This window comes from Phocoena sinus, chromosome X, assembly GCF_008692025.1.
Source record: "Phocoena sinus isolate mPhoSin1 chromosome X, mPhoSin1.pri, whole genome shotgun sequence".
Classification (NCBI taxonomy): Eukaryota; Metazoa; Chordata; class Mammalia; order Artiodactyla; family Phocoenidae; genus Phocoena; species Phocoena sinus.
The window spans coordinates 20392576-20510345 of NC_045784.1; the positions used below are offsets into that span (position 1 = coordinate 20392576).

The 117770-nt window shown below is 40.2% G+C and overlaps 2 protein-coding genes and 1 pseudogene across 2 annotated transcripts; 1 reads left to right on the plus strand and 2 right to left on the minus strand.

The window, feature by feature from the left end:
• Positions 1-551: 551 nt before the first annotated feature.
• On the minus strand, positions 552-58505 carry APOO (apolipoprotein O). Its single transcript, XM_032620842.1, has 9 exons — positions 58250-58505; positions 35923-36030; positions 34702-34821; positions 30939-30993; positions 27793-27888; positions 19490-19581; positions 15985-16065; positions 4185-4250; positions 552-809 (listed from the first exon to the last, which is right to left on the minus strand). The coding sequence occupies exons 1-8, from the start codon at positions 58256-58258 to the stop codon at positions 4215-4217; spliced, it is 597 nt and encodes a 198-aa protein (XP_032476733.1). The 5' UTR covers positions 58259-58505; the 3' UTR covers positions 552-809; positions 4185-4214.
• LOC116747715 lies at positions 41178-52784 on the minus strand (annotated as a pseudogene).
• A 218-nt stretch (positions 58506-58723) lies between the features above and the next one.
• Positions 58724-85861, plus strand: CXHXorf58 (chromosome X CXorf58 homolog). The gene is made up of 9 exons (XM_032620097.1): positions 58724-58767; positions 61982-62117; positions 63117-63216; positions 65889-65983; positions 66397-66508; positions 77512-77643; positions 82396-82625; positions 84766-84928; positions 85482-85861. Exons 2-9 carry the CDS (start codon positions 62002-62004, stop codon positions 85656-85658), a joined length of 1125 nt encoding a protein of 374 aa, XP_032475988.1. The 5' UTR covers positions 58724-58767; positions 61982-62001; the 3' UTR covers positions 85659-85861.
• Positions 85862-117770: the final 31909 nt, after the last annotated feature.

A 117770-nucleotide genomic window follows, 5' to 3' on the forward strand; every position in this document is an offset into this window, starting at 1 on the left:
GTCAAAAGAAACTCCTGCTGTTCCCACCAGCACCGGGAAGACGGAGTTCAGTGAGCTGTGCATTTAGAGGCCACAAAGGCAAATACAAGGCCTACATACAGAGAACCAACACACACAACCACATACCATTCCTCCGCTGGCAGAGGACAGAGACTACGTCATTATGCATCTCCCGCTGGCAGTCAAGAACCGGAAGATCTGTACAAGCTGGGAGGCAATGGCACACAATAAGGGGTCACGGTCACTGTTCTTTTGTATGTCTTCTCATCAGGGTCAGGCAAACTTTTACTTACAAGTTTTGCTCCTTGTGCTGGCAATAGAAGCATCGTCTCTCTGCTCCAGAGCCACTTTTCTCAACTTGACCTTTGGAGACTGCCTGACAGCTGATGCTAAGAAGCAGAGTGAAGGGTTTTAACATACACACACACCATGCACACACGCATACCCCCCCCACACACATACAGGTACACTCAGAGACACACACAGGGACATCAGATACACTTAAACTGTCACTCAATAAATAATAAGAGAAAAAAAAGCAGGACAACTTTTTTTTTAACTTAGAATTTTAATTATGTACATAAATAGCAACATGAGAACGAGGAGTTCTAAGGCTTATACATTATCTCTAGGTGAAAGAATTTCAGATTAGTCTACTTGGAGTATGGCATCACCCAAGATAACAAAGAGGCCTAGTATAGTTTTTCCTGAAGAAGAATGCCAACTTACTACATTCAGTACTGACTTCTCTGCCATTTTTCTGTAGAAATACTGGTTTATCATATGGAGTTTCCAATGTTTACCTATAACTAAAAGAAAAAGAAAACCATAAATAAACAGTTCCCCCCAAAATAAAAACAGCTCTAAGATTTTGCAGTTTGAAAATTCTTTAGGTTTAAGTGATCACATCAAATACTTATAATACCATTATATGACCATGAGGATGACAATGAGCCAGAGAAATCTGTAATTATTCCCATTTTATAAATGGGTACACTAAAAACCAGAAAGGTTTTGTGTTACATCAATACTACATGCAGATTCTCAGCTAGCTGGGTATGTGAGATAAACAGATGGATGGGTGAATAAATTAAAAATAAACGCTTAAATGGCACAGGACACACTACATCGCTCCCCTTCTGAAAACCAAACAACTACATTTCCATCCATCTGCTGGAGGAGAGCATGATTACATCATTGCTAGTCTGACGCATACCTTTCCTCACATCACTCCATCATTCTTTTCTGGAATGAAACACACATCAAATCCAAAGATACCAAAGACAAACCAACTCTTCTCCAGATTGCCTTTTTCCTAATACATAATGAACCTACTTAGCAATTAGAGGTTTATAAATATTTAGTTTTAATATAAAACTAAAAATTCTTAAACATCTAAACCACTAACTTACCTTTTCTATCTCTGTTTATTAATCTGTTTTGAACTTCTCTAAGAACTCAATAGATTTACTGCATTGTTAAAAAAAAACTACAAACTGCCAGTAATCTATATTAATAAAGATTCAATAGATCATGGTAGTCCCTACTAGGAAATTATGAAGCAGCTAAAGGAGGAATGAGATAGATCTATAAGTACCAACAGGGAAAGATGTACACAACATATTAAGTGAAAAAAAAAGCAAGTTCGTTCAACATAACTAAACATAACACTGCCTACAAAGTATTCTTACCAAAAAATTGAACCTAAATCTGATTTAGCCTTCAGATCCAACTATCAGTTTATGGGAAATGCAGAGAGGAGAGGAACCAAGAGATAAACAGAATGACACTAAATGGATGCACTCAGCCACAGCCAGAGCATGGGAAATTTAGAGGACAAATAAGCCCAGTTTTTCAACAAATAAATGATAAGAGAAAAATGAGGGAGAAGGAACTATTACAGTTTAAAAGGGACTTAAAACAGCTGAAAATAAAGACAGTTTATATCTTTGTAAAAAAATTAAAAAACAAAAAAATAAAAGGGACTTAAGAGACTCATCAGTCAAATGCAGTGGCAGATCTTGTTTGGATCCTGACTCAAACAAAGTAACTGTAAAAAGTTATTAATGAGACAATCAGGGAAACCTGCAAACTACCTGAATATTAGATGATATTATGGAATTAGTGTTAATTTCTTTAGGTGTGATAATAAAACCGCACTATGTGCCTGCATGGAGCTTTCAGTATACTTGCAAAACAGTACAAGGAATATGATCTCATTCTATCAAAAACCCAAAAGCATGTATGGATGCGTGTGCGTGTGTGTGTGTGTGTGTGTGTGTATGTTACACATAAAGAAAAAAGTCTGGAATGATGTACCAAACTATCAACAGAAATTACCTCTGGGAAAGGAATGGAGGACAAGACAAGCTTTAAAAATATTTATCTAAAAAAACTCTTTACAACAAATATGCATCACTTTTATAATTAAAAATTACGTCTCCAATAAAGAGCTAACAAAAATTAAAAATGAAATCAAGGCTGTGTATATAGTAAGCTGAACTCTGGCCCAGAATATTTTTGAAAGAATGAAGTGGATATGTACATGGTTTTCCTTTATTCTGTGGCTCGTTGCCCCTGTAAAGAAATATAACCATATTCAGTGTAAAGTCTCTGAAGGACATGTGTGACTTCCTGGCTGCTTACCCACCAGTCGCCTTTCTAACAGCATATCTGATGCACATCGGGCTCCACTTTCCAGAGATGCCAGTTCTGCGGTGGGGTCTACGCCTCTGCTTTTTAACAAGCTTCCCAGGTAATTTGTATAACAAAATTTGAGAAATGCTGATTTGGGGTTACTATATGAAAGGCTGTGATGTGAAAGAGGATCTAGATTTATTTTCTGTGACTGCTAAGGCAAGATCAGACCATTGTGTAGGAGTTACAAGGAGACGTATTTTTGCTTAGTATAAGAAACAGCTCCCTAAAAATTAGGACTGCCCAAAGATGGCTGTCCTGTGGGGTGCTTTTCCTATCAGTGGAGGTGAAAAGTGGGAACACACAGGGCTACAGAGAATTTACACTTGAGGCTGGGGGTTGGGCCAGATGATCCTTTTCAAATTCTAAGATTATATGACTCTCTAGGTCTCTGAAAACACAGAGACAACTTGAGAAAGAAAACCTCAAACCCAGAGCTTTCATGAGTTTTAAATAGTAGCCATGCCTTATGATAAATGTGACACTGATTTTTTAAACAAATTTCTATTATAAAGAAAATGCATATTCATTGCAAAAAATTTAAAAATACATAAAGTTATATAGAAGAAAAAATATAAAAATCATCCATAATCCTACTATCTGAAGATACATACTTAAATTTTTGTTGTATTTCCTGGTCATTATCCTCTCTAAAAATGTATCACACTAGCCTTTTTCTTTTTTTAATTTAATAATTGTGCATATGTTCCCATGCAATTAAATATTATTGAAACATAATAACATTCTTCTTTATGGACATACCATAATTAAACCATTTTCCTGTAGCTGAATATTTAGATTGTTTCCAAATTCAATATAATCTAATTACCATGAAATCATAAGTGCTATTATATAATTTTTAATATATACACAAAATAATATTAACGTAACTAGTGTTTTCTACTTAGCAAGTACTCAATGGGTAAATATTGAACATATGAATGAAAACAAATGGTGAATTGAGTATACGACCAGAAGAAATCACACTGATTGACTTTATCAGATACTATCCTAAATTTCTCTAGATTCAAGTTACTCAAATCCACAAAGAAAGACAACGACACCTATGAATTCCCTATGTCACTTACTCTATATAATTTTGAGCTTCTCTACAATAGTCATGCATTCATCAAATGTTTATTGAATGATTATTAGATGCACACAACTGTGCTTACTATAGTGAAATGCTGTCTGAAAAAAAAATAAGCCTAGGAAATAATTGTTTGAAATAGGTTTATAGACAAATCCCAAATGTCGACTTCTAGCTTGTATAAAAAACCCAGGTACTTCTCAGGAACAAACACAATTAAAAAGTCACAGCACTTAAGCCCAGAAATTAAAGATGGAATGAAATATCATCCTGACCCTTATGTGTCCACATGAAGTTGAAATGGCTATAATTAATCAAATCAAATTAATTAAAGACAAGTCATTTCAATTGGTGCTAATAATGCTAAAAATAACCACAGAGTTTTCTTGTTCTTTACCTGATTAAAATGGGCAGAGCATGGAGTATTCTACTTATTTCCGGGTGAATTCTTCACATTTTCCGACTTGTAAAACAGAAAGTAAGAATATTAATGCAGTTTGAAAAGAAATAGTAAAACTTCTAAAGAAATAGTAGACTGTTTCAAAGTGCACATCTTCACCATGTGACTGAATATTATCTGATGCAAAGTGACCCATGTCTCGGTAAACTGAAGGAATTACTAGGGCTCCCTGAGGGCCCTGCTGTAGAAAGTGTAGAAAGTGACTCAGGCACAGAGGAGAGCAGGAAATAAAGCTCCATTAATCCTCACTACACAGATTCGGCCAACAGCTGATTTGATAAAAAATCCAATCAATAGTCAAAAGATTTCTTTACTACTTCATGCCACTGTAAGTATTAAAGAAGGTTACTGAATCACTTTGCTGTACACCTGAAACTAACACAACACTGTATACTCCAATAAAAAAAAAAAAGAATAGTCATCATGATCTGAAACTAAAAAAACAAGGTTTCACACCTATGGGACGGTTTTCTGTGGGTACTCCGCTCCGTATATCATCCACCATAGGGGCTAAATCACAAAACATGTTTACTCTGGAAGAGGTTATAACCAGACGGCACCCATTCCGCCTGGCCACCATCTGGGAACATATAATTAGGTCACGTCATCAATGAAAAGTAAGGTAGGAAAGGTTCTCGTGGGAAAAGTTCACGTGCTAAATGTTTAAGGCCTTACTTGCTTTCCCAGATGTTTTTAAGACTTTAATTCTGAAAACACATTAATAAGACCTGATGTACGTCGAGGATCTGAGCTCTCATGAGATGGCAATCTGAAAAACACTAGGCTGTAGTTGGGTGGGCAATAGGGCTGTGATTCTGTGGTTTAGACTTGGTGCAGGTTCTGCCGGTGGCCTTCTCTCAGAGTTATCCATGGGTGAAGGAGGGGGGGAATGTGAGAAAGCAGGAACACACGCCTAACCCTGTAATTTCAGAGCATGGCTCCTAGGCAACTTCAGGCTTACTGAAGTGGTTGAGAACCTGTCTCTAAGCATAGTGATCATACATCTTGGCTTGCCCAAGTTATACATACTGGTTTATACTTATTGTCCCAGCATAATTAATAGTGCCCCGTTTCACTCTCAAGAGTATCCTGGTTTGGATGATAAATTGGATGGTCACCCTATCTACAGACCACATTCACTTGATGATGGAGTTCTGGGGAAACAGGCCATACGTATTGCTTGGTGGATCATCACACAATATCCAGGTCTACTTGTTGCTCTGAACAGAGCTCTACAGGACTCAGCGCCTATGCCTTACGCTATTCCTTGAGAGCCACTTTCACACACACACACACACACACACACACACACACACACACACACACCAGAGGCATTCTTGCTGTTGCTCTTCCAACTTGCCAAGCTCTTTCCTGGGATAGGACCTTTGCAAAATAAATCCCTTGACCTAGACTGGTCAATCCCAATTTTGGTCTGGCTAAATGCTATTCATCCTTTAGATCAAGGCTTTCCCCTGTCCTCTGCCCTTCGATTCAGATAAGAACCTTTTATTCACATTGATAGCATCCATGCACTTCCTGATTTGTGTAATTCTTTCATTCATGTTTGAATCCTTCACAAATATATATAAGTTTCATGAGGGCACAATACTCCTAGGACCTCCTAGCACACAGTATTCAAACATTTGTTGAATAAACAAATGAAATGAGGTAGAACCTAGAGACCTGATGAGTGTTTAAAAAAAAGTTTGGGTATGTAATTAATGAAGAAGAGATAAAAAGAGGCTTATGAAGGCAAGTGAGATAACTATGTCCAACAATTGGGTCTGTCATAAAAACCATGTGGTTCCCTACTTAGTTAATCAAAAATATAAGATAAGATATATTATCTTAGAATAAGATAAGAATATAAGATGCTAAATTCATAAACTTTTTTTATCCTTTGGACATTAAGAAAATGAGTACATAAAGACATTCTTCTGGTTGAAGAAAACAACTGTTGCTAGGAAATTTTTCTTGTTTGATTACATATCACTTATAGTATAACAAAACATGACAGCCAAATATCTCACTAATGAAGTATTGAACCCATCCACCCTATTACAAATCAGATCTCTCTTGGCAGAAACCATCATCATCTCAGCAAAAACAACATTCTGACTTCAAAAGACAGTTTGTGACTTAGCACAAGCCAGAAATCAATTTTTTTTGCATTTTCGGACAGTTTTACTTAAAATATTTTACAATGCAACCATTCTCCTTATATCTAATTTCAATACATATTGGGTTTCATTGTTTTTTTAAAGTGATTGATACATTTTATTTAACCCAACACATCTAAAATACTATTATTTCAACATGTAATCAAGATAACATCAATCAACATTAAAATTATGAGATAGTTTACAATCTTTTTATTTGTACCATGTCTTCTAAATTTGGTGTGAATTTGCGCTTACAGCATACCTCAGTTCAGATTAGCTACACTTCATGTAGTCAACATCTGGTGCCTGCCATATTGGATTGCAAAGGGCTAGAGGAATAAGCTAAACAGCACTGCACTGTGATGGTTAATTTTATGTGTCAACTTGGCTAAGCTACAGTAGAAATTTTATTTTCTTACCATGTCCATGAACATGAATAATAACTTCTATTAGCAAAATTGAAACATTTGTTTTAATAAAAATATTTATTTCTAATTAGTATGCACTGCCATATGAAGGGGGATTTCTAGCCAAACCTCTGAGGTACAGCAATCCACTTGAAATGTCTGATCCCCTCACCAGTTGAATTATTTTGATCAATTACTTAACTGCTCCAAAATGCAGTTTCCTCGTTTATAACATGGAGATAATAATAGAACCTGCCTCACAGACTCTTCCTGAGCATACAGTTAGCACACAGGGCCAAGCTCACAGCAAGTGCTCAATAAAAATGACCTATCCCAAAAGAAACGAAACTGAGTTATCTGTAGTGACGTGGATGGACCTAGAGATGGTCATACAGAGTGAAGTAAGTCAGAAGGAGAAAAACAAATACCGTACGCTAACACATATATATAGAATCTAAAAAAAAAAAAGGTTCTGATGAACCTAGGGGCAGGACAGGAATAGAGACACAGACGTACAGAATGGACTTGAGGACACGGGGAGGGGGACGGGTAAGCTGGGGCGAAGTGAGAGAGTGGCATGAACATATATACACTACCAAACGTAAAACAGATAGCTAGTGGGAAGCAGCCGCATAGCACAGGGAGATCAGCTTGGTGCTTGGTGACCACCTAGAGGGGTGGGATAGGGAGGGTGGGAGGGAGACACAAGAGGGAGGAGATATGGGGATATCTGTATATGTATGGCTGAGTCACTTCAGAAACGAACACACCATTGTAAAGCAATTATACTCCAATAAAGATGTTAAAAAAAAAACTACCTATCCTATGTGGTAGGTCACTTAACTTTTTTGATGAGGAAATAAAAGGTAAACATAAATGACCTGTTACAGACCCCAGTGAAATTCCAGTTCACTGGATGTGGTAGGCAGAATAACGGCCCCCTCAAAGATGTTTGCACCCTAATCCTGGAACCTGTGACTGTGCTACCGTACATGGCAAAGGAGAATTACAGTGGCACTGGAGTTAAGGCTGCTAACCAGTTGACCTTACAATAGGGAGATTATCTTGGATTATCTGGGTGGGCCCAATCGAATCACATGGGTTCCCATAGTCTAAGAGGATGGAAGACAGGGTCAAAGAAATGGGACATGAAAAGGACTCATTTGCAGCAGCTGGCTCTGAAGACGAAGGAAGAGGGCTGGGAGTCAAGGAATGCTGCAGCCTCTAGAAGCTGGGAACTACCCTCAGCTGACAGCTAGCAAAGCAGACCTTGGTCCTATAACTGCCAAGAAACTAAATTCTGTCAACAACCTCAAGGAGCAGGAAGCGGATTCTCCCCTGGAACCTCCAGAAAGGAATGCAGCCCTGCTGACACCTTGATTTACCACCGGACTCCTGACCTACAGAGTCTAAGATAATAAATTTGTATTACTTTCAGCCAGTAAATTTGTGGTCATTTGTTATGGCTGCAATAGGAAACTAAAACAGATAGGAGGACTTTCGACTAAGGAGTATAATAAGCCCTAGGGCTCCATTTTCCATCAGGAAATGTTACCTTCTCCTAAGCAGATGTCACATGACATCTATCATGGTTACCATTTCTAAAGTCTGTCCATTTTCTCAGCTTCTCACATGGATAAACTCAATCCTTGAAACAGCCCCATGAGGTACTACCCCCATTTCCCAAGAGCACCAGAGCAATTTCCCAAGGTTTCAAGGCTTGTAAGAGGTGGGGGTGGGGTGGGAGTGGGGGAAGAGCCCGGTGTACCCACTCTGGAGTCCACTCTCTTGGCCACCAGGCCATGCTGCATCCTGCCTTGTCTACCTTTCCTCATACCAAAAGTGTACGCCTTTCGAAAAAGGAGACTTTTTTTTTTCAGGATTTCTTACTTTTTATTTTGTTAAGTAATGATGTTTAAAAAAAAAGAAAGGGACTTCCCTGATGGCACAGTGGTTAGGAATCTGCCTGCCAACGCAGGAGACACAGGCTCAATCCCTGGTCCGGGAAGATCTCACATGCCGCGGAGCAACTAAGCCCGTGCGTCACAACTACTGAGCCTGCGCTCCAGAGCCCACGAGCCACAAATACTGAGCCTGTGTGCCACAACTACTGAAGCCTGTGCGCCTAGAGCCTGTGCTCCGCAACAAGAGAAGACACCGCAATGAGAAGCCCACGCACCGCGACGAAGAGTAGCCCCTGCTCCCCACAACTAGAGAAAGCCCGCGCACAGCAATGAAGACCCAACGCAGCCAAGAAAAAAGAAAAGAAAAATCATTGCCTAGTACCTTTATTTCTTAGAATTTTAAACAGCAAAAACTAGAAAGGGCACAATTTCAGAACAAATTTAGCTTTATGGAAAACCCACCACATTGTCCTTATTTTTATTTTATTGTGGTAAGAACGCTTAATATGAGATCTGCCCTCCTGACAAATTTTTAAGTGTACAATACAGTAATGTTAACTATAGGCACTATATTGTACAGCAGGTCTCTAGAATGTATTCATCTTGCATAACTGAAACTTTATACTCATTGATTAGCAACTCCCCATTTTCCACTCCCCCAAGCCCCTGGCAACCACCACTCTACTCTCTTCTTCTATAAATTTGACTATTTTAGATATTTCATTTAAGTGGAATCATACAGTATTTCTCCTTCTATGACTGCCTTATTTCAAAGATGATCACTTTAAAATCACATAACTTACAGCAAAACTTGAGTGTGTTTAGAAAGCTAAGGAATTTCGAATGGAGAAAAAGAAAGAAGGACACATTTACTCAGATTGATGGCTGCTGCTTCCCTTTCAATTTCCTGCTGAGCCAGCAAAGGCTTGAATACAACTATAAAAAGCGCAGCTTTAGAAGTTCTGCTCAGTTTTCATGTTAGTAACAGGTTTACATTTCTTTTATATTTTCCTTACCTTCAAAGAATTATTAAGATTTTTCTTTTTAGTTATTGTTGGCCTTTAACAGTCATTCTACAATTCTTTGATAGTAACTTGTCACATTTTTTAAAAATCTAGTGAAAATTAAACATGACTTTTAATGAAACACACTGCTGTGTTTGGCTAATGTAGAAGACAACTCCAAAAGAGCTATCTGTGACCCTGGGGCCTGACACCCACAAATAGCCTCCATCTCTGAAACTCAGGCTTTGAGCTGGGACTATTCTGAAAGGGTTTCAGATTAGCAATGGACAATCAATAGTTTCATGCTTTTATTAAACATCTAGAGTCAAAGAGTGAAAACCGTAATGGAAAAGATCTATGAATCAACTACATTAAGTACTTCTGATCATCAAAAGGCACCAAAACTGAAGAAACAAGCCTCAAACTGGGAGAACACATCTGCAAACATGTGACCAAAAATATTAGTATCTAGGAAAAAATAAAGAACTCTTATAAATCATTAAGAAAGGAACTAATGACCCACATGAAAAATGGCCAAAAAGGGCTTCCCTGGTGGCGCAGTGGTTGAGAGTCTGCCTGCCGATGCAGGGGACACGGGTTCGTGCACCGGTCCGGGAAGATTCCACATGCCGCGGAGCGGCTGGGCCCGTGAGCCATGGCTGCTGAGCCTGCACGTCCGGAGCCTGTGCTCCGCAACGGGAGAGACCACAACAGTGAAAGGCCCGCGCACCGGGAAAAAAAAAAAAAAGGCCAAAAGACATGAACAGGCATTTCAAGAAGAAACCAATAAACATGTGAAAAGATGCTCAACCTCATTAGTAATCAAAGGAACATACATTAAAACAACAATGAGAGATTCTGAGACCATTTTGACATGCCAGACAGGGAGGAAACTATTGCAGAGTCCTTGTGTCATGTCAAAAGGACACAGAGCCAACTTCTACTGGCCAAAATGGAACAATCTGAACTCCAACAAGGATAAGAAATACAAAGCATTCAAACCCAAATATATTTAAATCTACAAATTCAAAATGATTCTAAAAAAAAAACCCACTAATTGGTGACCTTCTGAGGATGAGAGGGAACCAATTTATTATTTTGAAAACCAGATAAATAAGAGCAAAAACTGAGCATTTATCCTATCTTTCCTATAACTGTAACTAAATAGTATATGAGGGGAAGTAGTTCCTTATTAAAGTGTTCTAGCTATTATGTGAAAATGAAATGACAGAAATAGAATATCACCATTTTCCAACTCCCAGTGAGTCAGTAGGTCTAGGCATTGAGCCTCAATAGCCACTAACACCAAAATGCTAAAGTGAAGCAAAAACTTAGATGCCTACATAGACCTTGCCAATAGGATCAAACACGAACTTGATTAGGCAGCCTCTGGATCCAGTGGCCAATCTACAGGAAACGTAGAGGAGAAAGGAACACGTTCAACTGCACCGTAAGCGTGCAATCCGCAAAACCCAAACTGTTGGAAACTCTACAGGTCCGACACGCCAGGTTCCTCTAACAGATACAGTATAAGGAAAATAAGAGGATGGAAGGGGAACCAGTAGATTAAGTGACTTAAAAGGGAAAAAAAAGACTTAAAAGGAATATCAAGTCAGAAATAATCATGGGCAAGACTAAAGTGACAGGGATAAAGACTTAGGTGATAAAGCCATTAAGAAAAACAGGGAAGTTACTTCCTACTATGGAAGTCAGGATAGTAGGTAGTTTTGGATGGAAAGAGAGGAATGTGATTGGGGTGAGCTACATGGAAGGGCTTCTGGGGAGGCTGGCAAAATTCTGGGTTTTTGTCCTAGATGATGGTTACAAGGGTGTGTGCCTTATAATAATTCACTCAGCTATAAAAAAATCAATTTAAAAATTGTTGAAGGAAAGCACATTATTGCGGCAACTGAGGAAATCTGACTATGGACTGTATATTAGATAATGATCATGTAAACAATGAAATGTCAACTTTCCTGAGCATGATAATGGTATTGTGATTATATCAGTAAATGACCATGTTCTTTAGAAATATATGCTGAATTAGATATGGGTAGAAAGCGCAGTATCTACAACTAACTCTCAAATGGTTCAGAAAAATAAAATACACATGTGTGTGAGCACCCAAGCATGTGTAAAAAGACAAAGCAAATGTAGCAAAACGTTAATTGGTGAATCTATGTGAAGGGTATATTCATTATACTATTCCTGCAACTCTTCTGTAGTTTTTTTTTTTTTTTTTTTTGCGGTACGCGGGCCTCTCACTGTTGTGGCTTCTCCCGTTGCAGAGCACAGGCTCCGGATGCGCAGGCTCAGTGGCCATGGCTCACGGGCCCAGCCGCTCCGCGGCATGCGGGATCTTCCCGGACCGGGGCACGAACCTGCGTCCCCTGCATCAGCAGGCGGACTCTCAACCACTGCGCCACCAGGGAAGCCCTCTTCTGTAGTTTTGAAGTATTTTTTCAAAATAAAAATTGGGGAACAAAGTAAAGACATACACACGCACACACACACACACACACACACACACGCACACACACGCAAACACACCCCACAGTGAAAAACTATTTCAAAGGCACCAGACTGGCAAAAATGGAAAACTTGTCATCTAGTAAAATTGATGTGCAGACATTATGAACTAGGAATCCTGGCCTAGAAAAACTCTTTTTTTAATTTAATTTAATTTAATTTAATTTTTGGCTGCGTTGGGTCTTCGTTGCTGAGCGCGGGCACTCTCTAGTTATGGCAAGTGGGGGCTACTCTTTGTTGCGGTACGCGGGCTTCTCGTTGCAGTGGCTTCTCTTGTTGTGGAGCACGAGCTCTAGGCACACAGGCTCAAGTAGTTGCAGCATGTGGGCTCAGTAGTTGTGGTGCACAAGCTTAGTTGCTCTGCAGCGTGTGGGATCTTCCCGGACCAGGGATCGAACCTGTGTCCCCTGCATTGGCAGGCAGATTCTTAACCACTGTGCCACCAGGGAAGTCCCTGGCCTAAGAAACTCTTAATAAACCATGACACATGTACAGAAATATGCTCAAAGCTGTGTGTGCAACGACAATATACTGAAAGCCACCTAGTTAGCCATCAACATGGGTATCTTCCCACAAAGAAATATTCCATAGCAGTGTAAATTAATAAATTACGGGCATACACAACCCATTAACATAATGTTTAGGGAACAAAACAACTTGCAAAATAACACATATAGTAAGACTCCATCTAAACTATATATTTATTTATATGTATATTTGATAGTTATTTATATTATAAAGGCAAAAAACAGGCAAGCTCAACTACAGTGTTTTAAAATAAATACGTTATGTGGTTCAACTAAAAGAAAAAGTTTAAAGAAAAACAATGGAATGAAAAGCACAAAATTCTGGATAGTCGTTCTCTCTGGGGAGGTGGAAGGGCCCAGGAAGAACTTGGAAGACATTGGTAATTTCCTATTTTTAAAGATGGATGGTTTGTTGGTATATGTATGGTCATTATATTGTTGGATTTTAAACTGTAAATATACATATATATGCAGTTATTTTATATTATATATGTTGTATTTTATGACATATTTTATATGTTTTTTTATCTCAAAAAAAGAAAAAAAAACCTAGACCCATTATGATGACAGTATTTCTGGACACACCCATCTTTGCTTCACAGTTCAGACAAAGAATTCATTTTAGCTGAAGCAGATAAATTCCTCTTCACTGACCAATGACAGGACTGAAAGACCACCTCATCCAAACTTCGTTGATAGAAGACTCAGTGCAAACATTTAGAATTAATTCCTAAAAGGGAAAAGAGATGTGGCAGAGCAAAAAATGCCACAGACTGAAGGTTTCTGAGAGTAATACAGCTCCATGGGAAATAATATAATTGAGAACTGAACCATCATTCATACCACTTAAAATTTCAGGGCCCCATTATTTGATAGTGAAATGCCATTGTCTTTTATTGATTTCCCTGCCCCCCACTTGTTGGACTTTGTGGGTTTCAGTATTTTTTGTTTGTTTTTGCTTTATTAACCAGAGCAAAGACTTAAGCTACCCTGGAACAGGAATCTTTGGGGGCCCGGGAAATCTTTGAAGGGAACTGAAGAACACCTCATGGAGGAGATATTTGTTTGTTTCTTAGCATGTCTGGAAATTGGTTTTCAAGTTAGGCTTCAATTACCAGTCTCAATTAGGTGCAATCTGATTCATAATTGTTTGTACTATAATAATGTAACAGATGTACCTACTTTTGGTTGTAAGTAGTCAAAGAAATTTGTGGAATGTGGGGATCTAGTTCCCCTGCACTGGAAGTACAGAACCTTAACCACTGGACCACCAGGGAAGTCCCTCAGGGCCCCATTTTAAACACAATGTCCCCAAATTTCTTTGACTATTTACCACCAAAAGTATGTACATATCAAATAATTCCCCAAATCTAACTATATTGAATCTTGAATTAATAAGGCCTTCTGATATTTTTCATTTAAAACTTGTGCTAAATGTTTAAGTAGTCAACATCCATTTTATTATCTTCTATTCACAACAGATAGCTGTCAGGACAACTGTGCTTTGAGAGTAAGTGAATGGAAGAACACTAAGCTCTCAGTGACGCTCAAGAGGGCAAGAGCATAGATGGAAGACCAGAGAAGACATGCAGACCAACCCCAGGCTAATTAGGCATCTTTACTATCTCGCTCCCCAAAGACTTGCATGTAAATATGAGTAGCTGTAATATCCAATGTCTTCAAATTACAATAAAATGCTGTTCTGCTTAGCTTGCATTCCAACCACAGTCCCATTGGTGTGCACGTGTCTGCCTGACACCACAGAGAGCGCTCAGAGGCTCCCAGGGGATCCCCCCCACCATAGCTTTCATGTGTATCGGTTCTGCACTGACACCACAGTGAGCACTCAGAACTGAGGAGGAGTTTCATTTTCTACATTTCTTTCTAAGGCTGTGTATAGTTTTCCTGACATTCTGTTTCCTTTCCCATATTAAACTCAGTGCGGACTTCAGGAATTTTTTAAACAGGAAAGAAAGCTTCCAAAGAAAATGTCAGAGAAATGAAAATAAAACTATGAGCATTTATTCTTTAAAAGGGATTGCCAAAGGGCACTTGATATTAATATAGAACTTCCTACTCAAGAGCTAGTTTAAACAGGCTCAACAGAGACTAATTCATTTACAAATCACCAGTACAGTAATTAGTCTTAAGATTTCACTGGAAGATTATTTATGTAACTAATGAGGAGGGCTTATAATTTATTCTGTTAATGTTACTTCCAAGTTCCAGTTTGAAATCCTGGGTTTTGAGATAGGTATGTATGTATTTATCTATTTATCTATCTATTTATTTATGGGCCATGCCGCATAGCATGCGAGATCTTAGTTCCCCGACCAGGGATCGAACCCATGCCCCCTGCAGTGGAAGCTCGGAGCCTAACCACTGGACCACCAGGGAATTCCCTAGGTATTTATATTTTTTAAAAGGGTATTCTGATTTGAGATGACAGGAGTCAAAAGTATTCTATGATACAGAAGGTATGTTAATAATAAGAACCCTAATTCTTCCTTATCGAGCTGTGCCTCTGAGTGCTTGGAGGAGGCATGATGCCTTGTTCTATATTCTCTAATCCTTATCAGAGGAAAGAGAGAATGTCCCAGCAAACATGGGCAACATTTAATCAGCTAAGTGGCTGTGAGAAGAGACAAAAAAATGACCTGTCCTTATAATTCCACAACCTTTTCCCCTCTGCTGTTTGCCCACCAGTCAGCACAATGGCCTGTAACTGGTGGCTGGTCCCGTATATGCCCTTAACTGGGCCCATAGGCTAGGGGATGAACAGTTACAGTACTGATAAAGCGAAGAACAAAGCCTATGGTGAATGAAATATCAAGAGGAGTCTCGGTTATTTGTCTTTTGCTGGGAGCACAGCATGTTCCCTTTGAATCTAGTTTTGATAAAACTTTCAGATAATATGCAACACTTGGAGCAAACTGTAAATACAATACAGTGGAAATTATGGTCTAAGACTGGGGTGGAATGTATTTTATGGCCCCCACTTATTCAGCCCTGCTGAAAATAATCAAATGCACAGAGGTTCTATTGCTCCTCCAATAAAGGCCACCAGAGAATCTGAGCTAGAAGCATAAGGAAATACAAACAGAAAAAGCAAGAGCAAGCAACAGGGCATCAAGAATTTTATAAAACCCGAGAGAAACCACATATTTAAACCAAAAGGAAGATAATGAAAAAGATCTTTCTCACCTTTTGAATGTTCTCCTTCCACAAATCTTCTACAACTATGTATCCACGTAAACCCCAGTCATATAATTTCTCCCCACTGACCTTGAAACAAAATATAAAAGATCCATTGCTATTCCATACATGAAGTAGTAAGGAAGAGAATTTTGTTTTCTTTTGCCCTGTTTCCAAAAGAACTGTATTTAAGCATACGACAAACACAGGAATCTTGGAACATACACATTAAAACTGTGCAATGTAAGCAAATAAAAGATAGTAAGAATGATAGCATAAAAAGGAAAAATAGCTTCCCAGTGTATAGTTACTGTTTACAATAATTTGCCATAAATTATAGGTGTATATTACAAACTTTCACAATTTCAAGGAAAAAAAATGTAGATCATTGCTGATATGGGAAATGCCTGAAGATCAGACAAGAAGGAAGGCTTCTACCTATCACATCTAGCACGTAACAGCCAAACAAGTCTGAAAATCAAGCTTAAAATCAATCATTCATTTTTGGGGCTAGGTAAAAAAAATAGGTGAGCCCAGTAAAGATACTCTCAGTCTTCCCAGATCCCTCAAAACATAAAGTCTTTGAGTTTCTACAGCAATTTTGCCTCCTGTTTTAAAATCCTTTCTACAACATCCTGAGAAGTAGGCCCCAGGGTCAGAGAATATTTTGGGGTCAGTGAGCTCACTACCTTAAAATGCACTTGTCCAACTTTGGCCTGTTGGCTTTAATTGTTGGAAACTTTTTTTTTAAGTATTGAGCTTTCTTAAAAAAAAATGCTTCCAATAATCTGCATTTGTTCGTCCTACTTATGACCATATTGATTATTCTTCTAAATGACAGTACTTCAATTTTCTGAAAGCAGTTATTATTCTCTTCCTAATTTTTATAATAATTTGTCTGTGTATAGCATTTTACTTTACAAAGCACATTCACATGATTTATCTCTATTCTATATAACAACCCTATGTGGTAAGTAGGCAAAGACTGTAAGGAAATATTCAGAGGCCGAGTGACTCGTCCAAGATCACAGTGCTAGTAAATCCAGGGGTTGCTGCAACATGCTGGTTTCTTAGAAGTTATATTCTTCCAGTTGCTCCAACTGTTCTTAGGATATGATATGATTCTCACACCCACTGGTAGACATATCAAGCATTTATCATGAGTATGGCACTGTTTTCAGTGCTTTAAATTTGAGAGAAAAATAATATTTGCCATCACTTTAAGGGTTTTCTTACAGTACTTTTCTCCAAACACTACTGAACAGAAAACAGAATATACGTGATTAAGTGGCTTGTCCAAGGTCATGGCATTCATTAAAAAAAAAAAAAAGAAAAAAAAGAAGAGGAAGTAGAAAAGAAACTGTGAAATAGGAACTAAATGACACTAAAACGGTATCAGAAATTCTCTTTCAGTCACTGATGTTTTGTTTTATTGTGGCAAATACACATAATATAACATTTACCATTTTAACCACTTTTAGGTGTACAATTCAGTGGCATTAACTACATTCACAATGCTATGCAGCTATCACCACCATCCATTTTCAAAACGTTTTCATCATCCCAAACAGATCACTAATGTTTTATATCTAGTGAAACTAGTTAATTGCTTTGCTCTGGCTTACCCTAGGTACAAAATAAAAGACAAAACTCCTTCCCACTGACTTTAAAAATAAATTAGAATACAACTCAGATTTGCATGCTACTATCTTGGTTTTGAATATAAAAAATCTTTTGCAACATATGCTGTGGCATATAAGATAAAAAAAGGCCTCTACTCAGAGGGCAGCCACATATGCTTCTCAACCAGCAGCCAATTTACTATTTAAACCATAACAGACTGAGATGATGTTTGACTATTTTTATGATCTAGGGCAGGCAGACACGATTCACTGTTCCAGAGCTGGGGCTGAAGCAGGCAGAGGATCAGTAACTGTCTGCCTCCAGGACTGCTGTAAGCAATGACAAGGCCATGCTATGAAGATCTGAATGGTATTTGCCACCAAAGGCAACAATTTCCCGCAGCTGGAGCCACTGGGCTCCCACCTGCAACTGCAGCACCGTCTAGGAATGTAGACTCGATACTGTCACAAGGACTGCAGAGGGCACAGTTTCAGGTCTTTTTGGCTCAGAGCCCTCAGGGCTGAAATCTGGTGATGGCACTGCTATTCCTCCTAGGACCAAGTGTCAGTGTGAGATGGCAATTCTGGCAAATGAGTCCTTGTCTCCGTAAGTTGTCTAGGACCTCAAAACTTCGAGTCTGCCTTGCTCTTGCCAGTTTTCCAAGGGACTCTACATGTAGAGTCGCACTAAGTCCACACACCACTGCCCTGAGAGAGTCTAGTCTTTATCAGTGGTTCTCAAATATTATGGGCTTGCTAAAAATCCCCCGGAGGGCTTGCTAAACCACATATTGCTGGCCCTAACCCTCAGAGTGTCTGAGTCAGTAGGTCTGGGCTGGGGCCTGAAAATTTGCATTTCTAACAAGTTCCCAGGTGATCCTGATGCTGCTGGTCCAGGGACTACACTCTGAGAACTGCTGGTCCAGCTGTTATGGACTGAATTGTATCCCCCAAAATTCATATACTGAAGCCCTAACCCACAGTGTTAATACAGTAGACTGTATTTGGAGATAGGGCCTTTAGAGAGGTAATTAAGGTCAAGTTCATCATAAGGGTAGAGCTCTAATCTAACTAGTGTCATTATAAGACAAGGATGATACACCAGGGGAGTGCACGCACAATGACAAGGCCATGTGAGGACACAGGGAGAAGGTGGCCATCTGCAAGTCACGGAGAGAGGCCTCAGGAGAAACCAACCTTGCTGATACCTTGATCTTGGACTTCCAGCCTCCAGAACTGTGAGAAAATAAATTTCTGTTATTTAAGCCTCACAGTCTGTGGTATTTTGTTACGACACCTCAAGCTGACTAAGGCATCAGCTTCACCCGTGTTCTTGCCACTGTGTTCTACTTGCCAGGATGCCATCAAACTGAGGCCTGAAGGGTAGGAAAGGAGCAGCCAACTGACAGCCCTGAGAAAGGCGTTCCCAGCAGAAGGGACTGCACTCCCTGTAGTCCCCAGCAAGGAAAGCGAGGCTAGCACCATGATGAGGGAGAAGGCACAGAGGGCCAGAGCACAGGCCCGTGCCTGCAACTCCAAGGAGGGCAGGTTGTGACCAGATAAGTCCAAACTGAGAATGACCTGTAACTAGCAGCTTTGGAATTTGAGTCTCTAGATTTCCATGTAATTATGAAAAAAAAAAAGGCATAGCAAATTTTCTTTGATTAATATTCAAATTAGCATGCATTCTCTGAATACTGACATTGGAAGGAGGGCCAGAACTGAGGTACATAGTGCAGAAAAACATTTAAATTTGTTGTAGTTCATTTATATGTGCAAACAAATTTTAGTCTGGTGTTAGAAAGGCTGCAAAATAAAATTAAATTAAGCAGTAAACCCATACATACATAAGCAATAACAAAGGACATGCAAGCTTACTGAATCTAACTTACCTGGACAAATACAATGGCTTGTTGTGGATAATAAAGAGAGGCAGCTAATCCCATGAAAACAGGTGGATACACCAGCTTCTTTATTTTTGAACCTATTAAAAAAAAGGTTATGGACACCATCAGAGTATTCATTATCTTTACCATTACAGTTTGTGTCATATATCTAACACTGAGTAAGACTTCTTTGGTCTTAGACTGACAGAGAATGTGCCTAATACATGAACCAAAAAGGACCACCACATTTTCATAGCTTTAGGAAGATAGAATTCGCACAACTCACCCACTTAAATTGTACCATTCAATGGCTTTTAGTGTATTCACAGAAGTACAAGGCCATCACCACAATCAATTTTAGAAGTCATCGCCCAAAAAGAATCCCCACATCCGTGAGTAGTCACTCACCAATTCCTCCATGACCTCCAGCCCTAGGAAACCATTAATCTACTTTCTAGCTCTATGGATTTGCCTACTCTGGACATTTCGTATAAATGGAATTACATAATACATAGTCTTTTGCACCTGGCTTTTTTCATCAATACAATGTTTTCAAGAGAACCACCATTTCTAAGGAAACAGAAAAAAAGATTGTTTTAAAAAGAAAACCACACGTTATTTTGGTTTCTAAGGTTTACATTCTTTCATAGTAAACTGGCTTCCTATTTAAATACTGAACGCAAGCATTCCTCTCCTCTCCTTTCCAATACCCCATAAAAATAACAGTCAAAGAATAAAACACAGATAATAAACCCACAACGAAGAGAAAATGTATGGAGGGGCTATTGGCTATTAAGAAGGGTCAACCAAGGTTCAGAAAACGGAGAGTGGATGAGAGCAAAAGGACAGACAGCCTTTAAATCCTGAGGAGGGGCCACAGCAGAGGAGGGAGCAGAATGTCCCTGGCAGCCCAGAGATGTCAGGTACCATGCAGGCTGGAGAGGGCAAACAGGGATCAAAATAGGGGGAGAAACACAAGTCCTGTGCGTGGACCAGGTGAGCCTCTCCTTCCTCCATGCCATGCCTGTGCAAAACTGCCTGTGGCCATGCCATCTCGCCAGACAAAATCTTAAAAGGGGGCAGGGTATCGCTAAAGAAATGCCATGGATTTGCTGCTGAGAACCGAGACAGCTGGTGTGAGTGCATGTGCGTGTTAGTGCTGTAGAGTCCAGCCTTCCTCAGGTGGGCACTGTCACCCCCCCACCTAAGGGCAGTCCCCTTTTGGCTCACCCTGAGGGAGAACCTGCTTGCCAGCAAGCCCCATCTACACGCAAAATGTTCTTATTAGAGTTTCAATTGCCTTGTTCTTTCTTGTTTTGTTTTTTGCCTTGCTCTTAAACATGACTGTACAACTGAGGAAAGCTGAGGAAAGCCTGCAACATACAAGAGAAGATCAAGACAAGCAAGAAGGAAAAATGACCCTAAAGGAAAGAGAAGAACTTAAAAACAAAACTAAACCTGTTATTAAGTATCATCAATAAATTCAAGAAGCTACTGCATTAAAAGAAAAATGAGTTCTGTGAAAAGAGAGCAGAAAAGAGCTCTTGGAAATGACCAAAGTAAACTAATGCAAAAAGAATAAAATAGTCAAGAAAATACAAGAGACACATGGGGTCAGTTTAAATAGCTCAATCACAAATGAATTCGAGTTCAGGAAAGAAAAAGAATGAGAGGAAATTTTCAAATAAATACAAGATATATATTTGCCTACAGCTGAGGGCTGCAAGCCACCAAAATGCCCAACCAAAGAATGAAAACATCTATATGTAGTCACAGCACCATGCAAGTTTAGAACATTGAAGACTAAGAGAAGATCCTCAAAGCTTCCAGAAAAAAAAGAAAAAAATGAATCACTTCATAAGGAACAATCACGCAGACTGGTTGCTGACTCTCACACCTGCAACGCTGGGTGCTAGAAGATGCAGCCAGAAAAGTTTTGATGGAGAACAAATTCTACAACCAACAAAATGATCACTAGGTATGAGTCCTTTCAGACTTGCAAAAACTTGGAAAGTTTACCTCCAACATAGGCTTTTCTGAAAGTGACTTAAGCATGTAGTTCAACAACATGGCAGCAAATCTAGGAGAAGACAACACGGACCCCAGGCAAAGGGGGTCAAACCCAAGAGAGCGTGGTGCCATGGCCCAAGACAACAGCTGTGTTGACTGAGTCTCATTCTAGACTGTGAGAATACGTAGAGCCCTGGGAAAGGGGAAATGAACAGACAGAAGGATGGAGAGCTGGGAGAAATGAGAATGAGATTAAGAAAACTGGTAGAGGGTAAAACTGGAGAATACACTAGAAATGGACTTGACACAAAAAACAGTCTCCACTCAGAGGCACGGGGTTTTTGAGATGGGACGCATATAGATGCTAGTGCAATGTATGTTACTCACATTTACAAAGAAGAATGTAAGTGCTGTTTATCGGTCTTAAACTTTAAACAGACAAATCCCCAAAATGGAACTGGGGTTACAGAAGAGAATACAAATACTATCAATCTAGACTCTTAATATTATGTTTCTCTCCCTGTCCTATTGCCTTGACTGAAAGGCTATAATTACTCCAGAAGAGAAAAGCCTTTTACACCCTTGGAAGCCCACCTGTACACTTGAAGCTTTAAGCACCTGGGCAGCTCATGAAGGTGAGGACCAGGTGGAGGACAGCAAACCCTCCAACCAGCCATTTTTCACTCCTCTAGGGAAAGCTGATAGGCAGCAGCTCTTGAGCTTCTAGCTCCTAGTGGTTCACACAATGAGCTGGGGGCCCCAGAACTTCTGGAAGAAAGTGCAATCCCCTGTCTCCCTGCCTATCTCCACACCCACACCTCCCAAGAAGCCAGTGGTCTAAACTGTAACTGTCAGCATTGCCAGAGGGGAACCACTGGCTGCCAGTGCTGCAGGGAGCCACCAGCAGGCAAAATGATGGGCAATGACCACCTGCCACCCTTGGGTGTCCTGGTTGGGCCCACCTCCTCTGAATGATCATCCACTCATCTCTCTTCCAGAGAAGTACCTCTTGTCCTCACCACAGTCCTGGCCACCCTCACCACCATTATCTGCTGAATGCTCAAGAAACCTATCCATATGATCCAGCAATCCCTCTTCTGGGTACATACCCAAAGGAAATGAAATCAGTATCTTGAAGTATCCCATGTTCATTGCAGCATTATTCACAATAGCCAAGACATGAAACCAAACTAAGTGTCTTTCAATGGAAGAATGGATAAAGAAATTGTGGTATATATTTACCATGGAATATTATCCAGCCTTTAAAAGGAAGGACATTGTACCATGTGCAAAAATATGGATGAACCTGGAGGACATTATGCTAAGTGAAATAAGCCAGACAGAGAAAGAAAAAACAGTGCAAGATCTCACTGATATGTAGAATCTAAAAAAGTCAAATACATAGAAGCAGAGAGTAGAAGGGTGGTTATCAGGAGTGGGGAGGTGGGAGAAATGGGGAGGTGCTGGTCAAAGGGTACAAAGGTGCAGCTATGTAGGATGAATAAGCCTAGAGATCGAATGTACGGCATGATGACTACAGTTAGTAATACCGAACCCTGGACATTTACTAAGAGAGGAGATTTCAAGTGCTCTCATCACAAAAAAGGTAACTATATGAGAAGATATATTAATTAGCTCGACTCTAGAAATAATTTCACTATGTATACGTGTATCAAAACATCATGTTGTACACCTTAAATACATATAATTTTTATTAAAAAATAAAATTAAAATAAATAAAATGTTAGACAAAAAAAAGAAGAAAAGAAACTCCACCAGGAGGGACCTTCTGAGCCCATCGTACTGCTGCCAGCATAGGGGACCAGGAGGGGCCTGAAAATCATTCTGACCGCCCATGAACATACCTACCCTCCCACTCCCCACTCATCTTGCTTAGGGACCCCCCACCCCAATGTTGTTTACCTCAAGTCCTTGTACCCCAGCACCCACGGGAAAAGATCTGTTGTTTGGTACGTGTGCATGAGTATGTGTGCATGTGTACTTTTCTGAAAAAGAATTAAGGTTTTAAATTATTTTAATACAACCGAGCCCTCGCAGGAAAAGGAAGAAGAGAGAGGAACAAGCAAGAAAACAAAAGCAAAGGCAAAGGACCCGCAGTAGTGGTGTCCTTCTGCTGCTGTTCTCCCCAGGAGAGCATAGTCCCCAGTCGTCCGCGGGACAGTTACCACAGTGGATGTGCAGAAGATAAACACAGTTTAAAGAGCACACATGGCACAGGGAGCTCTCTTTAGGGCTGTAAAACTGCTCCACGTGCTCTACCCATGGAGAGGGAAGGAGGAAGCTAATCTCACTTGATTCCACGTTCCTGGCTCCCTAACACCCAGTCAAATTCCAACACCCTGGCCTTGGGATCTTCATAAATTCTAAACACTATCTAAATAACATAGGAATGCTTTCCTAGACAGCTTTACAGAAGGAAGGGAAAGAAGTTTGGGACAAAAAGCTGGTTCAACTATTGCCCAAGCTGATTAGTAACAACAAACTGCATTTAATTCTTATATATTCTGCACAAGACGGGAGGACACAAAAACTACAACAGGAATTCATTCCACACACTGGGGGAGTGGCACCAGGGCAGCATTCTTCCAGATTCTAAAAGTGCGGTTAAGGCATGTATAGGAAGGGTTTTTTTGTTTGTTTGTTTTTGTTTCTTTGTTCTTTTGTGGTACGCGGGCCTCTCACTGCTGTGGCCTCTCCCGTTGCGGAGCACAGGCTCCGGATGCGCAGGCCCAGCGGCCATGGCTCACGGGCCCAGCCGCTCCACGGCACGCGGGATCTTCCCGGACCGGGACACAAACCTGCGTCCCCTGCATCGGCAGGCGGACTCTCAACCACTGCGCCACCAGGGAAGCCCCGGCACGTATAGGAAGGTTTTTAATATTGAGAAATGGTTATCAAACTAGTCTCTATAGTTATCTTTTATGGGGACCGATTACAGGGTTCATAATCTTTATAATTTAGGAATTTTTGTGAAGTCTGAATTTTACAATCAATGAAACTTCAAGTAGCTCATAAATTCATCTCATTATAATGAAGTATTTTATCATCCTGCATTTCCTATAAATGTTTTGTAATCCAGCAGTAAGCTGTAGTAATATCTTTAAGTTGATATTTGTTAGCTTTTAATTCTAAGTATATATATATATATTTTTTGCGGTACGCAGGCCTCTCACTGTTGTGGCCTCTCCCGCTGCGGAGCACAGGCTCCGGACACGCAGGCTCAGCAGCCATGGTTCACGGGCCCAGCCGCTCCACGGCATGTGGGATCCTCCCGGACCAGGGCACGAACCCATGTCCCCTGCATCGGCAGGCGGACTCTCAACCACTGCACCACCAGGGAAGCCCCTAATTTTAAGTATATTTTAAAAAAATATTTATTTATTTCACTGCATTAGGTCTTAGTTGCGGCACGCGGAATCCTTGTGGCATGCAGGCTCTTCGTTGCAGCGCACAGGCTTCTCTCTAGTTATGGCGCATGGGCTCTAGAGCACAGGGGCTCAGTAGTTGTGATGCACAGGCTCTCTAGTCGTGGTGCAAAGGCTCCAGAGTGTGCGGGCTCAGTAGTTGCGGCACGCAGGCTTAGTTGCCCTGTGGCATGTGGGATCCTAGTTACCTGACCACGAATGGAACCTGTGTCCTCTGCACTGGAAGGTGGATTCTTAACCACTGGACCCCAGGGAAGTCCCTAATTTTAAGTATTTTTACAAGTTTTTATCATCACTGACTGAAGGTACAAGACATCAAGAAATGAATAAACTCTCCATTAAATCGCTGTTACTAGGAATAATAACCTGATCTTTTCTTTTAATATAAATTTATTTTATTTATTTTTGGCTGCATTGGGTCTTCAATGTTGTGCATGGGCTTTCTCTAGTTGCAGAGAGTGGGGCCACTATTCGTTGTGGTGCGTGGACTTCTCATTGAGGTGGCTTCTCTTATTGTGGAGCATGGGCTCTAGGAACGTGGGCTGCAGTAGTTGTGGCACGTGGGCTTCAGTAGTTGTGGCACATGGACTTCAGTAGTTGTGGCTTGCAGGCTCTAGAGCGCAGGCTCAGTAGGTGTGGTGCACGGGCCCAGTCGCTCTGTGGCATGTGCAATCTTCCCAGGCCAGGGCTCAAATCCACATCCCCTGCATTGGCAGGCGGATTTTTAACCACTGCACCAACAGGGAAGCCCTAATAGCTTAATCTTAATAGTGAAACATTTACAGTTTCTCAGGTGTGACAGATCTTCATTAATGAAAGTTCACTCTTTCTGTATCAAAGAGCAACAGGAATTTGACCAAGTAAATGTGCCTATAAAGGATAACTAATTTCTTTTTCTTTTTTTATTCTAATTAATTTTTTTATTGGCGTATAGATTTACAACGCTGTGTTAGTTTCTGCTGTACAGCAAAGTGAGTCAGTTATACATATACATATATCCACTCTTTTCTATACTCTATTCCCATATAGGTCATCACAGAGTATTGAATAGAGTTCCCTGTGATATTCAGTAGGTTCTTATTAGAGAAAATGATCTTTTTTTTTTTTTTTCCCGGTACACGGGCCTCTCACTGCTGTGGCCTCTCCCGTTGCGGAGCACAGGCTCCGGACACGCAGGCTCAGCGGCCATGGCTCACGGGCCCAACCGCTCCACAGTATGTGGGATCTTCCCGGACCGGGGCACGAACCCGCGTCCCTTGCATCGGCAGGTGGACTCTCAACCACTGTGCCACCAGGGAAGCCCCTGATCTTTTTTTTTTTTTTTTTTAACATCTTTATTGGGGTATAATTGCTTTACAATGGTGTGTTAGTTTCTGCTTTATAACAAAGTGAATCAGTTATACATATACATATGTTCCCATATCTCTTCCCTCTTGCATCTCCCTCCCTCCCTATCCCACCCCTCTAGGTGGTCACAAACCACCGAGCTGATCTCCCTGTGCTATGCGACTGCTTCCCACTAGCTAGCTATTTTACATTTGGTAGTGTATATATGTCCATGCCACTCTCTCACTTTGTCACAGCTTACCCTTCCCTCCCCCCATATCCTCAAGTCCATTCTCTAGTAGGTCTGTGTCTTTATTCCCATCTTGCCCTTAGATTCTTCACGATCTTTCTTCTTTCTTCTTAGATTCCATATATATGTGTTAGCATACAGTATTTGTTTTTCTCTTTCTGACTTACTTCACTCTGTATGACAGACTCTAGGTCCATCCACCTCACTACAAATAATTCAATTTCGTTTCTTTTTATGGCTGAGTTAATATTCCATTGTATATATGTGCCACATCTTCTTTATCCATTCATCTGTCGATGGACACTTAGGTTGCTTCCATGTCCTGGCTATTGTAAATAGAGCTGCAGTGAATATTTTGGTACATGACTCTTTTTGAATTATGGTTTTCTCAGGGTATATGCCCAGTAGTGGGATTGCTGGGTCGTATGGTAGTTCTATTTTTAGTTTTTTAAGGAACCTCCATACTGTTCTCCATAGTGGCTGTATCAATTTACATTCCCACCAACAGAGCAAGAGGGTTCCCTTTTCTCCACACCCTCTCTAGCATTTATTGTTTGTAGATTTTTTGATGATGGCCATTCTGCCCAGTGTGAGGTGATACCTCATTGTAGTTTTGATTTGCATTTCTCTAATGATTAATGATGTTGAGCATTGTTTCATGTGTTTGTTGGCAATCTGTATATCTTCTTTGGAGAAATGTCTATTTAGGTCTTCTGCCCATTTTTGGATTGGGTTGTTTTTTTGATATTGAGCTGCATGAGCTGCGTGTAAGTCTTGGAGATTAATCCTTTGTCAGTTGCTTCATTTGCAAATATTTTCTCCCATTCTGAGGGTTGTCTTTTCATCTTGTTTATGGTTTCCTTTGCTGTGCAAAAGCTTTTAAGTTTCATTAGGTCCCAGTTGTTTATTTTTATTTCCATTTCTCTAGGAGGTGGGTCAAAAAGGATCTTGCTATGATTTATGTCATAGAGTGTTCTGCCTATGCTTTCCTCTAAGAGTTTGATAGGGTCTGGCCTTACATTTAGGTCTTTAATCCATTTTGAGTTTTCTTTTTGTAACCAAAAGTATATAATTTCTTTCATTTTATTTTTTTACAATTTCTATATATGTTTAAAATCAAATATACTGGAGAAAACAACCACATCAATTATACATCAAGAAGGCCATATTCAGGAACTAACTCATTATTCCAAAAACTGGTAAGTGAAAAGAATCAAATGTATATGTTATGTCTCCCTTATGAACTGTTTAAAAAAAAACTACAAAATTGTACCTACCTCTAGCCAAAAGGAGTCCAACAACTCCAGAAAAACCAATAACACCAAGTCTTGGAAAAAATCCAGGAGGTGCATTTTGGAGATATTCATAGCTGTCTATAATAGAATCAGACCAGGAAACAGTTTTATAAATTTCTCATTAAAAAACGAAACATGTACATCAACTATACTTCAATTAAACATAAACATAAACAAAAAGAACAAAACAAAGTCAAATATAAGTAGCGTATGTAGTAGCAAATGCTTTTCAAATAATGTATTCTTTGCTTTCTGTTAATATGCTTCTTTTCAACAAGTTCTTTTTATGTAAGAGATAAACATGATTTACTAGTTACATCGCAAGTATCCAATTTTCAAACACTTTTTAGCCTGATGACATTCTGACAATAAAGTAATGTTAGATTACCTTCATATTCCTGAAGGCAACAGATCTGAATCAATTATTCATAAGGGCAGAAAGACAAATACAGGAATCCCTTGCTATCCAAACACAGAAACAGAATAAATTTGGATAAATCTTTGGATAGATCTGTCGCTATCTGAAGCTTTGCTGCTTGCTCTCTAAAATTCAGGAACGAAATACGTTAGACTCAGGAAAAAAAATGTATCTTTTGCCATCTGAATTCATTATTTAAACTCAAGAATAACTCTGGATAATGAAGGAAATTTGTAGTGCAAGTATATGCAGGAAATAGTCACTGTTGATAGATAAAATAAATACAAATAAATGCAACATGTGAGTCTACTTGCCACGCCTGACCATGCATTATGACCTCATTTGCATGAGGCCGCCTCTCCTCTCCCCTGAGCCAATGCCACCAAATAAAAGCTAGCTTAAGTCCTACCTCCTCAGAAAAGCCTTTCCTATACTCATCAGCCCACACCTCTCTTTCTCCTCTAAAGTCCCACCATATTTATTTTCTCTACCGTCATTTGGTGCCTAATTGTACGGCCCTTGTTTTTAATTATTCAGGGTGTATTTTATGTCTCCTCAAAGAGAATATCTGCTCCTTAATGGTGGACTGCTGAGACTTCTATGTCATTTTCCCCCAGTGGTAAACAGTGGATGTTCACTCAACAGATACATATTTGAAGCCCTGCTAGGAGTTAATGGATACTGAATGAATTAACAAAGGGATTTCAGCTAGGTCACGACTTGAAAAGCCTGCAGGTCTCTCAACCTCATCTTCAGCACTCCCGATCTGCTTCCAGTTCCCGGCACACGCAACACTAAGTCACCACTCCAAGTCTTGGTCATGCTGTGCCCTCCGTGTGGAATGCCTCCCAATTCCCACCCCCATGTTTTGGTGTGGCTAACTGTTCCTTCAAGACTCATCTCAGAACTCCTTCCCTGACTGCTCCCATCTCTCCAATCTCTGTTAAACTAGTCTCTTTCCTCTGTACCTTCAATGGTGGTCTACGACTGTCTCTGTATTTGTGCTAGTATTGAACACTTTATTATATGCACCTCAGTGGCTGTGACCACTGGGTCAATCAGCCTCTCTCTTCAATGCCTGCCATGATGGTGACTTAACAGACGTACATGGAACTGAATTAACTGGAATACTCAATAATTCACTCGTCTAGATAATACTAGGCATGTGCCAGTTATCCTTTTCTTGGCTTCTTTGGGAAATGTGGTGATCATTTTAAATACTACTGTAGGGCTTGTGTTCTTTGCACCAATTCCTGTCTGGCCTTTTACTTATTTTGCCTTTAACCTGGTTTTAACTTTTCATCCTCTTGTCTGGGTCATTTGAGGCAATTTTCTGCTTCCCTTTATTTTTGCCTACCAGCATGGTATTTTCAATTCTAGACAGGCACACAGAGCAGGTGATAGAAGGACACCCAGATGCCTTGGTGAGCTGAGCCAAAGTGGGAAAATCACAAAGAAATGGGAAAGAAGATATGCTGGAAGACTACACTAAATATGAAGCCCAGCTTCTAGCAACATGTCTTGGCTATGACTCCTGGGAAATGGACTGGTTGCCTTGGCAGACAACAATGCAACTCATAATGGAACGTTTCTTCTAAAGTCTTTGCAGTAACTATGAGTCCAGGAGAAGAAAAAAAAGACTCATATTGCAAATACTGCCTACTGCTGTGAATCAATGGGGAATGATAGGCGACAATGAAGAGACACCTCAGTCACACATATAGATAAAACATCAGGAGTTCTTTAGCGTCCTCAGGTAAAAACTGAAGGTAGCAAAGTACCTAACTGCCAAGGTTGTTATGAGGATTGTACATAAATTAATACTTTCAAAGAACTTAGACTAATTCCTGACACCTAATAAGCACTAAATAAGTGTTAATAAAATTAAGATATTAACATACATGAATAATTTAAAGAAGTGGTAAGCTACTAATATGTCTGTCTTCAAATGAAGAATTTATTTATATAGTAGTCTCAGGGGTATCAGTGTATCAATACTACGATAATCTTCACTAAGAAATAAATTGTACTCATGCTTATTTTATTGTCATGGAAACACTTGTAAAAACAAGAGGATGACTGGCTGAGATGTCCAATAAAGGGAATGAAATATGATCAATGTCTATTAATTTATTAGTTCCTGATATTAGAACATAGACTGTGAAACCAGTTTATGAGTGTATGTGTTAAGTGAATGTGAAAAACAATCAAAGGCGATAAAGAACAAATGAAAACATGTAAGAACACTATGAATTATGCAATAAAGCCTTTCCTAGGCACACCAGCCCAGTTTCTTCCTGCCTCTAAACTTCTGTAACATGTATTAATAGCTGTGCCAATGAGCTATCCTGATTCTGAAAACCTATAGATGAGTTAGGACATTGCACCTGGAGATAGATTTAAAGAAAGAAAATCCAGTGTATCTGCATCTGCTAGGCCAACAATCCTAATGATCTTGAAGAGACTTACCTGAGTGTTTGGGGACACTAGTTCTCTGAAATCTGATGAAAAAAATAGATTCTCTTTCCAGAAAAATCCAAATAGCTCTAAAATTCTACATACAATTTTAAGGAATTCACAGATCTCCTGGAGCCCATCCATGGCCTCTCAGTTAAAGAATCCAATGTCAAAAAACAAAAAAAACAAAAAAAACAAAAAAAAGAATCCAATGTCAAACAAACTGATTATGCCTAATTAAAAATCGACTTACCTAACCCCCACTGAACCAAACTTTGCATCTTGGGCTTAGTTTGGGAGTACATTTCCTAAAAAGATGAGAAAAAAAAGAATTAATAGGATTTGCTGATTAGAAAGTAGCAATAAATATATTTGTCTTTACTGAATAAATTATCATGTTATTAGCATTTTCTGAACAAAGGGATATACTCTCTACCTGGGTTTTTTGTGTTGTTTTTCCTTTTCTAATTTCCCCTTCACCACAAATTGCTCAGCAGAATGGCTTATTATTGCCACAGGAAGCAAACATTTCAAGTAGAGTGGTTTCAACAACCCAGCCTTTTCCTTCTTCTATTGAAATTGAAGAGGATGAAAAAAATCAATCCCCTTGATAATTAAAGTGGATATTCTTTCCCTGTGAGATTAAATCATTCATATTAAGTCTATTTCCTGATTTACCATGATTTTAGAGCCTATATCTGAAAACTGCCCATTTGAAGCAGGAATGACCAGCTTTAATGGGACAAAGGAGTCTATATCCAGGTTTGGAGAAACATTTACCCCAACTGAGCAAATGAAGTATTAACATTCTCTTAACCACAACAGTAAAAAGGCTTTGTACATGAACATCAGATGATCCTAAAGAAAGCAAGGGACTACTTCAAAAAGTGTACAGTAAAGATGGGAAAAGAGATATGTGGGTACCAGAAGATATCAGAACCTGTTGCCACATGGAAAAGGATTTGTTTATTTTAATTCAGTTCAAGTCAGAGCAAGTTATCCTAATACTGTTAAATGGCCTTAAATAATAAGTGCTGAATTTGGGGGAGGACATAAAGAACATTAAAAAAACCTGAGTACTGCTTCATTAAAATCCATTATTAGTTTTTTTCTGCACATGAAAAGAGAAAAACTACAGATCAATGTCTAGACTGACTGCCCCCTTCTTTTGCTAGCATAATCTGTTTACTATGAAGAAAAATTAAATCAGCTCTTGAAGAAAGGGACTAGAACTTGTAGGCCTGAAAATGGAGCCAGGAATGAGAAAAATTTTCATTCATGAAGACTTCAATCTATAGGAAAATAAAACCAGTGTAATCACACAAAAAAGCTTTTTTTACATATAACTAGTACAAATAAACATGTTGATAACTATTCTGAGGGGTTTTGTTGCACTAAGCATCATGCACAGATGAAAATATAAAAACCAAATAGCAACCTTGGGTTGAAAGGTAGAGACAAAGTACTTTTATAACTACAAAAAAAAAAGAGCAAGAGAGAAATAACAGTAGTCATGCCTACATGATACAGAAATATTTGCAAATGTGCTGACCTTATCTTAACCACCGGCAGATGGTTTAAAAATCTTCTAGTCCATTCTCTACGTCTGCGGCTTTATTCCTGTCCTGCTCCTAGGTTCTTCAGAACCCTTTTTTTTAATATTCCATATATATGTGTTAGCATACAGTATTTGTTTTTCTCTTTCTGACTTACTTCACTCTGTATGACAGACTCTAGATCCATCCACTACAAATAACTCAATTTCATTTCTTTTTATGGCTGAGTAATATTCCATTGTATATATGTGCCACACCTTCTTTATCCATTCGTCTGTTGATGGACACTATGTCCTGGCTATTGTAAATAGAGCTGCAATGAACATTGTGGTACATGACTCTTCTTGAATTATGGTTTTCTCAGGGTATATGGCCAGGAGTGGGACTGCTGGGATGTATGGTAGTTCTATTTTCAGTTTGGCGTTTTTTTGTTGTTTTTTTTTTGCGGTACACGGGCCTCTCACTGTTGTGGCCTCTCCCGTTGTGGTGCACAGGCTCCGGATGCGCAGGCCCAGCGGCCATGGCTCACGGGCCCAGCTGCTCCACGGCATGTGGGATCTTCCTGGACCAGGGCACAAACCTGTGTCCCCTGCATCAGCAGGCGGACTCCCAACCACTGCGCCACCAGGGAAGCCCCTATTTTCAGTTTTTTAAGGAACCTCCATACTGTTCTCCATAGTGGCTTGAGGACACGGGGAGGGGGAAGGGTAAGCTGGGACAAAATGAGAGAGTGGCAATGGACATATATATACTACCAAATGTAAAATAGGTAGCTAGTGGGAAGCAGCTGCATAGCACAGGGAGATCAGCTCGGTGCTTTGTGACCACATAGAGGGGTGGGATAGGGAGGGTGGGAAGGAGACACAAGATGGAGGAGATATGGGGATATATGTATATGTATAGCTGATTCACTTTGTTATAAAGCAGAAAGTAACACACAATTGTAAAGCAAGTATACTCCAATAAAGATGTTAAAATTTAAAAATCTTCTAGAACAAGAGAATAAAGTTTAAGTGTGTTACAACACATTATGTATAAAGTCTTTAGGTATTTCATAACTCAATAATATGGTTACGGTACTTTAGTATAATGGCCTAATTTATGCTATTTTCTTTCTAAATTGGTGAAAAAAAGTTCAGCATTGGCACAGACAGTGGAAATTAAAAATTCTAAAACAAGTTCTGGATGAAAATTGAGTTTATCATCTCAAGCAAAGTAAATCTAGACCACGTCACACACATCTACATTCTTTTACTTTGTCATCAGTTTTCAAAATCAAGATCAAGTGTGGCAAATATACATATCAAAGCCCACGAAAACATTCTGTAGACTGTAAATTTTGGTTTCCAATGTTAAAAATTGCACACATGCTTTCATGAACATAATGACAAATGCCTGATTTAAAACCCGAGCAGTAAAAGTCAATCTGTATATGCAGATCTTTGGTCACTAAGGGAAACAGTTAAGTACTCAAGTATGTAATTCCACCCTCTTGTAGTTATCTACCCTCCTATTATAGCATTCAAAATCCTCTGTACCCATTCCTGTTTAAAGTGGTACTGGGATTTCCCTGGTGGCACACTTGTTAAGAATCTGCCTGCCAATGCAGGGGACACGGGTTTGAGCCTTGGTCCAGGAGGATCCCACATGCTGCAGGGCAACTAAGGCCGTATGCCGCAACTACTGAGCCTGCGGTCTAGAGCCCGTGAGCCACAACTATTGAGCCCGTGTGCTACAACTATGGAAGCCCGTGCGCCTAGAGCCCGTGCTCCGCAACAAGAGAAGCCACCTCAATGAGAAGCCTGTGCACCACAACAAAGAGTAGCCCCGGCTCGCTGCAACTAGAGAAAGCCAGCATGCAGCAACAAAGACCCAACACAGCCAATAATAAATAAATAATTAATTTAAAAATAAAATAAAATAAAGTGGTACTGACTTGTAGAATCTCTGTGGGGAGAGAAACTTCCTAATTTTGATATAAATGTTTACATAGTTCCAGCCCCATATCCTCCCCTGGTGGACAATAATGTTTTCATAGCCGCAACCAACAAGATAGGCACCATGGGGGAATTCCCTGGCGGTCCAGTAGTTAGGACTCGGCGCTTTCACTGCCGTGGCCCATGTTCAAGTCCTGGTCAGGGAACTAAGATCCCACAAGCCAAACGGCCTGCCCAAAAAAAAGAGATAGGTACCATGGGCCTCTGCTCTCTAGTCAACATGACACAGGCTGCCCAGTGGGAGGGAAACTCTCTCTGCAGCTATGGCGACAGCTGCCACCAGGAAGCTAGGGCTCTCTGCTCCCCTCCAGAGATGGCACTGACGAACATTTTTAAGTCAGGCACTCTTAAGTTGGGGCCCTTTATTGTGCCTTTTTCTGAAAACATGCAGCCAGTACAGACTTTTTACTACTGACTCTAAACAGAAATGCATTCATTCCATTTTCAGAACAGCTCTCTGTACCTGACACCAACTTGTATATGGTTCGCAATAATGTCGGAGATGGGAGATGCTTTCTTCAAGTTGGGTCCTTGGCTCTTCCACATATTTAGACTGACCCTCAGGAACAGAGTAGAGTGAAAGCTGCAAAGATTGAAAAACAAAATAAAAAGAAATTAAGAAGTGTATACAGTAATGAAATAACAATCAATTATTAAATTTGTAATAATTCACAAACTACAATGAATAAGGGTTATGTGCACCCTGAACCTTGCTTCAGACAATCTTTGCACCTTAATCAATAAGGACAAGGCCAAGAGAGCAGGGCTATGAGGTGCCCTAGCCTCCCCCAACCCTACTCATAGCAGATAAAGCAGTCCCCTTTTACCCATTTTATATATTAGTATTTGTTATTTCATCTTAGATTTAGTTTGGAAAAAGGATTCTATTACTCTAAATGGTGGGTCGGAGGTGGGATAGGAAAAAAAAAGCTTGAGGATAACTGAATAGCATATGACTTAGTTCTAGTGATCAGTCTAGTGCTAATCAAAGCAGAATAGCAGGTTTGTTCCCCACTAGAGAGGAAACGTTTCACAGCCACCACTGGCTGCCTTCTTCACCCTCAAAAATGCCACTGTCCCAAGGCCTGAGAAGAAGAGAGTAAAGGGCAAAAAAACAAGCTATTTAGCTTTAGGTAAACACCATTCAAGTAACCCTGACCATAACTGAAGGTAGATCTTTATGACACTTTACTCAAAGTCAAAAGAAACCAAATATCTAAAACAATCAGTGGGAAGTATAGACAAAAAGGAATGTAAACAATGGAGAGATGATTTCCTGTTTTATTTATTTAGGATCTATTAAGCATCTACTTATGAGCCTCTAATCCAGAAAAGAAACAGGATGAACCCTGGTCTTTAATTTCTTAGGAGAGGGAAAAATGTGAATGTTTTCCTGGCTTGATAAGCAGTCTGGAAGCAGGCAGATCACTTAGAAGTGACTTGTGCTTACAATCTACTGGGACAGAGCAGATTCCCCACTAAAAATCTAGGAAATATTCCTTAATTATGCCCTTAGCTAAGTACCATTAATTAAAGTTGAAAAAGCCATAGTCTAGCAGCTTCCCACAAGGAAGCACTATTTCCTCCTTTTAAATATCTTCTGAATTGTCCTATCTTCCTGATATTCAATTTGTATGTTTCCCATAGTAACCAAATCACATATTCAAAATGTATCACATGTTACCTCATTAACCTTCACAGCAGCTTTGTGAGATGAGTCCTTTTTTGCTGATGCATAGACTTTGAAGGTGAGCAGGCTCAGGCTGGCCGGCCCCACAGACCTCTGAATTACCTGAAACACAGAAACAATCTTAAACCTTCTCTCAATTCCACAAACTGAAGGTACATAACGTGGGCACATTTGCAACCTCAGCCACTCCTGCCCTGAGAGGCTTATTGTGAGTTATGAGAAATGTATTCCCAAAGTTTTATGGAAGTCAGAAACAAAAGAACATGTTCTCGTGGACTTAAAATTCCAGGTCACCTTTATCTTCATTTCCAAAACAGTAGTTCCTCAGTTTTCTACTTAGCCTTTCAAGGAAAATAAAAAATACACCTCCCCTACCCTCCCCAATAACAACAGGGGAAGGAGCTTTTTTTTTTTTGGCTGCATTGGGTCTTCGTTGCCATGCACAGGCTTTCTCTAGTTGCAGCGAGCGGGGGCTACTCTTGGTTGTGCTGCGCGGGCTACTCATTGCGGTGGCTTCTTTTGTTGTGGAGCATGGGGTCTAGGCGCACAGGCTTCAGTAGTTGTGGCACACAGGATCAGTACTTGTGGCTCTTGGGCTCTAGAGCGCAGGCTCAGCAGTTGTGGCACACGGGCTTAGCTGCTCTGCGGCATGTGGGATCTTCCCGGACCAGGGCTTGAACCCGTGTCCCCTGCATTAGCAGGTGGATTCTTTAACCACTGAGCCACCAGGGAAGCCTGGGAAGGAGTTTTTAATGATCTCACCTAGTGATTCATTGAACAGGGTGAAGATTCTTTCGATAATTCCAATAATCAAACTTTGAGCAGCTCTCCCTTTCCATTCCCACTCAGAACCGCTCTCTCCCAGCCTCAGTTCCCAAACTCAGTCTCTTTCTGTGCCTTGCTCTCCCTGACTAGGTCACTCATGCCCATGGCTTCAACATGAAGCGTGATCCCTAGATATGCAGCTCCAGCCCAGAGCTCTCTCCTGAGTTCCCAACTCATTTATCCTATTACTTCTGGACATTTCCACTTGGATGGGACACAAGCTCCCTACACCAAGAACACCCAAAACCAACTCATCAGGATCCTGTCTGTGCCTCCAAGTCTATACTAGGCCTGATAGGTGAATGTGTGCTGTGGAATCTAGAAAGTTTTAAAAGTGACACATTTTAAAAATTAATACACAGCACTTGACCACCTTGCATCCTTACCCCAGAAATGCCCCCTCTTCCTCTACTTCTTCTCTCAGGAATGGTGCCACCATCCAACTAGACAACCCAATCGGAAACCCTGAGGTCATCTCCACTGCCTCCCCCCACCATCCTATTGGTCATTAAGTCCTGTTAATTCTGCCTATTAAATAAACTTAATTCACTCTCTCCTCTTTATCTTCTCCTGTACAATCTTCCCTTGGGCCCTTGTTTCTTTCCTGGATTGTTTCAACAGCTTAATTCTAAATGTTCACCTGGCCCTCTGATGACTCAAACCACCACAATGCAAAAGAATGATCTTTCTGAACTGCAAACCCGAGTATCTTCTATCCTTATTTGAGATCCTTTGGTATTCATTACCTAGGACTTTTATGTGAGCCAAACAAGGCCCATTTATGATCTGACCCCAACCACCTTCTTAACTTCATCTGTCACTCTGCCTTTTCCCACAAAACTTGAACTCCCTATATTTCTCCCATGCTGCTTCCCAGCCTCATGGGTTCACACATGCTGGTTCCTCTGCCTAGAATGTTTCATATTTGCTTTGCCTTTCTGCACAATTGCCTAAGAGCATGGAGACTTATTGCTTTTCTTTTCTTATTTATCCATTTATTTATGTCTATCAAGTTCTCCCTCCCAAACTGGAAGCCCTTTCAGGATGGGGCTGTGTCTTACCCTGTATTCCTCATGTCTATAACTGTGCCTAACACATAAGAAATGCTCAAGAACTGTTTAATGCCTGCATGAATGGACAGAGAGAGGCAAAAAATAAATGACTGGTTGACTTGTTCTAACTACTTAGGCATGATTTGGCATCACAGAAATCATATTCCTGAGATCTGCAGTGCCCGTAATGTGAAAGACTTCGCTACTCTGTAATACTCACAAAACATATAATGCTAAATAAAACCTAAAAAAGTCTGTTGAAATGTATGCCTTGGGCTTCCCTGGTGGCACAGTGGTTAAGAATCCATCTGCCAATGCAGGGCACATGGGTTCAAGCCCTGGTCCGTGGGAAGATCCCACGTGCCACGGAGCAACTAAGCCCGTGCGCCACAACTACTGAGCCTGAGCTCTAGAGCCCGCGATCCACAACTACTAAGCCCAGGCACCACAACTACTGAAGCCCGCACACCTAGAGCCCGTGCTCCGCGACAAGAGAAGCCACTGCAGTGAGAAGCCAGCACACTGCAATGAAGAGTAACCCCCACTCGCCTCAACTAAAGAAAGCCCGCACGCAACAACGAAGACCCAACGCAGCCAAAAAAAATGAATAAAATAAAAAAATTTTTTTAAATGTATGCCTGAAGTCGCACACAAAAACAGAAATACCCATATTTCAGAAGCAAATAAAGAGCTAGAAGCTATTTTTAAAAGGAGTGGTTATTACTTAAACTGGTTTAAAAATAACACACCCTAAAGCATTAAGTGGAATACTTAAGATATTTATTTCCAGGCAATATTGCCACTAACTTTTTTTGCCTCCAGGATAAAGGTTAGTGAGCCACTGCTGACAGCCAGTGTGGTCCCTCCCTACTTCCCAGGAGAGGGCCTATGAGGTTGCTGGTATCTACAGGTGCCAACTCACTGCTCTCTGCCTTCTGGGTTTGTCCACAACCTACTGACAACACTGCTTAAACTGGGGACTTTCCACTGAGCCAGCTGGCAGGCACCGCCCCAACTTTGTTTCAGATTCCCTTTCTTACTGTCAATAGCTGGTGCCCCACCCCTTTTCCCACTTCCTCATCCAAGCATTTTGGGTTCATGTTGTCCCCTTTTTCATCCTCATTTGATATAATGCCTTGTGTTGACCTTTTAAATTCTTTTCTTTTTTAATAAATTTACTTATTTTTGGCTGCGTTGGGTCTTTGTTGCTGCATGCGAGAGCTCTTTGGTTGTGGCGAGCGGGGGCTACTCTTCATTGCGGTGCGCAGCTTTCTCATTGCAGTAACTTCTCTTGTTGCGGAGCATGGGCTCTATGCGTATGAGCTTCAGCAGTTGTGGCTCGTGGGCTCCAGAGTGCAGGCTCAGTAGGTGTGATGCACAGGTTTAGCTGCTCACTGCATGTGGGATCTTCCCGGACCAGGGATTGAACCCGTGTCCCCTGCACTGGCAGGCGCATTCCTAACCACTGCGCCACCAGGGAAGTCCCCAGATACCTTTTTGAGTTAGTGTTTTTGTTTCCTTTTGATATATTCCTGGAAGTGGAATTGCTGGATCATATGGTAGGTCTATTTTTAATTTTTTTTGAAGAACCTCCATACTGTTTTCCATGGTAGCCGCACCAATTTACAATTCCATCAGCAGCGCACAAGGGTTCCCTTTTCTCCATATCCATGCCAGCATTCATCTCGTCTTTTCTTTTTTAACATATATATTTATCTACTTATTTTATTATTTATTTTTGGCTGCGTCGGGTCTCAGCTGCAGCATGCAGGATCTTCGTTGCGGTGCGCAGGCTCTTCATTGCGGGGCGTGGGCTTCTCTCTAGTTGTGGCATGCAGGTTCTCTCTCTAGTTGGGCTCTCAGGCTCCAGAGTGTGTGGGCTCCGTAGTTTGCAGCATGCATGCACAGTAGTTGCGGCGCGTGGGCTCAGCTGCCCCACAGCATGAGGGATCTTAGTTCCCTGACCAGGGATCGAACCCACGTCCCCGCATTGGAAGGCAGATTCTTAACCACTGGACCACAAGGGAAGTCCCTCATCTCTTGTCTTTTTGATGATGGCCATTGTAACAGAGGTGAGGTGGTATGTCATGGTGGTTTTTCTTTTTAAAGAAGGTGTTCGGGTAGGAGTTTATTAATTTACTTATTTTTGCTGTGTTGCGTCTTTGTTTCTGTGAAAGGGCTTTCTCTAGTTGTGGCAAGCGGGGGCCACTCTTCATCGCAGTGCACAGGCCTCTCTCACTATGGCGGCCTCTCTTGTTGCAGAGCACAGGCTCCAGACACGCAGGCTCAGTAGTTGTTGCTCACAGGCCCAGTTGCTCCGCGCCATGTGGAATCCTCCCAGACCAGGGCTCGAACCCGTGTCCCCTGCATTAGCAGGCAGATTCTCAACCACTGCGCCACCAGGGAAGCCCCATGGTGGTTTTAATTTGCATTTTCCAAAAGACTTGTGATGTTGAGCATCTTTTCATGTACCTTCTGGCCTTTTGTATATCTTATTTGGGGAAATGTCTACTCAGGTCCTTTGCCCATTTTTTAATTGGGTTATTTTTTGTTTGTTTTTTGCTATTGAGTTGTATGTGTTCTTTATATACTTTAGATATTAACCCCTTATCAGATATATGGTGTGCAAATATTTTTTTCCTGTTCTGTAGGTTGTCTTTTCGCTTTGTTGATGGTTTCTTTTGCTGTGCAGAGGTTTTTCAGTTTGATGTAGTCTCACCTGTTTATTTTTTATTTTGCTGCTTGTACTTTAGGTGTCATTAATTTCTACTTTATTTTTCCCTCTTGTCCATTTTTCTAGTTTTAATATTATGCTAAGACTGCCCTTTTATTGCCCAAGTTGTTTTCTTCATCTCCCTCTTCTCCTGTTAGTCACTCCCATTCCACAGCAAGAACTGCGGCCACAAGGGTGGTAGCACTCAAGAAAGGTCCCTCTTGCAGTTGCCCTTTCCGTTTCCTGCAAGCCCTCAACAAACAAAGCAAACAAAAACCAAACATAAAACAAACCTCATCCCCAGAGACTTGGGAGATCCAGAGATTAACACTCCCCAGGGCCACAATTCTCTCTGCAGAGGTATAGTTCAGGGTTTATCAATCTCAGCACTGTTGACATTTTGAGCTGGATCATCCTTTGTTGGGAGGCTGTCCTGTGCACTGTAGGAGGCTTAGCAGCATCCCTGGCCTCTACCCACTAGATGCCACTGCCAACCACTCCCAGCCATAAGTCAAAAATGTGTCTAGACATTGTCAAAAGTCTCCTGGGGGGCATCCTCCCGCCTTGAGAAGCACCAATTTACATGAATAAATATTATTTTCTGATCTCTCTCACCATCTAGATTTTTTTTAAAGATAAAACACAAGTCAAATTTATTGTTAGATTTGTCCACAGTCAGCAGTGGTTATCTTCTTGCTGGTCTTGCCATTCCTGAAACCAAAGCGCTCCATGGCTTCCACAATATTCATGCCCTCTTCCACCTTGCCAAAGACCACATGCTTGCCATCCAACCACTCAATCTTGGCAGTGCAGATGAAAAACTGGGAACCGTTTGTGTTGGGGCCAGCATTTGCCATGGACAAGATGCCAGGACCCGTATGCTTCAGGAGGAAATTCTCATCAGCAAATTTCTCCCCATAGATGGACTTGCCACCAGTGCCATTATGGCATGTGAAGTCACCACCCTGGCACAGAAATCCCAGAATTATTCTGTGAAAGCAGGAACCTTTATAACCAAAGCCTTTCTCCCCAGTGCTCAGAGCATGAAAGTTTTCTGCTGTCTTTGAACTTTGTCTGCAAACAGCTCCAATCTCTTAACATAGCTTTATGGATTGGATGAGCAGTCACTTCTTGGTTTCCAGGCCCCTTACCTCGAAGGAGACACGGCCCAAGGGCTCACCATCGATGGCAATGTCAAAGAACACGGTAGGGGGCTTCCCTGGTGGCGCAGTGGTTGAGAGTCCGCCTGCCAATGCAGGGGACACGGGTTCGTGCCCCGGTCCAGGAAGATCCCACATGCCGTGGAACGGCTGGGCCCGTGAGCCATGGCCGCTGAGCCTGCGCGTCAGGAGCCTGTGCTCCGCAACGGGAGAGGCCACAACAATGAGAGGCCCGCGTACCGCAAAAAAAAAAGAACACGGTAGGGCCGACCATGGTTGGGGCAGCGTGGGAGGTTCTGGGGTTACGGCGTCTGCAAATCAGCCACCATCTAGATTTTAAGATCTGTGGCCTTAAACCTAATACACAGTGATATAAATCAGAATAGTCGATGCCTGGGAGGTGAAGTTTGCATGGGGTAGACTTACTAAGAAGGGGGCACAAGGGAACTTTCTGCAGTGACAGAAATGATCTATATCTTCATTGGGTGTGAGTTACAGAAGGTGTATACACTTGTCAAAACTCAAATTGTTGCACTATCTGTACAACGTACAATCTGTGCATCTCACTGTATGTAAATTACATGTCAAAAAAAATCCACACACACCTAAACCATGTTAAGTTTATGCCAAAATATGGGTGGGAACTGCAGGTCAAGGGTCATTCTTAGGAAGGAGTCAGCCATACATCTGGCCATGGTAAGGATCTAGGTGGTACTGACCTGTGCAATGGAAACTCACAGGAAGAGCCTGGGTAAAAGATCCACAGACAGACAAGCCTGACACTGATGCAATACCCAGCATCTTGGGTGGTTCACTTTCTTTTTTGGCATCAAAGAGGGCTCCTCATAGTGAGAGACTACCCCATCCTGCCTTGACCAGATGTTATCACAAACGGGGATTTCTCAATGCTGAGTCCCTACTGGGTGGCTATCATAATTTGTTACAGCTCATATTGATTATACAGGCTAACCCATTCAATATCAGAATTTAAGAAGGAAAGTCTGTTAAAATGGGCAGAGATCACCCCAGGAAAGTGTGAGGGCAATAAAGGGGGCAAAGAATCTTCTTCTTCAACCTTTTGTCTACCCAAGGAAGAAAAAGAACATGAATCTGGAAGTTAGATCTCCTGAAGAAAGATTTAACCAACTGGGTCATAATCACTAAAGCTCTAGCTTTATCACCTTTTCTCCCATGGGTACTCCTATTGGGTTGCCTTGTGAGACACGAACACAAAGGCTTTCTCTCTCCATGAGGGGTCCTGACCCATTATGGTACAACCAGAATGAAAATACCTCCTGGGAAGTGAGATCTCCCCTGGACCTCTTCTGATGAGGGGCTGGAACCTCTAGACTGTGTGTACCCATGGCCTGAGCACTCACTGTCCCAAGTGACAGTCCTTGAGAATCCTTGTTTGCCAGGCTCACTCTCCACCCAGGGCAGATGGCTTGGCTCAGAAGCTGGGTACACATGCACCTTCCAAGAGCCGATTAAACATTCTCTACTATGGATTAGATGAGTTTGGCTTGCTAGATCAAAGTCAAGCCCACTCTGTTAAGAGCTGTATGTTCAATGAGTGCTAAGCTACAGCTACAGACTAACTAGATCCAAAGGCTGCACTGCTTTACATCCAGCCTATCCTCTGGAGTGTGCCCTTCGGTCACTAGATGCCCCTCCTGGAATTCAGCTAGGTGAGGGTCTTAAATTAAGGACCCAACGTATTGGCTTGTTTGAGGTTTTAAATATAGCTGTAAGAGACCCACAGTCATAGGGGAAACAGGTGAGTTGGTGACCCTGAGCTTTGCAAGCCTCAGAGGGAGTGTCACCGAGTTCCCTGGCTCATGTGGTCAAAACACTCTTTCTTTCTGTCTGATTATATTCCCCAGCAAGATATCTTATATACTCTGCCTATCAAGGTATATTCTCCATCTTAGACCTTTGGACTCTCTTTGCTCTCAACTTTTGTTGAGTCCTCAGAGCGCTTAACTGTCAACGGAAACTGAGCACCAGGACTGGCAGTTGGTTGGATGGGGCCCTAACAAGAAGTGTTGCAAAGGAGTAGGTCACCACTGTCTAAAAGGCTTTTGCTTCTTACTCTCTCCACTGGAGCTCATCAAGGACTGATGAGAACAAAACAAATCTGGCTAGGAAAGCAGGGTTATGTATGATACAACAATTGGAAGCAGTCAACTAGAATTTTATTTCAAAAACAAATATTTATTACATACCTATTCCACATCAGGTACCATGCTAAACAGGACACAACACTTAAGCAGACACAGTCCCTACCCTTACAGAGTTTCTAGGAAGCTTATGAGTTTACTCAAAAAAAAAACTCAGGTTACAATTATTTATTTATTTATTTATTTATTTTGCGGTACACGGGCCTCTCACTGCTGTGGCCTCTCCCGTTGCGGAGCCCAGGCTCTGGATGCGCAGGCTCAGTGGCCATGGCTCACGGGACTAGCCGCTCCGCGGCATGTGGGATCCTCCCGAACCGGGGCACGAACCCGTGTCCCCTGCATCGGCAGGCGGACTGTCAACCACTGCGCCATCAGGGAAGCCCCAGGTTACAACTTTAAAAAAAAATGCTTTTTAAGACTGAGGCATAAGATTGAGTTTAGCCTTCAGCTCTAGCAGCAAGGGCAGATTCTTGTACACAGTTAACTAAGATATGAATCGGGTGAGGTTACACTCAGATCATCATGGGTACCCAGAAGACTAAACTATCCTTGTTTTGCAAAAGAAGTGTACTGCTCAGAACTCTAGTTCCAGGACCACTTCCTGATTGTGTCCCAGTAAAACTGCTTCAAGGACAAATAAAACTCTCAAACTGAATAAGCCACCCTCAGAATTATTCAAGGATGCTCAGGAATGGTGGGGCTCAAAGCCCTGACAATTTGCTTTCTCTATCAACTTTATGGAAAACCCAGTATATAGTCTCTCTCATTATTAAGAAGGGTATGCTTTTGGGCTTCCCTGGTGGCACAGTGGTTAAGAATCCGCCTGCCAATGAAGGGGACACGGGTTCAAGCCCTGGCCCGGGAAGATCCCACATGCCACGGAGCAACTAAGCCTGTGCGCCACAACTACTGAGCCTGCGCTCTAGAGCCCGCGAGTCACAAATACTGAAGCCCGCGTGCCTAGAGCCTGTGCTCCACAACAAGAGAAGCCACTGCAATGAGAAGCCCGTGCACTGCAAGGAAGAGTAGCCCCCGCTCGCCACAACTAGAGAAAGCCCGTGTGCAGCAACAACAACCCAACACAGCCAAAAACAAATAAACAAAAAAAGGGTACACTTTTATTCCCCCACAATTACAGATCTATTATTTTATTAGACCTTCCACTAAAAATATATACCAGTTTCCTAACACATTTTAAATCAACTATAATTCAGTAAAATAAATTTAAAATATATACATACATACACCAGTTTCCTTTTTGATAAAACGTAAGCTTCACTTTCCAGGACTGTGTAACAAAAAAAGTTTCAGAATCACCTGAATCACAGATTCCATTGCCTTCCCCCAGAGTATCTGACTCAGTAAACCCAAGAGAGTCCCAAGAATCTATTCCCATAATCAGCCAAGTTTAGAAAACCACTATTCTAAAAGCAGATGCTCGGGGAACAGTTATTCAACTTAAGTTTGTATAAACACTCAATCGTACTTACTTTTAAAAACATTTGAAAGAATGAAATGAAAACTGTCCTAAACATAAAAAGACACAGTGACTGGTCAACCAGTCTAGAGAAGTTATGGGATTTACTTACATTCAAGAAAATCTTTCCCATCTTAAACACAACACAAACAATACCCTCCACCCCTAATCCCCTTTCTAACTACCACCCTATTTTTCTATCTCCCTCCACTGACAAAATTATTTTTAAAAAAAGACTGAAAAAAAAAAAAAAAAAAAAAAAAAAAAAAAAAAAAAAAAGACTGGTTAGCAGGCAGAATAATGGATATCCTTAGCAAGCTGGGGAGTGACTGGAAGGGCCCTGAAGGCTTCTCGAGTGCAAGATATACCAGTATGGTCAGTTTGCAAAAATTCCTTGTGATCTGTGCACCTTCCTGTATGTATGTTATATGTCAACACAAAGTTAGAAAGATAGATTCTGCTTGCTTTCTCTGCTTTATTCCCTCCTCCCCTCACTACTCAAGATATCTAAAAGTGGCTTTCCCAAAGCCACCAATGGCCTCCCAGTAACTAAACTCCAATGGACATCTGGCACCTCAGTTGTACCCTGAAACTGGTGACCACTCCACCATCTTCAAAGTCTCTCTTCCTTTGGTTTCCAAGTTTCTACTCTAGCTCCATTCTATAAGCTTTGTAGGGCACTCCTTCCATCTCTCTTTGGGCCTTCTCTTCCTCTGTCTGCCCATCTCTTCAAGGCTGACGAGTCAGAGTAGTACTTAACCAACCCTCTTCTCACTCCAGAGCAATTTCACTTAAATCTAACTCTTCGGGCTTCCCTGGTGGCGCAATGGTTGAGAGTTCGCCTGTCGATGCAGGGGACACGGGTTCGTGCCCCGGTCCGGGAAGATCCCACATGCCGCGGAGCAGCTGGGCCCGTGAGCCATGGCCGCTGAGCCTGCGTGTCCGGAGTCTGTGCTCCGCAACGGGAGAGGCCACAACAGTAAGAGGGCCGCGTATTGCAAAAAAAAGAAAAAAAAATCTAACTCTTCAACTCCCACCCTATGCTATTGATACCCAAATCAGTATTCCCAGGCCTGGCCACTCCCTAAGGCTCAGGCTTGTGTGTCTAACTCCCCATGGACATCTTCACCAGGTTTTTCAATTGCTACCTCATAATGAATTCTCTTTCTCCAAAAACCTCTTTTTCTCTGGGTTTCCCTACCTCATTTAATAGCCTTACAAGCCACACAAAGGACAACATCAAAGCAACTCTTTAATGAAACAATGAAAATAGACTTCAAAGACAATAAGATGTGATCGCTGCCTCCACAATCTAATAAAGTGGATAAACGAATAATTACATCACTTGTGATAAGTGCATTACCAGAAAAAGGACAGGAGTAACACAGAAAAAGGAATAATGTACCACGACGGGAAATTCTGGGAAACAACTGTAGAGAGAAGCAGAATCAACAAAGTTTATGCGTTTCTGCCTGCCTTCCTCCCTTTCTTTTTTTTTTTTTTTTTTTTCCCCCACGTGGCAGAGCACAGGCTCAGCGGCCATGGCTCACGGGCCCAGCCACTCCGCGGCAAGTGGGATCTTCCCAGACCGGGTCACGAACCTGCGTCCCCTGCATCAGCAGGCGGACTCTCAACCACTGTGCCACCAGGGAAGCCCCTTCCTTTCTGTTTTAAGCAAAGTCACCCAACAGATTGATGTAAAGACTCAGCGTCGCTAGGAACAGCCTCTGTAAAGAGCAATAACAAAAGAAACAAAGGTCTGGAACATGAGGATGATTTCTGACACACTACAATCTTTTCAGCTATGCTCATAAGTAGCTACAATCTCTAGATGGAGCAAATATAGGCAACCATAAACCATGACTGCTACATATCAACATTCTCAATCCACAAGTTCCCTTTTAATATCAAGATCAGATGAGGTGGGACTTCCCTGGTGGCACAATGGTTAAGAATCCACCTGCCAATGCAGGGGACACGGGTTCAAGCCCTGGTCTGGAAGATCACACATGCTGTGGAGCAACTAAGCCCGTGTGCCACAACTACTGAGCCTGCACTCTAGAGCCCGCGAGCCACAACTACTGGGTCCACGTGCTACAACTACTGAAGCCCAAGCACCTAGAGCCCGTGCTCTGCAACAAGAGAAGCCACCGCAATGAGAAGCCCGTGCACCACAACGAAGAGTGGCCCCCACTCACCACAACTAGAGAAAGCCCGTGTGCAGAAACAAAGACCCAATGCAGCCAAAAATAAATGAATAAAAATAAATTTTTTAATTATGAAAAAATAAAATAAAATTAGATATTCCTCTATTTACAGGAAGTGAGACACAATTATGTATTTTTTCCCTAAATGTTACACTGCTTCTTTGATCTTCAATCAATCTTTTCTGCAAAAATTTCCATCTGAAAGCATTTTTCATTTAAAAACAAAATGCTTTTAATCTGATTCTTTTCTTTTCAGTTGTTTAAGAGGTAAAAACCTGATAGGGGTTGTTAAACGTCTATGAAAAGTGACAACAATACTTTTGAGATTATTCTTGTTCTAAAAAAAGAACATAAAACAAAAAATAAATTATGTAAAAGAATTTAGGGTAAAACAAAATGATGAAAACAATCAACAATTTTGCCCACATCAGCCTGCATTGCTGTCCTTAGTAATGTGTCACAAACTGAATTAATAAAGAGAAACTAAATGAGTCCATAATCTCCAAAGATCAAAAGAATATGCCTCCCCGCAGAGTGAGCATTCAGTACAGTTCCTACGTTTTATACAGCAATCCTTTCTAATCTGTAGGGCCATACACCAAACTGGTAACAGAGGCTTTCTCTGAGAAGAGAATTAGAAGGAAGCAGATGATGGGAACCATATAATTATCATAACTGTACTGTTTGACTTTTTACAAGTTATTTCAGCATTACTTATACAATTTTTAAAATAGGCATTTTCTTACCTCATACCCCTCAGGATGGCCACTATCAAAAAAACAGAAAATAACAAGTGTTGGAGAAGATACAGAGAAACTGGAACCCTTGTGCACTGTTGGTGGGATTATAAAATGGTGCGATCACTAAGGAAAACAATATGGAGGTTTTGTAAAAAATTAAAAATAGAATTACCATATGATTCAGCAACTCCCCTTTTGGGTATACATCCAAAAGAACCGAAAGCAGGGTCTCAGGGATGTATCTGCACACCCATGTTCATAGCAGCATTATTCACAACAGCCAAAAGGTGAAAAGTCACCCAAGTGTCCATGGACAGATGCATGGATAAATAAAATGTATATACATACAATGAAATATTATATAGAACCTCGAGGATATTATGTTAAGAGAAATAAGTTAGCTCACAAAAGACAAATACTGTATGATTTCATCTATATGAAGTGTCTAAAGTAGTCAAATTCATAGAAACAGAAAGCAGACTGGTGGTTACCAGAAGCTGTGGGGGAGGAGAAAATGGGGAGGAGAAAATGGGGAGTTTTTGTTTAATGCGTACAGAGTTTCAGTTTGGCAACATGAAAAAGTTCTGGATATCTTTTCCACAACAATGTGAATATATGTAACACAACTAAACTGTACACTTAAAGATGGTTAAGACAGTAAATTTTATGTTATGTGGGTTTTATCAGCATAATTAAAAACTAGGGAACTTAAAAAATGCAACCAGAAAAAAAAAATAAACAGTATGCCTCCTCCTCCTCAAAAATAAGTATTTTCTCTCCAAAGCAGTAACCTTGATGGATCATACCAGAACCCACTGTAACTATTTATACAACAAATTAATAAAGGAAATTTACTTTTAATATGTGATCATACAGCTTCCATTTCTAAATGCCTTCACATCAAATTTTAAGCCTGTAAGAAAATCAGTCTCAATATATTCGAAATAAAAGCAGATTAGAAAATGAAATAAATTAAATTGTTTTAAAAAGAGAGGGGAGGATTTGTGAGGTTTTTGAAAATGTTAAACTGAGGAGGTCTATTTAAGTATGCCCAGAAATGAGTCTGAAAACGATGTTAACAATGGTTATCTACAGGTGGTAGGATTAAGGGTGACTCTTCAGTATTAACTGAATTTCCTGAAGTTTTTGCAATGAATATTAATTTGTTTTGTAACATGCAAGAAACAAAAATAGCTGGCTCCTGAGGATATTCTAAAGAATCTGTCAGAGAGTATGATGATAACTCCAAATGAAAAAGGACAAAATGTTTTGATCAGGGATGATATTTCTGGAACAAATATATTGATCAGTGACGGCGTGTTTGGAAGAGATGTATTGACAAGATAATTAAATCTGTCCTCTCAATAACGACTGTTTTGACAGGCACTCATTTGGATGTATAAATCTGGGAGCACTTACACTTCAACAACAACAAGACAAACCACAATCATTTCAATCTGTTTCATAGTGAATGGATTATGAAGCCAATATTTTAAGAGTTCAGACTTTAACCAACAAAAAGAAAAACTGTCTTCCAACTATGACAAACATAGAACTATCTTATGATAAACTTTCAATTCTGTAATTCTGTACTGGGGTAACTGATATTTCCTAGTTCTTCCTCATCCACTATAAACACACTGTGGTCTAAAGAGATAAGTGAAGAAAAAAAACCAAGGCTGTTTTCAAGATTAACATTATCTTTTTTTTTTTAAGAGAAAACCAGCTTCTATTTTATCTTTGGAGGGCAGAATTCACCCAAAATTAGGTCAGCAAAGCAAAGCAAGTATGTTTCATTTGCAATTGTTTTACCTTTAAAAATAATCATTGGATTTTGTTAAATTCATGCAAAAAAATAATAAACTTGTCTGATAAACAGGAAGGAAATGTCAGAGCCAAAGAGTGAGATAATTGTTCGTTCAGGCAGGTTTTGAGTCATCTGGTTGGGCTGTACTGGTTTCACAGTCTTGGAACACAGATGACACATAATTTACCATGTTGCAAATTTATTTTGAACTTCCTCATTCAGACAGAAACTTAACAGTGCTTACCTAAAACTCCAAACAATATATATATTTCTTTTCTCTCTTGGAATGGCATCCCAAGATCCTCTTTAATGAGTTAAGGAAATATAGGCAGGAAAAAAAGTCACAGAGGAACATTTACTTCAAGATTTGCCTTTCAAATGCTTCTACATTTTCAAACAACTAAAAAAAATTCCATTTTCTAAGAGGAAGAGGTATTCTGTCAAAGTAAAGTCTATCTAGACCCAAGTTTCGTTTCCTAATAGACCACTGTGTGCACAGAGAATGCCGAACTCACTGACAACAAACTGCCTTCAACCTCATCTCAGTTATTCACAGGCTTTTCCTTCTTTAAGGAAAAGGAAACTACAACATTCTTTTGGAAAAAAAATCATGGGCAAGGCTCAATTCAGCTGATGACAATCTGGATTCATAATGAAAATCTCTGTGAAAATAAGGAACAAAAACAAGAGAAGTCAATATTTGGACTAAACACAGCAATTTTTAACAGTGCTCCCGAAAGATGTGACTCCACACACAGGCTCAGTCAATATTTGCCAAGTGAGGTAAGTCATCAACAAACGATTTAGGAAACTTGTTGGAGTCCCTGTATCACTTGGTTCTTACTCACTCACCAGTTTAACCCATGTCATAATACGACACACGAAGCAGCACCTCTAATGGGAGAGGAGATTCATTTCAGCAAGCACAAAGAAAAGCAGGCTGTTATTTCACAATGACTGACGTCTATGGAATGGGGGAAAAACCAAAAATGAACCTTTATTATTTTCATATATCCTATTTAAAAAGACTGTTCAAAGGAATGAATAGGAACATCTGAAAAAAAGAAACCACTGGGTATCGCTCCCAACTAAAGCAATGAACATGCACTTGTGAACCTATCTCTGGCTCCCACAGAGGGCTCCTCATCCTCACCCAAGCAAACAAAGACGTCCTTAAGTTGGAGCCAGTGTGGGCTTTGAACAAAACACGCTGCATTGCTTCAAAGACTTAGAAAGAAGTAGGAAGACAAAGCGTGACTGTATTTAAAGTGCCTTTAAAACAATATTCATTCAAAATACAACTTACTGTCTATAATGGTATTATCATGAAAATATAGCTTAATATTTAAAGTTATAGGCTCTCGGCATAATGAAAACTCTACAACCCTTGCTCTAAATTCTTCCTTCTACAAGTTTTAGTGTACAATGAACACAAGTTTTAAAACTCACTAAATTAAGAAACTGGCACTGTTCCAGTTTTCTAATAAAACTGGCATAAGGCCATGCAAAAATCAGGAAAAACTCAGCAAAAGTGAAAAACAAATAGCTTCCAAATTCTAAAATATACCTCTAGACTGAGTTTTTTTTTCCCCTGAAAATATCCACATAAAGTTTCATGCTGCATGCACTAACCATAAATTTCCGCTTAAGTATTACTGGGGAAAATTAACTGATACAAACTATAATTCCTCAAGGAGAATTCCCTCGGAGATGTTTTAACTGTAAGGGCAAAAAATCTTTATTATCTTTCAAAATATGTGACATTTAAAATAATATTCAAGTAAAATAAACTTACAGTACTTTTCCAATTTACAGATGATTTTCCTTTTCCAGTTATCAGTGTAATTCTCCCCTTAGTTTGTACTAGTAACATACTATTCACGATAAGAAAATTAATTTCAGGACTTCCTTGATGGCATGGTGGTTAAGAATCCGCCTGCCAATGCAGGGGACATGGGTTCGAGCCCTGGTCTGGGAAGATCCCACGTATCGTGGAGCAACTAAGCCCGTGCACCACAACTACTGAAGCCCACACTCTAAAGCCCACAAGCCACAACTACTGAAGCCCACATGCTCTAGAGCCCATGGGCCGCAACTACTGAAGCCCATGCGCTCTAGGGCCTGCATGCCACAACTACCGAGCCCGTGTGCTGCAACTACTGAAGCCTGCACGCCTAGAGCCCGTGCTCCACCACAAGAAGCCATCAAGCCACTGCAATGAGAAGCCCGCACACCGCAACAAAGAGCAGCCCCCGCTCGACGCAACTAGAGAGAGCCTGTGCTCACCAAGGAAGACCCAATGCAGCCAAAAAGAAAATTTAATTCAGAAAGATAGGCAATAAAGGCATTACATCAAGACCAAAGAGCCACAATAGGTAATAATGCCTTATAGCCAAGGATACGGTCACCTCAGGCTCCTATGAGCAGTGAGCTCTGAGCGGAGCTCACATTTCCGTCCTTCAGGAAGGAAGTGATGCCGACCAGCTTTCACTAGGCCTTCTTTTGGCCCTTGAAGCATCTGATGATTCCTCCATCTCCAGCCCACATCTCTCTCAGGAAAACTACTCACTCCTGGATTCCATGTCAACTGATTACCACCTCTTAATGTCCACAGATACTTCTTCAAGTCCAACCTATTCAAAAGCAAGTTATCACCTCCCCGCAAACCGAACTCAGCCTTCTTCCACTTTCCCATCTCAATCAACAGTTCTAAGAGCCACTCAACTTTCCAAGTCAAAAGCCTGGGCAGCATCCTTAAATTCTCCTTCTCCCAACTCTGCCACATCCAATGAACTACCAAGATTTGACACTAAAAAATACTTTTGTAAAGTCCCAAGACTGTGCACCACCATAACACTACCGTAGCAGCCTCCTACAAGACGCCAACTAAAAGTTATTAATAGCTCACATTTACAGAGAACTTACTTTGTACCAAACACTGTGCTAAACTTTGGGTCTGAGTTAATTTAATCCACGCAACAATTTAAGGTTGGTACTAGTCTTTTTTTTTTTTTACATCTTTATTGGAGTATAATTGCTTTACAATGGTGTGTTAGTTTCTGCTTTATAACAAAGTGAATCAGTTATACATATACATATGTTCCCATATCTCTTCCCTCTTGCATCTCCCTCCCTCCCACCCTCCCTATCCCACCCCTCCAGGCGGTGATCTCCCTGTGCTATGCGGCTGCTTCCGGTACTAGTCTTATCCTTGTTTTATAGATGAGGACACAGCTACAGAGTGGCTACAGAGACACTTTAGTGTCTCACCCTAGGTAACACGGTTTTAACTTGGCACTGAACTCTCACTTCTGTGTCCTTGCATGAGCTTTTCTGCTCTGCTTGGAAGGCCCTTTCAACCATGTCTGCTCAGCTTCAAAGGCATGTTCTCCTCTATCAAGTCTCCTGATGCCCCCTGCTGGTGCTTGTTCCTCTAAGTCAGTAGTTCTCAAGGTTGGCTACATGCCCTATATGCCCTATAAACTAGATGCCTAAATCTCAACCCCAGAGATTCTGATAGCACTGGTCTGGGTGCAGTCTGGGCACAGGGACATATAAAAGCAACCCAGGTGGGTCTAATATGCAGGCAAGGTTGAGGCCTACTGCTCTACATTTCCCCAACCCTTTTACGTCAGAGCACTTATCCCACTGCATCTGAATGAACTGTTCCTGTCTGTGCCACTAATTACATTGTGAGCTCCTGAAACCCAAGTTTCACAGTCATCTCGGGGGGCTTTCTCAAAACTAGAGATTCCTGGACCTCACTTAAAAACTAAATCCGACCCATGGTCAGGGCCTTGGAAACGGTCTCACAAATAATTCTGATATGTGGCCAAATTGGGGGACTCTCTCCTAGGTAAAAAATGGGTCTTTTCATTTATACCTGCCAAGGTACCGCAAAGTGCCCAGCCCATAGATGAACTGTGATAAACATTTGTGCAACAAATGAAATCTAGTAACATGAATCTGAAGACTGGGTGTATGTAGTCAGTATTCAAGCTTCTTGCAGCAGCACCTGGAAAAGCTGCTTCCTGCAATAGAATGCAAACACTGGGCAGCTTTTCAAATGTGTTTTGTGATCCACCAGTGCCCCCTACTGACTTGAAGATGGACAGCTAAATCAAAACAATGGTTAAAACAAATATTTTAATTGTATATGCATATTACTAGCCACACAAACTGTACTTTTTCCACCAACACCTATACTATTAACTCTTCTGCCCTCCAGTCCTAGCTGACCCAAGCTGATCAAGCCCTACCATGCGCTCAGCCCCACTCCCGGGCTGCGATCATGAAAGGGCCAGTAGCAGTTCTCAGCAGCGCCCTCAAAGCCTCTCACTTATCTTTTTTGTTCTTTAGTCAATGCCTCTTCCAAATCCCACCACACTCATAAAATCACTCACCTGGAAAACACAAGAAACCATTCATCTACCAGTTTGCCTCAGTTCTTACTATGCATATTACTATGACAGGAGACGAGCAACATCTACATCACCCAGGAGCTTGTTAGAAAATGAGGACTCTGAGGCCCCCACCCAGACCTCCTGGATCAGAATCTGCATTTTAACAAGAGTCGCATGCACATGAAAGCTTGAGAAGCACTGGTCCTCACCTACTAGACCTGACACCGCCATTTTATGACAAATAATTTTCTAAGTAACTCTTGCTATCTTGAAGTAAAATTCATCACCCACCTACATACATAAGTCCAAAAAAAAAGAGACCCATATATTAATTTGACGGTAACACAATGGAGAACAAAAAGGAGAGACTTATAAGCGTTATATTTCAGCATATGAATGTTCAACACAACTAAATTAAAGATGTGAAGAACCAACCAAGTTTCTAAAACACGCTCGAGGCAGGTGATACCATCCAGATGAGAACCACTAGTCTACAATTACTGTCATCCTTCGCTCCCTTCCATCTCACAGGTGGAAGGGACTATCTCTCCTCCTTTTCAAAGCTAAGGAATTCTCTTTTATAAAAGTTCCCTCCCTACATTCCTCCCGAGGCCATAAACATTGCCAAATCTTGAATACCGGAACAACCACAAAACAACTCTAGAATCTTGACCAAACATGTCCCTCTAGTTACTATATTCTCCCTCCTTCCCTTGACAGTCAAGCTTATAAATCCCATTTACTCATATTTCAGCTACCAACCCATATTAATCTAGCTTTCACTTCCATCAGTAAACCTACATGTATAAACATTGTGAAAGCCTTCCAACCAAACTGCCCAAAACAGTGAACACTTCTCCAAACCCATCTAACTCATCTTTCTGTAATAGACATTGTCGTTGCACATCCAGTCTCCATTCCCCCACTGTGTTCATGGATTCATTTCTTTCCCAGTGATTAATGTAGTGATTCCATTCTGAGCTGATCCTGTTTAGTCTAAGCCAATCAGGGCATGGCATTCCCCTGGCACTGGCTATTGGGTCAGGGGCGCTGGTCCAATCAGACTGAAGAGTGTAATCCAAGTCTGGGAATTTTGTCCTCTCTCTTTCTCTTGCTCTAGTGGATGGGAAAGCATGTGTTACTGGCAGTCATCTTGCAACCATAAGGGGAACCAATCTTACTTCGGAAAGCCAAGAAAAAAGATGGGGACCTTGAGGACATCATTGACCCACCGGAGTCCACCTTTCCTCTGGACTTTGTGAGATAATTTTCCTTACTATTTAAGCAATTGGGTTTCCCCAACTGGAAGCACCCTAACAAAGCCTGTCCTTGAAACTTTCCTCCCTTAATTTTCTAAACATCACTCTTTTGCTCCTACTTCTACTTATCAAAAGTTGCTTCTCGAAAATCTCTGGCCTCCCCTCTTCCTCTTCCTCCTCCTTACATTTTGGTATCCACCAAGGTCTGTCGTGAGTTTTTCTACTCAAAGCACATATTTCAACAATTTCAGCTCCCTTTAGCTTTCCCTTGATACAGCACAGCTGAGCTACTGGCTCTTCCTCAATGGAGTACCACTGCTGCTGTTCCCCAGCTCATCCACCTGAGGAACTCCTGTCTCTCAAAACTTGTCTCCCCTGAAGTCCCCAGGGGTCCCTTGCCTTTTTTGTGCCATAGACCTCTTTGGCAGTCTGGTGAGCCCTATGGACCCCTTCTCAAAATAATGCTTCTAATTGCATAAATGCCAATTATAGTACAATATAATTGTTTTTAAGACCCAAAATCTGATACAGTAATATGTGCTTCTTTATTAGCTCATTAATACTAAAAAGACCTAGTAGTGAGTCATAACAACTATAACTTTGATGTAGTGATGAGCATAAATGATATTTGGAGATCTGCAACAACTGTAATGTGACATGAAAATGTCTGTGACATGCACTGGTCCTGTTAACTTCGACTGGTGACTGGTACTGCTAATACTACTGTAGTTTGTTGCTGTAGTAGCTTATTAAATGAATTGCTCCCAATCAACCACATGTCCTCACATCCATGCTCTGTGTAGTCCCCCACCATATTGATTCTGGGCTTGGCCATATGACTCATTATGACACCAACAAATGTGACGCAAGCAGGTGTTTAGCATCAGGACTAGCCTTCTTGGAACCCAGTAACCATGTTAGGAAGCCCAAGATGGCCACACTGAGGGGCCCTAGACCCACAGATATGGCATTAAGTCCACGTCATAGTCTAGCACCAGCTGAATTCAGCCACTGGGAGATGCCAGCAGAACTGCCCAGCCAACCTATAGATGGTGAGAAATAATAAATCGTTGTTTTATCTGGAAATAGATAACAAAGAGTTATCTACATTCATAACTGAAGGAAATGCTAAACTGCAGTGAAAGATTAGTGAAAAAGAGTATTTTTCCTCTCAGAGTTCAGGGACCTCCTGAATGCTATTCACAGACCCTCTGAAGGGCCAATAACCACAAACCCCTGGTAAGACAGATTCCTGCTCCTTTTACTACCACAGTACATTGATAACCATATAAACTGATCACAGCATATCCTTTGCTGTTCCAACCTTAAAGCTGTGCCGAGCTCCTAGCACATAATAGGTGTTCAACAAATATTTATCAAATGAACCAAGTTTCTTACAGGATCTGTTGTCCTAACTAAACGGTGAGCTGCCTGAAAACAAAATAAAAGCAAATACTTGGATGTCACTTCTATGTGCCAGGACCTCTTCCAAGCGCTTAACACATACTAACTTATTCCTTATAACAACCCTAAGAGGTAGATGTTATTTCCCCAACTTCACCAATAGGAAAACAGGCTCAGAGAGGTTAAGTGACTTGTCCAAGGTGACACAGCTAGAAAGTGGCAATGCCAGGATTGGATGGCCAAATCCATGTTCTGATTTTATTGTCTGTCCTAATGCACCCAAAGCACATTGCAGAAGCTCAATAAGACTTTTAAATGAGTAGTGTAATTCTGAGATTTCATTAGCAATATTTTATGGGTGCACTGCTTCTTCAAGACTCGATTTTGTAGACTCCTTTCTAGTAGCCTGTGATTTGTTTTTCATGATAGAAAATATCATTTACTTTTTTTAAAACTAGGAGAATAACACCTTCATGTGTACAGATTTTCGAAACAGTCTTCCCTGTAAAAGTGTATTTCTTTCAAAGGACACGAGTTCATAGAATGTAAAGAAGGGAGCTGACCTATCCATACTATATACTGTTCACTGGAAATAGCAGAGAAGTTCCAACTTCTCCCTCTCACCCAGCCACTCCCATACCAGCCTCCCCGACCTCCTGCAGCAGCTTCTCTGAAGGTGACTCTCCCCCATTCATACACCAGGTTCTGAAACCTGACCTTGTCAGGCAACTAGAACCGAACCCCGCAGTGCCCTGAGGTGGCCTAACCGTACTCACGAACCCAAGAGGGCACCAAACGGAGGGTGGATACTTTGTACTTTAATTTTTTAAGTGTTTTATTCACGAAAGCACAACCCAAAGGGCCCCACCCACCCACCCCCGGGTCTCACGCCTCAGCCCGGCAGCGCCTCGCTCCAAGCAGACCGCTGAATGAACTGCGGGGCCGGGACGCAGCCGGCCCGGAGGCGGGAAAAAACCTCGGGGCGAGCCGGGCCTGGTCCCCGGAGAGGCCCACTAGAGCGCGGGCGGGGGGGGGGGGGCTCCGGGAGGCCGGGAAGGGGCGGTGACAGCTGTGACCCGGCTCCACTCTCTCACCTTGAACATGTCGCTTGCAGCGGCGTCTCCGGCGGGGGTCACCCGGCCTTGACCCCGCCCACTACAGAAAGGTGGCTACGGCGGCCGGCTAGGGCCCGATTCCTCCGACGCAAACGGGCCGCGGTGCGGGTGACGACCGTACAGCCAATTCGATCCGGCCAAGGCTTAGCTAGGAAGCCTCGGCTGGAAACCGCGACGTTGAGCTGCGGCGCGTCGCGCCTCGAGCGGCGAGCGAACGCAAGCCCCGCCTCTCAGAGGCCCCTGCGCCGGCGGTTGCTAGGCGGCAGGAAAGCGCCACCTCAGTGTGGGCGGCACGCGGGGGTGAGAGGAGGGAGGTCCCGGCCCCGCGCCCCGCTGGGAATCGGCCTTCGCCGTTGCGATTGGGCGCCCGGTGGTGTGGGCTGAGAATCGTGTGTGCGGAGGTCGCCGGGCGGGGGCGCTCGGCAGGCCTCGGGCGGCTTCGAAAGCCTAGCAGCCGCAGCCGCCGACCTCTGGGGCCTGGATTTACCTCACAAAAGGTTTTTAGTTTTGTGGGGATTTTGTTGTTGTTGTTGTTGTTGTTTTACTCTGGGCTGGACATTTCTAAGATTTTAAATTTTAACTAATTTGCCACGTCCTTTAATCTCGAAAGACCTGACATTTTTTTTTCCTCTTGAAAATGCTTAAGCTTCTGTCCGTCGCTGGGAATCAAATGTTTGTCCCTTAATACTAGTAGAAATAAGTAGTAATGACAATAATTATCTTATTAAGAGTAGCAACCACCAATAGCGTTTACTATATGCCAGGCTCTGACCTAAACTCCTTGTCCACAGTCGTCTTCTCTTTCCAACAACCCAAGTAGGTGGGCACGATTATTACTTCCCATCTAATAGATGAAGAAACTGAGGCACAGACAAGTAATATGTGCAAGGCCACACAGAAGGAAAGTGGGAAGTCTGGATCCAAATCTAAGTTGTCGGCCTTTAAAGCCTGTGATCTCACCTAAACAATTGTTACAGTGGCTCATAATAGGGTACTGTTTTATATTTCATTCTGTATTTTATATTCTAACCCTATAGCAAGTGTAAGCCCATCCAGGCAGGCATCCAGAAGATTTGGGGGATTTTTGTGGTGCTGTGTCACTGCCCTCCAGCCAAAGACCACTAGTAACACATCTGTAGTTGAACAAGTTGGGTTTTTTTCTTGTTGCTGCTAGGAAAACGCACACCTTGGGAAACAGTGGGGAATCTCAGTAAGAGGGTGTTAGAAAGATGTATTCTAGGATTTGGGCTTTGGTTGGGTGATTTGGGGGCGGGTTCAAGGAAGCAAGGCTTTGCTCTGGGTTCGGTGGTGTTAGGAAGCCAGGGTTAACACTAAAGCCCAGCTGTGAGTGCCAGGCCAGGTCCTGGATATTTTTTTTTTAATATAGATTTATTTATTTATTTATTTATGGCTGCATTGGGTCTTCATTGCTGCACGTGGGCTTTTCTCTAGTTGTGGTGAGCAGGGGCTACTTTTCATTGCGGTGTGCAGGCTTCTCATTGTGGTGGCTTCTCTTTTTGCGGACCACGGGCTCTAGGCACACGAGCTTCAGTAGTTGTGGCTCGCGGGCTCTAGAGCGTAGGCTCAGTAGTTGTGGTGCATGGGCTTAGTTGCTCTGTGCCATGTGGGATCTTCCTGGACCAGGGCTTGAACCCGTGTCCCCTGCACTGGCAGGTGGATTCTTAACCACTGCGCCACCAGGGAAGCCCCAGCTCCTGGATATTAAGGAATGCTTTTCTCTTTCTCGAGAGAATAGTGTATTCCAAGCCATCCACATCCCCATCCCTAAGGAGAAATATTAAGGAGACTCTGAAGGCTCTGCATCAGTAATGAAATGTCATATGTATATAAAAGTGTGACTTATAAGTGATAAATTAAGGCAGGAATTCTTAATTTAGGGGGTACATGAACTTGGGGAAAAATTGCAACTTTATTTTCACTAACGTCTAACTGAACTTTAGCATTTCTTTCAATTATAGTGTAGGTAACAAACCACAGTAGTATCAGCAGCACCCGTGACTTTGTCATCCACAGAAAGCACAGTATTTTCATATCATGTTACAGTCACGGCAGATTTCTTGAAATATCGTTTCTGCTCATTACCACTTCACAAGTACAGTGATTATTAGCACTCTTGTATTATTTAATGCATAAAGAAGACACATTTCTATAATTTTGTTTTTGAAAATGTTTTGACAATGATTTCAATATAATTGGAGTCTTTTGTAATCCCATATAGTTTATGTTATGTGTCTTAAAAAACATAGTTTGTAGAAGGAGTTTGTCCATGGCACCAAAAGAAAAGATAAAGAGGACCTGGTTTAGTACAAGATACTAAGCAGTGACTAAGAATTTGGCAGCTGCTTCCAAATTGGAGTAATGTGTCAAAGGATAGAAAATCAGAAATGAAATCAGATCACTTACTACACGTCCTCTCACTTTACCAGGGAGGGAACTGAGCTCCTGAAAGGTTAAGGGACTTGCCCAAAGTCTCACAGCTATTCCATGGTAAAACCAGGATGAAAAGTTTTTGGAAAGCATGTAAAAACCCTCCACTCTGATAGGCACTGGGGATTCCATAGTTAGCAAAATGCCTCCTGCCTTCAACAAGCTTGTGGGGTGACAGCCAAGAAACCAAATTATGATGCAATACAAGAAGTACTGTAAAAGAAAAACATATACAGTATTATGGGACCTTGGAGACAGTAGTCAGTAGTTCTGGAAAAAAGATAGTGGAAAACTTCAGGGAAGAGGCATCAATTAGCTGGGGTCTTGAAGGATGAACTGATGTTTGCTGGTGGTAGGGAAGTCATTCCAGGTAGAGGAAATGGCATGATCAGCAGCACAGAGTCGTAAAACATTGATTTTGGCAAGAAGTTCTTGTTCTCAGAGTATAGAGAGGAATGCTAGTGGAAAGTTGATATTTTGAGATTTGAGAAAGAATGGAACTGGATTGTGAAAAGAGTTGAACGCAATTCTAAGGAGTCTGGACTTTAGCTTGGAGGAAATGAGGTGTCCCTGAAAGATTTTAAGTTGAAGAGTGATAAGGTTGGATTATTGCTCTGAAAAGTTAACTCCAGCTGCAGTGTGGAGGATGGAAGAGACTGCAGGCAGGGAGGCAAGTTAGAAGGCTATGGATAGATCCACTTGTCTTTCCCATATACATAATATTTGTAGTACACAAAGAATGTAAGCAACATTAAGAGATCTAGGAATAAAGACGCGGACACAGAGAATGGACTTGAGGACACGGGGACGGGGAAGAGTAAGCTGGGAGGAAGTGAGAGAGTGGTATGGACATATATACACTACCAAATGTAAAACAGATAGCTAGTGGGAAGCAGCCACATAGCACAGGGAGATCAGCTCAGTGCTTTGTGACTACCTAGAGGGGTGGGATAGGGAGGGTGGGAGGGAGGGAGACGCAAGAGGGAAGAGATATGGGGACATATGTATATGTATAACGGATTCACTTTGTTATAAAGCAGAAACTAACACACCATTGTAAAGCAATTATACTCCAATAAAGATGTTAAAAAAAAAAGAAAAAAAAGTGTTACTCGTGACTCAAAAAAAAAAAAAGAGATCTATGAAACCTTCCTTTTTCAGGGGTTCTGGAATTAGCACAACAATCATAATGGCACTTGAGTCTCATCCAAGCAGTGTAATAACATAGATTTTGACCTCAAATGTTTAATTTATGTATTTCAGAGTACTTCATTGTGAGGAAAATGAGTCATTCCCCAAAGACATCAGTTACTGGTGTCCCCAAATCAGATAGTCCACGCTTGGGAAAAGGTCACAAAGTACATTTGTCAAATGCTATAAAGACAAAGGGAAAACAACAGTAAGTAGCCATTTTTCGCCTGGTATCATCTTCCACAACTGGACAGTTTCCGTATGGTATTTACCCAGCTAACATCAAACACTTCTTGTTTTGTAAATTAGAGGTTTTTTGTGTGTTTTAAAAATACTTGTGAATTGAATAATAATTATTATAATTATAGTATTTCATAATTGACAAAGCATGTTAACACACATCTCTTTGATCCTGACACAACCCTGTGATGCAGTCTTGTTATTACATCTTATAAGTGAGGAAGTAGCAACTGGAACAAGGTAACTGATTTGCAGAAGGCTAAACAGCTAATAAATGGCATCAGCTAGTATTCAAGGGTCTGTTTCCATACTTCAGGCCTTTTCTACTCTACATCTTGTAGTCTGCACTTTGCCAGTCAACAGTGGCATTATAGAGGAGTACCTACCTCTCTTTGTAGCTCTGTGAGGGGTAATGATGGGGTGGGGGGGCAGTTCTTGGAGAGTGAGATCCCTATTATCTGCCAGGGCTGGGACATGATCAAAAGTAGAATAATGCTCTGACCTGACTGGGATGAGCCTGGTTCAAACAAAGATCAGAGAATGGAGTTTCTTTTTCTAGGGCATGGTCATCCGGTCCCAGAAGAAAATTTGGGCCTACTGTAACTTCAACTATTCTACATTCTATTTTCTTAGCACTTGAACTAGTTGGACAGTGTTTTTAAGAACTATAATGGAATCATTTTAGGTCATGGATGTTTTTAGAAAGCACATTTTTTTGATGATAAAGTTTTAGCCAGGATTTTTTTTAATCTCAAGGGAAATATTCTCAAGCATTTCTTATCCTCATTCTGACTAGATTCGGCAGATGACCAGTTCTAATTACCACATCCAAATGTTCCTCATTAGGTCAGTCTTAGGGTGGAGGATGGGGAGATGCAAGAGGAGGAAGCATAAATCCAGAGTTCCCCAAGATTTTAGGAAAATGAAAACTACTTCACAAATCTTAAGCTCTTTTTTTTCCTTTCAGAAATAATAAAGATATTTCAGCTCACACGATACAGAGAGTGTGGTTATCTCATCTTGACAAATCAATGTTTCAACTCCTTAAGTGTACAATTTGTGCAGCGGTATGTATTTTGCTTTTTGTTTGTTCTGACAGATATAATTACTTATCAAGGTAAAAGGTGTGTTAAATAAAGAAAGAATATATAACCTTTTAAAATCCCGTCTATTTGAATCTAATAATATTGCATGGGGTTATGGGATTTCTTCTTTGGTTAACTCTAAATGAATATTTCTGTATTTACTTTTTTTTTTTTTTGCGGTACACGGGCCTCTCACTGTTGTGGCCTCTCCCGTTGCGGAGCACAGGCTCCGGACGCGCAGGCTCCGCGGCCATGGCTCACGGGCCCAGCCGCTCTGCGGCATGTGGGATCTTCCCGGACCTGGGCACGAACCCACATCCTCTGCATCAGCAGGCAGACTCTCAACCACTGTGCCACCAGGGAAGCCCTGGATTTACTTTTAACATGGGTAACTACTGTGTCTTTTTCTGAAACCAATATGATTTTTTAAATCTATTTCTTATTTGAAGATGTGAGACAGTGATCTTCTACCACTAAAAATCTCTGTATTAAAAGTGCCTTTGCCTTCCACCCAGCAATTTTACTTGTAGGAATCCATTCTACAATCTATGTACAGTTTCATTGCAGTACTGTTTGTAACAGCAAAGAAAGTAAACCCTATAATGTCCATCGATAGGATACTGGTTAAATAAATGTCGGTGCTTTCCTACTGTTAAGGCTTGCAGCCTTGCATATGAATCTGCAATAGAAAAATAGCTAAAATATCTCATTAGTGAAATGGCAACTGCAGAACATTATGAATAATATAATCCTATTTGAATAAAAACAAAGAAACGAACAAAAAGGTGCACATCCCCCCACTCCCCAAACAACTCTGGCAACACTGGCAGAGTATTAAGTCTTCTTTCATATAGTAGTAAATATTCTCCTAATAAAATCACCTGTGATTACAGTAATCTATAATTAGTAATAGTCACATTAAGGGAATTTTAGCAGCTCTGAAAAAAATGATAAACTCTGAGAAATGTGTACACTTTTTTACCATCTGACCCACAGACCCACTGCTTTATTTATTTTTAAAATTTATTTATTTAAAAAAATTTGTTTTCCCTCTTGCATCTCCCTCCCTCCCACCCTCCCTATCCCACCCCTCTAGGTGGTCACAAACCACCGAGCTGATCTCCCTGTGCTATACGACTGCTTCCCACTAGCTAGCTATTTTACATTTGGTAGTGTATATATGTCCATATATACACTACCACTCTCACTTTGTCCCAGCTTACCCTTCCCTCTCCCTGTGTCCTCAAGTCCATTCTCTAGTAGGTCTGCGTCTTTATTCCCATCTTGCCCCTAGGTTCTTCATGACCATTTTCTTTTTTTTTTTTTAGATTCCATATATATGTGTAAGCATATGGTATTTGTTTTTCTCTTTCTGACTTACTTCACTCTGTATCACAGATTCTAGGTCCATCCACCTCACTACAAATAACTCAATTTTGTTCCTTTTTATGGCTGAGTAATATTCCATTGTATATATGTGCCACATCTTCTTTATCCATTCATCTGTTGATGGACATTTAGGTTGCTTCCATGTCCTGGCTATTGTAAATAGAGCTGCAATGAACATTTTGGTACATGACTCTTTTTGAATTATGGTTTTCTCAGGGTATATGCCCAGTAGTGGGATTGCTGGGTCGTATGGTAGTTCTATTTTTAGTTTTTTAAGGAACCTCCATAGTGTTCTCCATAGTGGCTGTATCAATTTACCCCACCAACAGTGCAAGAGGGTTCCCTTTTCTCCACACCCTCTCCAGCATTTATTGTTTGTAGATTTTTTGATGATGGCCATTCTGCCCGGTGTGAGATGATACCTCATTGTAGTTTTGATTTTCATTTCTCTAATAATTAATGATGTTGAGTATTGTTTCATGTGTTTGTTGGCACTCTGTATATCTTCTTTGGAGAAATGTCTATTTAGGTCTTCTGCCCATTTTTGGATTGGGTTGTTTGTTTTTCTGATATTGAGCTGCATGAGCTGCTTGTAAATTTTGGAGATTAATCCTTTGTCAGTTGCTTCATTTGCAAATATTTTCTCCCATTTTGAGGGTTGTCTTTTCGTCTTGTTTATGGTTTCCTTTGCTGTGCAAAAGCTTTGAAGTTTCATTAGGTCCCATTTGTTTATTTTTGGTTTTATTTCCATCTCTCTAGGAAGTGGGTCAAAAAGGATCTTGCTGTGATTTATGTCAATAGAGTGTTCTGCCTATGTTTTCCTCTAAGAGTTTGATGGTGTCTGGCCTTACATTTAGGTCTTTAATCCATTTTGAGTTTATTTCTGTGTATGGTGTTAGGGAGTGTTCTAATTTCATACTTTTACATGTAGCTGTCCAGTTTTCCCAGCACCACTTATTGAAGAGGCTGTCTTTTCTCCACTGTATATTCTTGCCTCCTTTATCAGAGATAAGGTGACCATATGTGCGTGGGTTTATCTCTGGGCTTTCTATCCTGTTCCATTGATCTATATTTCTGTTTCTGTGCCAGTACCATACTGTCTTGCTTACTGTAGCTTTGTAATATAGCCTGAAGTCAGGGAGCCTGATTCCTCCAGCTCCATTTTTCTGGTGTACTGTCACTTTGCCATGCCCCCTCTGTTATTTTCAATAGATTGTGCCTGGGCAGGTACTGCATTCCATTTATAGCACCATCATCTCTTTCAGGAACATCATGTGACACATGAAATTTTGAAGAAAGTGAACCCTTTAGAGGCTGAGCTTGTTAAAGATCCTTGCTTGAAGTGTAAAGTTAGATTCAGGTAATGTTTTTATGCTGATTTACTTCAAGCAGTGCTTCGTTAATGTGAAAGAATCTTAGAAATTTATTTTCTTAAGTCCTCATATGTAATTACAAAGTAAATGTGTTGTTCTTATTTACATTTATTATGTGAAGAAACTGAGGCATGACTCTTGGGCCAAATGTTGCCTTAAAAGTAGCTCTCATCTCTCATGATGTGTTCAGTCTGACACACATATGAGAATAACTGTGAGCACACATGCCAAAGTGTGGCTCTTTCATACTCTGTGATCCGTTTCATTACCAGTTCTTTTTATGCTCTGGTATAGCTTTTACCCTGCATGCAAAAAAATATGTGAATGATCTTAAGTACAAGGAGGAGAAGTGACAGCTCCAAACCTGATGCGAAATGACTAATTTTGGTCTTTATTTCAGATTTAGTGGCGAAACATTTCCACCTTTCATCGTGTTTAAAATTTTTCTTCATACTGAAGGCCTTGGTTACAAGTATTTCAGTGGAAAAAATTTATTAAAGCCGTCAAGTGAGGTGATGTTTCATGATGTACAGTTTGTGTTAATTTAGCTTTTTAACATCTATGCGGTATCTGAATTGCATTCAAAGTATACAGACTATGTTATTTCACCATTAAACAGCCCAGCAAGCAGGTAGTATTTTTTTAAGCATCATGTTTCAGAGTGACTCTGTTTATTAGCTAAAAAAATATTTGGAATGAATTTCTTATATAAGGCCCTAAAATATACCCATCAGTTTTCTTTGTATGAAAATTTTGGTTTGCTAATAATGAATTACAGTGGCCTGTTGGTCAGGGCTTTTTAATTATGCAGAACATTTATGCAATTTTGTTTTAATGGTATTTTATCATTGTTTCTTTGATTCTGGTAGCATGTTTAGAAAAAGTGTGCTAGAGTATTGAAAAGGAACTTTTAAAACATTTATCCTTTTTTACATGAGTTCTCATACTTTTAACTTTCGTGAATATTCATCATAATTGTGTCTACAGCATAGGACTCACGTGAGGATCTTATTGAAATGCAGTTTTTGATTCAGTAAATCTGGGACGGGTCCTGAGATTCTGCATTTCTACCCAGCTCCCAGCAGCTGCCACTGCTGCTGATCCATGTACCACATTTTTAATAGTGAGGATCTACAGCATAGGTTTTATTCCTTTGACTCTTATATATGACTATAGTCGAGAAAAAAGTGTACATTCTCATATTTAGCCTTTTATAAACCACATATCAAAGGTTGTTTTCTTGTAGCCTTCTGGAAATACCTTACATGAAAAGTATGACCCACCTGAAATCATCAGTAATGGCATGTATTCAGGATAGAAGACCACACAGCCTGCCAGTTTCTGACCAGATCCAGCATGTGCAGCATATATTCTCTGAAGAATATTAGAAAAGGAAAAGAGACTGCTTTTCTATGTCTTCTCAGGCAATATCAGAGAAAATTTAGTTTGGTTTCAGAAATGTATCAAAAGGACTCGTGGTTTCATGTGGAATATGGTATTTCAGAAACATTAATATTTGTTCATTTATATAGAATGACTTCAAATGGGAAAGTAGATGTTTATTCTCCATTCCAGAGATAAATTCATGCCACATTTATCTACAGAATAAGCTTATAGTTGTCCCTATAAAATTTCATCAACTGTTGCTTTTCTGAGGTTATATAATGTGGCTTTTTTAGGAACTGAAATTTTCCCAAGGCAGCTCCTGGCAGACCCTGCTATGCCCAGGCTGGAGCAAATGAAAACCTTAGAGGCCATGACTGGAAAGCACTGTGTATATATCATAATTCATTAAAATGCTGTATAATAACTTAAATTTTATTTTAATTACAAAGTAACTGTTAAAAGAAATAGCACAGAGATTTTTTTTAAAAGGAAAATATGCCTTTATGCCTTTCTTCTTTGTGCTGCAACTTTCATTCACCTTGGGTGATCACTGTTAATAGTTTATTGTGTATGCTTCATATTTTTCCATAAAAATACACATATTATTGCACATATTTTTCCATAAAAATATATTTTTATTTAAATATATTTAAAATTTTTTCATTCTTATTTTTAAAATGTGATTATACTATTCAGTTTGAGTTTTTCACTAAACATTATAAGGGGTTACAAATGATCAGAACATACCCAACTTGGAGAGAACAGGTTAGGATTCCTTTTTCCTTTAGTTCAGGTTGAAAACAAATTCTGGCAATTCTTGGATTCATAGTTAATAGAAAGCCTGTAGAAATGGAAATTTTCTCACTTTAAGTTCACTCAACTTTTTTGCTCTTTGAATGTACACACTGTGTCTTTAGCAAACTGATACAACTTTACTAAGTTTATTTATTTCTCCATGTGAAAGAAATAAGTCAGTTGTAGTCCATTCAGATGTTTAATAAGTTCATTTATGAAGGAGGGGAGTTTCACCAATTCTTTTTGGTTCCATCTTTTCCCTCATTCTTATATCCAATTCTAGTTTCATTTCCTTCTCATTTTCCAACAGCATTTCTCATGTATTTACAAACACACACACACACACACACACACACACACACACACAAAAGCAAAAACAAGTGAAAGGATGTAGAATAGCCTGAATAACTTTGGAGAAGAAGAACGAAATTAGACTATTTACACTACCTGATTCCAAGACTTAAAATGCTATAGTAGAGGGCAGAGAGCAGAAGCAAGAAGAACTACAATCCTGCAGCCTGTGGAACAAAAACCACATTCACAGAAAGATAGACAAGATGAAAAGGCAGAGGGCTATGCATCAGAGGAAGGAACAAGATAAAACCTCAGAAAAACAACTAAATGAAATGGAGATAGGAAATCTTCCAGAAAAAGAATTTAGAATAATGATAGTGAAGATGATCCAGGACCTACGAAAAAGAATGGAGGCAAAGATAGAGAAGATGCAAGAAACGTTTAACAAAGATCTTGAAGAATTAAAGAACAAACAACCAGAGATGAACAATACAATAAATGAAATGAAAACTACACTAGAAGGAATCAATAGCAGAATAACTGAGGCAGAAGAACAGATAAGTGACCTGGAAGACAGAATGGTGGAATTCACTGCTGCAGAACAGAATAAAGAAAAAAGAATGAAAAGAAATGAAAACAGTCTAAGAGACCTCTGGGACAACATTAAACACAACAACATTTGCATTATAGGGGTCCCAGAAGGAGAAGAGAGAGAGAAAGGACCCGAGAAAATATTTGAAGAGATTATAGTTGAAAACTTCCCTAACATGGGAAAAGAAATAGCCACCCAAGTCCAGGAAGTGCAGAGAGTCCCATACAGGATAAACACAAGGAGAAACACGCCGAGACACATAGTAATCAAATTGGCAAAAATTAAAGACAAAGAAAAATTATTGAAAGCAGCAAGGGAAAAACGACAAATAACATACAAGGGAACTCCCATAAGGTTAACAGCTGATTTCTCAGCAGAAACGCTACAAGCCAGAAGGGAGTGGCATGATATACTTAAAGTGATGAAAGGGAAGAACCTACAACCAAGATTACTCTACCCGGCAAGGATCTCATTCAGATTCGATGGAGAAATCAAAAGCTTTACAGACAAGCAGAAGCTAAGAGAATTCAGCACCACCAAACCAGCTCTACAACAAATGCTAAAGGAACTTCTCTAAGTGGGAAACACAAGAGAAGAAAAGGACCTACAAAAACAAACCCATAACAATTAAGAAAATGGTCATAGGAACATACATATAAATAATTACCTTAAAGGTGAATGGATTAAATACTCCAACCAAAAGACACAGGCTTGCTGAATGGATACAAAAACAAGACCCATATATATGCTGTCTACAAGAGACCCACTTCAGACCTAGGGACACATACAGACTGAAAGTGAGGGGTTGGAAAAAGATATTCCATGCAAATGGAAATCAAAAGAAAGCTGGGGTAGCAATACTCCTATCAGGTAAAATAGACTTTAAAATAAAGACTGCTACAAGAGATAAGGAGGGACACTACATAATGATCAAAGGATCAATCCAAGAAGAAGATATAAAAATTATAAATACATATGCACCCAACATAGGAACACCTCAATACATAAGGCAACTGCTAACAGCTATAAAACAGGAAATCAACAGTAACACAATAACAGTAGGGGGCTTTAACACCTCACACCAATGGACAGATCATCCAAAATGAAAATTAATAAGGAAACACAGCTTTAAATGACACGATAGACCAGATAGATTTAATTGATATTTATAGGACATTCCATCCAAAAACAGCAGATTACACTTTCTTCTCAAGTGTGCATGGAACATTTCCCAGGATACATCACATCTTGGGTCACAAATCAAGCCTCAGTAAATTTAAGAAAATTGAAATCATATCAAGCATCTTTTCTGACCAAAACGCTATGAGATTAGAAGTCAATTACAGGGGAAAAAAACGTAGAACACACAAACACATGGAGGCTAAATAATATGTTACTAAATAACCAAGAGATCACTGAAGAAATCAAAGAGGAAATCAAAAAGTACCTAGAGGGCTTCCCTGGTGGCGCAGTGGTTGAGAGTCCGCCTGCCGATGCAGGGGAAACGGGTTCGTGCCCCGGTCTGGGCAGATCCCACATGCCGCGGAGCGGCTGGGCCCATGAACCATGGCCGCTGAGCCTGCGCATCCGGAGCCTGTGCTCCGCAACGGGAGAGGCCACAACAGTGAGAGGCCCGCGTAACGCAAAAAAAAAAAAAAAAAAAGTACCTAGAGACAAACGACAATGAAAACACAACGATCCAAAACCTATGGGATGCAGCAAATGCAGTTCTAAGAAGGAAGTTTATAGCTATACAAGCCTACCTCAAGAAACAAGAAAAATCTCAAATAAACAATCTAACCTTACACCTAAAGGAACTAGAGAAAGAACAACAAACAAAACCCAAAGTTAGCAGAAGGAAAGAAATCATAACGATCAGAGCAGAAATAAATGAAATAGAAACAAAGAAAACAATAGCAAAGATCAATAAAACTAAAAGCTGGTTCTTTGGGAAGATAAACAAAATTGATAAACCTTTAGCCAGACTCATCAAGAAAAAGAGGGAGAGGACTCAAATCAATAAAATTAGAAATGAAAAAGGAGAAGTTACAACAGACACCGCAAAGATACAAAGCATCCTAAGAGACTACTACAAGCAACTCTATGCCAATAAAATGGACAACCTGGGAGAAATGGACAAATTCTTACACAGGTATAGCCTTCCAAGACTGAACCAGGAAGAAATAGAAAATATGAACAGACCAATCACAAGTAATGAAATTGAAACTGTGATTAAAAATCTTCCAACAAACAAAAGTCCAGGACCAGTTGGCTTCACAGGTGAATTCTATCAAACATTTAGAGAAGAGGTAACACCCATCCTTCTCAAACTCTTCTAAAAAATTGCAGAGGAAGGAACACTCCCAAACTCGTTCTATGAGGCCACCATCACCCTGATACCAAAACCAGACAAAGATACTACAAAAAGGAAAATTAACCAAGAGATCACTGAAGAAATCAAAGAGGAAATCAAAAAGTACCTAGAGGGCTTCCCTGGTGGCGCAGTGGTTGAGAGTCCGCCTGCCGATGCAGGGGAAACGGGTTCGTGCCCCGGTCTGGGCAGATCCCACATGCCGCGGAGCGGCTGGGCCCATGAACCATGGCCGCTGAGCCTGCGCGTCCGGAGCCTGTGCTCCGCAACGGGAGAGGCCACAACAGTGAGAGGCCCGCGTAACGCAAAAAAAAAAAAAAAAAAGTACCTAGAGACAAACGACAATGAAAACACAACGATCCAAAACCTATGGGATGCAGCAAATGCAGTTCTAAGAAGGAAGTTTATAGCTATACAAGCCTACCTCAAGAAACAAGAAAAATCTCAAATAAACAATCTAACCTTACACCTAAAGGAACTAGAGAAAGAACAACAAACAAAACCCAAAGTTAGCAGAAGGAAAGAAATCATAACGATCAGAGCAGAAATAAATGAAATAGAAACAAAGAAAACAATAGCAAAGATCAATAAAACTAAAAGCTGGTTCTTTGGGAAGATAAACAAAATTGATAAACCTTTAGCCAATATCACCCATGAATATAGATGCAAATATCCTCAACAAAATACTAGCAAACAGAATCCAACAACACATTAAAAGGATCATACACCATGATCAAGTGGGATTTATCCCAGGGATGCAAGGATTCTTCAATATACGCGAATCAATCAATGTGATACACCATATTAACAAATTGAAGGAGAAAAACCATATGATCATCTCAATAGATGCAGAGAAAGCTTTTGACAAAATTCAACACCCATTTATGGCAAAAAGTCTCCAGAAAGTTGACATAGAGGGAACCTACCTCAACATAATAAAGGCCATATACGACAAACCCACAGCAAACATCATTCTCAATGGTGAAAAACTGAAGGCATTTCCTCTAAGATGAGGAACAAGACAAGAATGTCCACTCTCACCACTATTATTCGACATAGTTTTGGAAGTCCTGGCCACGGCAATCAGAGAAGAAAAAGAAATAAATGGAATTCAAATTGGAAAAGAAGAAGTAATACTGTCACTGTTTGCAGATGACATGATACTGTACATAGAGAATCCTAAAGATGCCACCAGAAAACTACTAGAGCTAATCAATGAATTTGGTAAAGTTGCAGGATACAAAATTAATGCACAGAAATCCCTTGCATTCCTATACACTAATGATGAAAAATCTGAAAGTGAAACTAAGAAAACACTCCCATTTACCATTGCAACAAAAAGAATAAAATACCTAGGAATAAACCTACCTAGAGAGACAAAAGACCTGTATGCCGAAAACTATGACACTGATGAAAGAAATTAAAGATGATACCAACAGATGGAGAGATATATACCACGTTCTTGGATTGGAAGAATCAATATTGTGAAAATGGCTATACTAACCAAAGCAATCTACAGATTCAATGCAATCCCTATCAAATTACCAATGGCATTTTTTGCAGAACTAGATCAAAAAATCTTAAAATTTGTATGGAGACACAAAAGACCCCGAATAGCCAAAGCAGTCTTGTGGGAAAAAAATGGAGCTGGGCAAATCAGACTCCCTGACTTCAGAGTATACTACAAAGCTACAGTAATCAAGATAATATTGTACTGGCACAGAAACAGAAATATAGATCAATGGAACAGGATAGAAAGCCCAGAGATAAACCCACGCACAGATGGTCACGTTATCTTTGATAAAGGAGGCAAGAATATACAATGCAGAAAAGGTAGCCTCTTCAATAAGTGGTGCTGGGAAAACTGGACAGCTACATGTAAAAGAATGAAATTAGAACACTCCCTAACACCATACACTAAAGTCAAAATGGATTAGAGACCTAAATGTAAGACCGGGCACTATAAAACTCTTAGAGGAAAACACAGGAAGAACACTCTTTGACATAAATCACAGCAAGATATTTTTTGATCCACCTCCTACAGTAATGGAAATAAAAACAAAAATAAACAAATGGGACCTAATGCAACTTAAAAGCTTTTGCACAGCAAAGGAAACCATAAACAAGACGAAAAGACAACCCTCAGAATGGGACAAAATATTTGCAAACGAATCAACCGACAAAGGATTAATCTCCAAAATATATAAACAGCTCATGCAGCTCAGTCTTATAAAAATAAACAACCCAATCCAAAAATGGGCAGAAGATCTAAACAGACATTTCTCCAAAGAAGACATACAGATGGTCAAGAAGCACATGAAAAGTTGCTCAACATCACTAATTATTAGAGAAGTGCAAATCAAAACTACAATGAAGTATCACCTCACCCCAGTTAGAATGGGCATCATCAGAAAATCTACAAACAATAAATGCTGGAGAGGGTGTGGAGAAAAGGGAACCCTCTTGCCCTGTTGGTGGGAATGTACATTGATACAGCCGCTATGGAGAACAGTATGGAGGTTCCTTAAAAAACTAACAACAGAATTACCATATGACCCAACAATCCCACTACTGGGCATATACCCATAGAATACCATAATTCAAAAAGACACATGCACCCCAGTGTTCATTGCAGCACTATTTACAATAGTCAGGTCATGGAAGCAACCTAAGTGCCCATTGACAGACAAATGGATAAAGATGTGGTACATATATACAATGGAAAATTACTCAGTCATAAAAAGGAACGAAATTGGGTCATTTGTAGAGACGTGGATGTATCTAGAGACTGTCATACAGAGTGAGATAAGTCAGAAAGAGAAAAACAAATATTGTATATTAATGCATATATGTGGAACCTAGAAAATGGTACAGATGAACCGGTTTGCAGAGCAGAAATTGAGACACAGAAGTAGAGAAAAACGTATGGACGCCAAGGGGGCAAAGCGGCTGGGAGTGGAGGTGGTGGGATGAATTGGGAGATTGGGATTGACATGGATACACTAATGTGTATAAAATTGATGACTAATAAGAAAAAAATACATAAAAGTTGAATGGAAATATAAAGAAAAAAAAACGCTATAGTAATCCCAGCGGTGTAGTGATGGCAAAAAGGCAAACATGTAGATCCATGAAATAGAACAGTTCAGAAATAGACCCACATATATATGATCAGTTGCTTTTCATAAAGGTGTGAAGGCAGTTTAAATGGTGCTAGAACAATTGGATAGCCATGTGTATAAAAAAGAGATCTCAATTCAGTCACCTACTTTGATGATCTATTTTCAGAGCTATGCTTATTTAAAGAGGGTTGTCACTATCGTAGTCCACCAACTATATTTAGAATATCCTAAAGCCTTGCTACTCAAAGTGTGGTCTGCAAAGATAAAAATAAAAAAAAATTTAAAACAAAAATTTTTTTTAATAAATAAAAAATAAAATAAACGAAGTGTGGTCTGCAGACCTGCAGCAATGGCATCCCCTGGAGCTTATTAGAAATGCAGGCTGTCAGGCCCCACCTCACACCCACTAAATTAGCCTATGCATTTTAACCAGACCCCCAGATGATCCTAGGCACAATATAGTCTGACAAGCACTGTCCTAAAGGTGCCCTCCCCCATGACCTGGACACCTCTGGGTAATTGACAATTCTTAAACATGAACATCCAGTAATTGTTATTTTAAATTGAAGATCCCTGTTCTTTTTGAGGATTGGGCATTTATGTAAAAAGGAAAAACGTTATTAATAATAGCGGCCCTTATTGAGCACTGTCAAGTATGATGTTAAACATTTAATGTGCATTATCATTTAATTCTCATAAACTCTAGAATGTAGATTCTGTTATTGTCTTCATTTTAAAAAGACTAAGTAACTTGCCTAAGGTCTCACACCTACAAAGTGAAGGAACTGACATGAAGACCCAGTGAGCCTGACTCCAGAGCCCATGCTCTTAACTACTTCTGTGTCAGGAACCCTGGTAAATACATTCTCTTATATGGCCCCCTGATAACTCTGATGAGGTACATGTCATTCCCATTTTGCCTGTGTGGAAGCTGGAACTTGGAGAGGCTCGTCCGGGCCAGAACTGAGACTTCACTTCTACATATATCCGCTTGACAAGCCTAACTGTAGATGTTGCCCAGCAGGTAGCCGCAGAGCTGTGGGGGAGTGATGATGGCTCTCAGGGGAGGAGTCAAATTTAGAGATGCCCGCCTCTGACCCTTTGAGTCGCCCACCAAGAATGGAACCTTCCTCTTGAATCCTAGTCTGATTGGCTGCTCACCTGGAATCGTTGCCTAGTTTTCACCCTTCCCTTTCTCCTGGGGCTGGGCTCTTTATTCCCATCCCTTCCTATCCAGAAGGACTTTCCTGAATCTGGCCATACACGGCCAATGTCTGAGAAAGAACACCTTGACCACTGGAGGGCAAACTTTTTTCAAACCCCTGTCACAAGTGGGCAGCAAGCCTGCCCTGTGCTGCCAGGCATGGGGTTATTTTGGCTGAGAGACTGAGATGGGCTTGACAAATCTGAGCCACACAGCTGAGGCACTGTATGAATAAGGAAACTGGGGCTTGGAGAGATTGGTGGTGGTGGCTGAGTGGAGTAGAGTAGGAACTGACAAGAAATACCTTTTCTAAGTAACTTGAGCTAGTAAAATATAGTTATATCTAAAGAAATTCACAAGGCAGAAATTATAGGGTTTTCAGACCTGTTCTGTGTACAACTATTTGCTTTTACCTTTAGTGTCACTGTGGGGATGGTTAATTAGAACCCACAGGAAATAAATTGCAAGAAAGCATAATGGAGATATGTGCCAATACTGCCTTTTCTTTAGATGCATAGTGTTTAAAGAAACTAATGAAACGGAAAGCCAAAATGATCTGCCTAAAGGAAGGTTCCATCACATTTTTAGTAAACTGTTTCTGTCCCTTCGATTTAGTGCATTAGGAATCAAACTACAACCATTTGAATATTTTCTTTCACTTTCCCTATGTGTCTGTGTTCTAAGCTTTGGAATTTAAATAAATAAATAAATAGGAAATATTCTGGATAAGAAAAGTGAGAATTGGAATAAGAAGTACATTAAGGCTTGCTATTATTTTGCGTGTTAAGTAAAAACAGATTCCGAGTTTTAGGCCTGTCTCAACCACTATTCTATAGTCTTATATCAGCATTAAAACACAGAGTTCCCATACTTTCACAGTATCACATTCTGAGATACAAAGGAAAAAAGAAACTGACCTGGAATCAAATGATGCTTGAATTTTCATCTACGCCAGTCTCCCTTCACATAAGCATAACCTTTGTGGCCAGAAGCACAGATATGTAATATAAATATGTATTAGAATAGTCAGCACATACTTACGGGGGGTGGGAAGGAGGATGGGGAAGCACTTAATTCTCTATTCACAGTCTATGTATATAGCTCTTAGCACAAGGATAGGTATACGTGGAGGGGTATGGTGCAAATACAGCCAGACTGGATTCGAGCCTCCGTGTATTCTGTGATTCTTGTGTCTCTGCCCTCTCAGGTGCTTTCCTTGAGTAGAAAATGTTGACATTTGTGAGAGAAAAAAAATCCTTTGTTTGCTACTCTTTTGCTACTGAGAAAAGCCTAAAGGAGAGGGAGGTCTCAGCCCTCTGAAACGTACATGTTTCCATTTGAGGGCGAGATATTAACAGCCACATAAAAGAGAGCTGGCCCCAGTACCTTTCATTGCGGTTCCTAGGGCAACCTGTTTAATAACCAGATAAGCTTTCCCTGCATTGACAGCATGAATACGTTAGCGGTTTGTTTTGTTTTTTAAAGGAAAATAATGTCCTCTGTGGATTGTGGACTCCGCTACTCCTCTAGCTACATTTTAAAACTATTTAGATATGGTTATGGAAACAAATTTTAAGTGGTTTAAAAATCTATATAATCTTTTCTTTGTAAATACAGTTTTTATTGAATAGCAAGCTACTAGAAGAAAGGAACAATATTTGATGCATTTGTCTCAAAAAATATGTAAAGTGTGTGCTGATAGTCATTGCTATTATACTACTATTTTAAAAGTATTTTTTTCCTCTTTATAGGCTGTGGTTGATGCTTGCAAAATAATGGGGAAAAAGAAATTTTATCATCAAATTATGGAAGATGAACGTCTTTTCCAGAAGTTCAAAATAACTGATGAAATAGATATTGTCACCCTGAAAGATTACATGCAAGTAAGGAATTTAGATTTGGATTTAGATATTGCAATTTAGATATTGAAAACAACAAAATAAGCCTCCTGACCCTATCCTCCAGGAAGAATCATGTATCAGTTTACTGTGGTGAAATACACACAATATAAAATGTATCATTTTAAAGTGTACATTTCAGTGGCACTAAGTACCTTCACAGTGTTGTGCAAACATCACTACGGTCTAGTTTAAGAACCTTTTTGTCACCCCGAAGGAAACCTCACATCCATTAAGCAGTCACTCCCCATTCCTCTGTCACTCCAGCCCCTATCAGCCACTAATCTGCTTTCTGTCTCTCTGAATTTGCCTGTTCTGGACGTTTCCTATTAATGGAACCATATATGTGGCCTTTTGTGTCTGGGGAGTGATAGGTAAGGAATGTAGGGTTTTTTCCAGGGGTGATGGAAACGTTTTGGAATTAGTAGTGATAGATATTGTGAATTTACTAAAAAAAAAACCAAAACACTGAATTTTATACTTTAAAATGGTAAAATTTATATTATGTGAATTTTATCTCAATAAAAAAATCAAAAATAAATACATGGTGCTAAAAAGAGTACATGACGGGGATTTGACCTAGTAAGGAAAGGGTCTATTATTGTTTCGATGCTTTCTGCTACAAGGAACAGAATATCCCCAAGCACAAGAGGCTTAAACAATAAAGGACGTTGTCCCGTGTTAGGGAGTCCCTGGACAGGTGCGTCCTGGGATAGCTAGTGTCGCAGCTCAAGGACATCAGGGTTGTTGGTCAGCTTCACTACAGTCCTCTCAGCTTCCTTCACATAGTAACAAGATGACTATCACATTCTCAACTACATTCAAAGGCAGGAAGAAGAGGACTCAGCATCTTTTTCTCTAAATCTCAAGAAGAAAAATCTTTCCCAGAAGCCCCCAACAGACTTCCTCTCAGGTCCCATTGCTCAGAACTGGATCACATGCTCCCCCTAAACCAATCACTGTAAAGGGAAATGGGATCGTTTCCCATAATTGACTTAGAACAATCATGGTTCATGTGCTGGGGCTTTCCTTCCCAGAGCATATGTCTGTTCCATATGTGAAAAAAAAAATCAGGGCTCCATAAGTAAGGGAGAAGAGGGAAATGGGTGATAGGCAGGCAATCAACAATGTGTCACAGCCTCGGTCTGCGGCTGAACGGGTGGTGCACCCCAGGCAAAGGCTCTGTGGCAGGACAAACTGCAGGGCATGAAAGCAGGTTTGTGGACCTGGAGAAGGGAGAGCACGGAAGGTGTGGTATGCAGTCAGGCTAGAGGGCTGGTAAGAGATCATGATGCAGGGCTTTTGACCATAGTAAGGTGTTTATTTTTTCCTTGATTGTGTGTGCAATGAGAAGCTGGTGCAGTGTTTCGGGAAATGCGGTGACCTAATCTAATATGTGAAGAGACCCATCTGGCTGCAGTGTATTATAGATAAAGGATTAGAAGACAGCAAGAGCCTCCTTCTAGTTTGGAGGTTCCCGCAATATTTTAGGAGAGATGGTGATATCTTGGTTTAGGGCTGTGAGGCTGGAGATGCAAGAGATAACTAGAGAATAAAAGCAGTGGGCCTTGGGGACAGAGAGGTAAGCTAAAAGAAAGTGTCCAACGTGGCTTCTAGGTTTCTGGTTTGTATAACTGGTCGGACAGCAGTGCTGAATCAGGGAACTTAAACTAGATACCTGAATAGTAATAATAGCAAATGCTGGTGTAATAACTCCTTTTATTCTCATAACAACCCTAAGAAGCAGGTACTATTATTACCCCTGTTTTATAAGTTCTAAAGAAACAAGGGATCCCAAAATTCTAGCTCATAATAATAATAATAATATATGGCCTTAACTGTTCACCCAGTTGCTTGCATGTGAAACATGAAATTAATGCGGTGCTTTAGAGACTCCCAATTGTGTTATCTTTCTTTTAGAGCCTTAACCTAGAAGATTTGGGGACTGAACCAGGAAATAAGTAGAGCTTGGGGATGTCAGCTATCTTTGCTAAGGACATGGGTGGCATACTTCCAGGTTGTCCCTATGCCAAGGATTGGTGTCATAGAAAGAAGTTCCCAGATAGACATATTGGAAGAGAGAGATCTGATGATCGCTGACATTTATTGAGCCCTTTATGGACACAGCATTGTTTTTAGCTCTTTAAATGCATATTATCTCCTTTAATCTTCAAGTTTGTAAATTATGTGACCCTTTAAGAGATGAGGAAAATGGAGCTTAATGAGATTTTTAAAAACTTACTCAAGGTCGTATAGCTACCTAATAGGTGCAGAGCAGATCATAGACAGTTCTGAGATGTTTACCCATTTTACCATTCCACTATCGGGAAATAAAATATAGAGGCAGTCCTCGCTTTGCATGGTAGTGCAGGGCCATAAAAGCTGAAACCATGCAAGCTGAAACCATGCAGAGCAAACTTAATCATCAATGGGAAAAATCGTGATTGTTCCGTGCCTTTAAAAAAATCTTATCAAAACATTAAAAACTCTCTTACTCTCTGTTATAAATATATAGGAAAATGGAAAAAAGCAAAACATTTATTTAGTACACTATAATTTAAAACATTAGAAACATTCAGAATTTAAAATGTTTTATTTCTTTGTAAAAAGCTTATCAACTGTGAATATACTAGACAGTATTGAATTATATACTTTAAATAGGTGAATTATATGAGACATGAATCTCAATAAATCTGTAAAAAAAATCGTTTTATCAAGAGTAGTTTAAACAGTGCTTACCTTCTTGTTCTCATATAATTTACAATAAGGAGTGAGCATCTTCTCTATGCCCTGGCAAATTGTCATACTCCTTTCTAAGTTTGGATCACCCGCCAACATTTTATCCTCTGTACTTTTATTGGCCGCACCACGCAGCTTGCAGGATCTTAGTTCCCTCACCAGGAATCAAACCCAGGGCCCTGGGAGTAAGGGCACCGAGTCATAACCATCGGACCGCCAAGGAATTCCCTATCCTTTGTACTTTAAATGTTATGAAATGTTTCAGAGCTCCTTTAATATGAAGCTTCTTTTTTGCCAACATTACTTCCTCTGAGAAAACTTTACCCTTTTCAGCAGTGCCATTTTCCCCATTTATGTTGATAAGTTCACCTTCACCAAATTCGTCTAGCAGCCTCGCTCCAGTGTCTTGAATGATGGCAGTGTCAGCATCCCCATGGTCACCTATTTCTTCTAGAACTCTATTTACATTTGATTTGAATTTCACTTCCAGCTTTACCACTTTTTCTTTCTTTGACCTTTCCCTCTTTTTTTTTTTTTTTTTTTTTTTTTTTTTTTGCCGTACACGGGTCTCTCACTGCTGTGGCCTCTCCCGTTGCGGAACATAGGCTCCGGACACGCAGGCCCAGCGGCCATGGCTCACAGGCCCAGCCACTCCACGGCATGTGGGATCTTCCTGGACCGGGGCAGGCGGACTCTCAACCACTGCGCCACCAGGGAAGCCCTGACCTTTCCCTCTTTTGATTATCTTTATTTGTAAAATGTCATATGGGTTTATCACTGGGAGACAAAGAGGTAACACAATTACACACTTTGCTGTCTGTGAGTGAACTAAAAAGCAGATCTACAGTGACCAATCACTGACACACTTCGAAAGAACTGACGTGATTTGTCATTTATTACCATGCACATCTGTTATTTATGTAGTAATCTATGGACTGAAGAGCTAGCAGCAGAGTTTGTACTTTATGCATTTAACTCAGTTTTACTGTGGTAACTGAAATTTGAACTGTGTTATTGAAGGACTGAGCTTATTTGCTAAATGGTGGTGATTGATTGAAATTCGTGCATGCCTAAATGATACTAAGGGAGCACTGCCTGTATGTGTGTGAGTGTGAGAGCACAAGAGGGAGAGAGAGAGAGTGTACGTGTGTTAAACCCTAAATGCCAGGATTGTAGCTCCTCCTGCCCTATTCCTATCTCTTAAATGAACATTTATAAGGTTGAATTGATTATATATATTTATATTTTTAAATTCCTAATTTGATATTTTAAATTAAAAACAAAAAGAGGGCTTCTCTGGTGGCGCAGTGGTGGAGAGTCCGCCTGCCGACGCAGGGGACATGGGCTTGTGCCCTGGTCCGGGAGGATCCCGCATGCCACTGAGCGGCTGGGGCCGTGAGCCATGGCCGCTGAGCCTGTGCATCCGGAGCCTGTGCTCCGCAGCAGGAGAGGCCACAGCAATGAGAGGCCTGCGTATTGCAAAAAAAAAAAAAAAGTGGGATTTCTACAAATACTCCAAATGAAAATAGTGAAATTTGCCACTTAGCACCAGAGGTGAACTAATTATTTGTAAAAGGGTTTGTGCAAATGTCCTTTCAATGCAAGCATGTCATGAACAAGTATTGCCAGGTATGTAGATCACATAGCTATTTTCAGTTTTCAGGCCCATCCTGAGTTTAATTTATCTGAGTTATATTTGCCTTAAAGATTTAGTGTTTATGCATTAAATAAATATTTAATGAGCGTGGTACTATGTGCATGATACTGTGTGACAAGGATCCTGCCTTGTCACAGTAGGGGAGCTAAAACATACACAGATAGCTAGAACATCAAGTAGTCAGTAATAAGAGTCATAGAAGTGAGATACCAATACAGTTCAGAGACGGGATCAAGGAATGCTTTTGCATGAAGTAATATTTGAGTGGATCCTTGGGAAATGTGTCTAAAAACATTCGAGAACACCACAGCCAATCATGCTTAGTTATTTTTTCCATATAGTATTCCAGTCTTCTGGATAAGATCCCTGCATCTTCTGGTGGCAGAAATAACTACTGGCGAAGATTAAATCTCGAAAACATTCCTAGGACAATGATAATGTATGACATAGTTGATTATGCGGGGTCTGGAATAATCTCAAACCGTCTAAAAAAAGAAATGAAGTATCTATTACAAAGACCAAAAACAGAAGAGATGCGTCAGCACCAGCTACAGATTGTTTCTCAAGTTAGGTAAAAAGTGATCCTTCACTGGGGTTACAATACTGGGGGCATTTCTGGAAATGTTCACATTCTGCCAAATAGCTCATGAAAAATAATAACAGAGCATATGGGGAAAAAGGGGTTGGGGCAGATTGCTGAAGACTTATGCAACTTTGCAAACAGAGCACTAACAAAAAGGACAATTGGTACCTGGGAAGATACCTTGTACCACCAGACAGGCCACCACAGCAAATATAAAAAATGTACAATAGAGTGAAAATGCTGGCGGCTCTTTCATTAGAGCAGGTAGTGGGCACCAAGACAGTGCAGATGGAAGTGGAGCCCTGGGCCAACGTGGTGGCCTTTTAAGTGGACATGAGAGGCAGTGTGACCTGCCAGGAACCATGAACTGCTCAAGGCAGGGAGTAGGGAAGAGGGCAGTAAGGGTGGATCGTGTGTGTGTGCGGGGGAGTGCCTCTCTTGGGAGAGAGCCCTAGGTGCCGGTGCTCATTCTTGTTTTCATGAATGCAGCCAAAAGGGCTCCCTTTGCTCATGCTGCACAGAGGAGAACTTTTTCCTTTTCTGCTGAAGGTTATAATTCTAGTCTTGATATTCTAGCTCCCTTTGCAGAGGATAAATTGCATATAAATTACAGTGACATTATTCCCTTCTTTACCAATAACATGTGCGCCATTTCACATTATAAAAGAACATGTTGTAGCAAAATAGACTGTATTATGATTTGAAACAACATGGACAGACTATGACTGCACCAGTTATCTTCCTTTTTTCTTTCCATTACCAAGTCTCACCTAGCCCATCTTATTTACAAATTAAGCTTTTTTTCTTAAGAAAAAGAAAGAGATAATAGGACTGAAGAGGACCTGTTGGTAGTCTATTTTCACACAGTCATATTTGAAATGAAAAATACTCCTTTAGTACATGAAAAGACACTGGTGACCCACTGTCAGGCAAACACACTGGTTGTTTTTTTTTCAGGAGTAGAGATGAGTGGGTGCTGACCCAATAACATAATTTAGCCCATTTATTTTATGATCAAGGCTATACATTTGCCAGACAGATGGCCTAGTGTAGGGCGCAGTCTGTCATCATGAAATAGATTTTCTCTAACTCATCCGTCTAAGCACTGAATATGGAACTTAACTCTGTTACCACCAAGGTCAAATAAATGACGTAATTTTCTCTGCCACCATATATAACTGCTATTTAGACTCATGCTACTGATTATCCTAGAATGAGTCACTTAAAGAACCAAATAAGTAGCCAAATTCTAAATCAACTGAAGAGGGAAAAGTACTTTCTTAACGGCTCCTTTGAAGGCAGTTCAAAGTTTGGGATCTCCCAGAAGCAAACCCTGAGGAAAGTATTTGAGTATGAGTAGTTTATTTGGGAGGTGATCCCAGGAACCACTGATGAGAGGGGTAGAGAAGTGAAACAGGGAAGAGAAGGCAGCCAGAACAGTGTATGTTAGCAAGCAGGTTGTCACTGTGGGTAACTGGAGCTTAATCTCTCCTGGGAGTGAACTGGCCAGTGTAGAACACACAACTCAAGTTATCCCACAGAGGGGAAGGGAGTTGGGATATTTATACACCAACACCCATCAGTCACTGGTTAAGGGTAGCTTAGGAGGGGAGGTATTAATTCTGGGGCCCTTTCCCTGCACAAGGGCTCTTGTTTTCATAAGAAAGCTCTCAGGCTAAGTGAGGCCAGTGTGCGCTATGGCCCAAGGGGACTATGAGCATGGCACCAACTGTGTCTGGTCCCAACACTGATAAAAACAACTTGTTTCAGCCATTATGAAATTTAATACTTTTTGGTGTTAGTATATAGTATATCTTTTAAAAAGATTCAAATGGCTACTGCATGGTATTTTCCCGGAAGACTGATTTTAAATTGATTTAACATTTTATAATTTTCACTATCATTGTTGTAAACATCATCTATACACCTTCATAAGTGGCAAAGAACTATGCTATGTAACTCAAGCAGAAACGATAACTTTGGCCTAAAAACTTACGTGCAGTATTGCTCCAAGCACTGAGGTCTAGGATATATTTACCAGAGGATGCTTTAATAAAATTTGGAACTTGCTTAAATTTAAAATTTTATTTTGTACAATTTTTCTGTCTATACTACAAATATTTTCTAGGTGCCCTTCATCCTTATCAAGTCTTCAACCTTTATATCGGCCCTACCAACAGCAAAGTCAAATTAAACACCTGGGACGTCGATCCGAGCAAGCTCAAATGAAAGTTGAAAAAATGAAAAAAGCTTATAAGATGGCTAAAGAAAAAATTGCTTCTGCGGGAACTGTAAGTTTAACTTGTACTGAATTCATTGTTTTGGACAATATTCAAACTGTAAGTAATTCTACTTCCTTAAGTAGAATTTTCCTAATCTACAAGTTCAAGGATGAAACACATACATTTGGTATATACCTTGGATAGTATAAAGCTACATTCCTCTTGGTAACGCATATTTAAAAAATTTTTAAACAATATGAGTAGCTATTCTGATAAATACCAGCCATTTTGACTCCACATGAGCATGAGTTGGCAAAAACCCTATTGTTTCTGTATATTGGCACTGTTGATTCAGCACATCGCTAATGGTGCTTTTCTCAAAGTGGAAGTCATTTCTATTTACACTTATTAAGACCTGTAGTGTGGAAAGTCAGCTTCAGTATACTACATTGCAGGAATATTTACAATGAACATGTATTCATGTTTTACTTTGTAATTTTTAAAAAATCTGCTATACATTTTTTTGAGATGAGGCTAAGTGTGAACAGTCAAATATAAAAAACATAAAATAGTAAAAACCAAATATAAAACACTTTCCGCTTTTATTTATAATTCTACCTAGGAACTGAAAATGGACACACCAGATACAAAGCAAAACGAGACGATGGTCTTCTCCACCCCATTCTTTGACACTGTAAAAGTTAATGAGCTCATGTCAGATGACGAATTGGAAAAAGAGGAAAAGGAATTATTTGCCTGGTGTCAAGACTTGTATATTAATATTTCTCCATCACGTTAAAGCACAGCTAATTGACAGAAAACCAGGTTATTCAACAATCTGCTTGTCTGTCTATAAATGATGAGTATATGCGTTAAAGGAAAACAAAACATAAACAAGCCCTCAGTATGCTCTCTTAACCAAATGTGTGACAGATTTTAAAGCCCTTTTTGTATCACCATAGGTACAAGTATTTTTTACTAACAGAATTTTAATCTAAATAAATTAAATTGAATCAACTAGATGCCCTCAAACTAACTGTATATGGTTTTGTTCAAGAAATGGTATTTCGTCCCTGGAACTTTTATTCAATTGTGATTTTCCTTCATTTAAAAAAAATATCGAACAGGCCATGCTTAGCATAAATATTAGAATTCACAGAATAAAAGGCTGCTCTTGAGTCAGCCTCCAGTGTCTTTTTTTTTTTTTGTAGCATGTTGTTTTTTACAGAACAGCTTGTGATTGACCTATTCTGAGTTATAATAAAAATAATAATGAATTTGTTGCTACAGTAGGCATGACATAGCATACCTAGTCATTACTGAGCATTGTAAGCACCTGGGGCAGAATGTTGCATCTGCTTCAATGTTGTACTTTGTATTTTTTTAAGTATAAAGACTGTTTGGAGTAATATTTATCAACTTCCTTTTAAATTGATAAATTCTCATTCCTGATGTAGTACAAATTATTGATATTTTTTTTGATCCAGGCTCTTAGATTATATCAAACCTTACTTGAGGCTGTGATAATTAAACAAAGTGCATTATTTATTGAACTTTAAAAATACAATTTTTTTGAATTTTACTGTATTTTATTTTTATACAGCAGGTTCTTATTAGTTATCTATTTTATGCATATTAGTGTATATATGTCGATCCCAATCTCCCAATTCATCTCACCACCACCATCTACCCCTGCCACTTTCCCCCCTTGGTGTCCATGCATTTGTTCTCTACATCTGTGTCTCTATTTCTGCCTTGCAAACTGGTTCATCTGTACCATTTTTCTAGATTCCACATATATGTGATAATATACAATATTTGTTTTTCTCTTCCTGACTTACTACACTCTGTATGACCGTCTCTAGATTCATCCACGTCTCTACAAATCACCCAATTTCATTCCTTTTTATGGCTGAGTAATATTCCATTGTATATATGTACCACATCTTCTTTATCCATTCATCTGCCGATGGGCATTTAGGTTGCTATCTAGCCATGACCTGGCTATTGTAAGCAGTGATGCAGTGAACATTGGGGTGCATGTGTCTTTTTGAATTATGGTTTTCTCTGGGTATATGCCCAGTAGTGGGATTGCTGGGTCATATGGTAGTTCTATTTTTAGTTTTTTAAGGAGCCTCCTTACTGTTCTCCATAGTGGCTGTATCAATTTACATTCCCATCAACACTGCAAGAGGGTTCCCTTTTCTCCACACCCTCTCCAGCATTTGTTGTTTGTAGATTTTTGATGATGGCCATTCTGACCGGTGTGAGATGATACCTCATTGTAGTTTTGATTTGCATTTCCCTAATGATTAGAGATGTTGAGCAGCTTTTCATGTGCTTCTTGGCCATCTGTATGTCTTCTTTGGAGAAATGTCTATTTAGGTCTTCTGCCCATTTTTGGATTGGGTTGTTTGTTTTTTTAATATTGAGCTGCATGAGCTGTTTATGTATTTTGGAGATTAATCCTTTGTCCGTTGATTCATTGGCAAATATTTTCTCCCATTCTGAGGGTTGTCTTTTCGTCTTGTTTGTAGTTTCCTTTGCTGTGCAAAAGCTTTTAAGTTTCATTAGGTTCCATTTGTTTATTTTTGTTTTTATTTCCATTACTCTAGGAGGTGGATCAAAAAAGATCTTGCTGTGATTTATGTCAAAGAGTGTTCTTCCTATGTTGTCCTCTAAGAGTTTTATAGTGCCTAGCCTTACATTTAGGTCTTTAACCCATTTTGAGTTTATTTTTGAGTATGGTGTTAGGGAGTGTTCTAATTTCATTCTTTTACATGTAGCTGTCCAGTTTTCCCAGCACCACTTATTGAAGAGACATTCTTTTCTGCATTGTATATCCTTGCCTCCTTTGTCATAGATTAGTTGACCATAGGTGCGTGGATTTATCTCTGGGCTTTCTTTGTTTGATTTTGCTTGACATTTAAAATGTAGAGGTTGATTCCTGATTTAACTTAGGCAAGGCAGCCTATAAATGGATCTCATCCTCTGCTAAAACATTGTCTTAAATGATAAAGAATATTGGAGTAAATGTATATAATTCCCACTAGAATATATTTTACATAAATGTGTACTCTTCAATATTAATATATCCTCATTAGATTTCCAAAAATAGGATGGATAATCCTGTTGTTTTCAGAGCTTGTACTGGACACTGCTTGAATAGAAAATACATATTTGTCCTCATGAGTCACACATATTCTCATTCATTAAGTTGGGAAGCAGTCCCTCATCTAATCAAATGCATATCAGATCTAGTCCACCCATAGTATGTGCAATAACAAAACTAAGGAAGATTTCAGGTAACGAGATGAAGGAAAAGGTCAAAGAAAGGATAGACTCTTTACGTTTAAGGGCACACACTTCTCATATTTTACTAGCTATGACTTTGTCCCATCATAATGCCTGACTACAGGGGAGGCTGAGAAATGTACTCCTGTTTTGGGCAGTTATGTACCCAACTAAAATTCTGCTGTTATAAAAGAAAGGGATAATGGATATTAAGGCATAACTAGGGGCTTCCCTGGTGGCGCAGTGGTTAAGAATCTGCGTGCCAATGCAGGGGACGCGGGTTCGAGCCCTGGTCTGGGAAGATCCCACATGCTGCAGAGCAACTAAGCCCGTGCACCACAACTACTGAGCCTGTGCTCTAGAGCCCGTGAGCCACAACTACTGAGCCCGCATGCTACAACTACTGAAGCCCGAGTGCCTAGAGCCCGTGCTCTGCAACAAGAGAAGCCACCGCAATGAGAAGCCCACGCACTGCAATGAAGAGCAGCCCCTGCTCACTGCAACTAGAGAAAGCCTGCACACAGCAACGAAGACCCAATGCAGGCAAAAATCAATCAATAAAATAAATAATTAAAAAAAAAAAAAGGCATAACTAACATCAGCTGCCAGACAGAGATGTGCCTTCTATTATTCTTTTAACTCACATTAAACAATGAAACCACATCACAAAAAAAGTACCTTTTCGGGCTTCCCTGGTGGCACAGGGGTTGAGAGCCCGCCTGCCGATGCAGGGGACGCGGGTTCGTGCCCCGGTCCGGGAAGATCCCACATGCCGCGGAGCGGCTGGGCCTGTGAGCCATGGCCGCTGAGCCTGAGCATCCGGAGCCTGTGCTCTGCAACGGGAGAGGCCACAACAGTGAGAGGCCTGCTTACCGCAAAAAAAAAAAAAAAGTACCTTTTAAAAGTAGAATTACAGGCCTTCCCTGGTGGCTCAGTGGTTAAGAATCTGCCTGCCAATGCAGGGGACATGGGTTCAAGCCCTGGTCCAGGAAGATCCCACATGGTGCAGAGCAACTAAGCCCATGTGCCACAACTACTGAGCCTGCACTCTAGAGCCCGCAAACCACAACTACTGAAGCCCGCGTGACTAGAGCCCGTGCTCCACAACAAGAAAAGCAACACATTGAGAAGCCCGTGCACAGCAACAAAGAGTAGCCCCCGCTCACCGCAAATAGAGAGACCACGTGCGCAAGGAAGACCGAACGCAGCCAAAAATAAATAAATAAAAATTTTTTTAAAAAGTAGAATTACATATAATCCCATCACTATAATATAGTAACTGTTTTCATTTGCTCATATTTTTCTTTCTTTCTTTCTTTCTTTTTTTTTGGCTGTGTTGGGTCTTCGTTGCTGCACATGGGCTTTCTCTAGTTGCAGCAGTTGGGGGCTACTCTTCATTGCGGTGATGGTCTTCTCATTGCAGTGGCTTCTCTTGTTTTGGAGCACGGGCTCTAGGCACGCAGGCCTCAGTAGTTGTGGCGTGCGTGCTCCGTAGTTGTGGCTCGTGGGCTCTAGAGCGCAGGCTCAGTAGTTGTGGTGCACGGACTTTGTTGCTCCACGGCATGTGGGATCTTCCTGGACCAGGGCTCGAACCCATGTCCCCTGCATTGGCAGGTGGATTCTTAACCACTGCACCACCAGGGAAGTCCCTCATATCTTTCTGATCTGTCTAAATGCACACATATTTTCACATACAGTAAGTCCTCTATATATGAATGTCCAAGTTGCGAACTTTCAAAGATGCAAATGTGCATTCAGATGTCCAATCACATAAGTTAGTTCACGTGTCTGGCGTACTTTGTCACGTGTGTGCATCCTTTACATATGGACCAGGGAATTATAGCGACTGTCAAGAAATATTATTTACACCACACTTTTCGTCAGGTAGTAAAGGCGAGTGACAAATCAAGAACAACCTTGCGACAATTTTGGAAGGTCTATAACATCTACAAGGCCATAAAAAATAGACTTTGCTTGGCATGAGGTTACGGCTGTCACCATGAATAGGGTTTGGAGGAAACTTTGCCCAAAGTTTGTTCATGATTTTCATGGATTTGAGAAGGTGGATGAGGAGTCCAAAGAGGTCTTCAACAACTTAGTGACCCTCAACGAGAAGCTGGAGCTAGATCTGCAAGAAGGCAACTTCATTGAACTCCTGGCTGTGCAACACGAGGAGCTTACTAATGAAGACCTGATGGAATTGGAGGCCCAGAGAAAGGACGAAGAGAGACAAGAGGAAGAAGAAGTAACTGAAGAACCGAAGATATTCATGACACAGGAAATAGCATGGGGATTTTCTTTATCTGAGGAGGCACTGTTAGTTTTTGAGGCGTAGGACCTGAATGTAGAACAGTTCATGAAGGCCGCAGCAGCCATTCAGAATGCAATCCAGTGCTACCGTGTCATCTGTGATGAGAAAAAAAGAGCTACTACCCAGAAATCACTGGATCGTTTTTTAAAGAGGGTAGATAGAATTGAGTCCAGCAAGGAACCAGAACCTGTGCCATCAACGTCATGCATGAGTGAAACTGCAGCTTGCCCTTCATCTTCTATTACTGACGATCCTTCAGCTCTACCATCTCCCATCTCCTCTTCCTCCTCCAGTCAGTAACTCTTCTTGCCTGTTCACTCGATGCCAGCCCCTGTATGCCAGCTGTTGTACTGTACTACTTGTACTTTTCAAGGTACTGTGCTGTAAGATTAAAAAATGTTTTCTTTATTTTGTTTGTTTTTTATGTATTATTTGTGTGAAAAGTATTATAAACCTGTTACAGTACAGTACTATATAGCCGATTGTGTTAGTTGGGTACCTAGGCTAACTTTGTTGGACTTATAAACAAATTGAACTTATGAACGTGCTCTCGGAACAGAGGTCGTTCGTATGTAGGGAACTTACTGTAGTTGTAATATTAAGTGAAAATTTAGAATCTATCTTAAATATAGTCTATTTTAAAATAAATTAGGAGTTTGGAATTAACATATACACACTACTATATATAAAATAAACAACAAGGACCTACTGTATAGCACAGGGAACTATATTCAATATCTTGTAATAACCTATAATGGATAACTGAATCACTTTGCTGTACACCTGAAACTAACACAAAAAATAAAAAAATTTTGGGAATTCACTGGTGGTCTAGCGGTTAGGACTCCGTGCTTTCACTGCCGAGAGCACGGGTTCAATCCCTTCTCGGGGAACTAAGATTCTGCAAGCCACATGGAAAAAAATATTAGAAAGTAGAATTACATATAATCTCATTACTCTAATATAACAACTGTTTTCATTTGCTCATATTGTTCTAATGTGTCTAAATACACACATTTTCACATGGTTGTATTCATAAGTAACATATAGATTCTAAATTTTCACTTAATATTACATCTTGAAGATAGTCTATTTTAAAAAAATAATTTTTAATAGCCACATGATACCCCATTGGGTTGATGAGGCATAATTTACTTAACCATACCCATATCACTGGATATTTCAGTGATTCTAATTTTTCACTATTGTAGGTAATTAACCCTAGAGTGAACATCTTCATACACAGTCTTCTCCCTTTTGGTTATCTTTCTGTTATTTATTTTTAACCCAATTGCACTGTAATCAGAGAATATGATTTGTATGATACTGATCCTGGGAAACTTGTTGAGACTGGCTTTATAGCCAAGTATATGGTCAGTTTTTATAAGTCTTTCTTGTACTCTTAAGAAAAATGTACATTCTCTATAGTTAGGTCCAACATTCTGTACATGTCCTTTAGATCAAGCTTGTTAATTTTATTATTTATATTTTCTATACTATGCTACTAATTTTTGGTCTGTATGCTATCAGTTACTGAGAAAGATATATGTTATATCCTATGATGGTGGTGGACTTGTTGGTTTCTCCTCATAAGTCTGTGAATTTTTGCTTTATGTTATTTGAAAATATCATTAGGTACATATATAATTTCAGAAACTGCATCTCTTCCTGGCGAATTGAATCTGTTATCATTACGTATTATAGTTACTATCTTTATTCCTAATAATACATTTTTCTTTGAAGACTTGTCCATTATGAACAGAGCTACTCTAGCATTCTTCTGGTTAGTGTCTTCCTGGCATATCCTTTTGCATCTTTTCTTATTTTCAACATTTTTATGTGCCAGAGACTGGCTAGATGTTCACTAATTCCATTTCCTTTTCCTGGGAATACAAGACTACATTTCCCAGCTCTTTTTGCAGTTATGTTGGGACCACCAGAGGAATGTGGGCAGAAGTGATGTATACCCCTTCTAGACTTGACCCCTAAAATGTTATACATGGTCTTCGATGTACTCTTTCAGCTGCTCACATGGCTCAAGGCAAAAAAACTCCAAAATGGTAGAACTAGGATTGAAAGATCTTAGATTCCTATGTCACCGATTGAAGGCACAACAGTCGAAGCAGCACCCTGACCTGATGAACTGTGATGTGAGCAAGAAATAAACTTTGTTGTGTTAAGCCCCAGGGATTGTTACAGGAGCTAACATTAATTATTCTGATATACCATGTCTTTGTGTTTTAGGTTTTCTCTAGGATAACAGCAAATATCTGGATTGTTTTGTTTTGTTTTGTTCTAGTCCAGGCTGAAGATATCTTTCTTTTAACTGGTGAGTTTAGACCATTTACACTTTATTGTGATTTTAATTAATTGTTGATGTGTTCAATTATCTTTACCATTTTATTTTGTGCTATCTGTCCTGATTTTTTCTGTCTTTTCTCCCATTTCCTGTTTTCTTTCAGATTTTTCTTTTGATTCCACATTTTCCCCTCTATTATTTTGGAAGTTATAACTCTATTTTTTTCTTAGTGATTACTCTTAAAGTTTAGCATGTGTACTTGAAATCTGAATCAATAGTTCCCCCCCTCTCCAAATTTATCCAAGGGTCTTAGAATGCTAATCACCATCCCCTTGTCTTAAAAGTTATTGTTATCCAATATTTTAGCACCACCTTGTTTTCAACCTCCAAATTAGACATTATTGTTGTTTTATAAATCTCAGACTTTTTTCTAAGATTATTTTTCTTTATCCTGATGAACAAGCTTGAAAACTTCTTTAATGAGCATCATTTGGTGAGAACTCTGTTTTTGGTTTTCTGAAAATGTCTTTATTTCACCCTTATTCTTAAATACATAATTTCAGTAGGTATCAAATTCTACATTGACAATGGTTTTCTCTCAGCAATCTGAAGTTATTGTTCCCCTGTTGCTGCCAGTCTATTTGTGCCTATGTTGTGCCTTTTAGATGCTCTCTCTTTTCTCTTTGTATTTTGTGCTCTTCAGTTGTACTGAAGAAGATTGTCCCACATTTTCTCTCTTCCATCTCCGTTTTGTTTCACCTCACTGTTCTTTGAGAGTCTGGCTTTATGCGGAGGTCTCAGTTCCAACCTTACCTGAGCCCACGATTTTGTCTCCCACATACATGAGATCATTAAAACCTGAGACTTCAGGGACTTCCCCGGTGGTCCAGTGGTTAAGACTCCCCACTTTCACTGCAGGGGGTTTGATCCCACATGCCATGAGATGTGGCGAAAAATAAATAAGTAAACAAATAAAATTAAAACCTGAGACTTTAGGTTCCAGGGAGTGACAAATGTGCTAGTGTGTAGCTCCCTCTTTATTTTTCACTCCTGAGGATTTTCATTCTTACAAGCTCAACTATACCTTTTTTTTCCTCTCTTTTCTTTCTTTTTTTTTTTTGGCCGTACCACGTGGCATGTGGGATCTTAGTTCCTCCACCAGGGATCAAACCTGCACCCCCCACCCCAGCAGTGGAAGCTCAGAGTCTTAACCACTGGACCACCAGGGAAGTTCCTCAACTATACCTTTTGAAAGATTTTAAATTTTATTTTATCTAGGGTTTCTGTGGCTTTTGCAGTGGGATGTTTTTTCAGAATATTTAGTCTACCATTTTCTCATAAGTGAAAGTTCACATTGTCATTTAATTCTGTTGAATTACATCCTTAGGATAAAATGTTGAGAGTGGTACTACTTACTGCGTCAGAGATTTTAAATATTTTTATAGCTGTTCATATTTTGAGTGGTGAGTACTATATTGATGTTTGTTTATCCACTTCATGGAGGCAGAGTATTGGTTTTAAATCACCCAAATCTGCTTCTCTCTCCCTACCCCATCTCTCTCTATTCTGCCACTATTCACACATATACAGATTAGAGAAACTCTTTCCCTAAAAAGTTTTTTTTTTTTTTTTTTTTTTTTTTTTTTTGCGGTACGCGGGCCTCTCACTGCTGTGGCCTCTCCCGTTGAGGAGCACAGGCTCCAGACGCACAGGCTCAGCGGCCATGGCTCATGGGCCCAGCCACTCCGCGGCATATGGGATCTTCCCAGACCGGGACACGAACCCGTGTCCCCTGCATCGGCAGGCAGACTCTCAACCACTGCGCCACCAGGGAAGCCCCCTAAAAAGTTTTGTTGTGGTTTGAGATGCAAGAGAACTAAGAAAGAATTAATTAATTCTTCCCTTTGAAAAGGAGAGAATTAAGATATGTGTAGAAGAACTTCTGACTAAAAATGCTGGCTTGAATATCTATCGTAGTCTCTTCTCCCCCGCCAAAACCCACTAACAGTAAAAAGATTTTTTTAAAGCGTAAACTTCCAATGATAAAGAGATTTCAGAGAAAACAGTGGCAAAATTTTGTCAGTTGGGAAACTTACAAGTTTTTGACATAGTTGATGTAGCATGTCTGAGAAAACTGTATCTGAAACTGGCTAAGGAAAGCTAAGAAGCAAACCAATTTACACCGTGTGACCCCCCCCAAGAAGACTCAGGAATTGGCAACAACTAACAGGTTATTTTTGGAAGTGAGGGGTGAAGTGAACGAGAAAGAACTGGCTGAAAATCTGTTAAAGAAGCAATTAAAACACCAAATCCCTTTCCCACTGTTATGGGTTGAATTGTGTCCCATCCTCTTCCACAGAAAATATATGTTGAAGTCCTAACTAACCCCTAGTACCTCAGAATGTGACCTTATTTGGAAACAGAGTTGTTACAGATGTAATTATTTAAGATGAGGTCATCCTAGAATAGGGTGGGCCCCTAATCCAATAAGACGAGGTGTCTTTATAGGAAGACAGCCATGTGAAGACAGAATCAGTTAAAAGAATTGAAATGGTTGCCTGTAAGGATGAGAAAATGGGAGAAAGAGGAGCAGTCTAGTGGATTTTAGAGCAATCATTGTAGAACTCTTTGACTTTTAAAACTCTGTGCAAGTATGCATTTGACTTTAAAAACTAAATTTTTTAAAAGATACAAGAAAGCAAGAGAATTGTTGGGATGCAGACAGTAGTGTGTCAGAGCAGCTCATACTTAGCTTGCTCAAGCTGGTTGTTAAATTTCCAGGAATTTCATAAGCCAGTTGTTGAATATAGCCATTATTAAAAATTAAATTAGATATGCTTACAATTAAATAGACTATTATATTAAAAGCACAGTTAGTTACTCGAAACTCATCACTTCCTATTTATCTTACTACATTTTACTATGATCTATGACCTTGCTGTTATTTATATCTATTTTATCTGTCTGGTAGAAATGCTATATAATGTTGTGCTACTGGACATCTCTTCTGAACTCCGTGTTGTCGTATCATGTTGGAAAGTAACTTGAAAATATATGTATTTCTTGTTTACTTCTTAAACTTTTTTATTGTTAAATATAACACATCTATAGAAAACTATATAAGACTAATATATAGTATAATGAATTATTGGAAGCCAAAACACCTTTGTAACTACGATCCATGTCAGAAGAAGAACCATGGCTAACCACCCCAGAAGCTCTCCAGCTGCTCCCCTTCTAAGAGTAACCATACTTCTGACTTTTACGTTAGTCACTTCATTACTTTATAGTTTCATCACCTAAGCATGCATCCATAAACACTACAGTTTAGTTTCAACTATTATTTTTATATGGCTTTTACCTCTTTTTAACCTGTAGGTTCCCCGTCCACCTCTTTTTCTCCCCCTTCCAATTTGTTGACAAAACTGGATCATTTATCTCTAGCATCTCCCATGATCTGGATTTTGCTGATTGAATTCCCATGGGGTAGCTTAACATGTTCTTCTGTTCTGTGTATTTCCTATAAATTGGTAGGTGGATCTAGAGACTCGCTCTTTATTATTAACAACAATGACAACAGCAAAAATAGTAATTCAGTAAATATATATTGAACATTTATTACATGCCTTAATGGGATGCTATAAAAATACGAAGTAATTTTTAAGGACTTTCATTATTTTCAGGTAACTGACAGAATCTTCTTGAGGGACAAGTTGTTCTACTTCACTCTATAGCATTAGCTTGGTCGTCAGCTCGGGATGCATCTCCAAAAGTGTGAGGTTTTATATGTGAAATGTTTATTAACTGACAGAGGGACTCCTGATAATAGCATAGCAGTAGTGCAACAATGCCTTCCTGAAGAAATTATTAAATGCATAACCACTTGTATAGAAACCTCTGTCTGTTTTTTCGAGGCTAGTACATTTACCAGACACCACTGACAATGACTGCAAATTTTATAGAAACAAGTTTGTAGGAACTCAGCAGTAAAGGACTTTTTAAAAGAAAAGGAGGAAATTTGTTTACATAGTTCTAAGTAATCAGAACCTGGGAATTCCCTGGCGGTCCAGTGGTTAGGACTCGGACGTTTCACTGCCAGGGCCCAGGTTCGATCCCTGGTCGGGGAACTAAGACCCTGCAAGCCGTGCGGCATGGCCAAAAAATAAAATAAAATAAAAAATCAGAACCTTAAGTTTAAAATAGGACACAGAACAGTAAGATTCTATAACTTGATGCTCTCTGTAACTTTTTCCCATGATGAACCAAAATACAGTCTCCTTAACTAATACTAATTATTTCTAGAATAATATTGAAACTTGAAGAACTGTTGATTTGCTTTAAATCAAACATCAAGGCTTCCTGTTCATAAACAGTACTAGGCTAAATTATTTAAAGTGTGGTTTAATTTAGAATAGTTTGGGGGCTTATTTTCATAGTGTACTAGTGAATGTTTTACATATGTATATTATGCTGATAAAATTAATGAAGTTTTAGTAAGAAGAATTTACTTCACCTCTACTATTCAATCTTTGCTTGGAAGTAAGGTGAGATGCTCAGATTTGTGGACCAGAAAGATAAGAAAGAATGAAGATTGCCCAAATACCAAAAAATTTCAACCCTATTCTGTAAATTTACAGTATTATATTCAGCTATGATTCATAGGAATGACATTAAGTTTAAAATATTCATGTGTATCATTTTTTAAAGTTCTCCAAGAGTAAGTCATTCCTTCTGTATTTTTGGAAAAGTGAATATTCATTTCTCCCTGGTAATATTAAATTTTGACAATCTTTGGCATTAAAATTAACCTGTCAAATTATACTCTCCAACATTTGCAGAGATATGAGAAACTTCTAAAAGTGAAAATATCAATGATGGTTATGGACCAGACTAAAAAAATAAATACCAAAAATTATAGCATTCTGTCATGAAACATTAAGAAAGAATCAAACACAACCTGAGCTTATTTTGGATCAATAATTATTACAAGTTTCTATAAATAAAAATCCTCCAGTGTTAAAAGACGTTGGATCAGCATTTCTGGAAATCTATGACTAATGCCATTATACTATCTGTCCCAGGGAGTTTTATTATGACATCATCTCTTGAGAAACTTTAAATATTAATCTATAGGTTATTCTCAGCATGGAATCCATTACTTGTTTTCCTCATTCAGAGTACTTTCTCATTTAGTGCACATCAGTTGATGTAATCCTTTTAACATGCTAAATAGGATCAGATGATGATATTCAGGTTTGCATTAATTTAAAGTGAATAAAAATGCTCTATGCAAAGACTATGCATTGCCAGTCCCTTATTGCCTTCACAGATTATTTCTGAAGGCATAGCATCAAAGGGCTATTATATTTGACAAAAGTCTTATAGTGTCACTCCCAGGAATATGTTCCTATAGTTTGAGTAATTTTGGAATAAATTAAATCATGATATTCATATTTTCCTTCTAAAATCACACAAATCTTTCTCTGCAAGGTAATTTCACTGTCTCCAAAATGCGATTCCCCTTCCCAGCTATGGCAGATGCTGTAGATGTGTTGTGTGTATCCCTTCCCCTTTACCACTTCCGTGCACACAGCCTAACTTCCAACTTACCAACCCCTGACCACCTTTTTTCCTCTTATTCATAAAATTCTGTGTTCATATTTAATATCATCATTAGGAAGACCACTGCAATGTACTAATGGTAAACAACTTTTTAAATTTAAGCCTGGGAGAATGTATTTGAGAATTGTCAGTATAGAGAGATGAAGAACCACAAAAAGAAGAGGAGTGGATTAAGAAAGGAATGCAAAACCTGGAACAATAATAAATATTGGGACCAACAGGTAAAACCGTTGCTTTTGTTTTTGCTTTGTGTGTGCTTGGCTTTTTGTTTGGTAAGCAGACTGATCTTTGTTTAGGGCATTCTGCTGCTGGTTTTTACATAGCAGGCCAAAAGTGCCAGGGAATTAATGCCTCTAAAGAGTGACTCTAATGCAATGCCTGAAAGAACTTGGTGTATAATTATCCCAGCTCCTTCTGTCTTTGGTGGAGTAACTGAGGTATGTGTGTGCCTTACACTGGTTCTCAGAATTTCACCAGCACGATTAAGTTCCAGTCACCCATAGTGGCAATAGACTTAATAATTCACTCTATTGGCTGCCCTGCCTTCCTTGTCTTACCTTCCCAATAACTTCCTCATTCTCCTACTGAGGTGTTTGTTTGTTTGTTTTTCTACCTTCTAAATAAGCTACCTGCGCTGGAATCCTTGCCTCAGAGTCAGCTTCTGGGGAAAACCAACCAAAGACCAGCCCTTACTGCTTTGGTTCATTCTTTCCTCAACATTTGAATTTATTTGTCATTTCCTGGTTTTATAGTGCAATGAAGAGAACAAATATCACCTTTGTTAGGAAATGACTTTTCAGCTCCTTCTGAACATACTATCTTCTTTCTATTCTGTGTCAAGAATAGTCATTTTAATTCCTTTGCTAATCCTCCAAGGTATAGAAATCTACAATTAAATTTGGCTACCTGGAGAGAAAAAATGGGGTCTCTGGTGTCCCTATAGTCAAATCAAGGTCCTAGTCAGTACTCGATTTCAAAGGTGCCTTCCAGCTTTAAAATTCTATGAGTTTTAGCACCAATTCTACAGAAGCTCTTCCACAAAGTTGAAGAGGATGGAATGCTTCCCAGCTCATTTTGAGGACAATATAATAATACCCAAACCAGATAAAAGCAGCGCAAAAAGAAAACTATTGAATAATATCACGCATGAACTTAGACACAAAAATTCTCAAAAAAATTTTTTAGCAAATCAAATCCTGCAATATATAAAAAGAAGTATATACACCATAATCAAGTGGGGTTTATTCCAGGATGTAAAGGTCGAATATTAAAAAATCATATGAACAGGCTAAAGTAGAATAATCACATGATAATATAACTGATGCAGAAAAATCATTTAACAAAATTAAACACTCATTCATAATAAACACTCAGCAAATTAGGAATATAGGGGAACTTCCTCACCTGATAAAGAGCATTGAAAAAAACCCCTAAGGGGTTTTTTTCATACATAACGGTAAAAAACTGAGTGCTTTCTCCCTAGGATCAGGAACAAGGCAAGGATGTCCACTCTCACCACTCTCATTCAACGCAGCACTGTGAGTCCCAGCCAGTGCAATAAAGCGATAAAAGGAAATAAGATGCATACATATCAGAAAGAAAGACTGAAAACTATTCCTACTTGCAGATGGCTTGATTGTCTACATAAAAAATCCCAAGGAATCTACCACAAAAACTTATAGAACTAATGAGTTCAACAAGGTTGCAGAGTACAAGGTAAATACCCTGAAATCAGTCTATTCCTATATACTAGCAAGAAACATGTGGAAACTGAAAAAGAATACCGTCTCATATCATTACCGAAAACACCCCCACCCAGGTGCAAATCTAAACAATCATGTAAAACATATGTATGCTGAAAATTTTTAAATATGGATGAAAGAAACCAAAGATTTAAATAAATGGAGAGACATACTGTGTTCATGAATGGGCAGACAATATAGTAAAGGTGTTAATTATCTCTAAATTGATATACAGATTTAACACAATTCCTGTCAAACTCCCAGTAAGACTTTTTGTAGATATGGAAAAGCTTATTCTAAAAGTTATATGGGACTTCCCTGGTGGCACAGTGGTTAAGAATCCGTCTGCCAACGCAGGGGACGTGGGTTCGAGCTCTGATCCGGGAAGATCCCACATGCCTCGGAGCAACTAAGCCCGTGCGCCACAACTACTGAGGCTGTGCTCTAAAGCCTGTGCTCCGCAACAAGAGAAGCCACCGCAGTGAGAAGCCCGCGCACCCCAACGAAGAGTAGCCCCCGCTCTCCGCAACTAGAGAAAGCCTGCGTGCAGCAACGAAGACCCAATGCAGCCAAAAATAAATAAATAAATTTATTTTTTTAAAAATAAAAATAAAAGTTATATGGAAAGGCAAAGGAACTGAAATAGCTACAACATTTTGAAAAACAGGTATAAAGTGGCAATAATCACTCTACCTGATGTTAACATACTATATAGCTACAGTAATCAAGGCAGTGTGATATTGGTGAAGGAAAAGATACATAGATCAATAGAACAAAATAGAACCCAGAAATAAACCAAAATAAATACACCAAACTGATTTTTTACGAACATGCAAAAGCAATTCAATAGAGGAAGAATAGTCATCTCAACAAATGGTGCTTGAACAATTGGACATCCATAAGCAAAAATAGAAGAACGTTAACTTGAACCTCACATCAATGTTTCCCATATTTCGAGCTTGCTTTACTCTGATTAATTTTTCATATGCCAGTATTATTGCTTCCAGTTGTCTTTTCAGAAAGGAACATGACTTCTTAAATGTCTGAAATGTTTGCCTTTGCACATGAAGAATAGCTGGAACAGGGGCTGAATTATAGCGTCACATTCCTTTTCTGACAGAACTCTATTTTTTTCTATCATTTGATTCTAGACTTGAAGCTCCATGCTAGTGAAATTAATAATACTTTAATAGTATTTTGGTCAGATTGAGATGAGAGATCAACAGTGATAATGGACAAAGCAGTATGGTAAAATTTTTCAAATTTAAGTTTTATCTTTCATTTATTTCCTTCCTGACTTTACTAAAATGTTTCACATTTTAGCCAAATGTTGAAGTGCATTGATTGAAGAAGTTTAATTCTGCAAATAAAAGATGAATAATTTTCAAAGAGGAGAAAAATATCTTAGCCTTTGAATCCCTGTTTTTCTGCCTCTGATAACTAATAAATGGCGAGTGCCTGGTCAAGCATGACTATGGTTATAATCCTCACATAGAAAATTGGGCCAGGGAAAAATATTCTCAATACACAGTACAGGGACTTCCCTCGTGGCGCAGTGGTTAAGAATCCGCCTGCCAGTGCAGGGGACACGGGTTCGAGCCCTGGTCCAGGAAGATCCCACATGCCACGGAGCAACTAAGCCTGTGTGCCACAACTACTGAGCCTGTGCTCTAGAGCCCGTGAGCCACAACTACTGAGCCCACGTGCCACAACTACTGAAGCCCACGCACCTAGAGCCCGTGCTCTGCAACAAGAGAAGCCACTGCAAGGAGAAGCCTGCGCACCGCAAAGATGAGTAGTCCCCGCTCACCGCAACTAGAGAAAGCCCGTGAGCAGCAATGAAGACCCAACGCAGCCAAAAATATAAATAAATTAATTAATTAATTTAAAAAAACTGCACAATACACAAATCTTAATTTTAAAAATTGCAACTGCTTTGTTAAGGTGTACTAGACATACAATAAATCATACATATTGAAAAGGACAATTTGCGAAGTTTTGACCTATGTATATACCCATAAAACCATCACCACAGTCAAAGTAGTGAACATGTCCTCCATCCCCATAAGTTTCTTCACGCCACTTTAGTCCCTTCCTTATGCCCTTCCCGGCCCCCATCTCCAAGCAACCACTGATGTGCTTTCTGTCAGTATAAATTCGTTTGCATTTTCTAGCGTTCTATATAAGTGGAATCAAATGACATGTGCTTTTTTTTGCCCAGCTTCTTTCACTCAACATAATTATCTTGACATTCATCTGTGTTGTTGCACGTACTCATCTGAGTAGTATTTCATTGTTTGGATAGAGCACAATTTGTTTATCCATGTTGGGTAGTTCACCTGTACATGGACATTTGAGTTGTATCCGGTTTTGGGGCTATTACCAATAAAACTACTGCTTTGAACATTTATGTACAGTCTTTGTGTGGACATAGACTTTCATTTCTCTTGACATCATCAGTCTTTTTAATTTTAGCCATTCTGATAAGTGTGAAGTGATATCCTACTGATAAATAGTTTAATATGTATTTCCTCAAGGACTAATGATGCCGAACATCTTTTCATGTGCTTATTTGCCATTCATATATCTTCTTTGGTGAAGTATCTTGCCAAATCTTTTGCCCATATTTTTATTGGGTTGTTTTCTTATTGGATATTGAGAGTTTTTACATACTCTGGATACAAATCCTTTATCAGATATACTCTCTGAAGAGATTTTCTCTCAGTCTGTGGCTTGTCTTTTCATCACAAGTGTTTTTTGAAGACCAGTTCTTTTTTTTTTTAATATTTATTTATTTGGCTGCATGGGGTCTTAGTTGTGGCATGCGGGATCTTTTGTTGCCACGCACGGGCTTCTCTCTAGTTGTGGCGCGCAGGCTTAGTTGCCCCGCAGGTGTGGGATCTTAGTTCCATGACCAGGAATTGAACCTACATCCCCTGCATTGGAAGGTGGAGTCTTAACCACTGGACCACCAGGGAAGTCTCCTGAAGACCAGTTCTTAATTTTGATGAAGTCTAATTTATGTTTGGTTTTTAATGGATTATGCTTTTGCTGTCCTATCTAAGAAATCTTCACCTAACTCAAGGTCACAAAGATTTTCTCATATGTTTTCTTATAGTTTTATAGTTGTAGGTTTTACATTTACGTATATGATCCATTTTCAATTAATTTTGGTGTATGGTGAGTATATAGTGTGAGGCATGTATCCAAGTTCCTTTTGTTTTTTTGGGGTTTTTTGCATGTGGATAACCAACTGTTACAGTACCATTTGTTGAAAAGGCTATTCTTTCTCCACTGCATTGCCTTTGCACCGTTGTAAAAAATAAGTTGTTCATATATATGTGGATTTATTCCTGAACTCTCTATTTTATTCCATTAATCTATTTGTCAATATTTTACCCAAAAAAGATCCTGCTAAGACTTTGGGATTGCATTCAATTTTTGATCAATGTGGGAGAGAATTAACATCTTAATATTGAGTCTTCAACATTAAGAAGACACATACCATACAATTCACCCATTTATTTATTTAATTAATTTATTTAATTTATTTATTTTTGGCTGCACTGTGTCTTCGCTGTGCATGGGCTTTTTCTAGTTGCGGCGAGCGGGGGCTACTCTTCTTCGTTGCAGTGCGCGGGCTTCTCATTGCGGTGGCTTCTCTTGTTGTGGAGCATGGGCTCTAGGCACAAGGGCTTCAGTAGTTGTGGCACAAGGGCTTCAGTAGTTTTGGCGCACGGGCTTAGTCGCTCCGTGGCACGTGGGATCTTCTGGGACAAGGACTCAAACCCGTGTCCCCTGCATTGGCAGGCGGATTCTTAACCACTGCACCACCAGGGAAGCCCCAATTCACCCATTTAAACTAAGTATATCTTGTCATTAATTTAGTCTTTTAAAATCTCTCTCAGCAATATTTTGTAGTTTTCAGAGTGTAGGTCTTTCACATCTTTTGGCAAGTTAATCCCCAAATATTTAATGTTTTATGCTATTATAAATAAAATTTTTTCAAAATTTCAATTTTCAACTGTTTATTGTGAATATATAGAAGTAAAATTGATGTTTGTGTATTGTTCTTGTATCCTACTACCTTGCTAAACTCATTAGTTCTAGTAGCTTTTTTGTAGATTCCATCAGATTTTCTACATAGATAATCTTGTACAAGACAATTTTACTTCCTTTTTCCAATCTGGATGCCTTTTAAAACAGCTTAATTGAAATACAATTCACATACCATACAATTCACCTATTTAAAGTGTACAATTTTATGATTATTAGTATATTCACAGAGTTGTGAAACCATCACTGCAGTCAATTCTAGAACATTTTCATACAGCAAAAGGAAATCTCATACCTGTTATCAGTCACTCTCCATTTACCGCCTACCACTGTCCCCACCCCTAGCCCTAGGCAACCACCAGTCTACTTTATGTCTCTATAGATTTGCCTATTCTGGGCATTTCATATAAATGGAATCATACAATATGTGACCTTTATTATTATTTTTTTTTTTTTCGGTATGCAGGCCTCTCGCTGTTGCGGCCTCTCCCGTTGCAGAGCACAGGCTCCGGATGCGCAGGCCCAGCAGCCATGGCTCACGGGCCCAGCCGCTCCGTGGCATGTGGGATCCTCCCCGACCGGGGCACGAACCCGCGTCCCCTGCATCGGCAGGCGGACTCCCAACCACTGCGCCACCAGGGAAGCCCCAGTGTGTAGCTTTTTGAACCTAGATTCTTTCACTTAGCATAATGCATTTGAGATTCTTCCATAATGTTGCATGCATCAGTAGTTCCTTTTTAATGCTGAATATTATTCCATTTTATTGATGTACCATATTTTGTTTATCCACTCAGCAGTAGAATGATATCTGGGTTGCATCCAGTTTTTGACAACTGTGAATAATGCTACCATACACAGTTGCATGCAGGGTTTTGTTTAAACATATGTTTTCATTTGTCTTAAGTAAATATCTAGGAGTGGGATTGCTGTGTGGTATGGCAAGTTGTATTAGTTTCCTATTGCTGTTGTAACAAATTACCAAAAACTTACTGGCTTAAAACAACACATATTTATTCTCCTACAGTTCTGGAGGTCAGAAGTCCAAAAGGAGTCTTTTTTTTTTTTTTTTTTTTTTTTAGTATTTATTTATTTGGCTGCACCGGGTCTTAGTCGTGGCATGCAGGATCTTTAGTTGCGGCATGTGGGATCTAGTTCCCTGACCAGGGATTGAACCCGGGCCCCCTGCATTGGGAGCGTGGAGTTTTAGCCACTGGACCACCAGGGAAGTCCCGAAAATGAGTCTTAAGTGGCTAAAATCAAGATGTCAGTAGGGCTGTTTCCTTCTGGAGGCTATGAGGAGAGATCCTTTTCCTTGCCTTTTTCAGTTTCTAGTGGCCACTTGTATTCTTTCTTCAGGTGGAATACAGAAGGATGGATGAAGGTCTCTTCTTCCATCTTCAAAGCTCATCACTCCAATTCTCTGCTTCCATCATCACATTACATTCTCCTCTTACTGACTTCTCTTGCGTCCCTCTTATAAGTACCACTGTGATTACGTGAGGCCCACCCAGATAATCCAGGATTATTCCCTCACCCCAATAGCCTTAACTTAGTCACATCTGCGTGTTCCTTTTACCATGTAAAGTAACTTTCACAAATTCCAGGGATTAGGACGTGGACACATTTGGAAGGTCATTATTCAGGCTGTGTGTGTTTAACTTTGTAAGTGTATGTTTAACTTTACAAGAAACCGCCAAACTCTTTTCCAAAGTGGCCATAACATTTTGCATTCTCACCAGCAATGTATAAGAGTTCTAATGGCGCCACAGCCTTGCTTTGTGCTTGATATTATTAGTTGTCTTAATCTTAGCCATTCTAGAGGGAGTAGAGTGGTATTTCATCGTGGTTTTAATTTGCGTTTCCCTAATAACTAATGATGTCAAGCAGCTTTTCGTCATCCATATATCTTCTTTAGTGAAGTATCTGTTTAAATATATATATATTATTTTATTTTATTTATTTATTTATTTATTTTTTGCGGTACACGGGCCTCTCACTGTTGCGGCGTCTCCCGTTGCGGAGCACAGGCTCCGGACGCGCAGGTCCAGCGGCCATGGCTCATGGGCCCAGCCGCTCCGCGGCACGCGGGATCCTCCCGGACCGGGGCACGAACCCGTGTCCCCTGCATCGGCAGGCGGACTCTCAACCACTGCGCCACCAGGGAAGCCCTGTTTAAATATTTTGACCATTTTTTAGTTCGGTTGTTTGTGTTCTTAGTGAGTTTTCAGAGTTCATTATGTATTCTGCCTACAATTCCTTTATCAGATATGTATTTTGCAAATATTTTTCTCAGACTGTGGTTTGTCTGTTTCCTTTTCTTAAAAATGTTTTTCAAAGAGCAGAATTTTAGGGAAGTCCAGCATCAATTTTTTATAGATTGTCCTTTTAGTGTCAGAGATAAGGATTCCTTGTCTAACAAAAGTCACAAAGATTTCATTCTAAAAGTTTTCTGCTTTAGATTTTACATCTAGCTCTGTGATCCATGCTTAATTCATTTGTGTATATGACATGAGGTATACAATGAAGTTCTCTTGTTTGTTTTCCCCTGTGACTGTTCAGTGGTTCCAGCAACATTTGTTGAAGAAATTATCTATTTAAAAATTGCCTTTGTGCCTATGTTAAAAATCAATTGACCATATATGTGTGGGTTTATTTCTGGATTCTCTGTTCTATTTCACGGTCTATGGGTCTTTTTGCCAATACCACACTTAATTACTCTAGCTTTGTATCACATCTTGAAATCAGGCACTGTGAGCCCTCCAGCTCTGCTCTTTTTTTTCAAAATTATTTTGACTATTCTAGTTCCTTTGCTTTACCATATCAATTTTAGAGGCAGATTGACAATTTCTACAAAAAGTCTTTCTGAGATTTTTGATTGGGATTGCATGGAATCTATCCATCAATTTGGGGAAAATTGACATAGTATTATCTATTACTACATAACAGACTAGCCTAAAATTAACCAGTCTACACCATCAAATATTTATTACCTCACAGATTCTGTGGATTAGGTGTCTCAGCTTAGCAGGGTGCCTCTGCCTCTTGTCTTTTCACCAGCTTGCAATAAGTTGTCAGCCAGGGCTTGGTTGAAGGCTCAACTTGTGGAGGTTCTCCTTCCAAACTCACTCATGTGGTTGTTGGCAAGATTCAGTTCCTTTTGGGGTGTTGGCTGGAAGCCTCCCTCAGTTCCTTTACCCATGGGCCTTTCTGAAGAGCAGCTCACAACATGGTAGCTCGTTTTCCTCTGAGCAACAGGGTGAGAGAGTGCTCAAGACAAAACCACAGAATCTTTGCAACCTAATCTAGGAAGCAACATCATTTTTGCCCTATTCTGTTCATTAGATGTGCATGATCCTATGTAGACCACCTTCAAGGGGAGGAGTTAGTGCAAGGCCATGAGTACCAGAAGGCAGGGATCATTAAGGGCCATCTTTTTTTTTTTCAACATCTTTATTGGAGAATAATTGCTTTATAACGGTGTGTTAGTTTCTGCTTTATAACAAGGTGAATCAGCTATACATATACATATATCCCCGTATCTCCTCCCTCTTGCGTCTCCCTCCCACTGTCCCTATCCCACCCGTCTAGGTGGTCACAAAGCACCTAACTGATCTCCCTGTGCTATGCAGCTGCTTCTTAAGGGCCATCTTAAAGGCTGCCTACCACAGACATCTTAACAATGAGTCTTCCACTTTATGAAGATAATACATCATTATGTATTGAGGTCTTCTTTGATTTCTTTCACTGACATTTTGTAATTTTCAGCATACTGATCTTGCACATATTTTATAAGAATCATACCTAAGGATTTCATGTTTCTGGTGCTCTTGTAAATAGGACTATTTTCAATTCTCAATTTCCAATTGTTTATTACTAGTATACAGAAATACAGTTGATTTTCACATATTGACCTCCTGTCCTATAACCTTGATAAACTCACTTACTGTTTCTAGTAGTTTTTTCATAGACTCTTTGGGTTTTTATACGTGGAAGGGTTGTTTGTCAATATAAATGATTTTATTTCTTTTCTGATATGTATGCTGTTTATTTCTTTTTCTTGCCTTTTTTCACTGGCAATGTCCCAGATGTTCCTCTTATAATCATTTTTATCCTCCTGGGATATATTCTTTAAAAGTTCTTTTAATGATGTCTGTTTATGTCTGAAAATATTTCTATTTTACCATAATTCATAAAAGTTTATTTGCTGGTGGGACTTCCCTAGTGGCGCAGTGGTTAAGAATCTGCCTGTCAATGCAGGGGACGTGGGTTCCATCCCTGGTCAGGGAAGATCCCACATACCGCGGAGCAGCTAAGCCCGTGTGTCACAACTACTGAAGCTCGCGCGCACCTGGAACCTGTGCTACGCAAGAGGAGAAGCCCGCGCACCTCAATGAGAAGTGGCCCCCCGCTCGCCGCAACTAGAGAAAGCCCGCGCACAGCAATGAAGACCCAACACAGCCCAAAATAAATTAATTAATTTTAAAAAAGTTTATTTGCTGGTATAAAATTCTAGGTTCACAGTTATTTCTCTTGCTGCTTCAAATATACTATTTTATTGTCTTCTGGCTACCATTACTGGAAAGTCTTCTGCTTGTCTTTGGTATACTGAAGTTTTATTACTACGTGTTTAAGTGTGAATTTATTTTAATTATCCTGCTTAGAATTCTTAGGTTTCTGCATTTAAAGATTGGTGTCCTTCATAATAACTGAAAACATCTCTTTATATATTGCGTTTTCCTCTATTATCATTCTTCTCTCCTTCTGGAATTCCACTTGGAACATATATTGGACCTTTTCCATGCTCTATTTCTCTTAACCTCTAATTAATATTTTCTATCATTGTCTTTTTTCCTATATTGGTAATTTATTTAGATCTATCTTCTAATTCTCTGATTTTATCTTTAGTTCTATTTGCTGTTTATAACATCCTTTGAGTTTCTAATTTAAATTATTACCTTTTTGTTGTATAAACTCCTATTTGATTTTCTTTCAAACTTACCCTAGTCAGTTTTGATAGTCGCTTTGCCCTTAATTGTCAAGCCTATTTAAAAGTTTTTTTTAATGTATTTATTTATTTATTTTTGGCTGTGTTGGGTCTTCGTTGCTGCGTGCAGGCTTTCTCTAGTTGCAGCGAGTGGGGGCTGCTCTTCGTTGTGGTACGCGGGCTTCTCGTTGTGGTGGCTTCTCTTGTTGTGGAGCACGGGCTCTAGGTGCTTGGGGTTCAGTAGTTGTGGCTCGCGGGCTCTAGAGCTCAGGCTCAGTAGTTTTGGCGCACAGGCTTAGTTGCTCCACGGCATGTGGTATCTTCCCGGACCAGGGCTCGAACCCGTGTCCCCTGCATTGGCAGGCGGATTCTTAACCACTGCGCCACCAGGGAAGTCCCTAATTCTTTATATACAACAAGCACTGCTATTTTATAATTGGTACAAGAATATCCCATATCTATTGTTTTGTGTGTGTATGTAGCTGAGTCTGAATTTTGATGTTCATACTGACTCTCGTGGATTTAGAGATTTACTTATTATTCTGAATTAGTAACTTTATAGTAATTCTTTAAAGCTGGTAAACGTGTTCCTTCAAAGAAAAATTTTTGTTTTCTTCTGGCAGTTTTCTGAGGGCACTACCAAGGACCACTTTGAACTCTGTTTTGGGCATGGGGTTTATTTTGGCCACAGTGATTCATGTTTAGGTCTGGCCCACACTCATGTGAGTTCGCTTGTGCGTGGCTGTTCCCATGAAGTTTACTTCCCCCAGTTCCATCTGCAGGGTGGGCTTTTTCTAGCTGAATTTCTTGAGGCTGTTGCTCTTTGGCTCTCCGGCCTTTATGCAAGCGTCTCCATCCTGACCTCTCACAGTGCTTGGGCTCTAGGATTTGTCTCCTGTCCCCCACAGCAATGGCTCATTAAAAGCTGGCTCTAGACCATCAGGAATCAGCAGATACCTCCAGAGTAATATGATCTCTAACTCCTGTGGATTTGTGCTTTCTTATCATTCCTGCCCCCACCCCAGGAATTCCCTTACTTTCCCACCACTACCCTATGTATTAAAATATTAAAACTAGGGGACTTCCCTGGTGGTCCAGTGGTTAAGACTCCACGCTTCCAATGCAGGGGGTGCAGGTTTGATCCCTGGTCAGGGAACTAAGACCCCACACGCTACACGGCCAAAAAATAAAATGTTAAAACTTCTTTTTTTGGCATTTAATGGCTTCTGGACTAGGAGTTTCTCTAAATATCTAGTTCAGCATATTGCTAGAAAACACAAGTTCTGCTGTTAAATTATTAGTGTTTTCCGTTATGGAAATTTTTTCCATGCAGATATGTCATCCGTACAATAAGAAAACACCATGCGTACTGCTTTATAACTTGTTGTTGTGTCATTTAGCAATATATTTTGAACATCTTTTTCACGTGAATAAATGTGTCAGCAGTGCTGTGGGCGGGGTTCCCCAGGAAACGGACTCTGAAGAGATTTGAGCGCAGGAAGTTTATCTGGGACAACTCTTAAGATCAACACCATTGGGAAAGGGAATAAAGTAGAACTAGGAAGAAGGGGAAGTTAGGCAATGGTGCAGTAGTCGCAAGGGCTCCAGCTCTGGAGCTGGGAGGGCCCTGCACATCGAAGAAGGAAGGCTGGGTCTTTACACTTCTGTGGACAGGTTGATGTGGGCTGCCTCCTGGGAGGGGGAATGTGACATTGAGCAAGGCAGCCAACTTCAACTGAGTGCAATTCCTGGAGATAGCTGGCAGGTGAAGACTGGCAGCCTGGAGCACTCCTAGTATCTGGGAGCCCTGAAGGGAGATCTGAGGAAGCACATCACAACATCCATCAAGTTAGAGACACTTTGGGCTCCAAACAACAGAAAACCCAAGCAACTCTTGCTTAACAAATAGTTAAAATTTTCTCCCTTAATATAAGGTCTGCAGTAGATGATTATTGGCATCAACCGAACCTTTCCCTTTGATTAGGAAAGCAGCAAACTTCCTCAAAGCCCCCAGTAGACTTCTCCTTAGATTTCATTGACCAGAACCGGATCACATGTCCACTCCTAGGTGCAAGGGAAGCTGGGAAAGTGGGAACAGGATTGTCATGATTTTCTGCCTTCGAAGTGAGCATTACTGCCCTGAAAAATATCTGGGTTCTGTCACTATAGAGGAAGAGGGGAAAGGATTTTAGACATGCAATTAACAAAGCCTGCCACAATAGACCTCGACAAAATTATTTTGAATAATTAGACATGTATATAACTTAGTGAAGCAGTCCCCATATTGCTGGACATTTTGATTATTTCCAGTATTTTGCTATTATACACTGCACTGCAGTAAACATCCTTGCCTGCCCATATGCTCAGTTATTTGCTCGAAATGCCAAATATGTAACTTCTGGGCCAAGAGAATCCTTTTTAAGGATTTTGATATAGATACCAAGATGTACCTGAGAAAGGGTCTACAGATGTATGTTTCCAGGAGCAGTAAATGTAGAAGCTTAGTTCCCCTGGATCCTTACTAACACTAGATGTTAACATTCTTGTGACTTTTCATCAGACTTATATTCTCAAAAATGTACATTATTATAATTTGCATTTTTGATAACTTTGTACTCATCATATTTATTCATTTTTTGAATTATGGTCCAAAAATAGGGTTTGTATGGTTTCAGCATTTTGGAAATTGTTGAGTTATACTTTGTGCTTTGCTATTGCACTATAAAGGTTAATCACAGCAGATCTGCAATTAACCTGAGCTGTTTGGTAAAATTAAACCTCCTGATTGACACTGACTCCTGGTCACGGCAGGAAACATTGATGTGTAGTGTCTCTGTGTAACCATGAATCCAAAGAGTTTCAGGGTAGTTTGGCCCAGCTTGTCTGCCTTGTTTATTAACAGTGAGATTGAAGAGTTGCACCTGGTTTGGTGTGATACTCCCCAGCCCCCGCCCCAGAGTTCTGCTGGTTCTGCAGCAGGGCTATGCCTAGGTGGTGAGCAAAATGTAAACAACCTCAGCAAAGACTTCATTTTAGTCTCCCTGGTTCTGAAGTGTTCTGTGCATACATCAGTGGTTCCTGATCCACAAGACATCTGGCCTGGCCTTTCCAGCAAGAGGACAATAGGAGCCTGCACCTGGCCTCTCCAGACCCCTGCTGTGAGTCATATGCTCTGATGTATGTTCTGGCTTTCACGCTCTTGCTCTACTGTGTCCTTTCCCTGTAATAAACTGTACATTTGTAATCTTTGCCATTTGGGGTTCTGTGAGTCTTCTTCAGCAATTGAACCCTGTTTAAGTGTCACTGTTAGGGCAGCACATATTCAATTTTTGTAAGTGTTCCATGGGCACTAGGAAAAAAGATGTATTGTTTGGTATACATGTTTCTTTCCAGGAAGCTATTAAATAAGACTTACTGTTATTATTAAGGCTGTATCCTTCATATTTTAGTTTTATACATTTCCAAGCCATTTCATTGAGTTTTTGGTCTCAAATTCTACTAATTCAAGTATCTTGATCTTGGTTTCCCTTCATTTGTATCTGTTTTGCATATTTTTCCAATTCTCTTTTTGTGCCATTGTGTGATTCTTTTAAATAACATAGAAATGATTTTTTAAAATCCAGTCTGGGAAATTTTATTTTTAAATATGGGAGCAGATTGCATTTATATTTATCATTATCGCTAATACATTTAGTTTATTATATTTCATCTTTTTCTAAGCTATTTTTAGTGGGCTTTTTTGCCATTTCCTTTGGTTTATGATTTTTCTCTTATGAGTATATCCTTTGCTTTAACTTCTTCATGCTTTGGAAGGCATATATACTCCTTTTAGGACTAGTAAGTATGACCTTTAAGCATTCTGTGGATCTGGGGAAGGACACATACAAGGTGTTTTGATAGCAATAAAACTATCAGAGACTACTAGATCATGTCAAAAGGATTCAGGAGCCAACTTCAAGTTCCCACTAGCTAAAGTGGGGATAATTTTAGCATCAATAAAGATAATTGCAGTGGTGTGAAACACATCAAATATGTTTGCATCCATGAGTTCATATTACCAAAAAACCTTTACTGTTTATCTTTTTAAAAAAACTTACTGTTTTTTTTTAAAGAGATGTTTCTGGCCCCAGCTGTATTTGGAAAACTGCTAAATAAAATATTCAAGCAGAACAACAATTTTTTAAAAAAGCATTCTGTGGCCTGTATTTCTTAAATTATCAGAATTTTTTAAATGAAATAGTAATCTTTTAGTTTCTCCTGATTCAGCCAAGTTGAGCTCACTTTTACTTTCCTCCCTCTACGTTAATAAAATCTTACATTTAGATGCAGATTAATCATTTAGACTTTTAAAAATTTTGTCGTTTTTACACGATTTTGTAATTTTTTTTTTTTTTTTTTTTTTTTTGCGGTACACGGGCCTCTCACGGCTGCGGCCTGTCCCGTTGCGGAGCACAGGCTCCGGACGCGCAGGCTCAGCGGCCATGGCTCACGGGCCCAGCCGCTACGCAGCATGTGGGATCTTCCCGGACCGGGGCACGAACCCGTGTTCCCTGCATCGGCAGGCGGACTCTCAACCACTGCGCCACCAGGGAAGCCCATGATTTTGTAATTTTTTTGAACTCTCTCTTTACTCTCGTTATTGTGGCATATATTTTTATTAAATTTTTTTTCAACAAGTATGTGTTGGGACTTCCCTGGTGGTCCAGTGGTTAAGACTCCGCACTTCCAATGCAGAGGGCATAGGTTCAATCCCTGCTTGGGGAACTAAGATCCCACATGCCACGCAGCATGGCCAAAACAAATATAATAAAATAAAAAGTGTGTGTTGATGATATGTTTTTGAACCCTGACAGTGTGGAAGAGCGGTTCCCAGCATGGGCTTAGAAGATCAGATTGCCTAGGCACCATCCTGGCTCTTAGATAAGGTACTCAATCTCTCTAGGCTTCAGTTTCCTCATCTGTAAAATGAGGATAATAAGAATTTCTGTCTTACAGCGTTGCCCATGGAGTGCATGAGTCAATATATATAAAGCACTTAGAACAGTGCCTGTCACACAGGGTGTGGTTTTCTTTTTTTGGGGGGGCCGCCCCGCGTGGCATGTGGACCAGGGATCAAACCTCTGCCCCCTGCAGTGGAAGCATGGACTTAACCACTGGACCACTAGGGAAGTCCACACAGGGTGTGTTTAATATCTGTTCCGTATTATTGTGAAAGACAATTTGGCAGAGCACGCAAATCTTTGGTTACAATCTTTTTCTCCACAAAGTCTAGCTGTTGCTCCATTTTCTTCTGAAAGCTGAGGTTGCAGAGAAGCCTGAAACCAAACTGGTCTTGTTGCCTTATAGCAGAGTGGTTAAGAGCCCTGGTCAGACTGCCTCGGTTTGTGTCCTGGCTCTTCAACTCACCCTGGATGTGCGACCTTGGGCAAGTTACTCGACCTCTCTAATCCTTACTGTCGTCATCTGTAAAGTGGGGCAGCTCCTAGACCTCCCTGTCGTGGACCCTTTGCATTTGTTAGCCAAACCATCCTTCCTCTCTTTTATTTGTCTATTTTTTTCTCACTCTAATCTGTTAGTTCTGGGACTTCTAATCACAGTGTCCTCAGCCCCTGGTCAAGTATCTTCCTCCCTCCTCTTGGCCACCGCGGTGGATCCAAGGGCAAGCACAGAACATAAAGACAACCGGTGTCCTTCTGTGGTGAGATCAGAAGAGGGACCCTGCCTTTCTTCCGGGGTAACTGAGCTGGGACAACGTGAGCCCGGAGCTGTGTGTGCCGCTCTGAGGGAAGCCTGCCTGCTCCCACGCGGAGTGAGAGAGCTGAGGCAGCTGGAGAGCACAGGGATCCTGACAAGATCGTCCGAGTTTCTGAATCCAGTCCACTTAAAGGCCAGCACCGCCACTTTACTGGAATGCTCAAAGGTTAAATGAGAGCGTTCACAGAAAGCACCAAGTGGCGTGTGGAACTCAAGGTAAGCCCTCAATTAATGATGACTTGTTTTCTCCTACCGTAACGATCACAGGGTGTTTTCCCCTTGTTAAAAGTTGTTGCCAAATGTGTCTGTGTGTAGGTAGTTCATTTTCCCTGAAGTGTGGCAAGTTCTTGTGGTCTGCAGATACAGGTCTTCCTCAAGCTTAGGAAGACCATTTTCTCGAAGATCTTTCATTGCGTGTCTTGGCTGGGAACAGCGAGTACCTGGGTGCTGGCGCTCCCTCTCTGTTCTCCATATCGATCGATCGTCTCTCTCGTCGTTCTCTCCTCCACCTCTGCCTGATGAGTTCCTGGGGGCGTGCACGTGGGTGACAGTGTTAATCCCAGGAGCGCTTGACTCCTTCCTTGTTCTACCCCCAACCCTCCTGGGCCACAGAAGGCCTGGGAGGACGAAGCCCCTGGCTGCCATGAGGCAGCCCCTTTATCCGGAGGGGTCCCCGGGGAGATGGGCTTTGGCCATTTGCCGGGCCAGGGCCTCTCTGTCTTTCTAGCAGCAGTGCTGGCAGGTACCTGCCATACACGACTTCTCAGTGACAGACTTCAGGCAGAGTCGGGGGAGGAGCGGCAGCTCTGCAGGATCCCACAGACCACTGCTGCACAGGCCTAGCCTGGGCGCTCAGAGGAAATGCAGAAACTCAGGCCCCATTCAGGACCCACTGCATCACAAGGAGCGTTTCTCACAACATCTCCAGGCGATTTGGTGCCCATTAACCTTTGAGAAGCTCTGCTCCAGAGCACAGGCCACTTTAACCCTTTTGTTCACGATCCTTTTGTTTTTGTTTTCTTGGTCTACTCACAAAGTCATTCTTTACAGCAAGAACCTTCCCAGACTTTATCACCAGACCAGATCACGTCATGTTCTCTCTATTGCTTACTTCATCTTCATGTGAATTTTCCCTTAATGCAATGTTATTATCATGAAGTGGGGGCTCCAGTGCCAGGGACTAGGAGTCTTATATGCACGGTCCACACTTCACTGAAACTTTAACTTTACTAGGTCAGATTCCTGCTGTGTCCTTGGCTCGCCTCACCTTGCCATAGTTGTGTCAGCAGCTTCTGTTTTGTTCTTCACTCTATAAGAGCTCAGTGATTTGAATACTTTCTCCTGGAGTTTAGAAACGTAACTAATTTGTTTCCACTCACTAACCCTGATACATTTTCTTTCTCCAGTACTGGATCAATATTGCCCACCCAACAGTAACAAAATATTAATGGCTAACGTTGGTTACCACACACTGTAGACATGGTTAATCTCATTGTAACTCCATCAGGTAGGTTCAAATATTCCCATTTTTTGGATGAGTTGGAATTGGGATCTTTCTCTCTCTCTTTAGGATACTTCCATTCTCATGACAAAATATTATGTGTACTATAATGGGTATATAGAAATTCAATATACAATTTTGTCTACTTTTGTGTACCTTTGCACATTTCCATCAGGAAAAGGTACGTAAAAGCAAAATAAATAAGTACTGCCTGTAATAGTGGATGACAGTCCAGTGTATCTCTCCAGCTCCAACCTCTCTTCTAAACTTCATCTAGATATATATCTAGGGACTTTTTTGACCTTTACACTTGTGAACACCTCACAAGCATTTGAGACCTGATGGGACTGAACCTGCACTCCCGCTACTTCCTCCCCAAATCGCTCTTCTACCCATCCTTCCCATTGTAATTTATGGCATCATCAAATGTCCTGTACTCAAGATGGTTCCCTCTCCAGCACCTCTTGTACCCAACCCATCACCAAGTTCTGCCGGTTGTAACCTCCAGAGGATGTCCTAACCATTCGCTTCTCTGTCTGCAGTGTCAGCCACCACTGTTTTCCAAGTCATCATCACCCTTCACACTTCCCTGACCCACTCAGTGAGAGTCCCAACTCCATCCTTATTGCCATCTGGGGACCAGACGACCCTTTAAAATATAAATCACATTGGCCACTTATTTAGAACCCTTCAATGACTTCCCATTTCCCTTAGAATAAAATACAAACTCCTCACCCAGCCTTAGGTGGCCTTGTGTGATCTGGCCCTAGTACCTCTCCCATCACATCTTGCACCACATTTCCCACCTTCCTCTCCTCAGTCCTCTTTTAGTCTCTCTGCTGCCCCACCTGCTTCTTTGTTGCAGAGCTACACACCCCTGCCCACTCTCTATTTTTCGATCTTCTCTTACTCATCCTTTGCATCTCCAGCTATATATTCCTTCTTTAGAGAGACCTTTCCTAACCACCCAATCAGAACTGGCTTCTCCTGAGTAATCTTTATAGTGCCAATTGTGGCAGCCATCACAATTTGCAATTACATGTTAATTTGTGTTTAAGGGTTTGATGGCTGCCTCTCGTACTCTGAAGATAGAGAATATGAAAGCCTTTAGATCCTAGCACCTAGCACAGTGACTGGCACGTAGTAGGTGTTCATGGAGCGTGTGGTGAAGAACTGAATCTCCTTGTCATTTTTTTCTGCACTCTGGGAAAGCATCTCAAAGATGTCTTTCACATGAGCAGGTGAATTTTCTACCACATCCTTTCTATTCTTTACTGACTTCATATGGATTTTAATTCTCTTGTTGCCTTTGGAATTTTCTTCGTCTTTGAGTCAACTGTCTTTTGCT

Excerpts from the sequence above, each read along its gene's own strand:
- APOO (XM_032620842.1), bottom strand. Across the intron at positions 27,889-30,938 it reads TTTGGTTCAGTGGGGGTTAG|ACAGCTATGAATATCTCCAA; the intron begins GTAAGTCGATTT and ends ATTCTATTATAG. Across the intron at positions 16,066-19,489 it reads AAGCCATTGTATTTGTCCAG|GTCAGTGGGGAGAAATTATA; the intron begins GTAAGTTAGATT and ends TTTTGTTTCAAG.
- CXHXorf58 (XM_032620097.1), top strand. The coding sequence starts at position 62,002 with ATGAGTCATTCCCCAAAGACATCAGTTACTGGTGTCCCCAAATCAGAT. Across the intron at positions 66,509-77,511 it reads TATTAAAGCCGTCAAGTGAG|GCTGTGGTTGATGCTTGCAA; the intron begins GTGATGTTTCAT and ends TCCTCTTTATAG. Across the intron at positions 84,929-85,481 it reads AAATTGCTTCTGCGGGAACT|GAACTGAAAATGGACACACC; the intron begins GTAAGTTTAACT and ends AATTCTACCTAG.